The sequence below is a fragment of the Pyrgilauda ruficollis genome, unplaced genomic scaffold (genome assembly GCF_017590135.1).
Source record: "Pyrgilauda ruficollis isolate IOZ18807 unplaced genomic scaffold, ASM1759013v1 scaffold14, whole genome shotgun sequence".
Classification (NCBI taxonomy): domain Eukaryota; kingdom Metazoa; phylum Chordata; class Aves; order Passeriformes; family Passeridae; genus Pyrgilauda; species Pyrgilauda ruficollis.
The window spans coordinates 7,944,358-8,061,216 of NW_024512543.1; the positions used below are offsets into that span (position 1 = coordinate 7,944,358).

The 116,859-nt window shown below is 41.4% G+C and overlaps 2 protein-coding genes across 8 annotated transcripts; one reads left to right on the forward strand and one right to left on the reverse strand.

Annotated features, from left to right (window-relative positions):
* Nucleotides 1-18,205: 18,205 nt before the first annotated feature.
* LTK (leukocyte receptor tyrosine kinase) lies at nucleotides 18,206-67,123 on the forward strand. The gene is made up of 29 exons (XM_041460091.1): nucleotides 18,206-18,221; nucleotides 18,367-18,480; nucleotides 22,337-22,665; nucleotides 25,262-25,302; nucleotides 28,919-29,058; nucleotides 30,826-30,960; nucleotides 31,839-31,991; nucleotides 32,877-32,977; nucleotides 34,764-34,930; nucleotides 40,132-40,226; nucleotides 44,935-45,036; nucleotides 46,620-46,797; nucleotides 47,313-47,463; nucleotides 49,620-49,751; nucleotides 50,289-50,445; nucleotides 51,296-51,478; nucleotides 51,994-52,092; nucleotides 52,577-52,729; nucleotides 53,476-53,586; nucleotides 54,239-54,425; nucleotides 55,116-55,206; nucleotides 56,458-56,522; nucleotides 58,550-58,679; nucleotides 59,919-60,016; nucleotides 62,290-62,382; nucleotides 62,988-63,089; nucleotides 65,015-65,149; nucleotides 65,497-65,587; nucleotides 66,213-67,123. The coding sequence occupies exons 1-29, from the start codon at nucleotides 18,206-18,208 to the stop codon at nucleotides 66,984-66,986; spliced, it is 4,323 nt and encodes a 1,440-aa protein (XP_041316025.1). The 3' UTR covers nucleotides 66,987-67,123.
* A 4,211-nt stretch (nucleotides 67,124-71,334) lies between these two features.
* On the reverse strand, nucleotides 71,335-111,687 carry ITPKA (inositol-trisphosphate 3-kinase A). Of its 7 annotated transcripts, XR_005954531.1 has the most exons (10): nucleotides 110,876-111,687; nucleotides 110,500-110,550; nucleotides 87,736-87,832; nucleotides 85,409-85,622; nucleotides 83,592-83,796; nucleotides 78,524-78,625; nucleotides 77,381-77,452; nucleotides 75,993-76,492; nucleotides 73,325-73,398; nucleotides 72,198-72,541 (listed from the first exon to the last, which is right to left on the reverse strand). XR_005954531.1 is itself a non-coding variant. In XM_041459738.1 (8 exons), the coding sequence occupies exons 1-8, from the start codon at nucleotides 111,377-111,379 to the stop codon at nucleotides 76,289-76,291; spliced, it is 1,449 nt and encodes a 482-aa protein (XP_041315672.1). In that variant the 5' UTR covers nucleotides 111,380-111,687; the 3' UTR covers nucleotides 72,212-76,288. The 7 variants fall into 7 exon arrangements, 2 of the variants coding, with proteins under 2 accessions (XP_041315672.1, XP_041315673.1); XR_005954530.1 differs by lacking the exon at nucleotides 72,198-72,541 and adding an exon at nucleotides 71,335-71,352 and having other exon boundaries at nucleotides 73,325-76,492; XR_005954529.1 differs by having other exon boundaries at nucleotides 72,191-72,541; nucleotides 73,325-76,492.
* Nucleotides 111,688-116,859: the final 5,172 nt, after the last annotated feature.

The window sequence follows — 116,859 nt, forward strand, 5'->3', positions numbered from 1 at the left end:
TCAAATGGTAGATTTGTCAGACAGTACTTACTATTGTATATGTGATCACACAGATATTGGAGTTGTGTCAGTCAGTTTGTAGTGCAGGTGTTTGATCACTATAAACTGTGCAACACAGAAATGAATGTTAGTTTGTGACTGGGCAGAGGGTGAATGTTGATTTCTGTGCTGCAACATGCCACCAAAAAAGCTTGAAAGTGACCAGGAATGGTTAGACAGCATCTGCTATACTTTGTGGCAGAAATATTGCAAAAAATGCATCGTTTATGTGGAAGTAGGTGAATCAGCAGTAAAACCTTAAATGGAAAAGACAACAATACAGAATATGTTAGCATCTAAGCAAAATAATTTTTAGGTTAACATAATCAAAATTATGTAAAAATAAGTCCTGGTAGTACAACAGGGCTTTAATGTGCCTGATGAAAGAATAAATTAAGCAAGGTTTTTAATTATTTTTCACAAAACTTATGGAATTGGGGTAATTTTGAAATGAATGGAAAGCATTGAGTGAAACATAGAGTATTAACTGCTGACTTCTTGAGGATAGATTCATTAACATTGAGGACAGCAAAATAGAATTGTGACCAGACTGAGGAAAAAAAACTTTACAGACAAAGTGACGTGTTTGTTTATGGGTAGAAATCACTGAATACTCAACGCCTGTGCTACAGATATTGTAACAGCATCTATGTTTCAGGAAACAAGCATCATATTGCAAAAGTACTTGCTGAGAATAGAGATCACAGGTTGTCTTAGAAGCATGTTTGAAAACAGACAAGCTATTACATAATGGAAGGGTTAACATGAATTTAAAGTTTGGGTTTGATTAGGCTGATGTCTAGTTCCAGGAGTATCATGTAATGAGGAGTGCCCCATCCTGTCCTTCTCAACCTTTAGGCCTGCCTTTCCCTCCCAAAATAAATCTGTGTCTGAAGGATAGGAACAAGTTTAAATCAAAGACTTGGAAAGAAGACTCTTTCCTGCAGTACCCATTTCTGGAGAAAATGGCAGCATTGAGAAAACCGAATGATCTAATATATGCATTTAAGAGAGTATTTTATGCAACTGACCATACTTCCAAGCATAAAAATGTACTGTGCATAACAGTATAAAGTTGCTGAATATTTAATGACAGTATACAAATGATTATATGAAAACATAACATAGCATACAGTTAGAGATTTCATATCTTAGCTTCACTTACTACTGAGAAAAAGGCAGAAACTTCTAAATTTCATCAGTGTTTGTTCTGTTGATGTTACAAGTAAATATCAAGGTTAAGAAATATGTAGCCAATTCAGGAAGCTACATTAAATTCCTAACAGTGTTAATCCATGGCTTGTGTTAGTCTACTTGAAAGAAACAGGAAAAGGTTTCCTTTTATTAGCTGTTACTCCAGTTTATTTGCAACTGAGTTGGAATAATTCCTATCCAAATGCATCTGGATAAACTTTAATTTACATAAATTAAATGACATACTGAAAAAGTTGAGAGAAAAATTTATTCTCTCTTAATTCAGATGAAGCTCTCTCTACTTCCCTAATTTTCTCAGGTGCAGTGATTGGGTGGCGGTTAAGAGGTGTGTGAACATGCATATGAGGTTTGGAGAAGGTTGTTTTATTTATTTTCAGAACTGCTAGTAGGCTGTATGAATTTGGGTGAAGGATGGAAAGCAATGGTTCAGCTGTGAGTTATAGCTATGAACATTCTGGGTTCCTTTTAAATCAAGTTCATGCTGTCTGTACTGTCCAACTGTTACTCCAAAGAAAGAAGAAAAGGAGCATCCTTGATATTGTTTTCTGTTCACCCTAGCTCAATAATGCTTTTGTCACATTCATGGATGGCACTGTGGGCTCTTTTGACAGTGTCATTGGGATTCTCTGTGGAGAGACAGACCAAGCTTTGGCAGGCAAGTGCCAAGGTACCATGGGTTTGTTTGTTTTACATGTGTTTAAAACTCTGGCTAATGTAGCAAAAAGCAGGTATCCTACAAGAGAATTAGATCACACCAGCTATTTCTAGGAAGCAGAAGTCACTTAGCTGTTCCTGGATTTGATATAACAAGGTTCCTAAATCCCTTAGCAAGTGGAAGTCCATCCCAGTATTGATAATTTTTATTTATTTTTATTCTTCAATGAAAAATTATGCTTATTAGGCAGAGGGGGTCTTTCTCATGATTATTGACCACTTGTATCAGCAGAATAATATTTCCAGTTGACTTTTGTTGGCTGGGAGGTTAAGACACTTGTCCTTGGCTATATCAGTGAAACATTTCAGTCCTGAAACACTGAGATTCATCCCACCTAGCCTGTCCAGAGAGGGTTCAGTTCTGTCACTAACCCACAGCTGGCAGACATGCAAGGAACTGCTTTTAAGAGGGACTGCCCAATGTGTGTGCAGGGAGCCTCTAAACAGACCAGGTGATTTGGACTCTGCTCTGTCTATAGAAAAGAAATCCCATTTAATTTCTAGTTTATTTTTCATCACAAGCTACTGTGCATTTGGCACCAGTAACTGCAGTCATCTGTGTCAAAGCTTACAAGATGGCAAAGAAAAACCCTCCAAACCTAAGTCTCATTCTCCCTTTCTTTAATCTTGAAGGATAGAAACTTCATTACCCTACAGAAATATGTGGAATGTCAGGATGGTTGAAGTGGTGGGAAACAATGCTGTTAATAGTTCCCTGCATGTAAATGAGAACTGGATAGGACTTTTGGAAACACATGAGGAGGTGAAGAATTGTTATTCAGAGCTAGTACTGTGAGCTAATGGCCTGTTTCAATAATGACTTCCATTAAATGTTCAGGGTTTTGTATGCAACATCAGAAGTAAGACTAGAGGAGTAAGAGTCTGTGTAACAACAATGTGATACAAGAAAGAAGCTTGCTGGTCTCTCTTAAATCTTGTTTAACAGTTTAAATTCATCCTGGAATGTTGTGTTCCACAGCAGCTGCACCATGACCACTGTGCTAGAACAGAACCAAGGTGCAGCTTCAGATCAAAGGAAAACAGCCATCGCTTTCAATCTCCTGGTAGAGGATTGATGAAAAGCAATTCTGTGTGTGTTAACTTTGTGATTTGATTTGATTAGCTGATGCATTCATTCGGTGATTTCAGAATTTGATTATCTAAGACACCACCATTAACCTATTTGATTTATTGATCCATATTCTTTGTGACTTGGCTATAGTTAGATTTTAATTTAGAAAATTTAAACTAGTTTTGGCTTAGTAATATCTTGGTTTGTTAATATTTTCTTACTAATTTTTAGAGAGAAGGTCTCTGCAGAGTGCATAGATCTATGTTTTGTGTATTATTTGTTCTTTAAAACCCAGAAGCCTCCAGGGAAAAAATGTAATTTAGTTCTGGTGTTTGAAAGATATGGCTCTCTTTAAATTAAATTCTTTGTTCCCACATATTGCACAATATTTCAAGCAGCAGGGAAGTCATACCCTGTAAGTTGCAGTTTGCTCATTATAAAATCTGAAATTAACTAATAGCAGGTAATTATCCACAAACTGTCAGTCACTCATTTCAGTAAATCTCTTAAATACATCAGTTCATATGCATAAACCCCAGTCCTTACTGTACTGTGAACTGAGTAAGCAGAAATATAATTAGCTAAAGAAAATAGCATCTAAAATCCAAGCATTTAGTTCCACTGAAATATCATAATGATGCTCAAAATGAATCATCAAATTCACTTATTTGGAGACCTGGTTGGAGGTCAAAAGCTTTTGTATTTAACAGGCTTCTTCAGTGAAAGTCAATTAATCCTGATATGGTAGTGAGTGAATGCAGTGTGCAAAGGAGCCAGAACAGAGAGAGAAAGCTACAAAAATGTCATCTGTGGGTGGGAATTGAGACTGGATTTCAGTGGAGAGGTGAAAGGCTCCTACAGATGAGGGCTGGCTCTGTAGGAAGTGGGAATATGTTCTGTGTCTAGGAGGGCACCTTGACTGTCTATTGCTTGGGAATATGCAAAACATTGCAAAGTGTTGCTGTGTCACTAATGCCGAAGCAACCTTATACAGCCTGCTTTGTTCATGGCTCTGTCTGGGTTGGTGTTCACGCCAGACTACATGGACTTATGTAATGGTGCTGTCGCCTGCCAAGGCAAGGAGTCCTCAAGTGTGTGACTTACTGACAGCAGACTTACTTGAGCAGCCAAGCCTGCTGCAAAAAAAGTCCGAGGAGTACAGGACCCACTGAGTCCCTTGGGTTACTGAGTACAAATTGCCACAGATCCAGGCAGCCCTGTCATGAAAATTTAGAGGAGAAAGGACCACAAAACATTCAGCCTATGCCAGGAGTGTTGGAAATGCCAAAAAAAAAAAAAAAAAAAGGGCAAGAGCTGGCTGAGACAGTAAACTCAAATCTGAGGCAATGGAGCAGAGCTGCCTGATGGGTTTTCTGACCCAGGCCAAGTGTCAGAGCCAAAGATTAAATCTGATTTCATTTTCATGTGCCAATTGCAGCATTCCACCTGAAAAAAAATAGTTGCTTCATTAAATAGTGATTTGAATTGTGTCACAAAGGCTGCCGTAGTATTGCAGCAGTGTCGATTTAGGTTAACAGGACATGCTCTGATTGTGGGAGTAAGAAAAAGTAATTAGAATAGGATGAGCTCTTTTCACTAGCTTGATTTTTCTAGACATCAGAAAACACTTTTGGGCAGCTTAAGTAAGAGTATCCCACAAGCTAAGATTCTTCCTGCTTAATGGAATATGCTGAAAGGAGATTTCTTTTCTTAATTTCTAAAATGCTGGTTTAAAACTTCCCGAGCAGATTTTTCTATATATCAGTCCTACCAGGAAGGAAACAAAGTACTAACTGTGCAGCATGCCTGCTGCCCTGGTTTTTAAGATAATGAAGAAATTAGGGTCATCCTTCTTTGTTCCTCTGTAACTCAGTTATTAGACTGATTTATAAAGAAAGAGCAGGCTTAGGATCTAATACCAATAGCAATGTTTTCCATGAATGTCTCTGCTAATGGCATAATACAATGAAAAAGATGAGCTTTTTTTTGCTGATCCCCATGCTATGAGCTGTGAGTTCAATTGGATGTTGACTGATCTGCCTCTTTCCTTCCCAATGTCAAATAGCCATATTACAGGAAATAGCAGAAGCAGCATGGGCAGAAGAACCTTTATTCAGTCTTGGTTTATGTATTGAACGCAAAAACCATCAAGACAGGTTAGAGAAAATTGATCACATGAATAAAATTAGCCTCTGCCTAACTACACGTTTTCATTACTTTCTGTTTTACCAAAAGCAAAAGTGATAGGATCTCAGTCACTAGTAGTGCAGACACACATAGGCACATTTACATGTGTACTCAGTGATACCTCTAGGCGAAGGCTAGGAAATGTGTGAGCTGCAGGTAACAATACATACTCAGATACTGCCTTCTTGTGTGGAAGCCCACCATAATTACAATGTGGTGTATTTTTCCCTCATCAATGGGTTTAATAAAGAGTGGTGGGTGGGGCTTCTGAGACAAAGAATTCTGAGGAAGTCAGTATGGCAAAAAGCAGATGCTGCTGTTCTAAAAAGGCAGAGGTCTTGTACTGCTTTATGTGGTTCCCAAGGTCTAGCAGCTACAGCCTTTGGATGCCTGAAAATGAGAACCTGATGAGTGCCTGCTTGTGAATGAGAACGCAGCTTTGCCACCACACAGCAGTCAGTTTTATTAAGTACACTTTGCCGCTAACACTCCTGGTGTGTTCTGTAATTTCCAGCAGGTACCTTATCTTCTGCTTGGCAAAACAGGATGGCACAGCTTGTGACAGTTGGAGATTATTCACTTTAGGACTCACAGTGATGTATTCTTAAAACAATGGGCATTACCTGGGGCTCATTGCTCCAGGTTCTTAAAATCAAAACAAAACAACCCCAAACAAACACAACAACAACAAAAAAACCCACAAAAACAAACACAAAAAAAAACCCCAAAACAAAAAAAAAAAAACCTCCCCAAAAAAACCAAAAGACAAAATTTTTTAATATTTGAGTGCAATTCAGTTGTGTATGCCTCTTTTCTCATGTGAATTTATTCTTCTTCTCTCCATGCAACTTTGTTTGCAGTGCTATTTCTTCATTGTTACTTATCTGAGAATGTGAGGTGTGAGCTGGGAATTTGGCTTCCTCTACATTAGATAGAGCCTGATTCTAATTATCTGTGTTATCTCTGTGGAATGTATTATTGATCAGTGCTTCTGCCTATGCCTAGACTGTTAATAATCCATGGAAGAGCTGAGAATGGGACCCAGTTCTTCAGGTCTTAAGGGTTTCTCTTCCTGTTCTGAATTTCATAACAGATGTTTCATGCAGCTCTAAGAAACCACAGTCTCATATAGCTTAAAAAGAGGTGGCCAGCAGCCAACTTTCAAATAAACAACCTCAGCTCTTTCATTAAAAGAAAACATTATCATAATATTAAATTACATGTCAAATGGTGAAGGTATCTTTCCTTGTGTACAAGATATTATCCTTTGAAGTCACAGAGCCCAGAGTGATTTTCACATGAGGGTGACCAAATAGGAAAGAGGGAAAAAGTAAATAAAACAGTAACACTCGTTGCTTTTCACATTCCTCTCCTGGTTATAGAAACACATATGTTTGGATAACAAGTTTCTTGTTACCCACATCTTTTTCTTCCCCTGAACTTTAATGCTCTATATTCTTTATTTGTTATCTAGGATACGTTACATTTCTGGTATGCTTCTCCGTATTGAGAAAAAAAGGTTAACTTTGCAGCTGTACCTTGGTGACATATCTTGAAGTCAGGTATTCTGCCCAAACTCTAGTTGATGCTGTTGGGGGAAAGAGTAGGAGGCTTGCCAATGAATCTAGCTGCGATAAAGGAGAAATTTCATGAAACAGCTGATGAAAGGTCGATTTTTATCCTGGTGCTAGGTAGCACGCTTTTAGATGAAAGAGATGACTAACAACTAATTCTACTGACTATTCCTATTTTTCTTTATTTTCAAACGATGCAAATGAAACTGCTCGCTCATAACACACCAGTACTTTGTAGAATACAGGAAAGTCAGGAAAGTGACTTGGCAAAGCAGTGTGAGAGTCTGCCTCATTCTCCATTTGCATCAATAACTTATTTGAACTTTGGTTTCACACAGTTTCTTGTCCCCTGACCCCTTCCAGCTCAGTTGGGGGTTATTTCTGGGGCTGACAAGTGTTTTTGTTGGCAGCTACTGATTGACAGTCTGGATCACCAAGTATCACGATGTATTTAGCATTCTAGATGCTACAAGAAAAATAAATCTGGTTGTCCTTGAGTTTATTTTGTCTTTTTAGGTGCAGAACGATCTCTTAAAAATTCTGGACACCTGTTTTTAGTCAAAATTGTACAGTTGCTACCCTTTAAAGTTTGCTATTGACTATGTCTTGAGAATTCTGGTATTCACTTCTGCTAACTGGGGAACTGAGTGACATTCTTAGTGAAGTCTTTCTGGTTCTGGTTTCCCAGCATGTTAATACTTTAACTGTCTCCCAGTCCATTTTTCTTCAGGGGTAAAGACATGAAATATAGGCAGTAACAACTGCATTGTCCTTCCTTTTGTGAGTCTGAATTGATAAGTCATGAATGATACATTGCAATAACTATCATGTCAAAATACTTGTTATTTGTTCAACTAACCTTGATACATTTGAAATTCTTGTTCAAATGAATTAACCAAAATGAGCCTGTAGACATAACTATAGTAATCAAAATGCAGTTTACAGTGTTTTACTCTCTTAATAATGTGAAATTTTGCTACAGAAAAAAAATTAATAGGACTAGCTCAGTAATAATAGGTACCATTTCTTAACAGATCTCTATTTAAATCAGACCAAAGACAACCAGTAATGTCATGGTTCTAGCATGTCTCTCATTCTACACCCCATGGTCTGTACCTGCTGCTGACTCCTCCTGTGGATGGTTTTTTTCTTAAGAGTATTTGTGTTATGTTATGATAAGAGTTTTGAGCCTCATTCTTACACTTCCATATTCAGATCAGTACTTTAAATCACACATTGTGCTTCCGATACCAGACTACATTTCAGTACTGTCAGGAGGATTGCAGCTGGGAGCTTTTCTTGTTGCAAGATTTTCTGCCTTCTTTACAGAAGTTCATGCACCAGCATAACATCAGGTGTAACCATTTAATTATCATTAGAGAACTGATAGTTTAACAGCATTTTCCACAGTCTCCTAGGAAAAAAAATCAAGTATCTTGTAGCTCTGTATCTCCTCCCCATTTATTAACCACTCTGCTCAAGTTGTATGTGGGTGGATGGGTTGTTGGCTTCTTTTTTGTTTTAAAGTTGCTTTTGGGGAGGGAAGAGGTTTCTTGGGTTTGATTAATTTATTTGTTTGATGATGAATTGCAATGCCTATGAGTTATACTTTTGCTAGGTTTATTTAGATCCTTCATAAACAGTTGTTCCTCCTTGGATTGAGATGAACATCATCTCTGGGGCAGCATCTGGAGTGATTAAATAAAGATGAGTAGATGCAACTAATTAGCAGGCTCTTTCAATCTTTGGTCTTTCTATAAGGGTGGTATAAGTCTTTCTTCTTCTTCCCTCTTTGTTTCTGCTTTTCAGCATAGAGTGGATTTTATTAAGTTTTAATGAAACTAGGAGATGATGTTATTTCTGATACAAAATGGATTGATTTATCTGCTGTATACAAATTCGTTTCTGATCCCTCAGTAATCTCCAAACAGATTAATCAGAAGTTGAATGTTGGAGAAAAGCTTGTAAGTTTTATTGACCAAAAGACCTGGAGAAGGAAATTAGTGTTGGCTGTGCTAGTTTTTCCTTGTCCAGGTGAACCAGGAGAGCTGATAAGACAACAGTAACCAAGTCTTTGCATCACATTTCCTTTGTTTTCTAAAACACTTTCCCCAAGAGCTTGATCCCATCACCTGTATTATTGCACACAGTGGCTCAGAACATTAATAGCAGGATGGGAATGGGGACCCTTCTCTTGAGTAGTGTATGCTCAACAATGCTGTACCTTGAGCCTCTATTCCTGTCTGGGAAGAGTTAGCAGACAAAGGAATATACACACAAAAAAAAAAAAAAGTCTTTTAATGATATATGGGCATCCTTGTAGCTGTCCTGTACTGCTGTGCAAGGGTTAAGTACTCAAAAGGGAATCCTTAGATGATGAAGAGCTGTTGACAGTCATCCTTGTGTCAAAAGTAGATCAAGGAAAAAGAAGGGCAGGAAATGTGCCTTTATGCTTGGATAGTCTCTGTGAGCAAAGCAGCCCCTGAGGGATTCTTAAAGCAGTGCATGCATTTTGAGCATTCCTAAGGTTCTTACTAGTAAAACAAGGATGGAAAGGGACAGTAAGTAACCTCAAAGATCAACGGAGCTCAAGGACAGATTAAAGTCCCTTTTGTCCTCTGCACTTATGTTGTGTGAAATCAAGTAAGTGAAAATAATTTTATTTTTACTAAACTTAATTCCACAGAAAAAATTGATCTACAGGATCAATTTCATATTCATTGTAATAATTTAATCAAGACCTGGATCTGAAAATTATGCTTCTTTCACTTTCTTGCTGGCACACAGTTCCTCTTTTTCTGTGAAATATTGCAGTGCTGTTATATGGAAGTTGAAGAGTGGGGAGACAGTGCTCCTGCCACACACTACAAAGGACAGAGGCATCCTGAAGCTGGAAGCAGCATCTCCTGAAGGACAGATGTCTAGCAATTATGTATCCCATTTCTCTCTCACCTATTTTTGCTGGTTGCTCTGGGCAACATGCAGAAAGTTTTTTTGTTGTTGTTGTTGTTTTTTTTTTTTTTGTTTTGTTTTGTTTTTGGTTTGTTTGGGTTTTTTTTTCATCTTAACGTACAAGGTTGTTAAAAACTAGATATTCTCTTTCATGGAAAACAATTCTAGAAATCTTTTTTCATTGTAATGATGATGAAGACTCCTAATGTTAACATTTTTAACAAAACAAATTGTTCCAAATCGATGCATTGACTTTATTAAAAGTAGTCATTCAGTATGGCAAACAGTCTGTTTTGAGAACATTATTTTCCTTTAGGTAGATATTACATCATTTTACTGTATTAATGTTACCCCTAAACTCAGAGCAGATGACATGTCTCAACCTTAACAAAATGATGTAATATTTTCCACTTGATTATTTGGAAGATAGTAGTATTTCCTATTACATAACGGAACAGGCATTTCCATACAAAAATATACCATGAGAAAATGGTCACTCTGCACTTTACGTCATTAGCAGAGAGTGAGGCTTCAGGTAACCTTTTGAGGGATCCCATCCCTTCTGCTTTTGTCTCTGCATCCAGGTTTCATATCTTCCTTCACCTTCCTTTGTGAATATGCCTGTCACCTCTGCATGTGTGTATTCACACATACCTCCTTTTAAGCTGCAATTGAAAAACCCTACAGGTGCTGTTCTAAAACAATAAACCAATTATATTTCTTCCTCTACATTTACGTGCAAGAGCACATCAGTTTGGAAGTGCTGTTCCCTTGGAAGGCAAAACGTATTTCATTCATGTATTCTTGGTTCTTTGCAGCTGCTTGAAATGCTTCATTAAGAATTGGACACATTCCCCTACATTTTATTCATCTCAGAGCAATACATCTAATGTAAGTCAGTCATCTAAGTTGCATTCCCTCTGGGAGGATGGGTCTTTGGCAATTTGCTGTAAAGCAGGTGTCTTAGGGTGCAATTTCTTGTCTCTTTTCTCAAATGACAAAGCCAGACTGAAAGGCTTGAGTCCTTCCTCTCCCCCCACCTTGTCGTCCTGATTTTGGCAACAGCCAGTGTGGCCTGATGTGAACAAGTCTGAAAATATTGAAAGTTAATCTAAAACACTTAACCAATGAGAAAGGAAAATTTTTCTTAAGAATAGATAGTATTTTTATTGCAGAAAGATGAAAAAGTATTTTGAGGTTTGAAAAGGAAAGACAAGTTCTTGAAGAATCAAAGAATTTCACTTTTTTTTTGTTCATTTAACACTTTTGATTTTTTTTCTTTTTACTTTTCTTCTTTTTCCCGCTTCTGTTTTTGGTCAGTTTTCAAGAACCCAAGAAGATCCATATTCCTTGCAGGGAAAACACAGTTATGCATCTCTCAAATTATTTTTTTTTCCCTCATTAATATGAGTGGAGGAGGAAGGGAGGAAAATGTACCAGATTAAGAGTTCAGGATGTGGAATTCTGCTGTCTCTGACACAGGTGTGCCTTTCACATGGTGTCATCCCAGCAATGTCCAAATTCCAGATGCAAGTCTGTAGTCATGCCAATGGAATCCTACCCAGAAGAGCAGAAGCTGCTTAACGGTGAAGCTGTAGGTCATATGGACAAATGCCTCTTTTTCAGAACTGACATTGATGCAACCTGTGACAGCTGTCAGGATCAAATCTGTACACAAGTAGCAGGAGGGCAGTAGGTGCCTCTTCTACCACTCACCCCAGCCTGAACAGAGGAGAGAAAATAAGTGGAGCAGAATGGAGTTCTTCCAAACACTGTATCTCAAATGTCCTTGGAAAGCCTTTGCGCTGTTGTGCATCATATGATTGATTCTGGGCAGCCTAAAAAGAGGTGAGACACAGTGCAAAACCCAGCCCTCATTACCTGTAGTTGTAATGAGTAGTGATTAGTTAGTATTATAAAAATAGACGTATGAGTATTGAGCAGCTTAGCTATAAAAAGAGAAATCTTTCCAAGTTAATGTGGCAATATGTGCACACATAAGTATATGCATGTGTACAACACACAACCAGCAGGATGAAGTAGATACCGTATTTTTGGATTTCAAGAAATGGTTTTGGCATCCTATTTCTCAATAGTAACTAAAATAGTAATTCAGATCTATTTCAGGAGGTATATGTATATACACTGAAAACTGAGTAAGAAATCATAATTAGCAAGTTGCTATTCAAAGGCAATATGCCAAGCTAGGGAAGTATGGAGAGGAGGACCCAGGAATTTCACCTTGCATCCTATTCAATAGGTGAGGTTTGTGAGAAAAATACAGATGGCATGGGCAAAATTTTTCTGGATGAGTTCTGTCTAGTAGCTGTAGCACAGGGGTGGAAACCTGCAATGTACTGCGCTTAGTGCCAGAGCTTCACAAGTCTTTGCTTTTGAAGGGAGACAGTCATTTTGTGAGAAACAAGTATTTGATGCATGAAGGGATGAGGATGCACTCTACAAAGCATTGGGGAGAATAAAGAGTGGTTGCACAAAATGATTCAGGAAACACCACTATCCAGGGAAGGAACTGGCCACTGAGTGACCAAATAAAGAAAGCGAGGAAATGTGAGACAAAGCAGCATTTTGTGTATCTAGGAGCAGCCAGGAAGCAGCTTGCTGTGAGCAGCAGGAGAGGGGACTGTAGGAATTTCATACAACCGTAAATGTCTAATCATTCAGTATGTCATGGAAACTGCAGATGATCTTTGGCAATCCAAGTGAAAATTATAACAGGGACTTACTGGTTGTGAAAATCCCTTTGGATTGATCTACTTAGTACCCCTCAAGAAAGATTCTAGTCAGCAGGTGGGCAAGGAGGTGGTGTTCTGTCTCTTGGGATTGCAACATCTGAGAAAGTTCTTTGAAGTAAATATCCACCAAAACAGCTACCAAGTATAGTCCATACCATAAGTGACTGGGTTTAGTTTTGCAGAATATAACTAACTTTTAGAAATTTTGTAATGGTGCCAAAGAAGGACAAACAATGTATGTTCTTAAATACCATTCGCATTCTGCATATAAAGCAGGAAGAAAGTTAAAAACTGACCAAACAAATAAAGGTCTTTAAGTATTCTTCTAGTCAGATAAGTTGTATAAGAGTCAGGTCAATTAAATGCACGTCTATATTCTCCAGCGAGAAAAGACTCTGCAGTTTGACTGGCCTCCAGCTCACTGGAGAGGAAGCAAACTTCCAGACTTGTTGGGACAGATTTTTTCACATGGTGTTAAATTAGCAGCCAAGGGAAATGATAGAAAAGTAAGAAATAAAAACACTTGCTTAACAGAGAGGCAAGGTATTGAGAATAAAATTAAACAAGGCCCCAAGGACTAAAAGAGGAGTTTTTCAACTGCTTGTGACCAACATGATGAGGCTGGCTAGTAAGCAAGTAGCAGTGAAATGCAATTAATGACTTCTAAACCTACAGTGATGATAAACTGGAATTTCTCAGACTAGGAAGAAGAATTCCTGTAATTCAAAGGACAGAAGTAAGTTGGGAGCAGTGTTGTATGGCTAAAATGACATGGCCTCTTTCCCCACCCATTGAACAAAATTATCTTGAAGGTCAATTAATACCTAAAATAAATGTCAGTGGGGTTGCTGGTGATTGCTACACACTGTCAAACCCAACTAAAAATCTGGATGAGATAATGACTAGCCTGTTGTGTGTAAGGGGTGGGAAAAAAATATTTTTTTTTTCCTTGTGTATGTGTATGTGAAGCTGTCAACAAAAGTGGCATATTGGTGGTTTCATTCTGCTAGCATGGGAGCAGATTTGCAGGTACTGAATAGATGACAGTATCAGAATGAAAATTCCCCTGCCACTAGTTAGGGTAATATCTTGGATCCATTCTCAGCAGATATAGTATTGAGACATGAATTGAGTTCAGAACTAAATTCAGATGTTCAACAAGTGGAAGTGGTTGTGGCTTGAGTACACTTTCTTGGAAATAGAATAAAAATTTTAAGTGATCGGATATGTACTTTAGCTGAGATATTAAAATAAATAGACTTCTGTGCCTAAATAACATCTGAAAGTGGTATATCTTGATAGTTCCAGAAAAGGTAAATCTCTCAGAATTTAAAACAGTGCCAAAGGAGCTCAGTTGAAAGAAAGTACGTGGACAGAAGGATTCAGACAATAATTGAGTTGCTTGTTCAAACAGCTAGAAAGCTACAAGCCTATAGCTGACAGGGGAGGCTATGCTGTTATAAAAATTAAGGAAAATACTACATTGCTTGCACTAAAAGGAAGTTGAAAAGTTGAAAGTTTAGTTATAGATGAAAAAAGCAAAAGAAATTAAGAAGAAATCAGCAGGAAGTCTAAGGAAAATTTCCAAGTGCATTACTAGCAAAAATATTTTAGCAGTTATATGAATCTGTCATAAATGTGTGTGGTAGGTTTGTCAATAATAGAGACAAAAAGAAAAATTATTCAGTAAACATTAGTATTCTAGGAAAAAATGAAACAATTGATTTTGCATTGTCACATAGAAATTGTGCAATGGTTTTCTGAACAAACAAAAAATATTGTGAAAAAATCTGTTATTAAAATGCCTACTTTGTAAAACAACTGGTTGAGACAGCTTGTGTTCGAGAACTTGGAAAGAACTAGTTAAGGAACTGTGAAACACATCCATGTGTTTATATTTTCAGTAAGTGTGTCAGGATACAGAGGAAATTCTGCAGAACTGGAAGAAAGTTAATGCTGCATTAGTATTTTTAAAGGATAAATGGAATAAACTGGATGACAATACTTTATTACATCTGCTCTACTCCTGCAAAGTAGGACTGCTTGGTAATATGAAGATTGCTGCCTTGACATCAGTCTGAGTAAAAATACCAGAATATTATATATAGGATCAAAGAGCTAGAAGAGGGTTTATAAATACTTGTCAATCTAAAGGGCTTTTTTGAAAAGACATCTTGTTGCAACATCAGTTTGTCAAATGTGTTTACCAGTGTGACAAAAGTCCTGTAGGATATGCTACCTTCAGTTTCAGTCACATTCTTAAATTGATAACTCCACATGTGTACTTAAGTGAGTGCCTGGTGTAAATTGCTGTGTCACGTTTTGGTTTAAAACACAAGTGTAAACCAGAATCATTGTCAATTAACTCTATCTATAAGTTTCTTGTAAATGTGAGTTCTGGGTTATGTTCTATTTAGGAGTTTAGAAATTAGTCAGAAGACAACTTTAAAACTGTACTCATGATCTGCTGACAACTTACAGATTAAGGTAGGAAAAAAAAAGGCAGAATTCAATGGAACTCACCAATGAAACTAGGTATCTCAAAGGGAACTACAGTGGAGGGTGGGAATACATGTCCTGGAAGGAAATATGTCACATGACACTTGATGTCATGGTAGACAATTGATGACAATAATTTGTTTTGCCAAAATGTGTGATGAGATTGGTGCATGGATTAACAGGGAGATCTCAGGAGAGAGAGAATGGCTGTTCTGCATAGCATAATATTACTGTGCACTGATGTCTGCCTTTCTGCTTTCATCCCTGGAAAACTGGAGAGGCCTGTAGAAGATTCCAAAGTAGCACCTTGTGAGCCTTGGGAAAACTGTATTTTGTTGTATTGCTCCCTTTTGACCATTACCTGCAATCTGTCCAGATAGAGTACAACAAGAGTGATGAAGTAAGCAAGGGACTTGGGGTTGAACCAACTAATGAACAAAGAATAAGGGAGTTTAATAGCAAGCAGCAGGAGATCCCAGGGATATTTTCAAAGAGCAAGGTTAATAACTTAAGGCTGTAAATACTCATGAACAAGAGAGGCTATTTATTGAAAGTGAAGTTTTAGGATCATTGAGAAATACTTGAAAATACTTCCTACTTTAGGTAGCAAACAAAGAGTCTTCTTCAGGCTTAATATGACTTCCTGACAGAACTATTAGTCTGTACATTACTTTATCTTCTCAGAGAAACAGTGAGAAATGTAAAGTTGCTGTTTTGATATTAGAAGGAGAATACTACTAGAAAATGCTCCAAAGGAAATTCCTGTTTTGTCAGAAAGATGTCTTGGCTGATCTGGAATTGATTTCCCACCAGGAGTTCTGTAAGTATTTTCTGTAATTTTCTTCTCTTCTGTAAGGTAACAGCAGGATGCAGGAGAAAAATCACCCCTGCAGGTATCTTACTGCTTTTTTTTTTTTCCTGTAAGATAGTGAAAGAAATGGAATTACCTTCTCAGTGCTGGAGGTTTCTTATTTTACTGAAAAAGAGATGGATTTGTGCTGTGCTGTTAAAAGATCCCATCTTTTTCCTGTGGCAGTTGAATAAGTTACACTTTTTCTTCCTGATCACTTTATGTTTCTTAATTACAGACTTAGCTTAAAATCATTAATCTCCTTCCTCTCCATCTTATATTTCTTTTCACTTAAACAATTTACTTTTACTGATCAGGATAGAGAAATCATGGTGGTGAAAAGTAATATAATAGTCATTTTTTTTTTTAATGCTGAAATTTATGTCATACAAAAATTACATGCAAATATGTGTGAAAGGACATGATGTGGGATTCAGATATCAGAAGCATTGTGGATTATCAGAAGCATCTTAGTGACTATGTGCACTAGATTTTCAACTCAATCAAAGTTGATAAAATGAGAAAGAAAAATAATTGGGAGATAAAGTAAGAGCATAAGCTGGACTATAGGCTGCTAAGCTGCTACTGTGAGTCTTCTTATGCTCAGCCATAGCCAGAAATTCTTTGCTCTGATGAAATGAATGAATGACTGGGGACCTATTTCTGTGCATGCATTGTCTATCACTGAGTCTAGGGTCTTCTGTCCAAGTATACTTTGTCAGTGAACTTGGCTGTAATGACTGCCCTTCCTACCTCTCAGATGTCCAGTTAGGTAAGCGGCATCTTCCCAGGACAGATGACTATGGTTGTTACATGCATTAGAATGAGCTCCTGCTGTTTTTTGCCAAGTTGAGTAGGGTGCTACATTGTTTTGTATCTTGTTTGTCTCAACCACCACCAATGGCAGTGGAGGTATTTTCCACACTGAGGGAGTAAATTCATGTTTCAAGCAGCTTAGGGCTCCTTTGCTGGTAATATGCCACTGGATCTTGTGCTTGTTAATGAAAAACAAGAGGAACACCCCAAAGGTGTTTGTGGGGGAGGAGGGTTGGGTGTGACTGTGTCAAATATTTTGTTTAAGTTTTAGTTGTATCAGGAAAATTGTCTCTAGCAGAACTTCTGCTATGACTGTGCTATGTTTGTGGGTCCCATGATACTCAGGCTATTTCCAAAGTATACAAGCAGCTTGGAGTGTGTGAGGAGACGAGTGGGTGGAACAGAATTTCCAGAAAACCCTGAGGAAAGTAAATACTGAAGCTATAGCAGTGCTGAGTGAAGATCGGGAGATAAAAAACTGAGCAATATCTCAAAAGACAGAGAACATGAGTTGGGAGGAGCAGACTTCAGTTGTCAAAAGCCCTTTACATAGCAGAATTTCTTTTAATATAATGAAATAGATTTATTTGCAATACGTGATTGTTTATTAGCATGGATTTTTCATAAGCCTGGCTAAATTTTGGCCACATATTTGCCATTCTTTTTGTGGATTTCATCCTGTTACTGAAGATACCTTGCTTATCAGTGCAGTGCCTGTGTCTTATATGCAGTGCAAAATCAACTTTTCCTATACTAATGTCCCTAAATATTTAGAAACAGAGGTGGGAAAAAAATATAGTGTTTGACAATTGATCTGTGGAGACCCTAAATCTGTCATCAGTACAGCATGTGTCTCCTGCAGCATAATGCTGTTCTGTTCTAAAATTACTCTTCCTTGGAACCCCTTGAATTACTGTCTTCAGTAACATAGCAAAAGATGGAAGGATGCAGCATTTTTATGCTATGAAACATTTCATGGCATTTTACTCACTGTGTGATGCATTGTCATATATACTAAAACTAAAATTGTTATAACAACTCAAAATCTGACCAGATATTGCTGAAAACTTGTATGCAATAATGAGTGAAACATATGAAGATATGTTCAAGTTTGATGGGTTTTTCTTTTCATAGATACTGATGCAAGTTTTCGTAGTATTATTGTTCAAATTATCTCTGCTGAAAATATCTTAGATGTTATCAGTGGCATGTCTGTACATCTGTATCTCAATGGCAATTCATGTGAATAAGATTCCTGTCCCCTCTGACATGATTTGATATTTTTATATTGCTGAACTCATAACCCAAAAGGCCAAAGTTTGAAAGCAATTAATTTTGCATCTTGCTGCCTTTGAACACCTTTTGACAACAAATATTTTTGGTTTTGCCAACTTGTTTGACTTCTAGAAAAGACCAGGGATAATCTTAGATACGAAGTACTCCAAGCTTAGTGCGGCACTTGTGTATTTTCACGTGCACAGGTTAAATAAATAACAGAGCTGTTGTTGGTATGAATTGTTCTGGAAACATCAGCATGCATGGCAATGAAGGTGAGAGTGATGTAGCAGGGCTTTGATATATATATATATATATATATATATATATATATATATATATATGCTGAACTTTATAATATGGGAGCAGTTTTGTAAAGCAACATCAAAAATATCCCTTCCTCTTTTTATTTCATTATAGCTGTTGTCTTCTGCTCTGAATCACATGAAGAAAACTCTTCTTCACCAAATCCAACTCAGAAGCTCTCCCTGGTAAAAAATAAGATGGTTTCATTGCATCAATCTTCTACACCAGGTACCACAAGTCCTCTTCTTTACATCCTCCCTATTTCTTCTTCAGAATCTAGGTGTAAGATAGGTGCTGGCATTTACAAGCACCTCTTACCAGAAAGCTATGTCACTGTATTTCTGACTGGAACTAGAGCAATGTCTCAGAAAGGCCAGTGAAAACTGAAGGGAATTCCTTATTTCTGTATTAAACAGAAACAAAACTCCCCACCAAACTCAAAACATAGTGAGCAAGCCAAACCACAAAAAACCCCAAACAACCCTCCACAGAAGAAACATACTGCCTCCCCCCTCAAACCAAAAAATCCCCAACACAGCAGGAAAATGGAAAAGAAAGAAAAAGGAAGGAAAAATAAAACCATTTCCATCACCACACTGAAATCTACCAGATTTGGGATTGGGAGTTCTTGAAATAAAAGCTAATTAGTGGAGCTCCTTTCCCACTACTATAGAACAAATTTTATTTCTTTTTGATACTGAATGACGCTTTTCTCCAAATGGACTTTTATTTTCAAGGCATTGTGGAAACCAAGTGAGCTGTGAGGTTTTTTAACATGTGTTCACTGCCTCTTGTCCTGTCTGTGGACACTAGTGAGAATGCCAACTTCCACTTCATTCCCTGTCATCAAAGTGTTTGTACACATTGATAAAATCCCCCTGACTGTACTCTTCTGCAGACTTAGCAATCCCAGCTGTGCCCTCTCCTCTTACACAAGATGCTCCAGTTCCTCAGTCGGGACCTGTGCTGGACTTGTTCCTGTAGATCAGTATGTCTCTTGCATTAAGGAGCCCAGAGCTGAGCACAGAACTCCAGCTATGGTCTCACCAGTGCTGAATAGAGAGGAAGGATCACCTCTCTTGATCTACTTCCCAATGCTGCCCAGAAGGCTGTTGGCTGCCTTTGGTGCACTGCTTGCTCATAGAGAGCTTGCTGGTCACCACACTCCCAAAGCCCTTCTCTGTGGCTGCTTTCCAGCCAGTCAGCCCCCAGCACGTACTGCTGCACAGGGTTATACCCCCAAGGTGCAGGACTTGGCTTTTCCTTCAAGGGGCTCCTGTCAGCCCAATCCCCAGCCTGCTGAGGCTGCTCTGCGTGGCAGCACAGCGCTGGGGTGTGTCAGCTGCTCCTGTCTTTTGTAACCTCTGTGATCTTGCTGAAGGTGCACACTGTCTCCTTGTTCAGGTTGTTAATGAAGATGCTAAACAATAAAGAAAGGCCTCTGGGTGTTAGAAAAGCCATACATTCCTTCCAGGGGGTGGCAAGGTGACCTAGCCTTGCCAGAGGAATGTTCCTTGCAGTAACATCTTCCAGATGGTATCTAATTCTTTAAAGTCCTTTCTGACATACCCTGGACTGTCCATGAGCTTTTTTCAATCCAATCTTCTTTGGAGCATTTTTGTAATATCTTAAAATATATTCTTTGCTGATTGCAGTAATATAGATCTATTTCTCTATTATACCTTTTTTCCTTTTAATTTGTCATGTTCTTTCTTTTTTGCTGACTTGTACTTGAGGTTCTCCAAGTTCATCAGCAAAGCTGGATATGAAACACCTGTAAGGTGGGACATAGTGGTGTTAGAGGTTTCAGTTTTCAGTGTTCTCTTTCACTGTAAACACAAGTGTACCCAGTTCTCCTACTCTGTGATTTGTGCTAAAAAGCAGCTTATTGTTAATCCATCACAATGCAATGCATATAATCTATTCCCAGAGAAAACAGTCTTTTTTCTACTGGATGTCAAAAACTTTCCTGATCAGTTTCAGACTCTTGGAGGTATTCAGATTTCTTTGGCCTCAGGTTGTGGCAGACAGGCATTATGAAGCCCAGAGTGTTGGGAATTAGGTGCTTTTCCAGGGAAATTTGCGTTCACCTATCTCAGCTGGGAACCACTTTTTCATGTAAGACACAGTCAAAGGACTAAGTCTGCATTACAGTCCTTGCCTCTGCAAGCTGAGTTATTAGTAAGGTTTGATTAAATTACTTTGTCATAAACAATAGTTTCAAGTAACTGTCTTCTTGAAAAAGGAAATTTTTCTTTCCTGGGCTTTCACTTTGGTCTCTTTCACGGTTATGCTCTTGTGAGAGAAATTGCTTTCTGGGTTTTGCTGCCAACTAAAAAAATTATCAGATAAAAATATTATTTCTACTAACAATAAGTCTGTAGGTACTGAGTTAACCTGTCAAACCTCAATAAATTTGCAACAATACAGCAGGTTTGGGTCAGGACTCTGCTTTGTCTCACACACCTATGGAGTTTCTGAGCTATTGAAATCCCTGAAGTTTTTTTATTGAATCATCAAACCATAGCCTGGAGCTGTGAGAAAAAAAATGTGAGACATTTTTCCCTAGCTCCAACAGAGCCAGGAGAGTGGCTGGTGTCCCCATTCCTGTGTGCTGCTGGTATCTAGCGTTGCATACACACATGCATACACAATTTGCCAGTTCATCTGCTTGTGGTTTCCTTGTAAAAATAATGGGCTGAACAGTCCCCAGACCTTTCCTAAGCTGTATGCATTATGAAGGTATTTGGATGGTTGGCCCAGGTGTCAGTTTGAGAGAGGCAGCAAACTCCAGTATGAGCAGGCCAGAAAGAGTTGGGGAGTGTCCAAAGCAAGGGAGGAGAAGTGTTTGGGTGGGAGACCACAGTCTATGCCAACCCAAAGTTATGTGCAACTCTATAACATCTGTGTTTATTTTTCCCCTGCTCACTGAATGTTGTTTTATAAAAATGAAGTTAGAATTAACTTCAGTAATTAGGAGAAAGTTAGTCTGCTTTTGCTGTCACATTCAAAAGATGCTTCCTTTTCTCCTTTGTCTGAAAGTTTAGTTGAAATATAGGCAATCTTCTGGAGGTTCTTATGTTTTTATTTTTGCCGTACCTGTGCAGCCACATTTCCTTGTTATATCTCTGACCTTAATTGTGCCCTTCCTACCTGCCTGTACTCCTCCACAGGAATAGGACTACAAAAGGGCTAACTTTGTGCCATTCACATTTGCAATGTTTAAATACCCTCTGAACATCAGGACCCTAAGTGTGAATGTTTAGTCTCTTAATATTTCTTGCTTGGCTTGGGGACACTCCAGTTATTACTGTAATATTATTATTACTACTGAAAATAAAATATCATGCAAATTAATATCAGCTCTATTCAGCTCCACTCTGTGTGGGAGAGCTTTGTGCAGCTAACATCCCTTCAGGGAGTTTATCTTAGATTGATGAGAGAACAGTGAATTACTTCTTGTCTGGTTTATAATATGCTGATTATGAAAAATTTTGGCCAAGATGATCTAGTGTTTTTAATACTGTGAGCAAACTCTGGAGTTTGTTAAGAAGTTAGTCTTATCTATCTTGCTAGAGGAAAGTAAAACTATTGAAAAAGGACAAAAATAAAAAAATTATGTGAAACTTGCATTGCTCATCTATTTTGATTGAGACCATGTCCATAGACCCCTGTTCTATTGCTAGGAGAGGTTTGCCCTTAGAGTATCAGTTCTTTCTTTCTGCCAAAATGCTAAATCCATACAGTTTCAATATCCTTGTTGATATTATTGGTATTATTCTCATTTGGGACTTTGAGTACATGTGGTCTAGACCTTCAACTGATATAAATTCATTGTTGATACCAGTGGGAGGAATTCAACTTACATTCTGCCAAGAATTTGCAGGTTAGTTTTTCATTCTTTTATGTTCCTTGACCTGCTCTGGGAGGGATTCTGCTGCTATAGCCCAGGACAAAATTTCCTTTTTCACTTCAATTCTTCTATTTCTTGGGAGATATAGCCCCCATACCCTGTACATTTGGTCACTCATGTGCCCCTTGGGCTGGGATAGGCCTCACTGAAACCTTTGGTTGCTCACAACAGAAATCTCTTGTATCATCGGCTCAAGCTGTTCATGGGTGACGTCCACAGACAGTTTTGGAAAACCAGACTGGGTGTTATCTTCCATTGGTGTCCTGGCATCCCAGGAAAGGCAGCAGATACTTCTGGAAAACAGTTCCTCCCATGGAGATGTTGAAGGTAGGCAGAGCTACAGTTCCCCTCGAATGGATGCCTACTTTTGCCCAGCCCTGGCTGCAGCAGGAGTCAGCAGGCTGAGGCCTCAGGCCCATGTCACTAAAAGTGCCACCATGTGCTGGTTCTGGTGCAGGGTTCCCAACGTCATTGCCCGAGAGTCAATAAGAAAGAACCATGTAATGCATGTGTGCTGCCTCAGTTGTGTACGGATGTACCCTCTAAAGAGCTGGCCCCTTTATATACTCATTTTCTATCTCCCCATTTTGGAATAAGCTGCTTTTATTTACAGGGACTGTAAATAAAATTTTTCTCTGGAAATTCAATCCTATAGTAGCCAGAGCTGGCTCCACTTGTCTGCTGTCTGACTGGCAGTCTTTTTTTCTGTTAGACACATCTTCATGCTTTTTTTGGTTTCTTCTCTTCTGATTTCTTCTATCATTTCTTTACTTAAACCCATAATTTTTACTTTATTCTCTTCTTTTTTTTTTTTTTTTTTTTTTTTTTTTTTTTTTTTTTTTTTTTTTTTCAGATCTCTCTCTCCCTCTTTCTCTCTCGTTTTCAGCTATTGCTCAGTTCCTTCCTGGCTATTCTTTCCACATCTTCTTGCTAATTTCACTGGTAATCTGTTGGATTTTCTGGGATTAATTTCTAATATCCTTTTTTACCTGCTCAAAGCTGCCCTTTGTGCTTGAGTATTTGACAGGCCTCTGCAGCTGCAGCTCCATTCCACAATGTAAACTCATAAAATGCCCTTTTGCTACACCTTACTGGTCAGACCAAGCTTTGCTGGTCATCACTGCAGCATCTCTGGAACAGATCATAGATGTTGTTTAGCAGTTTATTTGAGCACTGCAAAACAATTCTATGTGAAGTCAAGATTATCATCTCTCTAAAAGTGATGGCATTTAGATTTATTAGAATGAAGTTAGCTTAATTGGAAGTTGGCACAGACGCTGGTATAACTTTTTTTTACTGAATGAAATAAAACACTGGTAAGCTCAGAGAGTTTACTCTTAAGATTTTAAACAGGGGAGGAGACCAAGTCCTGTTTGAAATCAAGATAGAAAGGAGGACAGAAAAGAGATCAAACCAAGTTAGGAACTATCAAATACCCTTCCTTTCCTCCCTCATTACAGGGGAACTTTAAAGTCTTGGTACAATTAAAAAAAATTGACCATGCAGGCAGAACAGAATTTATTTCTAACACAGTGATTGAGCTGCTTCTTGCTAGGCAGATAGCCTGAAAAGAGCATTCTCTCCATGATTAAGATTTTAACAACATGGGTTGTTAAGCAGAGATTACCCTGAAGTGTTCCCACTTTACAGGGACTTTCCACAGGGAGTAGGAGTTCTACAAGCTTTTCTGTCTTAACCAAACACTGCTGCACAATTTAGAACACGGGGGACAATGAGCAGATCACCTTGAGATAGATGCAAATGTGCAGTACCTAGTGTAACTACTGAAAATTACTACTAAGTGCTGGTCTTCAGATCAGAGTAAAAACTTGGACATAGAAAAAAGGTACGTAGCACTTTTTTCAGACAATCAGACACTCCAGGAAATCGTGCTTGGGTCCCTTTTGTCACCTCTCAGTTCCATGACCAAGCTATACTTCATCATAAACTCCAGCTGCACCAGACTACTTCAGTGAAATCTCCTCTTTCCGGACCTAGAAATATTGTCCTGATGGTGTTTTCTCCTTCAGGATCCATCAGTTACACAGTTCCTAAAAGCTTAGATGTATGTCACATGTAAGAGAAAGTTTCTCTCCTGTTCAACTCACTGACTAGTAGGATTAATCATTACATTAGTAGTATTGAAGCTGCCACTACTTTTTCATACATAACCCTTAATGAAAGAAAAATAAACAAATGGACTTTTTAGTACCATGTTCTCTGAACAAGTAGAGCAAAGTCACAAAGTCATGATGTTTATTTTTAAATACCACACCTATAGATCATGGGTGTTCTGAGTTATTACCATTAGAAGGAGAACTGCTGAGGGAGTGACGTGTTTGAGATTCTATGTATTTACAAAAATATATAAAATTTAATTTCTCATTATGTCAGTAAAGCTCAAACATCAGGAGCCTGTAGCCTTGCTTGCAAGGCCAAGCCTTCTTTGTCTGGTACTTAAGTGAGAAAACTGTTTTCACTTCCTCAGGGTTATGGTTATGGTGCTTATTCAGGTCACATCTACTATATGTTTCTTACTTTTTAAAAAAACTTTTTTTCTTAAATGTTTTTACTATTTTGCTTATTCCACCTTTTCATCTTTACCACACAGAGCCAGAATCAGCCACAGTTGAAAATTCTTGAGTCCTGTGTGGTTTTGGGTGTTTTCACATGCTTGTGTTTGTTGTGGACCACAATTATTTCAGTGTTCTTAGCCAAAACTGTTTCAGTAAGAAGCTAGTTTCTTTCAACTCTAAGTACTCACACTTCATTGAAAATAAAAAATGCATCATTTGGGGAAGGGATAATATTTTCACTTTCTGTAGTCAATAAGCCTAGCTGATTTTGTTCTGTTTTCTTTCTGGAATGGCCACAGTAATCTCGGTAGATCAGAAAACAAAAAGTTTGTGGCCATGTGCACACAAGGATTTTCAGTTAGCCAACCTCACAAAACTGTTTATTGTTTAGTTTTTTGTGTCTTCCCCCTTTTTTTTGGAGGGGTGGTGGTGATAAAATGCTCCACCATCTTCTGAGACCCTTGAAAAAACTTGCAGTCTTTGACACTGCTACTAATGTGGTTGTTTTTATCCACAAAAGTTATTTAACTTCTACTGTACAGATGACAAGGGAGTAGCCTGGTAAGTGTTCTCAGATAATGTCTAAATGCGTGCTGACAACAATGAGCAGAGCCCTTTCGATTAAAAAGTGTATCTAGAAAGGGTGAGGTTTTCCAGCTGCTGTACATGACTGTGAATTTTGAACACTAAGCTGGGAGTATGATTCAGTTAGTTAGTGCCTCTTGTGCCTCTCTTGAGCTTGCACCCAAAAATATACTGTGTCAAAGAATAACCCTCCAAGAGTTTGGTGAAGGCCGGAGTGGTAGGCATGTGTTTTGCGCTCTCTATTTCCTTTTAAGTCCAGTGGTTATCACCGGATATATGTGAGGACTTGCAGACAGCAATTTCCTGTGTGTATAAAAGTAAAGTAAAACTTCTAATCTTTATGTTCACTGATTGAGTCTAGAAGCATCTAGCAAACACAGCTTTGTGCAAAAACCCATGCAGTGAGACCCCCTAATTTAGAAAATATTTCAGCTTTCATGTTCTGCTTTATTACATTTTTCAGTCCTAATGAAAAAATGGTTATTCTTTACATAAAATATTTCCTAAAATTAATCATCAGTTACCTTTGTTGGATTTTTCATACCCAACAAAGGATATATTTTCTCATCACATCATAGAAAGGATTGGTAAGAAGAGGGTGGAAAACATCTGTTTAGCAGAGAAGATTGAGAGGCTAATGAAAAGTGAACCTACAAAATAAGATTTGGAATTAAAAGTTTTCGGGGTGAATCTTGAATTTTCTTGCCTTAAGCATTAGATAGCTTGCAACACCAAACTTTCTACCCATGCAAATTTCTCCAGATTATGTTGAGCCCTAATAGTTCTTCCATGCATACAGATGAATTTTAACATCTCTTTTTAGAAGAAGAGTAATATTTCCTCCATACTTAAGATCTGGTTTGACATAAAATCAATAGTAAAGTTATTGCCAAGCTTGGTTTATCTGGAAGCCTGCTGCAATGATCCATCTTCTGCTGGATCAACACTGGGCTTCATTCCTGATTCCATTAAGAAAATTACATTGGCTCTGATGAGCTTCCATTTCAATGGTGGAACCAAGCAAAAGAGGTGTAATTATTTACAGCATTAGAATTCTTGCTGCAGTTGGATCTAGGCTGGGAGTCTTTCTCTGAAGGGGAGTACCTTGATGATGAAGAGACTTCATACACAAAAGCACTCTATGTGATGCAAAGCCACTTGTCATTTTTGCAGCCTTTGGATCTAGACAGCTTTTTCTGCCATGTTATAAATGGGGAAAATTTCAGCAGCAGAGATATTTCAGTGCAGTACTGAGATGTTTCGTGGGAACTTAGTGCTCTGGCTCAGAAGAGCTACCAGTTCACAGAAGCAGTGGCTTAAGATGGTGGCCTTGTTCTTCCACCAGATACCACATCTCTCCAAGCAGAGATGGTAGAATGGACAGTCTGTCTTCCCAAGTCATGGCATTTCAGATCTTGGCTTATTGACTTAGATGACTAGTGGTTTTACTTATTTATTTTGATGTATCATTCTAGAAGCAGCAAGTTCCAAAGTGTCTGGCTCATAAAGCATATAGGATTAAAGTGCAGCAGCTGAACTAGTCATTGTTTTCAGCTGTGGGGCTTTTTAGTTGCTACTGCTAAATGTACCTAGCTGTGAATCACAGGCTGTGTGCCACAGGTTCTGCACTCAGTGTTGTGTTAACACTGGCAATACTGTGATGTCTCAGCTGGAGTGTGGGTTGTACCTTGGTAGAGGTACTAGAACTATGCCTAATAGCTAAATTCAAAAGATTTAAAGATTGCCCTTGCCGTTACTGGCTCATTGCACCAATTTGATTACGGCTTATTCATTCTTGTGGTCAACAGGATGCAATGGAGTGATGAACAGAGCTGTGTCACGTAGCAGAAGTGACTCAGTTCTGGGTCAGTGCTTCATGGTCTTGGATGTTGTCCCACAGTGTGGCAGGGGGGATGTATTTATAAGAAAATTTATGGGATATATTTATAGGTGCTGGATGTTCCCAAAGCTGCACTGTAATACAAATTGAAAGCAAATCAGTTATTCTTCCATGTTGGGAAGTAGAGATGGTGCTGTTGCAATTCATGGCTGTACCTTTCTGAAGATTAATTAAATTATAATGAACTGTATATTATGATAGGACAGAAAATAGAGGAAATAGGGTCATCTTTGTAAGAAGAGCTCAGTTTCATATGAGTTCAGGATATCTGTGGGTATTTATGTGTGTGTACAATTGTGAAACTGAGATATGGGTAGATGCCATAGAAGGGATAGTAAAAAATTATCCAGACAAAGTTATATAATTATGGAGGGAAGAACGCAAGAGAGGGTGATAAAAAAATTAAAGTTGCTCTGGAGTTTTTGCAAGTTGCAAGTACGGTTCTGTGATTTTTATATTGAGTCCAGAAGAGATGTGTTTGTAATCTGGGTGTTGCCTTCTAAGGTGTTTCTGGTGCAAGACAAAGGCTACATGACCACTTCAAGGCAGCTGAAGGAATTTCCTAAATGAAAAAGTAATCCTAGGAGCAGAGCTGATCAACATGTCATAACACTGGCCTGGCCTTCTTATTACTCCACTGGCAAACACTTAGGTCACTTGTCCAGAGTGGTCCCAGTAACGTCAGCAGGGTATAGCATGTGGGTAAAATTATCTCTGTCTGATACTATTTTCAGAAAAGAGCTTAGAGCAACGATTCCTTTCTCACTAGCCTTGCTCCAATCCATTTACAAAATAATAACACATATATTTAACTGCGCATTGCTGTCTTGCTAACATAAGATACAGGAACAGAGTTGGAAACAAAAATAAAGTAAAAATATTTTTAAGAATTCTGCTGTAGTTTTTAAATGATACCTGGATACCCTGACTTCCATCAGACTTAATTTGAGTGAGGTACTTCAAAAATTCCCTTTTGGTATTTCTCTCTCTAGCTTTTGATGTCTGACAACCATCTTTAAAATTAGGGTGCAAGGGACTATTTGTCTTTTTCCAAACTGCCACAAGTGCTGCACAATTGAGAAACCTTTGCAGTCTAGATTTGCAGGTTATGGCATTTACTCTGTAGTGAAATGTAAATGGCACAAGTAATCTGCATTTCCTGGAACAGCACTTCTATCCCTTGCTTTGTGGGTGCACTGTGGTTTGCTAAGGTGGAAAATCAGACAGAAAAGACACAGATAAAGGTTTTAATTCTTGACACAACCAAGCAACATTCAGGGTCAGACATTTACTTCCAGAACACACAATGTCAGTGTTGTCTTGAGGAGATCCAGAGTCTTGTGCAGCTGCTTGGTTGATCTGTACTTTCAAGAGCAAATAGAACACAGCCGTGTATGTGGAAAGAACATATTGGGTAGTGTGTCCAAAACTGGTGATAATTTAAGATCCATTTAAGAATCATTGGGAATGGTTGGATCTCTTCATCATTAGCAATAGGCTCTGCAGCAAAGATAACCTTACATGAGCTTGCTAGGTTGAACATCACTCGTTTTATTATAACACCCATTTGTTATCTTGCTATTTGCATTCATCAATCCATTTCCCACATGGATACTATTAATTCTCTTTAGTAGAGAATCCATGGAATCCAATGTGCTGTGTGTATGTCTGATAACATTCTGTTGTCCTCAGGATGAAATGGAAACACCTGGTGGCCCAGATTGGACGAATAGAAAGACCTTTCAAAATCACCCTGGTGTATTCAAACTGTGGAGCACAGGAGGTTGGAGTACTGGCACTGGGGTCCTTGAAACTCAGGAACTGCTTTCATGGTATGCTGCAACACAGATGGGTTTGGAATAACCAAATGCATCCTCACCAAAATAGGGGATAGGATAGGACTTAGAAGAAGGATGAGAAACTCAGAAATATAGAACTAATTCTAGCGATTCTCTCTGCTTTTGAGCTTTGCTTTGTTTGAGCTTTGCTTTGTTTGATCTTTATACGCAAAAAAACCCAAAACCAACTAGACTTATGCTGAATCCAACAACAAGGATGAAAAAGTCTTTACCTAGATTATTTAAGCATTCAGTGTTTTTCTCTCTTAAATAATAAAGAACAACAGTCTACCCTATGTAACCAAAGCCTTTTCCATACTTGGGTTTATCTAACAACTCTGAAGAAAAGAAACATTTATCTGCCCCTGGTGGGGTCTGTTTGCTACTGCCAGGCTGAGAATTTCTATCTAAAATGAAAATAATCAGAATGTAATTATTTTCTCTAAAGTACAGAGTGTTCAGCTAAGACCTCAGTTTTACCTGGAGTTTACAGTTTTGTTCTGAATGTCATGCAAATGATCCTCAGTGGCAGTGCAGAACCTTGCTAATGTCATTTAGGCTTCTTGGAAGTGCAGGAGTCTGTCAGCACAGTAGTCTTCAGGTTGGGGACATAATCATCTTCAGTTCCTGAATTTCATGAATTAATATAACGTTATTGTTTCCATTTTGCAGACTCCGTAGAAATAGCCTGGAATGTAATGTAAAAAGAAAAAACTATTGTGAGCATGGTTTTGATCTTATTAGATATTTAATTCTAGTCATTATTCTTTTAATTTAACATGCTATATTTTTAATGTCATTTTTTTGACAGTCCTAGAGTTTAGAGGGGATGCATACAGCCTGAAGCACTGTGCTCTCAGTCTCTAAATAACCTCGTGTATGTATCTGGCACAAAACAGTGTCATGAAAATTTATTTTTTCAGAGTATGTACCTGGATTGCTGCAGAGGTGTTCTTTTCTCTTTCTCCTGCAACTGGTTCCCTAACTTTTGCATTTTTTTCAGAGTAGTAGTGATCCCGATGTAACTGCTGTGCAGAGTGCTGCTAAAGGGCACCAGGTCCATAACAGGCCTAGGCACATATGCATCCACAGGACAGGCTGCGGGTGCATTGAGAGTCATGCTTTTGGGAAATATCAAACTTAAAAGTCATGTTCAGCCTGGCAGATGGGTACCTGTGAAGTCAGTCAAATGCTCCCAGACTAGAACTGACCAGACTAGTTTGGGTGCATAAATAAAATCTGTGTGCAGCAAGCCAGCTTGATGGGGAAGCAGCTACCTCATGGGCTGGATGCCACAGCTGGAAGCTGGCACAGAAACGAGTCAGCAGCCCAAGTGCTGGTTAAACTTGAGCCTCAACAGGGCATAGCAATATGTATATCAGGGCTGGAGATAAGTGGGTGACCCTGCCTCCAGCAGCACTGTGCCATGCAGCATGTCACAGCTGCCTGGCAGGTGCACAGTCATGTGCGCAGAACTGAGCAGCACATCACAGTAGGAAACTGCAAGACCCTTCATTATAAAAACCCAAAAATGATCCAAAGATAGAAAAAACACAGCAAAAGCAGCACATCAGAAAGAAAGGAGGAATAAATTTGGCCCAGGAATCTTATGCTGGAAAGAAACCTACGTGAAAAAAGCAGAAATTTATTGTAAAAAGGACAATGTCCTACATGTGAAAATTAATACACACGAAGGATCATACACATTCTGTCAACTAATCTCTGGATTTAGTTCTGGGTTTGTTTTTTTTTCCCCATTAGATAAAGAAAATCAAGACCTTTTTGTATATGACAAAGGCTCAACCTTCCCCTGCTTTCATGGAGGCTGTGTCAGCCACCTACAGATCTGTGAGTTTATCAGTGATTGCCCTACCAAAGAGGAAGGAGTGAGGTGTGGTGAGTATCTGGCATGACACTTCATGGGAACCTTCATTCCATTAGAATAAATAATTTAGAATACAAAATAAGCTAAATTGATTCCATCTTTAGATTAATTCAGTATTTCACCTCCTGAATTAATTTGTCCCATTTACATTAATTGGATACCAAGATTCTCTTTGAAAATTCACCCTATATAGAACAAAATGGATTTTTTAAAAATTGATTTGGTTTCTTAAGTATTGCAGTAAGGAGCTCAATGACCTTCCCTTCACAGTTACTGCTACTTCAGAGAAAGGCAAAACCTTATTTACATGTCTGCAGCTGGGTGAGAATTTCCTTCTGGACCCAAGATCTAAGCCTTCCCTTCAGGGAAAGGTATTAATCATCTTTCCACTCTTAGTTACCTACAGTGTCATAAATCTGTCCTTCCAAGATCCCAGTTCAGGAGCTCTTGCGCATCAGGACAGAAAAATCCCCTACCAGTATATGAGGTGCTAAGAAGCAATTTTAGCTTTAGCAAATACAGTGGTGATTTAAAATAATCTGTTGATTTGCCTTCCTTTACATGGACACAAAACTTTGTGATGCCTGCAATTTCATATGTAGCAAGACCTTTACCAATATGTGGCAGTGATTTGCCATTCGTGAGGTTACAGGGGCTGCAGTTTTGTCCAGAATTTAGAGTAGGACAGCACAAAAAATTCTCAAATGTTTACAGAAGCAAAGTGTTAGCTTTCTAATGGTGACTCTGGAAACAAAAAAATGAGACCTATTTTGATAGTGTAGCATAGGTTGGATAACTTGGACAACAACAATGGATTTTCACTTTTGCTTGTGTTCTTCCACAATCAAGTTGCTCCTATTTTCCTACTTTTTCTTGTTCTCAATTGTAGACAATCTCCCAGAGGGTTCACACTGCTCTTTTGAAGAAGGTCTGTGTGGCTGGACACTGAATGAAACTGCAGCATCTCCTTGGTCTATTCGGGGCTTTTCCAAAATTATTCAAGAAGACTCATTTGTAGGGTCTACTTTGCAAGCCACTGGTGGTAGGTTCTTCATTGTTCTCTTTCCTACTCTCTGTGCATGCATGTACACAATAACCTTGAATTTAAGTTTATTTAAATTGGTTTAAAAATTTTGACATGATTGTCAAATCAACTTCAGGATCAGTATTATCTATAATGACTTCAAATGTAGCTAAAATTAACTTTTGAACGTGTTGCAAAACTTTATAGTAAACAAGTTCTGCAAAAAAAAGTTAACACAACTCTCAAGAGACAAGGATTCTTAAAGAAATTATACAATGCATACTTCTTCCCTCTTCCTTCCTCTTATGAGCTGTGCAGTTGCTGACTACTTCAGCAGCAATATGATAACTGCTGCATCACAAGGTAAAAATTGCCCAACAGAACTGCAGACCTGTTAACTTTCTAAATAAGAAGGGGGGAGGCCAGACCCTCACCTGTTCAGGCTGAAAGTCTGAAGTGTTAGCACACATGAGTTTTGCCTCACAGTTTCCTGCCAAAATGAAGAGTTTCCATACAAGTGTCCTGTTTGTCTCCTGACAGCTTGTGTAAGCTCTCCCTGGAAACAAAGACTGTAAATAAACTCTTCCAGCGCAGAGCTTTACTCAGCAAGTGACACTGATGCTAATCGTGTAGGAATTAGGAGTGTAGATTGGTGTGCACCTCTGTATGGGAAGATCTTGAGTGGTACCTGAGGTTTATCCACTCACATTCCAGTAAGGGGTTTGTTGACTTTTGTGCTGCTGAAATCTACCAGAGTGTTTACTATAACCTCACCACAGACTTGCTCTCAGGCCCTGCTTACACCTACATATGCTTACATACCTGCAGGAACATTAATGATGTTAAAGTATTTCAAATGATTACACAAAACAGCAAGAGATCATTTTCTTTTTGTGTTCACAGGACACTTCCTCTACCTGCGAGCAGACAGCACTCAGACAAGTGGTATGGCTAAGGCTTCCAGTACCAGCTTGCCAGCCAGTCTTGCCACAGAAGACTACCAGGTGTGTCACTCTGTCTTTGCACCTTTGTGGAGTAAATCATCAGGCTGTAGGCACTATTTGCACAATTAGCCTGTTCTCCTGTCTCTCTGCACACTCTACACAGCACCGGAAAGCAGAAGAGCTGGCTATACTGCCTAGCTGGCCTCTTGTTCAGAACTGGAAGGGAGATGTGTGGTACCTCCCCAGTAAGTGAAAGCAGAAGCCCCAAATCAGTCACTCCTTGTGGAAAACTCCCCAGCCTAACTGTAGCATTTAAGAAGAGTTACTGAAAGGTAACTCTGAGAGGTGCCAACAGCTTCATTGTATGGGGCAGCCAGTGTTTGTAGAAAAGGGAGCTGTCTGGCTGGGCCACTGAGTCTTTTAGTACATCTGCTGCTGAGATTTTTCTTCATAAATTCTGCAGGACTTAATAAACTTGATAGTTTCACTGAGAACAGGAGTGTGAAGTTAGAATGCATTAGATTTTTCCAGAAATAGTTGAATATAATAAACTTCTGATCACATTCTTCAGGAATTTCATAAGGTTAATGCAACCTGGCCTTGATAAAATCACACAACTTGCCTTGCAGCTCTGAGATGCTGGAATTAAAAATATTAAATAATATTATAGTCATAACACTTAGGAAAATTAAGCTGCAAGTTCGAGCTGGAGTCCAGTCTTGCTAGGGGAAAAAGAGAAAGCTTTGATGCCTCCTAATTAGAGCTGGGAAAAATAAATACAGTGCAGGTGCCAGAAATGTAACTTTGGCATTTTTATTTATTTATAAATCCAGGTAAAATATGCTGGGTACAACATAAGCAACAAAATAAAATGTGTTTGGAGACAGATTTACAAAACCAGGAGAGGAGAAGCTATAGCTGTTGGTTGTTGTGTAGAGGCCACAGGAGATCTGGATCCATTCTCTCCTCCACTGGCAAGGATTTGAGGCCACATGGCAGGATCAAGGAACTTCTGTGGTTGCTCTTTGCAGAATCTGTGTGTGCTCCCTTTCCTGCCAGTACTGGAGCTCTCTGTGACATTAAGGGCAACTGGGTATTGACAGCAGTGGTAGAAACAGTTGTGTAGAGGCCACAGGAGATCTGGATCCATTCTCTCCTCCACTGGCAAGGATTTGAGGCCACATGGCAGGATCAAGGAACTTCTGTGGTTGCTCTTTGCAGAATCTGTGTGTGCTCCCTTTCCTGCCAGTACTGGAGTACTGGAGCTCTCTGTGACATTAAGGGTATTGACAGCAGTGGTAGAAACGGCAACTTTCTCTTGCTCTGTGGCAAATTGGAAGTGGTTGCTCCAAAGAAAGAGAAACAAGTCCTGCTTCAAAACATTCCTTGGCCTGCTGATTTTGTTTTTCACTTGCCTTAGGAGTGCTGCAATTCAGATGGTGCCTATGAATTGGAGCAGGTAGATGGACTGAGGTTTCCTGCCTCTAGAGACAGTCCTTGTTTAAAAGGTATTTGGGGCAGGAGAGCTCTCCCCTCAGAGAAGGCAATAACAAGAAAACCAGTCCTTTCACCAGATGGTGTCAGAGGCTGTGGATATTGTCATCAGTGGTTGGAGAACAGCTGCTCAGCAGGAGTACCAGTTTGGGTCTTCCCTGAGAATATTCTGTGCTAGTAACAGTGCTGAGTCAAATACAGTCAATGAGTGGGAGCTTAGTGATTTCTGTCATTAAAGAGTTTGACCCAGACTTGGAGGTTTGGTGTCTCAAATTCCCAGGGAGGGGAGAAGTTACTACCTTTCCCTTTTGTCACAGACTACCATTCTTTTCCTCTTCTCCCTCTGTTACAGATTCAATTTTCAGTGCATGTTTTTGGAAGCTACAATGGTACAGTCTCCTTCTCTCTCAGGGAAGAGATAAAGGGAGCTCCAGTCACCTTGCCAATGTGGGAAAGGGCAGGGAGCTGGAGCGACCACTGGTTTCTCATCACCTTACCAATGCCAGAGCTTCAGAACCGGTAAGAGCTCCACTGTCAGCAGCCAGGACTATCCCTATAGGTTTAGTAAATGTTCCTATCTTTATTGTGAAGTGTCACTTTCATTCCTGCCTTCTTTCAGAGCTGTTTTTGAGTGACTCTGCTTGCTCAGGAAGTATTCTGCCATAAGTGCATATCTTTGTGCACATGCACAGCTTAGCTCAACACAAGCCCACACCATGTGACTGCACTTCTGTGCAGCCTCAAACAGTACTTAGGTTTTGGGAACAGCAAGCATCTGCACTAAAAACCCTTTAGCAATCTGAGCAAGCCAATGTACTCACAGGGGCAAAGTGCTCCCAGCAGGGAAACAGCTGCATTAGCATAGCTGTTCTCCATACTCCCACAGTTACAAACACTCAGATGAGTCAAAGGGATGGTAATCCCACAGTTTAGCCAATAAAGCTGTCCAGTTTAGGATCTGTATCAGTGCAGCCTGGGCAGCTGGAGATCCTTCATTGCCACATTACTGATGCAATGGTTTCAGAAAAAGACTATTGCCTAAATGAGCCTTGCACTAAAGTTTTCATGGGGTTAGATGTAGAAATACAGTGCAACATTGGTTTTCAAATGAACTGAAATATTGAAGATTTAAAGAATTTCTATGCAATCAAATTTAATTCAGGCATTTTCCTCCCTCACCTAGTGTCACTCAGTCTCAAGCCATGTAGCTGGTGTTGGTAGTTGGTTATTTTGCACAACATAAGCTTTGTGGGGGTTTTTTTTGTGGGTTTTTTTTGGTGTTTTTTTTTTTTTTTTGGGGGGGGTTTTTTGGGTTTTTTTGGTTTTTTTTTGTTTTTGTTGGGTTGGGGTTTTTTGTTTGGTTTTTTTTGCATATTCCTGAGGAAGGCATGTTTCACATGAAACTTAAGGGAAAAAAAAACCCTCCAAGTCTATACAGTGAATATTATAAATGTTGCTCTACCCTCTTTCTGGTTTAATTTCCTGATTACCTTTTGCGTCAGCATTATCAAATGATCACCATACACACCTTTGCCATGAATTACTCCTTTAGGGTAGGATTGATCTGCCTGCTAGCACTGTATTTAAAATTCTTGTCTGACACTATCTGAAGCCCTGTGGATTAGTATCTGTTTAGTTATGAATATGTAAAGTATGGCCAGAGAATTAGTGCAAAATAGCTCTTTTCTCTGGACACTCTACTGTGGACCTGTCTGTAGCAGAGAATAAGGGGCTCTTCAGAGCTATTTAAGACCGTCTGCCTGCTCTGATATATAGTCCCTTATGCTTGTTCCCTGAAGCCTCCAATTTCTGTATTGGCCCTTAATTCTGAAGCAAAATGGATCTTATGTGGCAGAAGGGAATGGACAGCAAGACACTTTTTTTGAGCACTAGCCAGAATGGCGTGAAATACAAATTGATATTCAAATGTTCAAATACTGTAATGTTTGAAAAAGTTGAGCATTTAGGCAAAATGAAAGATGTAGTTAGGTTCATGCATGCATTAATTATTACCGTCTGTTTCAAGTAGTTCTATCATGTTTCACTTCATGTAACCTTTCTGTATGACATTTTCAAATTTAAAACTGAGTGGCACAACAGTGACGATCACTGTGAGTATGGATGGAACTGTTCAGTCCAGAAGGCAAATCTGTACCAGCTGTGATACCCAGTGACTGGCAGAAGTAATAAGTTGCCATTTGCTACACTGATCTATAACAGAACAAGCACATACTTTGCTAGAAAGTGCTGAAGCTATTTCCCCAAGAGAGGAAACTGTGGTCTTTGTTCTCCCAGGACACAGTCTCCATCCCAGTCCTCTTGTCTTGTTTCCATGCTCTACTCCTTCTGTCCTGTCTTACCCACTGCTGTGGGCACTTGTTGCCTTTCTTCCTTGTTTTCATATACTTGGTCTCTCTTTCTTTTCCTTCAGCCTCCCATTTGGGAAACCATTTTGTCTATCTCATGCCTCTGGCTGTAATTTCCTTTCTGAACTCCTCCCTGCTTCTTGTTTCCATCTCTCTTCTAGCAGCTGCTGTCTCTGTGTGTTGTTTAGTTTTGGGGTTTTTTTATTATCAAGTCTGAATCCCTTCCCTGCACTTCCCTTCTCCTAGCTATCTCTTGTGTGCTTTCATTTCAATGATCCCAGACCTACAGTAAAGGTTTATTCCCAGTACTCCTCTTTGACTGGCTATTTAATTCTCTCTGTAGATCTTGGGCCCAAATCCCCTGTACACCAAGTCCAAGCCCCTCTGCTGTAAAATTCCCAGTGAGCTCCCAGTCTCTCTCCACGATAACCCCTTCTTAACTCTGGATTCAGCTCAGACAGTTTTTTTTTTTCTCCTCTTTGGCCAGAATCAGCAACAGAAAGTAAGGCTGGAGAAGAAAATGTTTATCCATTAATTTGGAAGGGTAGTTCTCACCCCATGTAGCTGAAGCAGGACCTGACATGGTTCATAGTAGCACTGCATGGAAAGTACCATTTTGCCTGAGACTTTCAGATATCCAGGGAAGAGGAAACTGCAGGATTAAAAAAAATACCAAGCATGGAAATGTCAGGGATTTAAAAATTTCAAAGATATTTTCTTAAAATTTTTGGTGATTCTCATTCACGTGAAAAAAAAAAAATCACCTCTTGTCTGCCATGTGACTCTCTTTCTCCCAAATTTCAGATCCCACTTCCAATACCTAGTAGCACAGAGTGCTTAAAAAGTTACCAGCATTTTTTGAGCATGGTCAGAATCACGAATCCCTGCATTGCCTCATCCTCATCACTCACAAAATTATTTGACTGCTAGAAAAGTCATACCAAATCACCCAAAATAGAAAAGTTCAGCCTAAATCGCTTTAATGTTAGTGAAATTGAAAACAATTGTAAACAGAAGTATGTGATAAACATTGCTGGACAATTTTACTACAGTTTGGTACAAAACTTCATTAATGACTATTCTGTGTGTTTATGGGTGTTGTCAGCTTTCCTCGGTAATGCAAGCTCTAGCAATGCAGTGCTTAGGTTAATTGTTAATGCAGATTTTGAGCTGGCATGCTGTTTTTTCTGTATGCCAAATCTTTGGGAAACTCCTGTCTTTCTCTGGCTGTAGGAAAGTGCTGTACTTTCCCCTGGTTCCTTAAGGGAATGGTAGGCAGTAGTAAAGTGGGTAGGAAGGGGACAGATCACCCAGGGAGAAGAGTAGGCATGAACTGAGACATAACAAGTTGCAGTCCATGAACTGCTTCATGGGGCCAGAAGTAGAGAAACCTTAGCAAAAAGAACAAGGAGGACATGAAGACTCTACTTAGGTATTTTTTAGCAACACCTTCATCCAATGAATTTATTTCATAGGCGAGAAGGAAGACACAGTTTGCTGATCAGCCTCCCACTTGGGCATCTAGCTCCTTTGGAAAACTGCTTCTGGTGATTGGCTGGCAAATTCATTTACTTGGTTCACACACAAGGAGAAACAATGCTATCAGGAGAAAACCAAACAAGCAGAAGACCAGACAACAGAGAGCTGGAGAACATAATTTGTTGGAGTCAGCAAAATGAGATCAATGAACAGGAACACTGGAAGCCCCTCTGGCTAAAACAGCATTGAGTTCAAAAGACAAATTCCTCCCCTTTTTCTGAAGTTAAAAGGAAGGGGAGGCATACAGAGCCTAGAGGTTACAAAATGTCGATTCTCATGCACTGGGGGCAGAGGGGGGTGTCATTTCTCAAGGTCCCTCTTGCACTGTTGTTCCTCAAGGTCCCCCTTGTACTGTTCTGCACCCCCTTGTGGAGCAGTAACCTACCTTGCAGTGCAGTGCCAGGGACCCTTGTCTGCTCTGTATCCATGGACCAGGCACAGCAGATTGACCTGACCAGGGGTAGAATTCCATGTGAGTGCCTTAAGTAAGGGGCAGGATGTGGTGCTGTGCCTGTGCCTGTGGATCCTACAAGGGCCCTGGTTGTGGGCTCAGGGTGCTCTGACTCTCTTCCACCAGATAGATGGGAGAATTATTGTCATTTGTCAGTGGACTTATACACAAGGTTTGAAAATGCTCTTGCTAAGCTTGCTATTAAAGAGGAGGGTTTCTGTAGGAAGGGGATCTAATGAAAAATTCCCCCACTAACAGCTAAGAGGTCATTCAAGAGATCCTTAATTTGCATTTGCTGTACTTACTCCCAGAGTGCTCAGATCCTGAAGGTGTGGATGCTTTCATTTAAGCACAAGGGGTCATTCTTGAGTTGAGGTAAAAGCAGTTTATCCCTAAAGATTTTTATGCAGCCATGCAACTAACTGTGGATATCAACCAACATTTGGTTGGTGGGTGGAATGCACACACATATTTTATTGCCACTAATTTGGGACAAGTGTGTTTCTAGGCTGAATGATTAATGTGTTAGGCAGGTCAGTGCTTGATCTCTCATAAATCATCATTGAGTTTTACCAGAGACAGCAGTAGAGGTCCTGCCCATATGCTTTTAATAAGCTCTAAATGGACTGGACATCAGACATCTGTTTATTTCTGAAATTCAATGAAAAACAATTCAGTTCTATCCATTAGAAGGATGTCCCTCAGCTCCTTTTCTTTCTTCCTTGTGAAATCAGAAGGTAGAAATACACATGGACGTGACAGAGCTCCTAGATAAGGAACACCTGGTCATAGTGGAAAAAGATGAGATAGCCCAGGGAGCTAACTCTTCAAGGAATTATGGCTGAATTTATAATGTCTTACCCTTCTGAAATAAACTCATGTTTTGAGTTTATTAATCCACTGAGGATCAGGCCCAAGACATTTGGATATTCTGCTCAGTTTTTACTCTATCTCTTTGGGGGTGGAAAGTAAGATAATTTTTTTCTCCCCAGTCTAATTCCCTGACTGTTTTGGGTAATTTAATATGGATAGTTGTTTGTGTATAAAAACTAGTGGGAGAGAGTTGCTTGTATGTATGTGCAGACTGCAGGGGAAGTAGGGTTCTTATTCTTGTTCCCCATTAAATGAGAAATTATATGAATGTTGTGGCACTTACCAGGGGTTTATATGTGTCTAAGACTTAGAGCAAGCGCTTTGGCTGCTCAGCTGGACTTGTCTGGAAGAAAAAATCTAAATATTGATTATGTTTTTTCCATTATAATTGAACATTGTATTTTTAGGGAGGCTGTTTGTTTGTTTGGTTTGGTTTTCCCTCTCCTTCGTCCTTTGTCAGTTTTCTCTAAAATGTCTGTCTTATTGCAAAGGTTTCAACTGGAACTCCTGGCAACCTGGGGCTGGAATTCCCAAGCTGACATTGCTATCGACAACATTACATTTGGCCTGGACTGCTTCACTGATGGTGAGCCACAAATGTTGCAGAATCCCCCAAAAATTTAGGTAGTGTAATCAGCACTACCACAGGTCCAGGACACACATTCTGTTCTCCTCACAGAGTGCGCATGCATCATTTGTGTCAGCTTTTTCAGCAGAATGCCATTTTATCACAGATATACTGAAGATTGCAAGTAGAGGCAATTTTACTCTGTGTCAGAGTCTCCCAGTGCTCTTTTTTTTCCTCTAAGCTGGGATATTCTGTATCACATAGTTGAGACCTGTCTGTGTGTCTTGGCAAGAAACATTAAACTTATTCCTTAGCCTAAATGGAGGGATTACATCACACTCTTTTTCCACAGTCCCTGCTGATCTATGCACCCTGGTAATTGATACCTGAAACAAATTTGTTGAAGTCAAAGGCAAAAGTCACCATATTTTTGTGGAGAAAAGGAAGAAAATGAAGGAGTAAATTGACTCTCTGACAATAAAATTTAGATTACTCCAACAAGTTTGTTTTAGTCTGTAAGGAGGTGCATTAGCTATCACTGCCAGATATATAACAGCTTTCCTTTGCTTCATTGCTGTGAACGTGACTGACAACTATTCCAGAGAAAAATTGCTACCATTTGAAACATGATAGCAGGAGTTGTAGTGGATTTTTTTAGCAGACAAGGGGAAAGAATTTAGGTACTTGAACTATTTGCAAATATTAGAAACTACTTTCTTTTGTCCCTGGGAGAAAAAAAAATGCTCTATTGGAAAGAAACTGGAAGATATGCAACACTTGAATGGTGAATTCTGTTGCAGAAGAAAAATGTGGGTTGGTGATACTGTGACACTCTACATGCCACTGCACACAATATTTAGGGTCATAGCATGTCCCCGGCTAGCTGTAGCCTAACATAACATATGGGAAGGCTTATGTCAAAATAGATGTGTTAAAAGCTCATCAACAGAAGCCACTATTCCTTTCCATCCTTTTCTGATTCAGTGTCCTGTTCTCTGTCCCTTTGTTCTGTGAGCACTGAAACTACTCTTCTATAAAATGCTGAGTATGCACAGTTTCACTTGAAATTAAGAGGAAAAGCTGATCCTTATGGTAATTTCATTTTTTAACTCCAGCTCTTTTCAGTCCTCTCTCCCAACCTCCATGCTAGCAGTTTGTTTTGGAATCTTGAGGAAGATGAAGGGGGTGACTCCAGATGCACTTGGGCCAGCTGATGTGCACCCAGCTGCTGGATTTTACTGCTCTCAGATCCTCCAGTTTAGCCACAACATTTTGCTGGGAGTGGTGTAGGTGTTTGGCAAACAGGTGGGGTGTAAATGCCCCTGCAGCAATGTTATCAGAGCTTGTCCATTAGACCACCCAGGCTACTCGTTATTTTCAATTGGGATGAATTGCACCGATGTCCAGGAGCAGCTGGACTTACCCCATCTGAAGGCACGACCCAGAGATGTGTGAGTCATGCAGAAGAAACATAGCACAATGGAAGCATTTCTCGGAAGCCTTGCACTTGCCACTGTTCCTTGAATCCTCTTTGCAAATTGACGTTTTCTCGCCTCTGAGAGCAGCCCCCTTGTATTTGTCTTCTCATGACTTTAATTCAGTTAGGTTACAGAGAAGCCCAGCAGCTCTGCTGTATTTTCAGTAATGAAATTACTTCTCCCTGGCAAGGACAGGTTTCAGATGTCAGAGACAGAGCCAATTAAAATCCAAGCAGTGAATTCTTTTCATGAGGGCAGCAGGAAGGATGTATGGCAGGAAGGAAGGATTTGCTGCTTGCTAGGATGTAAATATTATTTTCTCCATCTATTTCAATCTTGTAGTTCAAGTCTCTACAAAACCCAGTGCTGAATGAAAGCACTGTTTTTGTATGCAAGATGGGAAAGAAGGTGAGGTTTTCCACAGACCTTAAAACTGAGAAGGTTCAGTAAGATTTAAGTGAACAACTGAGTGGTGAGGGCAGCTCAAGAGACATCAATAAGGACAAAACCCAAACAGACCATTCTTTGGATGGCAGCTCCTGGGCATTGACAGATGTTTTTCCCTGTGAAAAGGGTGAGGCGAAACCACATATTGGCTTATACAATCACCTTGTGTAAGACAGTGTCACAGTCTGGATGGCATGTCTGGTTCATTGTGAGAACTTCAGGCAGACAGGCATAAAGATACTTAATAGTTTCAGTGAAATAGTGCTTATATAGGAAGAGGTCTGAATTTTGAGTGTTTTAACATGAAAATGTGGACTAGCACAACAAATAGAAAGCTGATAGTTGGGTTGCCCTTCTCACTGCCTTTACTATTATCTTTTGGCGCTCTACGTATTGTATTATTCCCATTAAGATCACAGGTCTGTGGTCTATCAATATCTACTGCCCTGGCCTAGAAATTTCAGTCTGTGCATAGTTTTCAATTTCCTAGGAGATTGCTTTATAAATGGCAAGACTGTCCAAAGAGAGCTTTTGTACAGATTGCCTCTACTTCTTGATTTTAGAGTCCCTGATTCAGCAAAGTCTGATTTTCAGGAGTACTGCAATCATCATTAGTGAGATGGGATCTCTGAGGAGATCATTCACACCTTGAGGATCCTGTGAGGCATCTTACTCTGATTAATCTCAGCCACCAGATCTCTATCTCCATTTTCACTACAGTCACAGAGATATTGAAGCAATGAACGAGTAAATTATTTTAGCTCTCAGCCTGCAGATGTCTCTTTCTCCTTTACACTTCCCTCTGTCTCATTTCAATGGGGAAATCAGTGTTAGCTAAAACCTGGAGAAAGGAAGTCTGTGCTCTTTGCATTTTTTAATATAGATACACCTTAATATGAATCAATTCTTATTCCCTTCTATTCACTCTACTGTCAACATGTTGGCTGTTAGAAGATGAAGTGGAAACTAAAATAGACTGAAGAACCAGCCCTTGGGTCCCAGGCTACACTAGGTTTGTAGAAAATGCCACCTTACAAGCTTGTGTCTAAGAGTGCATAAAACATCAGCTTTTAAAGCATTAACAGCTCGTGTGGAGAGGGCGATGCTCAGCCTGTGGTGCAGCTGATCTGCTGCTTAGTGTGGAGGAGACAGAAAGTTTCTCCGGGAGAGCAAGTGTTTGAGACTGTTTGGAAAAGGAGGAAAGACTGTTTGTTTGGAAATGAGGCATTGCCTTAGGATACTCATTGGGATGCCACAGAAAAATCCATGCAGACACACAGATCAACTCTCTGTTTCAGAGAGTGATTTACATTCCTTTGCTCTGGAAAACATAACTAGACTTCTGGTACATCACTAAGTGTCTGAAACTGTTGTGACCTTTGGAATTTGTAATTCAGTGCAGGCCTTGGGGAGCATCTTTTCTGGCCATGCATTGTATTTTTCATTCTGTTTTCCTCCTTGCATTTGATTAATTTCATTAGTTTTGGGTTAATTTCATTTTTCACTGGCTTGACCACTTCATCCATTGAAGTTCTCCCTCTCAGTAAGAGCAGAGTGTGTCAGTACAAAGCTTTCTTTTATTTCCATGCATCAGTGTGCTTTCAGTCAGACCTGGGGGGAATATTCTCAGGAGTAAAAGCTCAGCAAGGTCTCCATGCTTCAATTAGTTATTTGGCCTTTCTGACACAGCTAACAAGGGTGTTAATTATTGCTATTTAGAGCAGTGGCTTTGTGGCAGAGATAATTGTCCATCTGGAACTGAGTGAGTCTCTTTTCAGTAGAATATCAGACAGCTGTTAGATTCTCACAACTGGAACAAATTGAAATATTTTTTATGTTTTTCAACTGATGAAAAATGTTCAGTATTAAATTAACTGAGGGCTCACAAAATCGAAAGAAGCCTGTCCTTTTTCTTAGAGATTTTCCAATCAAAAATCTGCATGAAAATGGGTAATTTTACTATTGAAACAGGATGCTTGCAGATTATGAGGCAAGGCTTCATTATTACTTTTTCCTGTTCTAAGGCAGCATTGGTGTTGGGGTGTTCTCAATGCATTCAGATGATTTGGATCAGCAATTGATTTGAAATTCCTCCTCTCTAAGAAAGGGCTGGTTTTCAAAGGTCTGTCTCAGTGGTCAGAAATGTATGGTTTTGCTCTGTGATTTTCAAAAAGGTTTGTCCAAAGATTAGCAGCTTGTGACAAGGGTATGCTTCTGTTACTTAACTGTGTATGTTAGTGAGGCATGTAATTTTATTTAGTTATTTATTCTCTAAGTGAGCTCTCAGGTGCTCAAAGTTGGTTGCTGAGGTGGGAGTGATCTGTTAAGCTGGGTTACTTGCCATGGCACTATTCAGAACCAAATACAATGATTTTTTGTCACCACTCTCCTTTACACCTCCAGTCATTTGACTGTCCAGAATTGTCACCTGCCTGTTTGACCAGCAGAACATCAATACCTGGTATCTGTTCTCCCACACTACATTTTCCCTAAAATCTCCTATAATCACAGCTATGGGAAATTGCAGCCCAAGGAGCTTATCCTGCATGGGATAACATGGAGGGTCTGTGTTTATGTCAAGACCCACTGCTTCAGCACAGATACAAGTAGCTTACCTAAGACATGGGCTCAAAAGAGTAATACGAAATTATGATTGCTCAAAACACCTTTTCTATCCAAGGTAATATTTACTTATCTTAACCACATGGTTGTATTTAATTAATTCATGTAGTCTTTCAGTTTTCCATCGCTCTTTTCTACCACCCTCCCACCTCTTTCCTCTGTTCTACAAACTACTACAGGAAGACAACTGAATCATTTTGCTGGGAAACGCCAGTACCCACGTGAGATTAGTATCCTGGATGAACATCTTCTGAACCCCCTGGAAGAGCCCTCCCTCCCAGGTAAATGATTCTGTACTGAAAAGCTGTCTCTTGCCTATAAAAGGTGGCTCCATTCCTGTCTCCTTTGTGTGATCTGCCTGCCTACAGCAGTGAAATAACTATATATAATCCAAAGATGCCAAAGATGTGGAGACTGTGTCAGGTAGTCTCTCCAGGTTTGGCTATAGACAAGCAGTTTGCTGGAGCCCAGCTCACCAGTCCTGAGAAGGCAGGTCCTCTTTAAAGAAAAGCAGAATCTCTTCAAGTGAAAACAGATGCTGCATGACTCAGATTCAGAGTGCATGGAAAGGCAGCTTAGGAACAAAAGGCATAGACCTGTATAGAAATTTGGGAGTAGAAAGAGTGCTGAGCATTAAAGATGAATAAAGTGAGTGTAGAATAGTGGTGTAAAGATGAAAATCCAGGAAGAAGTAAGTAAGGATCAGGAAATCCACTGAAGAGAAAAATTGGATTAAAAAGTAGGAGAACAAGGGAACACTGAGGACTAATTTACTGGTAGTGGTAGAGATCCACTCTGGAGGACAGATAAGTATTGTGTGGATGAGAAGAGGTATGTAAAGGAGAAGGTGAGGAGAAGGTGTTTTCTTGAGGCTGTTTTGTGGCAAACAAATACCAGTGTGTGGCTGTCCCAGCTCCTGAAGGCTGTGTCCACCTGGAATGTGACAAACTGTACTGCTGTTTGTTCCCACTAGCTCCGGGGAATGCTGTAATGCAGCTGAAACTCATACTGCATAGATCCATCTGCATGTTCACAGGATGTTGGGGGTAGTTTTGCTTGCCGTTTCCTTTAAATAAGATTGGAATTTTTATTTTAAAAGTCTGTAATTTTTACCTCTATTTTAATCATTCAGCTCTTAAACAGTTCTACTTTTGACCCTGGCTTTTGTGCACAAACTGCATCACACAGTTTTTAGATACATTACTGAAAAGTTTTATTCTTAGGCCTCATCTAATTCAGTGGAGAAGATGGAGTTGTTTGGAATGGTTGCGAAATGGAGAACATTCTTATCTGCTGCACTGTTGTAGAAACAAAATAATAATGCTTAATGAGAACCAGGAAATAAAATTCTTGGTGAAGAAGGGTCCCTACAGATGGTATCAAGAGGCTGTTCCCAGGCTGTTTCTGTTGCCACAGGCTTCTTGTGCAAGCCTGAGACAAGTCTCTTCAAACTTTCACAGTGTTTCATAAATGGTCACTAGCTGTAATGAGAGATGTTTTCAACCCTTGACTCTGTGTACCTGGTTTAGTTCTCATTTGGAAAGTTGAATATCTTCTTGCTTCAAATTGGCACTGAGAAGAGGAATTTGATCATGTCTGTGAGACACTTGGATAAACCCCTTCTTAGAAGTTAAGTCCATCTTCCCTTTTCCTTTCCCCCCCTCACACCCAACTGATAAACTTAATCTTCAGCCCATGATTTATCAAATAGTGTGCAGGAAATAAGGTGAGAGAGAAGAAAAGCAAAAGCGACCATAACAAAGCAGTAGTTGTGCTATGACTACGAAGAAAGTGGATATAATGTAAGTACTGAGAAATGCAGGGAAGCTCACATCTGACTCAACTCTTGCTGTTTTGGTCACAGGGGACACAACTGTTGTTCTGTGGTGGTTCTCAACGTGTGGTGCCAGTGGTCCCCATGGGCCAACTCAAGCTCAGTGTGACAGTGCCTACAAGAACAGCAATGTGTCAGTGACTGTGGAGAAGGAGGGCAGGCTCCGGGGAGTGCAAGTCTGGAGAGTGCCAGCCACAAACAGATACAGGTGAGGATCAGTGTGTGCTGGGGGGCAGCCACCTCTGACTGCTTTTTGTTTGTGCAGTTTCAACAAGCACAAGTGTGGGACCACCTGTGCTGAGTGGGTGGAGGGGACAGAGAAGAAACAGGAGCAGTAGTTATTAGGATATATCTGAGCTACCGTGAAGCATGGAAGGGTGAGCAGAGATTAGAAGAGATCAGAAGAGGAGTGAGAGTGGGCATGCAGCCAAGGAGTGCTGCCACCATCTCAGTCCTGTAGCCTTAGACTTCTGGGCTATACCAGCTCATGCTATTTGTTCCTGCAGTCTCTGTTTCCAGTACTCTGGTGAGGGTTGGTCTGTCCTCTTGTGCAGCCTAGCTACATAGGTCTCAAACAAATAATAGTCACAAGCTGCTACAGCAGGGGAGCCTGCTCTAGAGAATTGTGTTTGGAAGTGAAGACTGGGAGACCTTGTAGATGGATTTACTTTGGGGATGAGAATTGTGAGAGCTGTTTCTTCATTTATTTACTTTGTCTTGCAGGATTTCTGCCTATGGAGCAGCCGGGGGGAAGGGAGCCAAAAACCACAATAAGAGGTCCCACGGGGTCTTCATCTCAGCCACCTTCCACCTGGAGAAAGATGAGCTGCTGTACATCTTAGTGGGGCAGCAGGGGGAGGATGCCTGCCCTGGGGTGAGGGCCACGAAGCACATGTGGGCAGAGACCTTGCAGATACTATTCAGTGGGTGGCTTGGGGTTTGGTGATAAAAGATAGAAATCCCAGAATCCAGCAATGAAATCCAGTCAGGAGACAGGAAAGACCCAATAAAAGAAGTTAGAAAGAATCTCAAAATGGATATAAAGTACACTGAAAAGAAAAACAATCCCAAAATGCATAAACAAATATGAAGCCCACAGAAACTTTGCTTTAAGCTCCTGGTGTTTGAAGTAAGTTCTTCATCAGCTGTCTTGTGCTTATTGTAAGCAGGAAGCTCCTAGGCAAGTGATGTGCTCCCTCTCTTGTTTTTCCACAGTCCAGGGTTTTTGCTGTCTGCCAGGATTTTCAGAAAATTTACTATTATTTATGGAATCATCCAGCAGTGTGGTGGCTGCACTGTGTTACATACTCTCTAGGCTTAGAGACTAAAGTCTGAGTCCAAAGCCTACCGAAACCACTGAGAATCTTCCCACTAACTCCAGCAGCCCCTGAATTAGGTTTTTGTGATGATGAAAAAACACTCAAGAGAAATGGAAATTGGTGACATGAACACTTATGTGTGTGTCCTCAAAATGCTATACCAAATGATCTGAAAGTCCTTTTGTCACTTAGGCCACCTCTTTTCAGCATCAGTTTTTGATACTGCCTTGTTCCAGAAATGCTGTTAACCCCTGCCCAGGAACAACGCTGTTTTTCCTCACACACTGGTGTGTTTGGGGATGCATAAACCACTCCTGTAGGCATTTGAAACTACTGTTTACTTTCCCACAGGAGATGATGTCTTACCCAGATGCTGCAAAGGACTCTAAACCCACCCTTTCTTCACTTTATATAGTAAAAGAATGGTATTTATTTAAATAAAAGATACATTTGTGTGTCTGCAATTCCCTTTTCAGTGCACCCTCTAGTCTTAGGTCACAATCCGAAAAGTTGTTCATTAATTCCTTGAGTTTCATCATTTGTTCTCCAAATTGCAAATTACAAACCGCCACTATCTCCCTTTGGCAGGTGCTACTGGAAAAAGTTGAAGTTAATTTTTCCTACTTCCAAAGCCCAACTTTCTTTGGCTTGGAAAATCGTGATGGATCTGTATATTGGGTGACTAATGTTTGTTTTTCTTTCTCTGGAGAAGTTCTGCAGCTCCAAACCTTGATTCTCTCTCCTCAGATTTACCGCAGTTGTTTTTCCCTGGTCTTTATCTACCTTGCCATCTTTTGTTCTCCTGTTTAAATTAACCAGACAAATTGCTCCACCAACAAGAAAGGCCATGCATCATCACTAACAGAATTGAGAAAGAGCTCTCCCTCAGTCAATTTTCAAACAATCTCAGTCTCAGTCCTGGGATGAGATGCAATGGGCAGAAAATGGAACATGTTCCACCTGAATGTGATGAAGAACTTCTTTGCTGTGAGGCTGACTGAGAACTGGAACAGGTTCCCCAGAGGGATTGTAGAGTCTCCTTCTCTGGAGATAGTCAAAACCCATCTGGACATAATCCTGAGTTACATCCAGAGAAGTCTGCTTGAGCAGGGAGGTTGGACTGACTAGATGACCTCCAGTGGTCACTTACAGCCTTCCCCATTCTGTGATTCTGCATGAATGAGAAGACACAGGCAATAAGACTGGTGCAGGAGTAGGAAACTGTGTCTCCAAATTACTCTTCTAAGATGTATCAATAGATTATTCTCAACTACCTGTGGGTCACCTTTGCGTTATGCATTTATCTCCTTGAGAAATAAACAGTAAATGTGTCAGTAACAAAGTTCTCAGAATTAATCCATAATCCAAAAAAATTAAATGTTTTTGTTATAAGAAGTTCTAAACATGCAAAATATTAATTATTTAATTAATGTGAAATTAACAATGAGTTATTACATTTTTTCCTATATGCATCTCTATTTTCATTTTCATGTGTAATGTGAGTTTGCAAATCAGAAGTTATAGACAGATCTAGCCCTCAGCTGTCAGTCCTAGCAGAAAAGGTCACTTTCTACAAAGACAATCTACATACTGGTTTATATGTGTCTAATATGCATGACAAGCATTATCACATTATTACACTGAAATACACAGACAAGTCTCAAGAGTTGGACTTTGCTGATGTCTGACTCCATTCCTTGTCTCCTTTCAGGACAATCCTGAAACTCAGAAGATCTGCTTAGGGGAGTCATCTCTCATTGAAGAAGATTACAAAAAAAAAAGGGACCTAAAGGAATGGGCTGGAGGAGGTGGGGGTGGAGGAGGAGCAACCTACATCTTTAGAGTAAGTATTTCCTCTTTGCATCCTGCCTGAGCAGTGTCCAGCAGAGCAACTAGCTCTCACTGTCAGTCATGGCATATGATAAACAATTATTTTAAAAAAGATTATGAAAAATGAATCTTTCTCTTCTGCCTCTCTCTCCCTCTCCTCTTTCTGTCTTTCTTTGGTTTTTGTCTTTTTAGTTGTTTATCTCTTTTTATATCCCTGTTTGTATTTATCACCTGCATTAGGCTAGCTGAACTGGTTCTTCATTCCTTAACAGCTAAGATGTGGGAATTGCACCAGGATCCCACTTTAATACTGGCAGCAGTCTTTAAAAAATGAATCACAAAACCTTGACATTCAGTTAAACAGTTACTTTTTTACTCAGGAACATGATGTGAAATATTTTTGTAATGATTCTATGAGACAAGCAGTAGCATTGCCCTGGCCTTAGGCCACTCTTCTTTGGGATGCTTTCATCATCTTTGATAAATTTGTGTGAGTTGGCATATCCAAGGGATGTGAAGTTTTTCTGATGTTTGATGGGGGGTTTTCCAGCAGAAGGATGGCATTTTCGAACCTTTGCTCATCGCAGCAGGAGGAGGAGGAAAGGCCTATCTGAAGGCTCAGGACAACTCCCTGGATGATGTACCCCTGGAGCAATATGAGAACAGCACCTCAGTACCTGGAGTCAGTGGGAGGACTGGGGCAGCAGGTGAGACACTAAAACCACACAAGGTCTGAGTCAGGTGGCTGAATACACCCATTGTCCTGTAGGCATGAAGTGAAGGGCTTTTTTTTCAGCCTTTTGGAATTTTTCTGCAGCAGTAGCTGGTAGTCTGTAAGGGATATCTTCTTATATGTTGTGTCACCGGATAAAAAGAGAATGCACAGGACAGCTGATGAGTGCTCCAGTAGAGGCTATTCCACAGGAGGACTCCTCTCTTCTATGAACTGAATTGGAGAAAATTATGTTTGGGGTATGAGACTGCTCCTTCACACTGTAACAATGGCCTCTGAAGAGAAGACATTTTCCTCTTACTCCCCTTAAACTCTAACAACAACAATTCTATTATGGGATTTATACCAGAAATGGAAGCTTATCTATAATCTTGTAATGGCTGTGTCTAGAATACATTCCTAAGAGATAAAAAAAAAATCTGGTGGTTGTCCATGTCCTGCTGTAGTAGGCTTACAAAGAGGCCACTAAAGTGAGATGTAGAAATCCAATTTATTTTTATTTCCCTGAGAAACTCAGCATATTACATGGTTGACTGCCCTAACCAGTTATCCTGAAGGGGAGTGGTAGGCTCCTTATTTTCTTAACACCACAAGAAACTGGTGCTGAGGTGTTGGTTTATGCAGCACATACCACAGGCTGTGCATTAGATTTCCTGGTTTGTTATTGCTCATGGCAGCAAGGAGCTTGTTTGTATATTCTTTTAAACTTAAAGAAAAGTTTACCTTGAACTTAAGAAATTAATAAGGACTCATCTCTGTCTCTCTACAAAGCATTGTGCTTCTCTCACCTGATCTTGTTTTATTTTCTCACTCTCTGACTGAAGGTGGAGGTGGTGGCTGGCAAGATGAGAGTCTGCTTCCTCAGGCTGGGAAGTCCCTTCTGGAAGGTGGAGAAGGAGGTCAAGCTTGTCCCCAAGCACTAGCCAAGCTCCAATGGACCACCTCTGGTGGTTTTGGTGGAGGAGGAGGAGCTTGTACTTCTGGGGGAGGAGGCGGAGGGTACAGAGGTAAGCCTGCTGGGGCAATAGCCATGGTGACTAATTTTGTGCCCTTCAGAGCACCTGCAGGTCAGGGAGAGTGCTATTAGTGCAGAGGTGCACGACTGCAGGAGGTGAGGCACAGATACTTCAAGCTGAACAGTATGAAACCCACCCTGCTCTCCACCATCTCTCCATAACTGGGGAAATCAAGTGTTCCTATGTGATTTAATATTTGGAAGGTGTGATGAATCACCCCTTCACCCATTCGCAAGTTATCTGTGGAAAATGTTCCATTTTTTTTTTCTGTTTGAAACAAATACATTTTTACCTTGCTGAACTGAGAAACCTACATTAGATGGAGTCACTTCACTAACCTTGGTACTGGCTGGGTCAAGTGAGGGTTTGACATTGTACTATCCAATATCACTGGAAGGTTGCAGAGTGACCCTAGGTGATAATGGGAATGAATGCAACCCTTCAGAGACATCATATTTTTTGCAGCATGCAGCACTGATCAACTAGCCATACTTTTCTCTCTCCAGGGGGACATGCCTCTGATAGTGATGATCTCACAGCTGGTGGGCAGGATGGCATCTCTTTTGTGAACCCCATAGGAGAGATCTTCTTGCATCCCTTGGCAGGTACAATATGGTTCTTATTAATTACTTTTCTTTCTCCTTTTTCCTCTCTATTTCCGCTTTCGTCCTCCCTCTTCTGTCTTTGTTTTCTGTTCATTTCATTAAAGCTTATTTCACACTGCAGGTCAGATCTTTAGCTGTGGTCATTTCTTTAAGTATTTCCATAGTGCTCTTTTTTCTCTGAATCTCTAAACCAGGAGAGACACCAGTCATCAGGTTCAACCGCACATCCTCAGTCCCCGACTTTTCCAGGTCAATTCACTTCAAGGCCTCCCTGTTTGCTTAAGGAACCAAATATCTTCTTCCCTACTGATCCCCATCAGGCTTCTGACATGTCCACACTGTGTTGGACTATCTGCTCTCCTGCAGAGAAGGAGAGAAGTTGTAGGTACCTGCTGGGTTTTGTTCTGTTGTTTTTTTTACCTTACTGGAACAAGATAGGAAAAACTGAACTAAGCCCACCTGTTGTGTCTGATTCCTTGTTCAGCCATGGAGAGTCATGGTGAGGTGGAGGTTCAGATCTATCTTAACTGCAGCCACTGCCACTCAGACAACTGCAAGCGGGACCCTGACACCAACCTGCCAGTGTGCCAGTGTGAGATGGGGGCTGTGCTGGCCAACGACAATGTCACCTGCACTGGTAAGTTAAGAAGCTTTAGCCTCACTGGATAACACCTCTGTTCTTTATATCATATCTCCTTCTGGCTTTTTTGATGTTTAATTCCTGAGTTACAGCTAGTGGATCCAGTGGACAAGGTATTGTGAGAAATGTCAGTCAAACATAAGATTGAAAATTCCTGCTGACCTTTGCTTACATGCTGAGCTGCATCTCTGCCACTATCTCCAACATTCACATTTGGGTTAGGCAGGAGGTAAAATATCTGTAAAGAGACGTGGTGTGAATTTCCTGAATGGGCTCAGTGTATCAGATATTTAAGCATAAATACCTCTCCAGGATAACGTACCACCTACTGCTGAGTTATTTAATCCACAAATTGCTTCCTTCCACAGCAGTTTCCCACTGTGCCTGTCAGCTGATGCCTTGTACTCACACTTATTTCCTTTCACAGTCTCTTGGAGCTCCAAAACATCAAGACTGTAGACATTTTCAATTATGAGTAGTGATATTACCCATTTATAGAAAACTGAAGAATAGATAAGAAATCTATGTTTTATCAGCTTGTGTTCTATCTTCACAATGATTTTTAAGTTATTTAGGTACTTTTTCAACCTTCAGGGCTATAGAGGGATTTGTTGTAGTTTTTATGAGATGCTCTGACCATGATCTCCATACTGTTTTCTGCAATATAAGCAACCATCAGAGGGATGTTTTACAATAGCTCTTGTTGCTTTCTGATTAATGCAGCTCTGTTTTTATTCTTCCAGTGCCCCAGGGTCCTATACCAGAGCGACAGCTGCCTCTCCCTCTCCTCTTAGCTGTGGTGTCTGTGATTGTGGTGCTTGGAATGATCCTCACTTGTGGCAGCCTGTCTATCAGTAAGATACACTTACTTCTTATCACCCTTTGACCTGGCTTTTTCCAGCTAAATTAGACAAAAGGAGACCACCTGGACATGTGTCAGTGCTTTCAATACTTGGAGCCAAAGAGTTGTGGTCTCCCAAGTGGATTGGAGGAACAGGGAAAAAGAAATGATAGGAAATATCACCACCCACAGTTAGGTACAAGCATAGTCCGAAAGGGCAAGGACTGATCTTCCCCAGTATTTGCCAAATAATAAAAGCTAGGGAAGCCTTCTTAGCAGGTGTTTCTGTAGCAGCCACTGTAATAGCAGATGAAATCACAATCTGTAATTAAATATATAATTCATTCAAGGAGATGGTTTGCTTTTTGGGACTTGATGTCAGCAAGATGTCTTGTGGAGCACTCTTGCTCAGCCAATGCACAAAGCAGCATAGGAAACCCGAGGTGTTCCCAGGTGATTAGGTGTTTGCAGGAATAACACTGTTTACATATCCAGTACTAAATCACTGAAGACTGTGAAGAAGAGCATGATACAGCAAGCCAGAGATGTTTCTGGACCATTTATAATTATGGGACTGGTGCATTCTGTTCTGTGTGGCCAGCATTATCTCTTCTGTCCGGTTATAGATCTGGTTTGTGCATTTTTATTCAACTCTCCATCTGCAGTTTATCACCTGAAGAAGCAGCAGCTGGAAGGATCCAGAGCACGACTGCAGAGCCCAGAATATAAACTGAGCAAAATTCGCACATCTGTCATCATGACCGATTACAACCCCAACTACTGCTTTGCAGGGAAGGCTGCCACTCTGAGCGAGCTGAAGGAGATCCCACGGAAGAACATCTCTCTGCTTCGGTGAGAAAACAAGGCCCACCTCTCTGGCTGACTGCAAAGCACCCAGTCCAAGTCAGCCAAAATACAACAGAAGTGATGCTAGCTACGTTCTCTAAGATAATTAGATTCCATAAAGTTCTCAAGCAGAAGTGTAAGATCGTGAGTCTCCTGTTCCATGTTCCCACACATAGGTATCTCACCTCTACTGTGATTGTGCTGTTATTGCTCTTGCTTCCTGGCAGTAGCTCCCTATCAAATCTATAGCAGTGTGTCTATTTCAGAATTTCCTATCACAAGGAAATTTCCTGTCACATGTTAGGCTGCTCTTCATCATCCAGATGATACTGATAAAAGTTATATAAACTTTAGAAGGAACAATTTGATCATTCTTATGTCATATACAATCTCCTGAAGACATCAGTCTGCAGCCACCTTATTCCATTGCTCTCAATTTTTCTTGTCTTTCTTTTGCCGTATTTGGTGATATACCCTAGGATTGAGCAGGCCTATTTTTTTGTTCAGAACCATCAAGGATCCAACCTCCCTTTTTTAGTGATAGTGACAGAAAGTACTGATAAGCTACTTTCAGAAGCTTTGACATGAAATCAAAACTCTCTTTCTGATTTGTATTGGACTGAATGAATAGAAGAGCTTGGCCAGCTCTGGATCCAAGGACATAAAACATCTGTTCCCCCTCTTCTTTTCTTGCAGGGCACTAGGACATGGTGCATTTGGTGAGGTTTATGAGGGAACTGTGGTAGGCATTGCAGGGGACCCGAACCCTCTACAAGTGGCTATCAAGGTCAGTACCCACAAATTTCTTCTACAGCAATAATTACCCACAAGAGCCATGTTATCTTATAATTATTCCAGCTGGAAATGCATGTGTATCACATGTATAATGGCATATGCTCATGAGTGATTCAGGCTTGGACACATTGCTGCATCCAGGCATTATCAGTTTTGATTTGAGTGTTTTCTCACAAGTTTTTCCACATGATGTATTAAAAAAATCTGTGTTGTTTCTCAATTACTTCCCTTTATACTGAGAGTAGTGCTTTTCTACTGTATGTGGCGTTTTCTGGTAGTCTTTTGATATTGCACAGTGTTAAGGATGCTGTTGTGAATACATATTGCAATTTCACAATAATTTCTCTGTCATTAATGGCAAGAGAAATAGGCTGGTTTTCTCTGAAATTGCTGCTGTTGCATCAGGATTTGTCAATTACTCAGCCCTGAAGTTAAGGATGCTCATATTCTGCCTCTGTTATTTTATAAGCTTGTGACTCAGAGAAACAAATCTGCTTCTCTGAGTTCTGGTCAAGAACATAGCCTTCATTAATTAAAAAAAGTTCTACTGTTATTCATCCTGTCTTTCATGACATGAACTTCCCTGTGCCACTGTACAAATGTGGGTGAAAACCCAGGACACTAATTAGCAGTTGGAACTGCCCAACTCAGTTTCACTATCCAGACTGGAAGAAGCACCAGAGCACAGTGGCAAGCAGAAGGAGAGCAGCATGTCATTCATTTGTGGTAATCCAGTTTATCTGTATCAGGCGAAGATGTCCAAATCTGCTGGCAGGAAAGGAAGCTACAGGGGCATGTGACACAAATATTTAAATCAAGTGGCTGTGCGTGTCATATGACATGCAAGCATGTGCTACAATGTGGACACAAAGAAAGGGGAGAATAAATAACAACTGTCATTTAAAAAACCTTTCTAGGTCTGAATGTCCCCATCTAATATTTTTCTTGATGTGTACCTGAAGATATTTTTGTTCCAGAATTGTGCATGGAGTTCAATTCACACACACACACAAAAAATTTGAAGTAGGTCGCTGTTTCCTATCCTGACTTTAACTAACAAATGGGTCACATGCAGTGCAATAAACTGGGCACTGAAAGGACGAGCCCTTGCTCTTGTGTTCCTGAGGTGATTTACATGTTACATGCTCATTCTTTTCTTTTTTTTTCCTTTTTTCTCTGGTGGCCACACAAATATTCTCAATTCTGTGACGGGATGGCCCTCACTGCCTTTACTTCTCAACAGACCCTGCCAGAAGTCTGCTCTGAGCAGGATGAGATGGATTTCCTGATGGAAGCATTGATTATCAGGTATAGTTTAAGGGGCTTTTTAATGATAGTGGGCAGGGACAAAAAGAGTAATGCAGGTTATCATAGAATCATTTATTCCCTTGCCTGTGTTCAGAAAATAAGTTCAGTCTTATTTTTCACCAGATGGCATTTTAGTAGCATATGAGGTACTACTCGTTTATCTCAAACAAGATAACTGAGGTTCTTTTGTTGCCTGTTTCTGGTGCTTTAACACCAGTAGGCAACTTGGCTGCACACAGCAGAGGGATGGAGAAGAGAATCAGAAGGACAAGAAAGCTCATGGTTGAGATAAAAACAGTTTAACAGGTAAAGAAAAATCTGTGTGAGCAAACCAAGAAGCATTGAAGAATTCGTTCCCTACTTCCCGTGAGCAGACATGCATTCAGCCATCCCAGAAAAGCAGGACTCCATCATGCACAGCAGCTACTTGGGAAGGCAAATGCCAAACTCTGATTGACCCTTTCCCCTTCTCCTCCTTTCCCCAGCTTTTATAGCTGAGCATGACACTATACAGTATGGGATGTCCCTTTGGTCAGTTGGAGCCAGCTGTCCTGGCTGTGTCCTCTCACAACCTCTTGTCCTCACAGCCTTGTCGCTGCGGGGGGGGGGTGTGTGTGTGTGTGTGTGTGTGTGTGTGTGTGTGTGTGTGTGTGTGTGTGTGAAAAACCTTAATGCTGTGTAAGCACTGCTCAGCAGTAGCTAAAATATCAATCTGTTATCAACACTGTTTTGATCACAAATACAAAACATAGCACCATATGAGCTACTGTGAGGAAAATTAACTCTATCCCACCCAAAAATCATTACAGTTTAACAAAAACTTTGGTTGATTGGTTCTGCTGATCCTGTTCAAAGGAGTAAGAAGGTACAACATTTTTGTACAAACATGTTCTGCATTTGATTTGATGTCTTTGCAAGCTTGACAGAACCTCTATAACGTCCTATGTGGATGACCCTCTGACAGTGAATTATAAGATCTATAAAATCTTCTTGGAAAAGATAACAGACAGCCATTCCTATTACCACCTGTACTTTAGGTATTCCAGCCTTAGAATTTACTTTATTAACAGAAATCCATAATCTGAAAACAATAGTAGGATCATGGATGACTTTAAAATAGTAGCACAGTCAAGGTTAATTGTAAGTACTTGGAATTTATATATTTTGAATTTGTGCAATGTGAAGTTCCTCTTCTCATTGTCTGGCCCAGCTCATACGTAGGTGCTGGTATTTCTGCTATTAAATCATGAATCTCATGACATAGTACCACTCCCTACAGTCTGCAAGAAATTTGGTAGCTGAACAGGAGGCAACATTGATGTGTTTTTTTAAAGAGCAATTTTAATCAATTAAGGAGTGCCTTGATTCACTTAGTAGCAAGACTTTTTATCTTCCCCAACTTCCTTTCTATTTTTAGTTCCTTTATTATCCAGGTAATCATTATCTAAGGGAAGATACTGCTGTCTAATGACTGAGTCTTACTGTGCTTCGTGACAATCTCAGCTTCCTTTTATAAAAAGCAGAATCACATAAGCAGGTGCTGCAGTAGGTATTAGCAGTTTAGTCTCCCTCTGGCAGACTAAACATTGAACTGAGTCCCCCAAACTAGACAGCACTATGTCTAAAATAACCAGTGCTAAATTAAAATTCCTACCAGCCAGGACTTTGTATCACAAATGCCAATGAAATTTTCATGCTTAACTTTCTTATCCCTCTCATGTCACTCTCGTCTTTCAGTCAGTGTGTCCATGAAATTCTGTCTTCGCAGACAGAAGACTCTGCTTTGCTTTCAGCTTTTCATACCTTCTTTTGAAAGCTTTTCATGGGCAAAGCCAGGCATAACCCTGCTCTTGGGGCTGTCATAACCAGAGAGGCATTTTGATACGGCTGAAGATGTTTCGGTAACCGCATCAGGACCTGCTTCAGTCCAGGTTATCAAATCTCAAGGCAGAATGAGAATGGATGGATGTTGGCCAGGTACTAATGCTGTGTTTCTCTTCCATGTGCTGTTTGACCTTGGCTTTCAGTAAGTTCAATCACCAAAATATTGTGCAGTGCATTGGTGTCAGCCTACAGACACTGCCTCGCTTCATTCTGCTGGAGCTCATGGCTGGAGGAGACATGAAGAGCTTCCTTCGACAGAACCGACCCAGGATGGTGAGAGAGCTTCCCTGTGAGGCTTGTGGTTGATTTTAGTATGACTGCTTTTATGTTTTTATCAACTGGATAAAGGCACTGAAGCCAAGCTAGGCTGTGTGTGTGTCCCAGCTCCCACAGACTTCTGGATACCAGTGTCTGTTTGCCTGATGCAAGCAGGTGTCAGTGAGACAAAATCAAAGCATGGCAAGAAACTCCAGTAACTTAGGAGTCAAAATCCTGTCATGCCATTCTAGACTTCTCTGTCAATTTGACTATAAATAATTGGTCCTCCTTTTTTCAATACCTGCTTTGTTTTCTGTGTACTGTGATGGCACATGAGGAGATAAAGTTATAATCAGAATTCATAGCACTAAGTCCTCAGCAGGTGTGCATCGGCACCATATAGAGAGGTACAAATTTATACCAGTTGAAGAGCTGAGCCTAATTTATTTGATATGTCTCAGACTTTGATTAGCAGTGTAGTAATTTCTCTTCACCCTTCCTGAAAGCAATAAAGAAGTTCCTAGAGAAAAACTGACAAAAATTTCCCTACGGAGAACTATGTAAAGGGGGTGAAAATAAGCAGGGCTCCTGGAAGAAGTTTTCTTTATTGGTCTTAGGGAAGTGCAGATGGAGAAGGGTTAGTACCAGTCCTGGAGTCCTGTAGTAAAGCATCCCTTTTTTGTATACTGCTCCTGAGCGTAATCACTGTTCTTCTACCAGGTACAGACAAGCTGATGAATGCTGATGTTGGTGTAAAGATGTGCACTTGTGCATTTTTACTTTCTCTCTCTCTCTCTCTCTCTCTCTCTCCTGTTCATGCACTAATTCCTGTTCGTAATTTATTGACTCACTCTTTAAATTAGGTGCTTTTTTATTCTCTTCTGTCTCACCTTTTAAACCTGCTTGTCTTTTGATTTCATATAACACAGTAGGGAATAGTTCTCTCCCACCCCCTTTAACAGGCTATTCACACCAGGCCATAAATCTCTTGCCAGATTGCACTCATGTGCGGTGCTCAAGGGAGGTGAAATCTCCTGAAAATTTTTGGGATTAAACAAGAGTTTACTCATTTTCTAATTCTTTGCTTTGATCTACTTTATGTTCCTCTTTGCTCCTGACTCATTTAACCCTTCCCCCATTCTGCATGTATGTCTCTCCCTTTCTCTTCTTCTGTCCTTCTCTGACTATACCCTTCCCGAATAGATATTCTTCTGCTTCACTATCCTTCCCTTACCATTTCATGTCCTTTTCCAGAATCAGCCATCCACACTAACAATGCAGGACCTGCTGAACATAGCTAGGGATATTGCCTGCGGCTGTAAATATCTGGAAGAGAATCATTTCATCCACAGGTGAGGAGAAACAGTCTCTTCTAATGTGTCTCAAAGCCCATCAGGCTCATACACTTTCTATTTGCAGTGGATTAGACAGGACTTATCTCCGCTGGGGAGACAGATTATTTCCTCTACCAATGCAGGCTTGTGCTCAGATGACCAGGTGGATGTCCCTGGGGATTTTTAGGAGTTAGGCACCGTACCGCTCTTCGCAGTCCTGGAGGGAGGGCGGGCAATGTTCTGTTCCAAGTGAGAGGGCTTAAGTACTAATTTTCAAGTGCCAGCAATGTAAAGACAGTTGCGATTAGCCCTGTCGTCCACTAGATGGTAGTGTCACACTGTATTGGCTGGTAAAACAATAGGTATTTATTTCCTTTCTCATCTCCCTATCTTGACTTAAAGGCTTTCCCTATCCCACCAGCACAGGACAGTCCATAATATTGGAGCCAAAGACTAGAGAAGGGTAGAGCAAGGATGACAGGAGATAAAAACACATCTCAGGCTTCCTTCTCAGCTCAGTGTCTGACCTGCTTGCATGGTCTTAGGAAGCCCATATTTGTTTCTTCAAATTCCTTTTTGCTCATTTGTTGAGCAAAAAATGTTGATATAACATGCTTCAAGTAAGACATTATTATAAAAGGGATAAAGGTCATATGTACCCTTTTAAAAATTTTAAAAATTTTTGGTTTAGAGTAGTTTCAGCTCATAATGTTCCTAGGCACAATGGGCAACTGGATTCCTTACTGTGAAGTGCATGCTGTGTTCAGTGCTTGTGTGTAAAGGAGAGAGAGAGCCCTTGCACACCAGAGAGTCACACAGGCTCTAAGTAAACCAAGGTGGAGCTGTGCAGGCAGGAAACTGACTCACCCACATGTGCAGCACGTGTGAGGCTGCACAGAGATGGGAAACAGTGGGCAGGGGCTGGAGAAATCCAGGGAAACAAAGGCAAACAGCCGTTGGAGCAAAAAGCCAGGAGGTTGAGATATGGGAATATGTTATATGGCTTTATGATTAGAATATCTGAAACAGTTTTATGCTGTTTATATTGCAACAATAAGGAAGTTCTGGTGGAAAAGGGTTAGAGATTTCTGTCATTAAAAAAGAGCAGTAAGAATGTGCAACAAGTTGTGGCTCTTAATAACTACATGAGAGGATCAGTATTCTAATTGGAAACCTCTGATTTAATCACTACAGCATTATATTTTACAATCCTTACTGCAATAGTAGCAGGAGCGTGTGACTTTAAAAAACACCAAAACTCTGGGTCAATCTTTGCACTGTTAGATCTCTAATATAAGCAACCTGGGAATGGATTCATTTTGTCTTAGCCAACAATTCAATAAATCTGAGCACAAGGAATTTCCCTCGGGTTTTTTATTAATATTTGTTAGTGATGTCAGCATTGCTTAGAGTGGTTGGTAAACAAAGAAGGCTTTCATTCCAGATGTTAGGAATCCTAGGGGTAAAACATTGTAGTGGGGTTGTAGAGAGGCTTCTATAGGGCAGGAATTGTCATCTAGGAGTCACAGGTGATAATAGAAGAGAAAGTTGAACCTGACTTCCAAATCCTCAGAGACTTTTCGAGGTTGGCAGTGGAAATAAACATATGAGTTGTTCAAGGAGCTTATTTTTCTTGGCAGTCAACAGGACCCCCACAGTCCTAGAATTCTAATGACTTTCTTTTCAGAATGCATGTTTAAAATTAACAGAAATATTTTAGCCTTGGCCACAAAGGCATCACTTCCATTTCTCACAAGCTAAACTTGCACCCAGCTAACAGCTGCTTCCATATGGAGCTTTGATTCCATGGGAGATATCCAGAAGTAACAAAGCAACAGATTATCAAATCTGGTTCTACATGACTTTTCAAGCAGTTTACTAAGACTGTCCAACAGCATCACATCTGTAACTGATGAGGATACTGCTGAGATGTCCCTCAAAAAAAAAAAATAGAGCAAGAAAGAAATCTGTCATAATGTGGTTGAAGCAAAAGAGGTTAGGTCTGTTCCTCTTCTGATACAGATGCTGTTTTCTGCCTTAGTGAAAAAAGGTGTGAATGGGGAAAGCTTGGCAGATGCTGGGTAGAAGATACAATTCAAATACAGTTTAATAATTGTGGTTAACAAAAATGATAATGTAACTGGAATTCTTTTAATAAAGAGCCTTTAACAGGGCTCTTCACATTTGTTTAAAGATTACTCAAGTAAGATTTGCAGGACTGGGTCTAATACTTTTTCTTTATTCCTTTAACTAAAGAGTTTAGAATTAGAATTTTTTTATTTTTTTTAAAGAGATATAGCTGCAAGGAATTGCCTTTTGACCTGTACTGGAGCAGGACGAATAGCCAAAATTGGTGACTTTGGAATGGCCAGGGATATTTACAGGTAAGTGAAGGGCAATTTCAGTTCTGTGAGTAACTCAGTAATCTGTATAATTTTGACAGGTTTGAATTGTTTCATGATATATGAAGCAGTGGATTCATCCATTAGGGGTCTGAATTTGATGAGCAGTTAACTAACATGTTAACACACTGTAAATTAACAGATCTACACTTATGAACAAATCCACTTCAACTGTGGCCCCAGGAAACTACAAACATTTGCAGACACTAAACCAAGCACAGGCAAATTGATTACCTATTTGGTCATAAATAATCTTAAATTGAAATTAAAATTAAAAACCCCCAGCAACCATAATTATCACTTGATTATGTCAAGAAGGCTTGGTGCACCAACACCCTGTGCAAAGCATTTGCAAGTTTGATGTCTTTAGCTGTGCAAAAGAACATCCTTGGTTTCCATCTCAGTTGCAAAGAGGATATAAAATCCTGCTTCAATGCACTATTTGTGTTGATGACTTTTCCATTTTCTGACTTGGCCCCCACTCTTACTTGCAATCCCCAGCTGCTGTTACTGTGGTGATAAGATCTTTTCTGTATCAAAGCCCTTTCAGGCTGTGTGACGTTCTCTGTGTATTTCATCTTTCCCAGAGCAAGTTACTACCGCAAGGGAGGAAGAGCCATGCTTCCTGTCAAGTGGATGCCACCAGAAGCTTTTCTAGAGGGCATTTTCACCTCCAAGACTGATACCTGGTAATAAATGCATTTTAATTACTTCTGCTACCTACTGAAAAGCATCAAGAAATGTACTGGTCAAGAAAAAAAAAAGTGTGCTCAGCAATAACCTTAAAAAAGTCAGAATTGCCCAGAAAAATACAAGAAGTCTTCCCATGCATTCAATAGAAGTATGGCTAAAGAATCTAGAATAAGATTTAAATGTCAAATGTAAATACAGGTAATAAAAATATGCTATTCATAAAAGGAGAATATCACAAAAAGCCAATCAAGAAGTAAAAGGCAATAGCAGATTAGATTCCTAGAAAGTCTCAGTTAAAAATTGAGACAAATATCATCAAATACGTCCCTCAGCCTTCAGAAACTTCCAGTTTCCATCAGTGACAGGGTCTGCTTATAACCCTTGTAAATTACTCTGTCTGTACCACCCAGGATCACTTTCTTGTGTATTTTTTTCTTGTTGTACATAAAATGACAGCAGGTTTAATCAGAAGTCCTTGCTGGTTGCTGAGGAAAAAATATTTATATACTGATTTCTCATACAACTTGAGCTTTCTTTAAAATTAGCACCCCCTCAACAGTAGCACATTCATGCACAGGTGCTGGGGTATGGAAGCTTTCCAGTTGCTCAAGAACACTTCTTTCTCTGTACAGCAGATCCTTCAATATGCTGTACTGAGGCATTCCCTCAAATGCCACACTGACCCAGTTTCCTGAAGTTGTTAGCGATGCCGGAAGACAAGGATTGCTTATCAGCGCCTAACTGTGAGCAGCCAGCACTAAATATTTTGAAGGAAAGTGCCACAGTTCCTGTGATAGGCTATTATAAGTAGCATGCATATACTGGAAATTACTTTGACCTTTGTAGCAAAAAGTGACTGAAAATTCTGACTCCGCTGATGTCCTGGCAGAATTCTCTTGACTTCCTTGTGTCTAAGTCATACATAATTCCTAGTGGCACTGACTATCTGACCTGTGGATGTAAAAAAAGCACAACCATATCAGAAATGCTGCTGCCTTTCAGTTTCATTAGATGTCTCTCCCTTGATTTTATACTTGAGCATCTTGTTCTGAAACATTGATTCAAATATTAAGGAAAAATTTGAAGGTCCCTGTCTGACCATTTAGGAGCCACTCCAGAAGTTACCCTTGCACCACTTGACCTGGGTAGAGGCCCCTTCACAGCTACACCCCCCACACTCACAATCAGACCAGGTTTCCTTACATGCTTGGCCCCAGGTTTCCCATTGCAGGGCCTCAGAGGTCGGGATATTTAATCAATATGCAATAACAAAATAATGACTTGAGCTCCTTCCTCTGAGGAGGGGCCCCAAACAAAGGAAGCCCTGGGCTTTTATACCCTCACAATCTAAATGTGCCAAAGTCTGGAGTCATTGGCTCCTGCTGTGTCTCTGAGTGTCCAGTCACCTGGCAATGCCACAGGTCCTCGTCCCTCATTTTGCAGAGTGTCGGTGCCAGGTCACAGCTTCTTGCCTTGGGCTTCTGCCAGCCAGAGCTCAACCTGCAGCCAAGATACCAGCACCAAATGTATTCCTCAAAACAAACATCTCAAGTTTTCCCTAGTAAGGCAAGAAACGTCCATGCCAGATCTAACAGTTCTTTTTAGTTAGACCATCCACAGCCAAGGGCGCTTTGGCATTTCCTGCTCTACTAATAATGAATGCAGCAGAAAGAACACCTTCAGAATTACTAAATATTTTGAAACCTCTGCAAAACTTGTTTTGGAGCTTGAGCAAAGGTTTTGATTGATTGGGGTGTCTTCTTATGTAAACATTGACTCATTATCACACTAATTGCATATTACTGTCTTTGGACTGCAGCTTTGAAAGGTCATTGCTGTGGTGTTGCCTACGCAGCTGCAAGCTAGGTTTGTGGAGCACAAATGGAACCTGATTGGTATTGTTGGCTGGTTTCTGACACAGGTCCTTTGGAGTGCTGCTTTGGGAGATTTTCTCTCTAGGCTACATGCCCTACCCTTGCAAAACCAATCAGGAAGTGCTGGAATTTGTCACCAGTGGAGGAAGAATGGATCCACCAAAAAACTGTCCGGGGCCAGTGTAAGTATTTCCTTACTCTCACAAGCCAAGGTGTAATACGTGTCAAAAATGTGGACAAAGACACTTCTACTCAGGGAATGGTGATTGCCCCCTGTGTTAGGTGGGTTTTGCTAAATATGTCTTGAGATACTGCCTCTTGTATACAGCTTAGAGCACTACAGGATTTGCTTTAAATAGCAGCTCCCCAGTCGGACAGGATCCAGGGAAATAGAAATTACAGATCCACTTTTGCACTCCTCCTTTGAGCCATGTACCAAGTGTGGTCCCTTGGACCACTGATCACTTCACACCGAAACACTTTATACAAAATAATCTTGATCAATTTTTTTTTTTTTTTTAACTTTAAGGTACCGGATCATGACACAGTGCTGGCAGCACAGTCCAGAGTATCGGCCAAACTTCTCTACCATCCTGGAAAGGATCAAGTATTGCACCCAGGTACTTTGGTATCCAGGTGGATGATAATCCATTGAATGCATTATCAACTATCTAAAGGCATTAGCTTTAGTCCCTAAAGCAAGTGAAGTGTACTGGCAGACTGATATAATTACACTACTAGTGTGGTGGTGCTGTTGGCTCTTTTCCAGTGTCCACCCTCACTCTTCCATCTTCCACCCAGCCATAATGAGCATACACTGTGCAAATGGGTGCTTTTAGCTCTCAGCTTGTTCAATTGCAAATGTCCTTCATTTTGTGATGGAAAGGTATTTAGATCTCTCTCAAGGTCCATATTCTGACCTTGCCTAATGTTGCTCAAAAGCCACAGCTGAATAGTTATTGAGTGGAGAGGGGGAATGAAATGGCACAGTGAGTTCATCATCCAGTAGCATTGAACAGCTACAGGTCTGGATCCAACCTCTCAAAAGAAAAATTTTATACTACAGATCCCCAGCTTAGTCACTGATTTCAATGAAGCATAGCCTTTTCTCAAAGGAGGCATATAAGTCTTAACAGCATGTGATGTCCAGATGGAATATAGCACCTTGCGTGATGTGCAGGAGTATTGCTTAAACCTGTGACAGTCACCCTGAAGGTGTAACAGACTCTTGTCTCGCTTTTGCAGGACCCTGATGTGATCAACACTGAGCTGCCCATGGAGTGTAGCCCTGCATCAGAGGATGAAGGGAGTATGGTCATGCGCCCAAACATTTCCAGTGGGATAGTGCCACTGCTGGTAAGCCCTTCTCTCACCCCTCAGACAACACCTAAGACACTGGAATCCCACCCTGCTGGGCACAAACTTGTACCATGTCCACAAGAGCTACTGGTGGAGAACCTGAGCAGCCGGACTGCCCGAGGGCCCAGCCTGCCATGCCTCAGTGATTTCAACAGTGGGTCATGGTTCCAGCAGGCCTCAAACCAGAAGCTGGAGCTCAGCAACCCATCCGTTCACAGACTTAAAAACAAAACAAAAAATCTTTGGAACCCAACATATGGATCATGGGTACTAGAGAATATCTGTCACTTCAGCCCCAGCTCCAAGCTCCAAGCAAATCCAGAGAGGGAAGATTCAGGCTTTGATGGGAATTGCAGTTCTCCTAGCTCTCGGGCATCTCCAGCATCTCCAAGTCAAAGTAACTGCCCTCACCTGGATATCAGTGGGATTGAACTGGTGAAACTGCAGACTTTTCCCTGTGGCAATGTAAATTATGCTTATGATGACCTGTGCTATAGTGCCGAGCACCAGCCATCAGCCTTGGCAGAGGTCAGAGCAGCTGTGCTAAGGAGCTCCAGTCTGCACAGAGATGATAAGCCTTTTTGTAAAAAAGAGAAAACATCAAGAGAGAGAGACTCTGGTCTGTCTTTGTCAGATGACCTGAGTGTTACTCCAGTATAGTAGAAATGTTTCTTCCAAAGATCAGGGAATGTGTGCGTCTGGAAGGACTGCTTCCTGTTTCACTAACTTCCTCCATTTTAGTTCCATCAGATGGGTGAAGTTTCAACATCAGCAATGTTCTGCTTCCTCTGTCTACCTGCTGGATCCCACATCATTAAAGACACTTGCATTTCTATCTCTGTCCTTCAAATGCGTCCCCCTGAACCAGCTCAGAAGTGGAGAACAATGGCATTGTTTGTCTGATTCAGAATACGGTTCCTAAGGAAAGAACTCCTTTTCAATCTGCTCAGGTGAAAAGAAATGGACCTACCATCTAGCTGCAGTATTTGGATGGAAATAATGACCAACACAGGTTGTGCTTCTTTCTGAACCAAGAATCTAAAAATGTGCGCTGTGCCAGCAGCAACCAACTTGCAAAGGCTGCTACATTCTTTTTACAGAGAGAGCTTTTTACAGTCCTGGTGAATTACTAATGCTTAGGCACTATAAGGGAAGTTAAAAAAAATAGCAGCCACATTTGCATCTGTTTTATTAGTAGACCTTGTGGAAGCTGTTGCTCAAATTGGAAGCAGTAGGAAGAATGAAAAAAAAAATGGGCTCCTTTGAGCATGTGCTTTGTAAACAAGCAATGAAGAGGACAACATTTACCATTAAAAAAGCAGTTGCTGGTGGAGCTGATAATATTCCTTTGAGTAATGAAGGAAATGTGCTTCTTGCCTCATGGTGTTGCTTTCCTCACAGCTCCTGGCATCGAAGGTGCAGGTGGTTTTTCAAGGAAGGGTGAGCTGCATGGTGTGATGAGAAATAGACTGTCTTTATCTTTTAATGGACTTTACTTAAAATGAACTTCACTTTTGTAAGTACTTTGATATTCAGCATTAGTTCTCCATGCTGTGTTGGTAACAACTTAGCTGAGGTTCTTGGGTAACTATCTAGCATTTGATATGATGGGGTTCTTGGTTTTAAAACTCTGAGGTAGAAAGTATTGCAAAGGAAAAGAATTGTGAAGAGAAATCTAATGCAAACCCCACTTAGGGCGTCCTTTCTGCAGGAAAGAATAGCTCAACCATTTGCGAAAGCTAAAGCCATGACTTGGCTTCATACAGCTAAGCAGGTGGTAATTGTTCCTTGCCTTGCAAGTGCAGACTTGCTTATAAAGGTAGTCATTTGTTTCCAAGACAGCTCATTTCTATGGCTTTCTTCAGTTGTTTAGGATCTAAATTCATGTTTATGGATTAAAGCTGCAAAATAAGGAGACTGAAAAGGCAAATAATTTGGATTAAGTCTGAATAGTCCTGGAAGCATTCTGTTCTTGTACCACTCCTGAATGTCACACCTACAGTGTGACCTACAGTGGCAAATTACATGCTGTCTTTGTGTGTAATCAAGTTGTGTAGTTGTAGACTTCTCCAGTTCCTTTCCAGGGCAAGAGGTTCTCTGGTGTATGCTTTATGCTTAGTGATCAGCTGTACAGTCTGAAGGTGCAGGCTAGCAGGTGATGGCTTGCTTTGACCACAGACAGTCAGGGTGGACACTACTGAACTGTGGTAAAGAAAATCACAGAGTGCAGAGTCAATCCATCCTCAGTGAAAGGCATCTTCAGCACAGGTTTATGCTTTATTGGTCTGACTTTCTATCTGTTCCACGCTTTGTATAGTTTTAGGCCTCTGACTTTAGAATGGACAGTTTTATACAATGTCAATTCAGAGCATAGAAATATCTTGAGAGTAGCTGTCGAGGATGGGAGCAGACTCAATTCAGTGGTACCCAGCAACACAACAAGGGACAACAGGCACAAACTGAAACATAGGACATTCCACCTGAGTATGAGAAAAAACACTTGTTTACTTTGAGGGTGGGAGAGCACTGAAACAGGTAGCCCAGAGAGGCTGTGTAGTCTCCTGCTCTGGAGACACTCAAAACCCACCCAGACAGGATCCTGTGCAAACTGCTGCAGGAGAACCTACTTGAGCAGGGAGGTTGGACTAGATGATCTTTGGAGGTCCCTTTTCACACCAATCCTTCTATGATTTCCAGACATAAAGGGTGATGATGGTCACCTTTCAGCAAAGACCCATATGGTGTGGAAATAATTCTAAATTCGTGGTGTTGTAAAATGACAGATCATCAGAAGAGAGGGGTCCTTCTGTGTGGGGCAAATTTCAGTAGAAGTGTGGGGACTCATGGGTGTAGTGACCAAGGGAGATGAATGACCTTGCCTCATGCCCTTCTTCCCATTTCACTTTTGCTTTAGCTCTCTAGCTTCTCTCACATTTAATTCATTGCCTGTCCTGTCTTATATTCAGGAGTTGCTACAGCCCAGTTAGATGAGGCAGAAGAGCCCATTTAGCAGGACACTTTCTCATTCTTTTCTCTTGCAAAGGCTAACATTTTTGGTCATATTTCAAACTGGCCACCTCTGGACCATGCTAGTCAAAAATAAATGCATTTACTTTTAACTAATTTGAATTTCTGCAGTTTGTCCTTACCTTTCAGATTGTATTACTTTTATGGTTCATACATTAGTAGGTTTTTCCCCCCAGAAGATGACCTATCAAACTTTCCAGTAGTTGTGACTTGGTGCCACAAGCCCCTTCCCCCCGAATATGAGATAAGGCCACAGCAGAGGGCAGTGATGCGGGTTCAGCTGCAGTGGACGTGATGCCAGCACACTCTTCAGCCCTTGTCTGTCCTGGGCAGAGCACTGGTGGTCATGGCCATGCTTTTGCAGACCCATTATGACTCTGCCTTCAGTTCTCCTTAGCCATTAGCAGGGGCTGGAAACTGATGGCAATAGGAGTGAAATACTGGCATGTTCAGAAACCATGGGAAACTAACTATATTACCTTCTCTTCCCAGAGACTTTTAATGAAGTAGCAGATAGAAGACAGTTCTTCATATTTTTAAATTACTATAAAATACCCCAAGATTCCAGTGAGAAGCAGGCATGATCTCTACTGTCCAGATAGTTACCCAGCTTGAGCTACCACTGTTTGCCCTGTGAAGTACTTACCTCAACATACATAACTCAGAAATTTAGAAAGGCCAGTAGTGATAAAACCAGGGAAGATATTGAAAAGTGAAGTGAGAGGAGGGCACAGTTCTATTACCGGTGCCAGGGGCAGTCTTGGCTGCAGCTATGCCTTCATTTTATAAATAAAGTGCAAGTCCAGCACATCGGACAAATACCTGATTTTACCGAATAACTGCATCAAGGTACTCATTTACAGGGAGCACATAGACAAAAGCTGCACTGACACTGAACAGACATCTATCCTGACCAGGATCTTATCCCTAAAAGTGATCAAGAGTGGGATGTTGAAGAGCAACTGTAAGAGTAGAGTAAGCATGTATTGATTATTTCTTTCCAAAACAGACCCTGATAGTATACAAGAGCATTTAGCTCAGGGCTGCACTGAGCCAGATGCAGTCTTTTCTAAAAAGACAAGACATGGAGATGCAGGTACCAAATGGGCACTTAAAGAAAGAGCTGGGAATTTTAAAAGAATCTGCATTAGCAACCTCAATGCTCTTAACTCTCCCAAATGGAATGATCTTCTGTCAGCATATGCCGTGAATCTTTGACCTGTAACAATCTTTTTTTAGATGCTGTTTAAAAACCCTCACAGATAATGCATTTTTAAATAATTTCCTGGAGGAAATAATTTTATTATCGGTCCTGTTGTGAAATTGAATGCTACATGCTGTACAAACTATTTTATCTCAAAAGAAAAAATAACAATTGCAGTGATACACACTACAACCTTCAGTCCTTCAATTCTGAGACTGAAACTTACTGTTTGTACAATCAGAGATTTCATAGTACTCAACTGCTAGCATTGCAAAACATAACTTGCGTGAAACTACTTTTTAATAAGGAGACATTTTTAGTGCATCACCAATGAGTTAAACTTATGGTGTAAAAATTAGATTAATTTGGAAACTGGAAGCCAAAACCCAATTTTGTTTCCTAGAGGAATGACATGACATGGAGATCTGGGATTAATTCAGTCCTATAATCCATGTGAAGTCTTCCATTACTTCCCTACTGCAGAATCAGCCATTTATAGCGTTGTTATAAATTGCTCTTCCTGCTAGGTGTCTGTCTTTTAAGATTGCCAAATTGGTTTTGTAATTGTATGTATATAGTTGTTTTTTTGACTGTGTTTAGCATTAATACTTTATGTTGCTTCACACAACCTCATACTTACATTTTAAAGAAGGGACTGATTAACAGAAGATGAAACAAAAATGGAAATTTCCATTTGTCTTTCTCTGCTTTTTCACATTTGTTGATAGTCCTGCTTCTCATTTCTTTGTAATCCTTGCTCTCCTCAATATAAACGCTTTGCATCTTCATTTTTTCCTTTAAACAAACAGAATGTTTAATTGCACAGATTTAAGGTGCTCCCCCTCATATAAACCCATTTCCTGAGCTAAGTTCTCAATTAATTTGTCCATGGGCTGGTGTGCACAAAGAAAGCTTTCCAAGGGTGCTAAAATAGTTATGGGCTTTTGCAAGTGTAACTAACTTCACCTTCAAGACACTCTCCCGACTTTCCTGAAAAAGAAGAAATTGCTGCTGCTGGGAATACCTTTTTCCCCACTGTATTTGCATCTCCACATCTGTGTCAGAAAGGGACCAGACTTCCTTAGACCCTTGAGCTGAGACCCTTGAGCACAGCTGTGCTCTCTCCTCCTGGCTGTTCACCCTTCTCAATCCCATGCACAGGCCTTAGAGATACCATGCCTAACATCTTCCCACCACATCACACAAACAGAAAAGTCACATGAGTAGGTTTTGATTTGTCATCACCTGGAACCAAGGCAGCACTTCTGCCAACTTACCTTTCTGGGTGATTATTGTACATAAGTAGATGACAAGCCTGCTTCTATGCAATTTAAAGCTAGACAAGTGTATACTTCTATATTTGCAACACAAAATAAAGAGACACTAATGGTGGATATTTGTTTCCCTCTCTTATGAGTACTCTTTGCACACTCTCTGTGGTAAGAATACACTCTCTCTTGCTGAGAAGTGCTGCCAGTCCTAGAGAGTTGAATGCTTCTTTCCCATGTCCACACAAAACTGCCCAGGGGAACAGTTTAGTGCTCTGAGTCCGACAAGTGCCTCTTGGTGCATTTTTTTTTAATAAGCTGTAGGCTATTCACTGAGTTTTCTGAGAGAGATCTCACCTTGAAGGAAGCTGACAAGCTTTGTGTGAATCAAGTTCAAAAGGTAACACCAACAGGTTTTGGAACCAGGTTCCACCATTTGGCTTCTGGTTTTGCTTTAGGAAGTACCACATGGTAAAGACTAAAAGCAGTGAAACATAACTGTTTTTCTCCCTTTCCTAATGAAATTCTTGAAGAAAAGATATTATTCTCACATGACCAAATCACAGTAGATGTCTTTTTTTCCTTCAGTCTGATTTATTTAGTAGCATACACACTTCAGAGTAACAAACACTCATCCAATACAGTCAATGTCAGCATTGCATTGTAGTGTTCAGAACGGATGCATGTGGATGATACAGGCCATTTGATCTCAGTACCTTAAGAATAACAAATAATAACAACAGCAATAAAAAAGTAGCAAAAGCCTTCTGAGAGACATTGAAATCTTTCCCTTTAACTGGAACTGGATCAGACGTTAAGTGAATACCTCCCTGTACAAAATTTAGAGGGATTTTTACCACTTTGGTTAAATTTTAGCCGAATGTATATCTCTGTGGGGCCTCAACATCCATAATTTTTAAACTTATCTGATCTATCTCTGTGAATTTTTTCTATATTGCACCTTCCTCCAAAGAATCTCACAGCAGCTTGCAGGCACTAATGAAGGAGAGCCTCACACCATTGCCACGAGTAAGTAGTTCTATTCCCATCTGTAAAACTGGAACAAAACTATGCCTAGGAGAGTTGTCCAAGGCCAAAAAAACCCCAAGTCAATGATGAAACTGAGGGAGAGAAGTCATAGCCCTATTTCTTAGTCCTACAGTCCTACTTCCCTAGTCCTACAGGAATGCAGCAGCTACAGCACTGCTGCATTTAACTAGTGAGTTTAAGGACCTTGGAGCCCAAGTCAGAGGTCATCTGCCCAGCACCAAAATGCCTCTAGGCCAGCATCTCTGACCCTGCTGTGGAACCACATGTACTCAGTGTGATTCCTCCAGAGTGAGGCACTATCTCAGCAGATGCATTAATGAACGACATTCTGGACTTGCATGTGAACGAACTCCTTGGTTACCATGCATCAGCTCCCCCTGTGTTACATGCCTGTGCATGTGCACCATGTTGACCCTCTGGTAAATAAAAGCTTATTCAACACAACTTACCCCACAGTGAAAGAAGGCCATGCTGCTTCCTCACTCTAGCAAGTGAGTGTCCATAGACTGGTGCTCTGGGCCACCTGATGAGAAACAAGGAACCTACGACTTACCATGGGGCAGTTTGCTCCTGAGCTTACAGCCTCAACTCCTTAGAGCTCCAGTGCTCAGCTGAAGTCCTACACTTGCAGTTTGCTATGAAAAGCTGCCTCCTTCTCTCCTTCCCCATAACAGCAACAGATGATTGTGATTTCTTTCTTTCTAATCCCCTAGCGAGACAAAGATCCATTTCAAAACTAACTTCCTAGAACTTACATTCTAGATGTAGAATGAGTTTCCAGATCAGTGTCTGCTATAGCAGAGATTTTCCTTTTTCCCTGACCTTTCCAGCTACTGCAGTGGAACAGACCTTCTCCATGTTTTCTCCCAGGACCATGTACTGCAAAACCAGCCGGGTGCTACCAGGAGTTGTTTTCTCCTTTAGAACTGGGTAGTCATTCTAAAAGTGTGTCTTAAACTCTCTACTGACATTTGAGCACCAACCTCTACTATTTAGATCTCCCCTCCAGAAATAAGGTTACATTGGTGCAAAAGATCCACATGTGGTAACAGAAGAAAGAAATTTAATTCTGAAGACTAATTAGGCAAACCACTAATTAAATTCTGTATTTATCTGATTTCTAACTTTAATAATTCTTTTTAGTTATAGTAGGACAGCTTGCAATTGCAGTCTCATAAAAAAGACAATGTCATTGAAGTCCTGTCTGTGAGACCTATTTACATGCTATTGTCCTTAGGCATTGCTAGTCTCCTTAGGCACAGCTATCCATGGTTTACCTGCTGGCTGTAGAAAAGGAGAAATACCTCTTTTTTTAACTATATGGAATTCACTACAAATTAATTTGTCATCTCACTGCAGTTCAAAAGTTAGGAGGCATCTGGAATGATTTTATCTGTGCTGTCACTTCAAAAAAACCTAATGTAAACACTCTGAAATTTCTAAGTGAAAAATTCATTAACATACTACCATAAATATAAAACAGAGAAACCCTGGGATTTGTCTGAATTGTCTGAATTTGCAGTGAACTGCAAAAATAATTACCAGTTTCAGACAACTTCTGGTTTAAGATTAAATATTTCCACATGTCATTACTTCCTACAGAATACCTACTCTATGTCATCTAACTTTTACATCACAACTGAGTTACAATTTTCAATACTCCTGTTTTGTTTAGAGTTTATGAAAAAGTAATTAAATCTGACTGACCTTTCAGTACGCAACACACTTCAGTGTGTTACCCAAAGTAACTCCTTTTAGAAACTATTTAAGGCTGTCCAACTTTAACTACAAATATTGCAGACTTCATTCCAGAAATAGTAGTTTCCCACAAGTGCAGTCACCTTCATCCAAAGTTCTCAGACTATTTCCTGAGCACAGGAAACCAGCAAAAGACAGGAATTTCTGATCAACATGCATTACTACCTCTAGATGTTGAAAGGGCTTTAACCATCAACTGGTAATGACACTCTTACCTGCATTGTGAAAATCACCACATTATTCAGGTTAAAACCTGGCACGTGAGTCAACATGTGATTAATGATAGTATCTATATCGCCAGCATGTAAAAAATTGTTCCAGTGACTAGAAGCAACCAACAGAGAAGGTATGTAAAACCATTGCAAGAAAACAATTCAATCTTTCTTGATTTTAACCTAGAAACTGAATTTTCTGTGGCTGTGCTTGGGTCACAGCAAAATAATGAAGTACAGATCATCCTGTGATGCCAGATGGGGACTATAGGATGTAATATGTTGATATTCCTTCACCCAAACTGCATGTAGTTAACAGCTGATACCTTGGAGGAAGGATGCCTGGGAATTACCTCATTGTTGTGTAATGCTGTGAATGCAGAAACACACCTCCCTGATTGCTGTGCCACTTTATATGTGTAAGTGGCAGCATCATATTTGAGAATGGGGACATGGCCAAGAAGTCACGTGCATTTTCAGACAGTCAAATCACGATCTTAAGAGATCACGCTGGCTGCTGACTACTAGTGTGTGCATGTGTATAGGGGTTTTATCTTCAAAAATAAACAAGCCTTGGAAGAAAAAACTTAGTTCCCTGACTAGTTTGTGAAAGATCATTAGTGATTTTCAGAGCTGCAGTTCAGCTGTAAGAGGCCTAACTCTCCAACTTAGCAACAAATCCAACAGCCCACTCAGCTGGAAAGTCAAATGTTTTTGGAGACTATAGGCCGCTATTCTCTCCCTAGAGTATTTGTAATCTCCTGAGCGGCTACAGAAAAAGACAAGGCCTTTCTTGGATACAGGCAATCCTAGGGTAGGGAAGGGGAGAAATGGTCAACAGCAGTTAGCCACATCAAGCCACTATAAACTGCTGTCTGTCTTTGCTCCCAGTTTCTTGTGATTATCACCCATTTGCACCTTGCTCACTCTGTAACATAATGCAGCAGAAGTTGTTGGTCCAACCTATAGTGTACACAAGAGCAAGAGGACTTGGAATTAGAGAGGAAAAAACACAGTCTGTTTCCAAAACTATGCAGTTCCCTGAAAGATCGTTTTTCCTGCCCTGAGTTCCCAAGCATTTGTCCTGGTTCTCTAGGAAGCAATTTGGAGTCACATTTTGCCAGAAACCATAATCATTCTGGCTTACCACACAGGCCTCTTGACTCATGCTGGTGTGATTCCCGAGTATGGAGATCTTCATTCTCTGAGGACCAGTCTCAAGTTCATCTGGTGCAACACAGACCAATCTGGAGTAATTCATTTAAGTTCATAGAGGGCTGATGCAAAGTAACTTTGATCACTGACTGCTGGGTTCTGCAGCTCCCTCTGCACTGACAACCTCAGGAGTTTGGAGTTAAAGGTTTCCTTCTAACTGAGTTTCCTTCTACTTCAGTAAAGCAGAAAGTTACAGAGAAGCCCTGCAAGTTTTGTGCCTTTCTCAACTCATCTTTCAGTGATGCTTTCCAAAATGCCAATCAAATTGTCCAATCCCAACAAGTACCCATCCTCCCTGTTGCCTTCTTGCCAGGGGATCCTGTGATCCAGTGTCTGCCCATCAGGAAGAAGGGTGGTCTTTCCAAAATCGATCAGCCACACATTGGCATTCCCACTGCCATCATGTACAAAAAGTAGTGAACTTCCTACGACCTGGAAGACAGATTGAGACAATGTAGTTAAAAATACATCTTCAGCCCTCCCCCACCTTAACACTTCCTGCTAAGAAGATGATCTCTTTAGCTCACCTGTGACCCAACAGACTTTTGGGCTGCACTTACAAATTGATGATTTAGATGCCCCATTTGCATAACTGTATCAATCAGTAAGGTACAAATGGGAGGGTAGATAAGAAATGGGACTCAGTAGAAAACAGGAAGAAAAGCAATTCTTCATCTTACTTAGCATCAGGTCTCATTTTGAGCAATTCAGCAAAGGCCAGTAACTCCTTTCAAAGACAGATCATGACCCATGATTAACAAAAACATCTCTACTGATAAGAGAGCATCAACAAGGTAAAATAAAATGTCTAATCTCAAAATCTTGAGCTGTTAACAAGCAGAAATTACAATGCTAATGATGCCTTCTGCACAACAAAGCACATAGAGAACACAGACAGCAGAATGAAATGGCATTTCAACATAAAACCATTCTAAGTAATACAGCCTTCATTGTCAAACTACAACAGAATGCTACTGTACCAAGTGCAAACTTCCATGATGCCATTCCCCTGTAAATATTCCCAGTGGAGCACATCCAGGTTAGAAAAAACATATGAAACTGGTACTAATAGACTATTCCATGCAGTGGCCCAGAGCTATAAATTCTGGGATGTCATAAAGACAGGAGGATTTATTATTCCTCAGCTAGTTTAATCTCCTGTATCATCATAGTGGAGGCTTTGTGGTATCTGTGTTGTCAACATGTATTAGCTTTCTTCTACAAAACCCCTTCCACTCATACAGCAGGCTGTTCTGAAGTACACCTGGACGACCAAATGAAGAAGCAATGCACCTCCACAGCTTTACACTCACTGCTCACCTCATGTCGCTTGAAAAAGTCTGAGGATTCCAGAATGACATTAATTTCCTGCAGACGTTTGAGGTATTTTTTCTGGAAGAAGAAAAGAAAAAAAACCCAAAGCAACCCATAAACACTTCATTGAAAACTGAATAAAGATAAACTGTTTACAAGAGTCAATATAATTAAGAGATCATATTCATTTTAGGCTAGAGGTCCTTCAAAATAACAGGTTCATCATTTGAAAGTCAATCTGAAAATACATTTCAAGCTTTCATAGTGAATTAACAGACTGGAGTTCATCTGCTGCATGTGTTACACCAGGCATATTTATCTGTCTTGATTTGGATGTCATCAGGCTTTCTGCAACTGTTTTTTGGTTTTTTTTTAATAAAGAGAAAAAGTTTTCATGGAATTAAAAATCTTCCAGTTCCCCAAAGTGAAAAGAAAGAAATTGTGTTAGAGAAACAAGGAGCTCCCACCATGGTGGGAGGCAGAGGGGGGATAAAAAGAATCAAGGCCTAAGGTACAAAGCTCCAGTGCAGATTTTTAAGGCTGCACTGAGCTACCAAGCACGCTCCTCTTGAAGGGCTAATCTGCCTTCATAATGGCTTCCACACTGCAGCAAAACATTACAGCATACTTTGAAGTTCCAAAGTCAAGAGATGTGTTATGCCATCTACCACATGCCTGTTGTGCTACCCATGGATTAGCACACAGGAATTCCTCTTTGAGATGAGTTTCACACATGGGAACACAGCTAGTCACCAATCTCACTTCCTGCCTCCACACTCTGGTTTTATCCTCTCCAGCCTGAATTCCCAAATCACAAGTTTTCCTGCCAACACAATCCTTGCTTAGATATCACCCATCTAATGCATCTAACACCCATGACTGAAGCTGGTGGCAAGCCATAAGTTAGATAGTTTGAATGACATTTTCATAGCATGAGGCATTTGGGGTCAACTAATAGCAAGAGCCGACACAACTGGTTTCAGTCAACTTCTCACAACCCACCAAGTCCCCATGCCCACCCCATCTCCTGAGAGCAACTGGAAGTCAAAACCACTTACCCCCTTGGTGTTCCTATTTCCTATATCAAAGAATGGCTCTGAAGCAAGAGCATTGGTCCAAGATCAGCACACCTGAAGAGCTCAGACTCACCAGAATAGTTGTGTTGCCCTCAATGAATTCCGCAAAAACCTGTAGAACTTGCTCCTGTGTCTTCGTCGTTTTGAAGTTTGTGTTACATGTTCCATCCGCCTTCTGCACAGAACCGCACAGAGAGAGAGATTATTTATACTGCACTCATATCATTCCCCTCATCACTCAATCCTCTTGAACCAGCAACAGCTCAGCCCTCGCTAACCAGATGAAAGTAAGTAGCTGAACAGGAAGAGAAACCAAGCAAGAAGAAGAGAAGAAATACAAAAGCTGATTGGGTAGCTTTAAATGGCACTGGCAGTTCATTTCCTGTTGAGTACAAGTGAAAAAAAAAAAAAAAGAAACAATTATATTACCAGCTTGCGGAGGGTTTTTTCACATCAGTGCTAGCAGTGCAAAGTTCAGTGGGGCAAACCACAGAGACCTCTTTGGTTGTACTCTTGTCTGGCTAGTGAAACCCTGGCTGAGGGTGTGAGGGAACATTTCCAAAACCAATTTTACTAGTCCTTTTAGTTTGGGGGTTTTTTTTTGGGTTTTGGTGTGGATTTTTTTGTTTTTATTTGGCTTTTCTGTTGGTGGTGGTGGTGGTTTTGGTTGTTTCTGTTTTTCAATGGGAAATCAAAGAATTGCAGATAGGATTCCGTTCCAAATATACCTTTGAACACATAATGTGACCCAGAAGTCACAAAACAGAAATCTGTTGCAGACAGGAACAACCTGGGATTTGCAATGCTAGCAGAGACAAAGCAGGTGAGTGAATTTTGGCAAAGGACAGTGCAGGCATGTTTGTTCCAAGTGTGTCCTGGAGAAATTCAGAGTATTTTAAGCAGTAAGATTCAGTACAGAAGCATACCGCTACTGAAAAAAAAGAGTATTTTTATGTGCTTCTGGAGCTATAAGCAAATAAGAGCATGAATTGGAGGGATTTGTAAACAGAATATATGAATATGCATGTCTCCTAGAGCGTCCCTGTTGCTTCAAGAGATACAAATAGATTTTAGGATATGTGCACAGCAATTATTACAATCGGTAACAAAAATCCACTAAAAGCCTGCAGGATTATCAAACTGTTTTCCCCTCCACTGTTTAAGTCTGATCCCTCATTTTCATTGAGTAAATCAGCAGGTCAATAAAATATGTTGTCTCCTACATGTTAAGTCACAGCACCAAAATGACAAATTCACTCAGCAGGTGAAACACTATTTATTCCACAGCTGAACTTCGTTTCTAATGTATACATGAAAAAAATTCAATAATGCTAAAACTCCAGATCTCTCATGCAAGAGAATTTTATTCCGAGGCTGTTGGACAGATACAAGTGCTGCATGTCAGCCTGATGAGACGTGCAATTTATGCCAGAGCAGTTCAGCAGGTAGGCAGTGAAAGTTAGAAGCCATCTAATCTGATGTGTGATAATACTCAACAGCACATAGAAATCTGAAACCTCATCTCGTACCTCTTCACTGGAGCAAGGTTGTTTTAAAAATAATTTCTCCCTATGCTGCAGATTGTAGAGCAATGTCTAGAATAGCTGCTTGGTGTTTGTTCCCTTTCTAACCTTTCGTGTCTGGACAAACTAGTTGCTTGCTTCCCTTTTTAACACTTATGATTTTGCTCCTTTCCAGTGGTTGGCAGGAAACATAATTACTGCCTGTCTTTACTTGCTGTAAAAACATCCAGAGTTTGAATGGCACCACCCCAGTATTCTAAACCTGGGCTCTACACGTACTTGATCCTCAGGAGGCACTTGCCTGACTCACTCCTTGAAGTCACACCTTTGCTAAGGACTCCACATACACTCCTGCACAGCAGAGTAGTCTGTCACACAATGCAGCTTGTGGGCCAATTCTTATTAGATGTGACAGTGACATGGCTCACCAGAGGGCAAGTATCACAGCTCCATAAAATAGTGCTATCCATCTTAAATCACGGGGTCTTGCTCAGAACTCTCTGCAGACTTCCCTTAAAGGGCTCTGGATTAACTTAATGGATTCACAAAGATTTACTAATCAAATCTGATATCCTCCTAGGAACATGGCTATCCCTGATCTACAGCTAAAGGAATGGTACCAAAGTTTTCAAACTGCACAGATATTCACTGACAGAATGGGAAGACAGAAATCCCAACACTCAGCCCCAGGCATTAGCTTAGTATTATAGAGAAAATGTTTGCAATGCCTGTCCTTCAGACAGCCTCTGCCAGAGAGGAAATGTGCATTTGGAATCAGGCAGGCACAAGATACTGAGCAACAGGTTCCAACTGTAGGGAAACAAAATGGTTCAGAATATTTTTTATAGGAGGAAAATGACAAATCCCATAAATGAACTTGACTTGATTTCAGAGATCCAGAAGTGAGGCAAGGATAAGAAATGGATCAACCCAAAGATAACAGATACCCCATTACTGCAGGAGTGCATATGGTGAATCAGATCTCATTTACCAGCAGCCAGTTCACAGAAAGGCCTATGATTTCACTTTTTTTGCTTTTGCTTTTCATTCAAGCAGCCACAGGGCAGGAAGGACCAAACCAAACATACCTCATCAGCTAACTCCAGGAGTTATCAGTCCAGTAAGGGAGCACATCCCCTTGTTCCCATCAACCACTAGCTGGCACCACTGACTTTTACAGGGTTTCTTACCAAAATGGGGATCCCTGCAGAATGGCTTTGCTTTTCTGCAAAAATACAGAACTGGATGTACAGTTCAGCTTCAGTGGAAAAGTGTAGGGAGTACTGACTACCTGCATTGACTGAACAATTCAGTTTCTGCCACCTTTTCTCCACGTAAAAAAAAAAAAAATTAAATGATACCTATATTCCTCATAACAGCACAGGGAGATAGAGAAAAAGGGAATGTGCTCCAAAGTACTTCCTGTACTTAGTCAAGGATTAAGTATTCTGTGCACAGTTACAGCAGTGTCTCCACAGAGGCAAACACTACACAATCTGTGTGTCATACTGCTTCTACCTCTGACAACCAACAAATCCACAAAGAACAAGCCAGGAGGTTTTCCTGAAGCTCCTGTGTTCTCCTTTAGCTCAGTCACTCTCTGGGACTGTACATCTTCACTCACCAACTATCTTTCCAAGAACACACATGAAAAGCCTCAAGATCATCTGGGTTTCTGATTCCATTACACAGAGGAGCATACAAAGACATAAATTGTACAGGAATAAAACAGGTATCTTGATAACATCATTAGCTGGCTAAAGAGCAAGACAGAATCCTGTGCTTTGGCTGGACTGGAGCCAGATCATCTATTCAGCTACTACCCAGACAGCTCCTGCATGAGGATGCCTGTGTCCAACAGCCAAGAGTGGGTGGCACAGCACACAAGGGGCCAGCACCGCATGAGCTTGGAGCCCCAGTTCCAGTATCACAGCAGGAGGATCTGTGAATAAGGAAGGGAGAAGACACAAAGCAAAGGAGAGAAGAAAGAGATATTCAAAGAGCCTCTGTTCATCAGCATCACAATATTTTATACCTTATTTCTATGTGCTTGAATTGTGAAATGGAAACAAAACTAATCCAGGTTCTGGAGTGGTGCAGTTGACACACCTGAAGGATGGGATGCCATCCAGAAGGACATAGGCAGGCTTGAAGGTAGGCCCATGGCCACCCCACGCAGTTCAAGTGCAAGGTGCTGCACATGGGTCAGGGCAGACCCCAGTATCTATCCAAGCTGGAGGATGAGCAGATCAAGAGCAGCTCTGCCAAAAAGGACCTGGGAGTGCTGGTGAGTAGGAGGCTGGACATGACCCAGCAATGTGTGCTCACAGCCCAGGAAGCCAACTGTGTCCTGGGCTGTATCCAAAGCAGCATGGCCAGTAGGGCAAGGGAGGGGATTCTACCCATCTCTTCCTCCCTCATGAGACCCCACCAGCAGTGCTGCATTCAGCTCTGAGGTCCCCAGCTCAGGACAGACATGGACCTGTTGGAGCAAGTCCAGAGGAGGCCACCAAATTGATTCAAGGAATGGAAAACCTCTCCTATGAGGAAAGACTGAGCAAACTGGTTTTTTTCAGCCTGGAAAAGAAAAGGCTTTGGGGTGACCTAACTGTGGTTTTCCAGTACCTGAAGGGAGTCTACAAGAAAAATGGAGAGAGGTTTTTTAATGAGCAGGCAGTAACAGGACAAGAGATTCTTCAAAAGTGGGAGTAGGTTTAGAAAGGTATTAGAAAAAGATTCTTCACTTCAAGTGGGGTGAGGCACTGGAACAGGTTGCCCAGAGAAGTTGTAGGTGCCCCATCCCTGGAATTTTTCAAGACCAGATTGGATGGAGCTCTGAGCAACCTGGTCTAGTGGAAGGTGTCCCTACCTAACCAGCATGGGGGTTGGAGCTACATGACCTTTAAGGTCCATTCCAACCCAGTCCATTCTATGATTCTACAAAAGATAAGTAAGTAAGGGGTAGGAAAGAAAATTGCCAAGGTTCTACTGCGGCTGTAAGGCAGTATCCTAGGAATGATACAGGGACACAAACTTATCCATCAAGAACAGCAGATGGACTTGGCTGATGGAGAAATTTCATTCTGGATTGTTCTGGCTTTATTCCAGCTCCATCTATACTGGATCTCATAATGTTTTAAAAGGAAAAGTGGTTTCCTTGATCCCAAGAGTATCTAAGCAAATGCTTTTAACATGCCTTGCCAATAAACGTAACTGCAACAAAACCACTTTACTGTGATTCACTTGGAATAAATATGTATAGTTCCTGGATAAAAAAAAAGTAATTGCATGCAGAGAGGGAGTTAATACTTCTGTTCTGAATTCTTCCTTACAACAGTCTCATTTTCATTCTATCTGCACTGCGTACCCCCTTGAGTCCCTCCCGTAAGGTCTCTGTAGTTGATTCAAATATGGCTGATGTGTACCTGAAGCTTAGATTCATTGACACTCTCTGTTACATGAATGAATGCTTTAGAACTGCAATAGAGTGAACTCTGTGGTTTCAGTCAGTGCATTTTCACACGATCCTTTGGAAAAGCTTGCTACTGATGTGCACAAGCTTGTTTGATTAATCAAAAAAGTTCAGTCTCCAGGAACAGGCAGAGGTGAAACAATTACCTTAATTCCTTCAATCCTGAAGCCAAGGTTGGCACTAGAGCTGATGGTTTCTCTCCACTGCATGTAGCGGGGTTTGGTGACAGCATGCTGGGCGTTCTCCTCAGCCGTGGGAGCAAGAGGATCCACTTCAATCATTTTCTTGTACATGTCCTTACGCAGCTTTGGTTTCTCTCGTGCCTTAGTCAACTCTTCCTCCAGGTATGTTCTGCAAACATCACGCCCCAACACATCCTTAAGGACTTTCCTCAACATTTCTTTTTACAGCTCACAAACTGGCCTCAAGAAACAACAACCAGGAAAATAAGCCTTATCACTGCCCCAGTTTTGCATAGGGGGAAACCAAAGTACACAGAGCAAAGACTGTGCAGGCATATTTAGTGAAACAGCCCCAGGAATCAGGAATTCTAATTCACTTCTTGTTCTAACTATATATAGTTATATAGCTATACCTTCACTTACTGTTACAAATTATGGTTATTTCCTGGTTACAGAATAGGAGGAAGCTGAATTCCCACTGTGCCATAAAACAGAACTGCATTTCCAGAGGACAGTTAAGAGCGATCACTTATGATGAAATAAAAAAAAAAACAAATAGGGCTATTGAAGACTTACTGCATTCTCTCTCCTCAAAAAACTTTAAAACAGCCACGGCTAATTTTTTTAGGCCTCAGAAAGTTTAAGTTTTACTTAATGCATCTCAGTGAAACAGAGAATCACTGTTCATACAGAAAAAACTAGAGTAAAGCAGATTATCAGAGTAGTTCCAAACCAGAAAAGGTAACTAAGAACAGGAAGGTGAAGGGACACAAAACTTCCACATTTTGCTCTTATCACTCAATCTGTTAATCCGGTAGCCATTAGAAAGGCACTATCCATGTTTTCCACATCCCACTGGATTCCCAGACCTTGCACTTTGTCAAGTGCCTGAAGTTTACTTTCTTCATCACAGCGTCACAAACCAGGATGGCATTTAGGAGATTATGTCACTCACTGTCAGAATGTCACCTATTTTCAAGAAAATGTGTATTGTTTCAAATCCTTCTCCTATTTCTCCTGAACATACCAGTGCAACATCTTCCTAATTCATTTAAAATTTGGCATCTATTTGAAAAGGCGTATCTGCACTCCTGTAAGTAGAGTAACTAATTTATGACAATAACTCTTGAGCATCTGAGCTGACATCCCAGCTGAAAGATTACTATGACAGCTCATACTTCTCTGTACTGTTGCCTTACTCTAGGATCTCAACAAATCTCTATCTCTTTGTTATGCTTATCATTTTTGATGTTTTCGTCTTAATCACAGACAATGAATGGAAAAGAAAGTGAGAACCTGGAGAACAAAGAGATGGCAACACCTCAAGATGTCAGAGCAGGGAAAACCACAGGTCAGTCCTGAGCAAATGGCTGACTCTTTAAAGAAAATATCAGTATCAGCAAAGACTCATTCAAGCATTGGAAATGGGTTTTCACACTGCTATGCAGTCATTTGCATTGGGAGATGGAAATTTTACTTTATGAGTCTTTCTGAATCACTGCATACACAAAGATTCAATGAACTGGCAGTGAATAAATCATGTCATTTTTTCCCATGTATTATCAGGCCACTGCAGAGAAACTTTGTCTTAAATCACCCCTGAACATTTCTTGATGTGGATAGTTTTTGAAGATATAGATCAGTTAGTTTCCAGAATCCATGTACAAATTGGCAATAATGGGACATATTGTCCTCAGGCTGTCCAAGGTGACTGTGAGCATGACCACACCTCCCCCTTCCTTCAAATGCAGAGAAAGCACATTCTCTTTCATTCACCCCACCTGATTCCCATCTTGCAGTCCATCACGCTTGGCCCTTCAAAATCAGTGAGCAAGTCATCCAGCTGGATGTAGCTCTCGCCATCTCTCTCCACCACGCCATGGAAGCAAGGGACGCAGGAGCGTAGTGGATCTTTCATCAATCGCTCAAAACACTCCTTTTCATTCTCTGAGAAGCGTTTGAGAATCTTCCCACTATCAGCTGCCTTGAAATTCCCTACAAAAAGAAAATCAAACACTTGCTGACAAGATTGACAAGCAAAAAAGAAAAACCCCTTCCCCCACCATTCCAGTTTCATCTATCTCAGTCTCATAGCAGCAGTTAAAGATTTCCCCCCTGAAGAGAAAAGGTGCTTTCCATAAAAAATAAAACACACAGGACAAACACTTGTTAGCAGTGAAAGTCCATTTGGATATATTCCCATGTCAGAATGTATCGCTTTAAGGAGTGCAGTTGCTTCAGGTCTTTGGATTTTTTTCCATGCTAGTCTTTGCTAGGTTATTAAACAGTACTATATTTACTAAAATGCAGAGGAAGAAGCCACGAGCCAGAATTCATTAATCCTCTGACAGGCTATTTTAAAGCTGCATAACACTGCCAGCACTGGCTTTGTCCTTAATCCTCACACAGGGTATATACACCTGCTGAGCGTGTCCAGACAGAGGCAGCACAGTCAATCAGTGATGCTTAAACAGCCAGAACCAGCCAGAAGCCAAGCACTGCCCCTTCCCCACCCACACCCACACACTGTGACTGCGCCTGCGTCTGCCTGCAGGTATTGCCTCTCCTCTGGAAACCTGCTTATCTGCTAATGCCCTGCAGGTACAGCCTGGAGGGCGACGGTGCTTTTTACAGCCCTGTGTCTGAATGGTATCCAGGACAAATGACATCTGCAGAGGCCACGGTTAGCAGTAATCAGCCTCCACCTGTCCAGAGTTTCCAAACGCTCTCCTATCCTTGCAACCTGCCAACAGCATCTGAGGAAAGTGCATGTTTCATCGAGAGGCACCCTTTAATTTAAACAAAATAAATTGGGCACCAAAGTAGGAGCCTCATTAACCCTGGGGATAACACTCAACCTTTACCACAGCGGGGTCCTTCAGCCATTGCAAACTGCTTCTTCTCTGACAAATCCTAGAACAGGCACTGCCTCAGCAAAAGGGCAAGGCTGGTAACAGCCCAGGTTCTAGTTCAGAAACAGTCATATCAGAGAAGAACAGCTGCAGAAAGGATGGAGTAAACCCAACCACAGAACACTGCTAAAAGGAAACTGGAACAGTATCTCTCCTAATCAGCTTCTATTAAACTCTTAACTCTCCTCTTCCACTATACAAGTCTCCAGAAGGGTTATGATTACATGACCAGGGCATCACTCCACACAGATGAAGTCAACTCCACACTTCTGTGACAAAAACTGCGTTAAGACTGGGTCATCTTGGTACTTTGTGTGATACAAATCAGACCCAACAATAACACAGTGTAAAATGCAGCTACTCAATTTCTAGGGCTCAGTAAATATCTCAGCACAGCTTTGAAGTGCTCCATATTAGGGCATCAGCATACACAGAGGTGGTTCACATACTGCATTACAGCACGATGCAGCGTGGGTGCCTGCCCACATGTGTACTAATAAACCCCCACCAGCACTGCACAGGAATTATATGAAGCACGAGAGACACAAACCCGATGACTTCTCTTTGTTGTTTTTTTGCCTTACAAAAGAAACTAAGCCTCCACCAAGAGCAGACCTACCAATTTTTACAGACACAAGACTAGAATCAACCAACTGAGCTGCTCCTTGCACTCATACAGTGAACAATGACAAACTCACAATGCAAACACGTGGTCAGCAAGGCAATTTTCCCATTTGTTTCCCACCCAAGGACCTACATTCAGATGAGGGGTTTGGAGTGGTATTAGAAACACTGTCCTTTCCAGGGCTGAAGCACAACAGGCATGGACAGTAATCCTTCTCCCTAGAGAACTAACTACTGGCTACTTATCCCATACCACAACCAACAGCACCAGACTGATTAGGGCTTTAGCTCCCCAACCTCTTGTTTCCCTCTAACAAGTATTTTACACATACCACCTTACAAGCCTGGCCCTTCTCCAGAGTCTGACCATTGCTTCCCTGCTGATCTCATTACTCAGGTATATCACTCCCACTTCCCTATCCACACCACAATTGAAATATGTTTTAGGTCACAGATTTGTGTGATATTTCCTGCTTCCTTTTTACCTGAAGGAAGGAAACAGAGAAAGACTGTTCCTCATGCTGCAGTCATCCTCACTCCAGAGACAAACACACTGAAGGTACCCCTCTCACCTGTATGCCCAGCCAGCTGCACCCATGAGTAGCGTTTCTTGAAGGGGCTGATGACTGGTAAGTTAACCATGGTTTTAATTGTATGCCATGCCTTTTTCTGGAAAAGAAAAGAAATCTTAAGTTGGGCAAAAGCTGAAATCCTGACACGCTACAAATGTATTACATAGCTTCATGCACATTGAATTGCTCCTCACTAACGTGTAAGTGCTCCAAGGTGGAACCACAAAACAAACACTATCATCATTGTTGGAAAAATATGCACACAAACCCAAGAATGGACAAATAAAGATAATGCCTTGCCATGCACAAGAAAGCTGCCTATAAGGAGGAAAAAAGAGTCATACTGCACGTCACAGGCCTGTTCTTAGCCACACCTCGCCCTCCGTGTGTGAGTCACACAGTATGTGGACAGCAGATGCTGAACGAACACACACATGCACACATACGCACATTTAAGTTTCCATGAGACATGCACATAAGCTGCTTGTCACTGTCAGCAACACTTCCTTTCCCAGAGAACTTCAGCATCACCTCATGATTAGCAGCTTTCCCCGGGTCAGCAGGTAAATCCTACTGGGACACCTGCATAGAAAGCGCATCTGTAGTCGGACACGGAGCTCACCCAGGTCCCTCAGCACCCATTGGCGTGCTGTAGAATCTACTCCAGGTCATGAATTTTCCTACTCCCTCCCCTCTTTCCCAATCCTGTTACTTTTTAACAAAGCTGGGCATTGCTCTGGCAACCTTTGGCTGCAGCTGTCTGGGTACCGCTGCAGGCAGACAGGGAAACAGAACAGCTGCTCACAAAGAGCAGCTGGGTGCTCTGTCACAAAGGCAAGAGGAAAGAAAAAAAGAAAGCAGAAAGTGAAAAAGTCTCATGCTCTGGAACTGAAACCCAGATGGGAGAGAACTACAGCCCACCAACGTTCATGTTACACTTGGAGGGATCCCAAAGTGCTTTACAAACAAGGAGAGCAGGAGCAGTTCTTCTACCACTAGAACACAACACCCTGCTGGAGAAGAAAAATGGAACTGCATTATACTTATGGCATGACAGTTTAGAGCTGAGGGGGTTTTGCTGAGATCAGGTGTAGCTGGGGATCAGGCTGCACTTAGAGAAATGTTTATCAATGTCCCAATTGGAAATCACCAAAATCAATGGGAGGTATTAATGTCACTGAAAACAAGTTTAGGTGCTTGCTCACCAACTGGAAAATACACATTCAAAACAACTGTGTCTTCTCCAGGATGGATATGGATCTAAATATTTAGGTGCTTAGGATACCTAATTTTTATTGTCTTCTACTCTAAGTGTAAAACAGAAAATGTGAAATTGCAGGCAATGACACACAGGCAAAATGTTGCTCTCCAGATCACTCTCCGAGCTGGCCACACCTCCCCAAACTTATTAACTTACACAACATCTGTTATAAGGTACCCTCCAGCAACACTGGTCACCATGTGAGGGAAAAACCTGCAGTTACCTTAGAATGCATCAAGACCATATATGATCCCACAGACACAAGGATTTTTTTTAAGGATTTGCCTTCACAAGAAAGTTTTAAGTAACGCTTCGAATTAAACAGACTTAACAATGTAATTGCCACATGAGCATACTTACTCTGAAATGAGATTGCTTCTATCCATTAAACTTTGGGTTTTAATGGAGTTCAAGCTGAAATTAATTCACTCTTAGTCAGATATGTGCCCCATGCATCAATGATACTTTTGAAAACATATTACGCCAGTGAGAAGAAGCATCCAGAGAAAATCCTGGATGTTTGAGAATTATGAAGACTCAGCTGCACTTACTAAAACTCCACAGATGTTACTAGCTCTAGGTAAACTCTAATTTCATAACTAACTTCTTCATATGCTACATTATTTCGATTTCATATTTCTTAAAATTTGCCTTAAGCTGCTCCAAACTGCAGCCTTGCAGTGCTGAACAGCGACTTGTGTCTATTGCAGACCCAACTGCTGTTCTGTGAGGATGAGAGAGACTCTTGTACACCACTTAAACATGTCCATAGCCTCCTTCTGGAGGAAAGTTTTTCAAGTAGCAAAGAAATTATTGTTGTGTAGTTCATTTGTGAGATTTCACCGATAGTAGAAGCTCTTCAGGCTACTGTGCTGTTTCTACTTCAGAAGGACAGAGCCTCGAGTTATTTAAACAATAGTTGAAAAAAAACCATTGTTATGAAGTAAAAAAAATTTACTTTTTGAATGTAGCTCCTGCCAAAGATTTAGTTTTTTAAGATTCCAGACCAGTTTTCAGGGCAACACTAGTTTTTCCCCATCCCTTAATCAGAAGTCAACATTGCTCCACAACTCTGTCATAAAGACCCCCCACACATCATAATGTTCCTCTCCTGACAAACTGCATCCTGTCTCCCAGTGGCTTGTCATACTGCTACACGCATCAGTAACGAGAAGCACAGATTCTCAACGAATGCACATCAACTGTCAATGCAACATCACACTCCAGTGGCTCTCCTGCCTCCTCCCTCCCACCAAATGCTAAGAAGCTGAAGCTTTTATTTGTACTGTGGGCGTGAAGGAGAAACAATGGGCCAAATTCAGCCCTAGCTCAAGTGGACTTTGGCTGCTTAGATTACGGCTGCCTTGGATAAGGATGTTTAAGCTACTCATCCAATAAATAGACACTGACAATTTTTATTTACCTTTTTTAATTATAAATAATCTCTTCACAAACCTCTCCTCCCCCTCAAGATAAGGAAAGTAGAAGGCTCAAGCTAGGAGGGAAAGGATTGCCTTCAGACCCGTCCTGTAGGGAGTGTTGCCATCAGCAGGGGTTCAGCAGTTTCACTTTCCTCTACCTCAATTTCTAGTCTCCCAGCTCACTCAACCCAGGGTACAAATTGCCAGGATGCAAGCAGGGCTGCATGCTGGTAGAGCAGTGGTGTGAGTGGGAAGATGAAAACTTTGTGTGCTGGCTGTAGGAGGAATCATTCTCACTTCTATTTCTAAAGCAAGATCTCTTCTTCTTTGTTAGCAACGGCATTATGTGCTTTTCAAATCACTGCTTTATGCTGCAATGGCAAAGAGGGCTTCTACCACTGCCCATCTGTATTTGCAGCCTTATCTCCCTCTGACCCTGTTTCTTCTAGATTCCTGCTCAGTCCTCCTTGATTTTTTGCTCTGCCTGGGTTTCTCCAACATTTCACTTCTTCTAGATTCCCACATGAAACTCAGGTATCTCTGTATTGTATCTGTATTGCATATTGTATTCAGGATTGTCTGAACTGACATCACTGATACTGTTCTATATGCCTCAATATGCTCAAGAATTTTCCAACAGTAAGAAGAAAGGCATTCCAAAAGAGTCAAGAAGCAAACCTGAAAAATATTAACATTCTTAGACTCAGTAATTTACTCGATGTGAACTTTAATTGACACATGATATAAACCCCACTGAGCAATAAAGAGAGTGGGGTACTAAAGTGGGAAAAGCAAGTTTTCTGCCAATGGGGCAGACTATGTGACAGTCTGTGCCATGGCAAGTGTGCCCCTGGCAGAAAACAGACAAAATTTCAGGGAAGAGAATGGGAGAAGCAATTCACACAATGCAGCCACAGTACATGCAAAAGAACTGTGGCTTGGTATCTGGTCTGCTACCTGGATTACTCTCTTGACTCACTTTCCTAAATTTGGAGCACAGCTCTGAAGAGGAGCACATATCCATGCAGCAGATGTGGAGACCTGCTCAGTGCATATGCAGACAAGATGCATAGGTGAGGTATTCCCCAGCTATTCTATCCTGGATAAAGGTGGCTGCTGCCATCGTGTCTATCCATTACGGGAGAGCAAAGAGCAGCGGTAACCGAGCACCACTGGTTTGTGTGAGCACACCTCTCTCCAGGCCTTTTCTCATGGTAAGCATGCAACCAGTGTGCAGAAAAACAGCCATGATGAGCCTGCACAAATACACCAGAGGACCTGCCTGATGAAAATCCACTGAACCCTCTGGGAGGTATTTCATCCGTTTGAAGGAGTTTGGCCTCAGACTCCACTGTTGACAAGAATAAGAACTACCAGGCTTTCCTGAAACCCTCCCATCACTGCTGGACAAGAGCTGCAACATCCTAATAAGCAAGCTCACTGAAGAGATTAGTGCAAACTCCCTGAACTGGATGGAGCTTTTTTAGTTGCTGTTGTTGTTTTTCAGGCAGTACAGAACACCTAGCATCTCTCTGAGCATATGCTGAATCCCTCAGGAACAGGAGAGCCACTCTAATTCCTAAAGGCAACAGTGGATAGGGACCTGAACATTCCTCTGCTGTTCTATGGAAAAATAAATAGAATCTCTCACTTATTTAAGGGTAAAAATGAAACAATATCTCAGTTCTGTGAACATCTGAAACATATGTAACCACCCATAGGCAAGAAACGACAAACAGGTAACATACAAAAGAATTTGTTTCACTTAGGACTTTTCAGCAATTACACATCAGTCACATCTAAATTAGGAAGCGTTGGGGGAATAAGAAAAACGTTTTCTTCAGAAAAATGAAGTAATTCAGCTTTCATAATTCTAGCATATTACTTGATACTATAATGAGTTGAAGAACAAAAGAACACTAAAACTCAATATAAATCAACAGGGTTTTTAAAAATATCCATGATTCCATCAGCAGCAGAGTGGAGGTGTAGTTTCTTGCCTGAGCTGGTAAATCATCATGGAAATTCTGCTGGGCTATTGTAAACAATGACCCTTTAATCATTTTACTGGGTAAATTTCAGCCATTTCTTTACCCAAGATTCTGTTGTCTTTTTTTTTTTTTTTTGTTTTTGCACACTAGTACAAAGCCTCCATAAGAAAGCTATCATGACAGCAAGAAACAAAAGGATAATGAGACATTTTTTTAGCAATCCCTTTTTTTTTTTCCTAGAAGGCTTTAAGAAAGAGTACTTAATTGTCAGTCATCATGATCTACTGTTCTCTTAAAGTCTTTACATCACTTAGGCTAAATTCTGCCACTCTGGGACATGGGGGCTGAAATCTTATCTGTAATGCTGGTTGCCACTGCCTACTCAGTGTCTCACCAACTCCTGAAAGGAACAAAGTTCCTCCACAGGGACTTGTAAGGAGTACAGAAAACTGTAATTATCAAAAAGTTACTATGTGCATTTCAGAACAATCCTGTAAGAGCCATGTGCCCAAAATGCAGGAGCACTGAGCAACCCCTTGCCCAGGGATCTTGGCCAACCCAGTGAGCAGCGGGCCCGTGAGAAGGTGATGAGCGTTGGCCTCTTTTGGGGCACAGTAACCACAGCAAGAGTGTCTGGAAAAGTAAAAAGTGTCTGGGAACTCATCAGACCAGTCAATGGCTGGAACTGCCTTCTACGAGCAGCCCCAAAAATAACACCAAGAATTACTAAAGTGGGTATCAGTTATGACTTATCCAGGCACAGTATTAGTCATTCTCCAGTGGCTCACCTTTCTGCTGGGTTGGCTGTTTTGTCCCTCTGGTTGTCCTTCCTGGTCACACTCTAGCACATATATTACTCTGAGCGACACAACAAATCCTCAGGAGGTCCACGATATTACTCACACAGGTGTCTTAAGTATCAGTGTGGCAGCTGGTCACTTTCTGTTCATAACTGTTTCTTTTAAACTCTGTATCTTTTACAATTTTATTATTGCTTCACAGAATGGGTCAGGTTGGAAGGGACCACAGTGGGTCATTTGGTCGAACCTCTCTGCCCAAGCAGGGCTATTCTAGAGTACGTGGCACAGGATTGCACCCAGATGGTTCTTGACTATCTCCAGTGAAGGAGGCTTCACAACCTTTCTGGGCAACCTGTTCCAGTGCTTGGCCACCTGCAGAAGTTCTACTTCCTATTCAGGTGGAACTTCCTGTGCTTCAGTTTCTGCTCACTGCCTCTTGTCCTATTGCTTGACACCACCAGAGTCTGGCTCTCTCCTCTGACAGACACTGATAGACACTGATGAGGTCCCCTCTCATTTTTCTCTTTTTGAGGCTGAACAGGTCCAGCTTCCTCAGCCTTTCCTCATAAGAGTTGCTTCAGTCTCCTAATTCTCTTCCAAGCCCTTCTCTGGACCTGCTCCAGGAGCTCCATGTCTCCCTTGTACTGAGGAGCCCTGATGCAGCCTCACAAGGGCTAAGTAGAAGGGTCAAATCACTTCCCTAGACCTGCTGGCAATGCTCTTCCTAATGTTCCAGGATACCATTGGCCTTTTTGGCCTCCAATTTTACTTTTTATAGTAGATACAATTACTTAAAATGTTTTCTAAAACCTCTGACTTAATTTTATTTACAAAACCCTTGACTGCTTTATTTACCATAATTTATTAAAACTGAAACCAGTTTGAAAGCTAATTTGTTTTCCTAATTATTTATGCCATTTAATTTAATTATTTAAATAATTTAGAAAATTTAAATAATATATTTGTTCTCTGCCTTCACTACTGTCTGCCACTTTATTTGAACTGGCTTTGACCTGACATATTGGACCTACACCAGTAAAGAACTTATACGCAGGTCTAAAGCCATTAACCATATTATTTTAATGGACTAAACCCAGCCGAAACAAAACTTTCTTTTCATCTGTTTCAACACAGTCAATACCTGCCCCTACTATAAAAAGCTTCCATGAGAAATAATTTTGAGCAAATCAAAACCGAGAAAATTACTGGCCTAATTTAATCACTGAGTAATTAGATCTGCTTCTTTCTCTGTGTGAATGCAGTCAATAACAACAGTACTAGAATTACAATCTACCAAAAAAATAACCACATAACACTTAAGCAAAGCATCTACTGCTTTGTCAAAATCACAATACTCTACCAAGACAAGCTGTTATCAGCACAGCTTCCCCCAAACCAAAGACTGTTCCATGGGTGCAGCTTCCCAGCAGCCAGCTTCAATGGTTATTAGGGATTTCATTTTCTCAAGGAGTATAGCTCTGGGACAGTTCACCATATGGTTTCACCTCATGGAGAGAACTGAGGATCTCAGTGATGTTATATAAGAAAAATAAAATTAAGAAGATAGTGAGAGTTGCTGAGCAACACAGTATCTTTCCGGTTACAGTCACAAAATTTGCCTGTCAAGGGATTCTGGTTTTGAGTTCTTTCAGTTTGAGGCTCAGTATAGTTGTCTTTGCAGATATGAAACAGGCAGGCTGTCATCTGGGTCAGACCCAGATCCTGAACCTGCTGACATTTTTATACCAAACGTAAGTAAAATATAATTAACCTCCATGTTTCTTCTAATAATATATACATACACATTCATGCACACTTTTAAAATACATAAAGCAGATAATAAAAGACTTTGATTGCAGATGATCAAAAGTCCATTACTTTTTTTATAATTATCCAGACTATAACAAGTCCTAGGCTTGGGATCATCTGGTATTTGAAGAAAACTTAGAACACCCTACAAGACACGGAGCAAGTGAGGCATACATGACATTTTTACCATATTTGTTGGGAGAAATATAACTGAAATACCCACAAAGGTTCTGTGTAGGGAAGCAAGGTGCAAGATTTTCCCATAGCTAAAACGAAAATGCCCCAAACAATGACAGCAAATCCCTGAATTTATCATATAAGGCACTTTATACTTTCAGCAGCCAGTTTCTATGCTCTTGGGCCTGGAATCCTCAAGCTCAGGAGATTCTTGCTGCCAAGTCTACTACCCACTTGGCTGAATCAGACATGAATCACAAATTGAGACAAAGATCTCAATGGGTGGGAGGTGAAAGAGCAAGTTAAGTAGGAGAATGCTCCCCAAATGTATGTGAGTGAACCCTCACACAAACCTTTATCACTGAGCTTCTGAGTGCAACACTTAATTCAGCTCCCAAGGTCGGCTAAGGCTCCCACAGCAACTCAGCCCCTTTATTACCACATTTCACCTTCTCCTAGTCCTGGGCAGCAAACAGGTTCCTCAAGCACCAAACACTGATCCACAGAGGAGTCAGTTTTTATGGCTAGACCAAAAGCTATCTGGGGCCAGAATGCCGTGCTGTGATAGAAGTGACGTCTGGACAGCCTGCTCCAGAGTGCAGAGCTGCGAGCATCGGCTTCAGACTGTGCCCTGACAGCCAACAGCATCACTCTTCACACCGAGATCTATGCCAATCAATGCCAACTGATAATTTGGCCAAATCACAGCAAATCCTTCTGCCAGGAAAGCTGTGTTACTTCAAATGCCGTCAGCTGTTGCTCAAGGAATACAGCGTAACCGCACCCCTGGTCATGGATATCCCCGAGCCGTCTTCACCTACTGGATGCCTTGGCAGCTCTGACCATCCCGGCATCTAAGTTCCCAAGGGAACTTAACACTCCCTGCTTTGTCACACAGTTGATCTTCCCGTGATGTAGGAGTGCCAGCTGGAGCTGTAAGACTGATAATCAACAGCAAGGGAGCACATGCACTCCTAAAGAGCAGCAGTTTGCATGCTACACAAGCAGCCTCCTGATCAGCACCTCTCATCAGACTGCCAGGCAAACTGTGAACACACCTTCAACTCTCCCTCCCTCCCTCTCTTTCACCCTCCAGCCTCCAGCCTTAGACAAGAAACAGTGCTTAGCCTGTTCTTAGCCTTTGATGCGTCTGGCTTTGCACTCAGCCATGGGTGAGGGCCACAGCTGCTCAACCAACATTTGGCAGGTGGATCCTCTGACTGCAGGGTTTCCATTTCCTGTTTGTGCTGCACTCAGGATGGGCTGGGCTAAATCTTCGGAGTCATGAGAAACACTTAATGCAATAAGCAGAAACAACACTACAAGTCAGAAGCCTCAGGTTCCTGTGTTTTCTCCCCTGTGGTGCCTCACCATGCAGTGAGATGCACACATAATTTGGTTTTGCTACTCTTTAGGATGCGTGGTAAGCCTGCTGGGTGTTCATTATGTCTGGACTAAAGGAAGAAGTGAAGGTAAGAGAAATGGATGGTCAGTATCAGACTCAGTTACTAGGAGAACAAAATCCCTTGTCCCACCCCATAGCTGGATTCTACTTGTACAGTTCAGGATCAGTTCCCCTCTAAAGCAGAGGAAAATGAACTACAAAGAAGCAAAACCCTTGCCTGCCCTCCTGCAAAGAGCACCAAGAGCCACAATCTGCTGACTATTCTGCAGGGATCTGTATCAGCATTTTGTTTCTGGTTATTACCAGTTGAAATATCTGCAACCCCTACATTATTCCCAGGACAAAATACAAAATAATAAAGTTAGATGGCTTCAAAGGTGCATTGTCACAAGGGTTTCCTTCATTTATCTCACAGATATATTGTAAAAGCTGATACTGTTGATTGAAAAACATATTTTAATTCAACAAGAATAAATGATTTCTGTTCTAAGGGATGCTAAACTGTCTGCCTTCCATAGCAGGCATTAAATATGGCTATTATCCCTACTTTCACAGCTTGTGGTCTGCTCTGAAAGACCCTGGGTCTCTAACAGGATGGAGCTCTGCTACTGTCCCTCCTGAGCACAGGAAAGGTGAAACAATGACATTCTGCCACTACCAGGATTCTGCCAGAACATCAGTCTTGCTGGAAACTGAAATGTTACTATCCAAGAAGTAAACGGAAAGTTCCTCACTATAGGAAAGTTGACTCAGAGCCCAAACATTCAAGATTTATTCAGGCTGTCCATCACCCAGAACAGATATGTGGTAAATCAAACATCACTTTAGCAGATGGTGTGGCAGAAGGAAAGAAATCTTTCTTAACCTCCAAAACAACTGCAGTTTAAATATTCAGGAACAGTCTAGAAATTTGATAGTTCTCTGCCCGTCTTCCACATCTCATGGGTCACTGACTGACATCTCCAGTCATGAGAAGGGGACATCTAGAAAGACAACACTCTTTACATGATAAAATAAGCCAAACATCCTATCAGGTAGGACACAGAATTATCAGGTCCAAACAGGATGAATATTTGGAAATACTTAAAACCCAAACAGATCCACATTTCTCTGTGCATAGACCAATAAATAGGTTTAGCCTAAAACATAATCCCAACTTGTTAAGGCACAAACTTGCCATTTGTGAACTGTGCATGACCTCAAATCCAAATGTTCTACAAGTGCCAATCAGTTTAAACCAGGTGTGGTTTCTGTGTAACATCAAGGGAGAGTGTGTTCTGGCAAGAAGCCACGAAATAACTTCAATAAACTAATCTCCCCTGAGTGAACCTGGGAAGGAAGCTGAGCACGTGCTTCATCTCATTTGCAATGGCGGTGCAGTCTGTTACCTGCAGACACAGCTCCATCCCGCCTGCCCAGCAGCTCAGGGCTAGGCACACCACTGCTTCAACAGCCCACTCACTCAGAGGCCACAGCAGAATCTCCAGTCTGAACAAAGAGAGAAAATTTTAATGCTTATCCTTTCTTACACTTTCCTACTTGCCAGAAACCACTACCATCCAACAGGAACTGCAAAACTGTTTTCTACTAGTTGGTCAAAGATCCCTCTCTTCCTACCCCCAGCAGTTTGGGTTAGTGGGCACATGTTGAAAGCTGACCCTGCTTTCAGCACATCCTCACCTAACAGCCCCAGAAACTGCATCCCACACAACTTTGAGATTCTGCCTTTGAGAAATGTAACAGTGGAAGACCATTGTACTGTAATTAATTTTTCTATAGGAAAGGATAGGAAGCACAAGGACAGAATTAAGGTTGCTGCGTATATATATCTACATACATATAGAGAGGTTACTGACCGATATTGATTTTTAAAACATTTTTACATAACTTTTCTTTCCCACCAAGATAATTCAGCATCTAACATCCTAAACTGTCAGACACTCGCAAAAGATGTGAGCTAATGTCACTGCTTCAATATGGAATCTAGGTCCAGATATGTGCCCTTTCTCTGCTCCAGTTCCCACAGCTGCAGGTTGTAACAACTCTACCTCAGAACGCTGTTGAATAATTTAAGTAATTAGTGCTTGTAAACTAAATTAGAGGCACTCAAATAAGACAGTCAAGTACTCAAATAAGCAGTAATTCAGTGTTAAGTGAAAAGGATTATGAGAGTCTAAAAATATGTCATGTAAAAAACAGGCCACACGTATACTAGTAGCAGTTTGCCAACTGCCCTTCCATCAATCACAAGACAAAGTCCAGTACTCCACCTCTCCTGCCTTGTCTCCTCTGAACTGCCTCTGCCATTATGCTCTAAGGAAGCATAAGGAGTTATTGCCTCACCTGCAATGCACTGCACTGTTCAAACAGGGCCCACCCCTGGCAATGGAATGCAAGTGTCAACATGCAACAGGCACTGCTGCTGAGCGGGGTGCGGTGTTTACCTAGGGGAAAGCCACATCCTTCAACCACGTTAATAACTCCAAGCTTCAACACAGTATAACCCTGAGATTATTCCAAACCACTCTGTTGAAAGGATTTTGAAATAAACAAACAAAAAAAATAACAACCCCAACCAAACAAAAACCCATTCTCCTATTAATGGAATATGGCAATGATTAAGAAACCTGTAATTCTATGGAAATGAGGACTCTTCACCTTACCCCATTGGAGAAAGAGGCTTACAAGGTTTGTTTTTGACACAAACCTAAGATTAGAGAAACTCTTCCTTCCCCAAGTCAGCCCTAAGAACTATGTAAGGAATACAGAGAAAAGATGATTTCTTCCCTTGAGCAAAACTACAGGATCAAAAGGTAATTTCTGTTAACAGAACAACGTAAGAGAAGTGAGTTGAATTCCTCCTCTGTATCAGTAGCAGCTAGACCCAGAGACAAGGGGTTATTTAAGATTTTAATTTCCATAATGTAGCCTTAAGAAAGAGAATCAAATTCAAACCTTACATAAGCATGAGTGACTCAACTAAAGACTGAAACTGAAACAAGGCATCTGTCTTCCTGAAGAGTTGTGGGTGTTTGAACAATAGCAAATGTGTTTTATGGAGCATGCTTCCTCTGCCCGGAAGGTAAACTTGTGTTCACCACCAGGATACTGGAGATCCCACCTTTGTAGAAGCATAAACATCAACTGCCAATTATTAAGATGCAAACTCACCTAAAAATAAAGTAAAGACGGTGTAATTTATAAGGACCATTTATCTACCAAAATTATTATCTGATGGTAAAAGAGATTTAAAAACCCCCATAAAACTTCAAAGAACTTCATACTCTTGGCTCCTAGCAACAGAACTGCAAGCCACACTCCCGTATCTTGCACAACCACCTACACCAGCCTCCTGATATACGGAGCAAGCAGCCCTTCTGTGCCACATTGGACATAGGTAGCAAAACCCAAGAGGGACCAATATCAATTTACCAGGGCTCAACAAAGAAGACAGACATTTGAAATGTCCTCTGCAGATGGATGATGACCTACACTGGACAAAGGGGAACAGGCCACGCAGAGAAATTATTTCACAAGACAAGACTGATTTTGCTGCCCATCTAGTCTTTTTCTTAAAGAATGCAATGTAAAAAGAATATTGGTGATTCGGCTATATTCATCCTATAGTCCCAGACAGGATTGTTTCCTGTAAAATCAGAGGACTGAAAAGGCAGACTAGGATCAAGACACAGAACTATAGCAATGGAAGAGAACATATTTCTAGAGATGATATGGAAAATCCCAATGGATAAACAGGGACAGAAGACAGATGATTAATTATCTGTCACTCTAGTTTTAATATTGGAATGAGAAATCATAATCAGGACATCAGCCAGTCCTATTACTGGAAAATGACTTGGAGACTGTTGGCATAGTGATTAACTATGACTGGACTGTTACAGAGCTCATGACTTGCTCCCTTTCTTGGTGTCTTTGCTGAAAGCAAGTAATTTTCTGTGGTCTTGCTATAAGTTTTGGGAAAACAACTCATGAAACCCTTATAGGGGCCTGATTAGTGCCCAAACCCAAGCACCTGAAAGTCAGGAGTCTCCACTTTAAAACCCTTTTATAGGTTTTTCAACAGAACGTCAGGATCTGTCCTGAAATGAGTACCTCAGGATTTAATTGCTTATTCCTTCTGGGTTGGTACAAAGAAGGCAAAAAAGTTCCTTATTTAAATGCCACAGAGCAAGACAATACAAAATGTATCAAATTATCAGCTCAAAATTCTGATACTCAGCATTTTGCACGATGAAAAGTGAGAGCTGAAGCGTAGGAAGGTTTGTTAGTTTCTGCACATTATATTTTTCTCTGAACAAAGCTGACCCTTTGTGGGGTCGGTGACGCCATCCCTACAGACCATACATGGGTGGCAGAGGGAGCCCACACCAAGCAGAGCTTATCATTACTAGAATATTCAGGTCAAGTGCACTTAGCCAACAACCCACTCAAACCCTGCACAAGATAACAGCTGATCTGCATGCAAAAACACTGCTCACACAGATTTTTATCCTTTCTGCTGCATCACATAAGCATACAATGATGGAGAAGAGCACAAAGGCCATACAGCCTTCTCTAGCTCTGCCTCTTTCAGAAGACCAGGGTCCCAAAACCCAGATTTCCTGCACAACCAGCAAAGCACAAGAATTCTTTATATGTGTTTCATTCTCTGGTGATTTGCTCTAAGTTAACCACCTCAAAAAAGAGCTAAAACTCTTTGGTTTGCTTCAGATTGAACAACTCTAACAAAAACTTGAGCTGTTTCCAAGGCTAGAAAAAGATTCATATTGACCCCACTACAAAATTTCTAGTGAATCCTCTGAAAAGCTTTTTAGCCTTGAATTTTGAGGAAGGAACCTGAAATCTAGGAAGAGAAGTGCTTTCAGGAGCAAGCAATGTGAGGAGCAGAAGTCAATCTGACAAAGCCTGGCAAATTGTAAGAACCTCAAATTAATTTGCAGTAGACTCTCATTAGTACTTAATTACCTTCTGTGGAGACTGTTGGGCACAGCACAAACAAGGGACCAACGTAGCTCAGCTGTGAGGGATGTGTTCAGCCACACACAGGAGGGGAGCTTGAGAAGGCTCAGCTGTGCACCAGGCAGCTGTGAACTAGGTTTTCCCCACACCAGAGAGGAACTATCACAGTGCCTGAGGAGCCTCTCCAAGCACAGCCCTGCTGTGAGTGCCCTCTCTAGCACGGCCACCTCACCCGGACCCGGCGGCGCCGCCTCGTTCCGCAGCGCGCACTTTGGGAATGGAGGGAGGTGAAACATCACTGCCAGATGTCAGCACCTTCCTCTCCTGGAACACGTTCAGATCCAGAACTGCATTTGAGCTAGAACTTTAATAATGCCTTAAATGCAAAACTGAGTACTCAGAAGTTAGAAATTTTCAGAATTGGAGTTTTCGGTACAAACTTAAAGACACCCATTACAGCAGCAGTACACTGTTTTCCAAATGTTAGTGAATTTGTTCTCACAACCTGTTAAATGAAGAGCTTTATTCATATCTTCTAAAGAAAAATACTGAAGGAAAGATAGGTTAATGTGAAAAGTGCAACTAATTTTGAAAGCTTAAACTGAGATGTCAACCTTTGCTTTTCCTAATACCCAGTTATACAATACTGTAGAATACTGTTGTAGAACAGCTCCCATTAACTTTGGCTGCATGTACAAATGTTCAGTGTTTCTGCTAGTAAACCTCACTCTCAAGTTAGTCAAAAGGAGAATGAAAAACATACAGTTATTTGCCATGGTGAAAGTCTCCATAAATAACTTCCCTAGTCTCTTCCCAGGCAAAGAGGGACTGTGAAAGTGTGAAAGGCAACAGCTCTCCACATCAGCATTCAGCAGCATTAAATTGGGAAGTCAGCCTTTCCTTTCCCTTCTGTGATCTGCTGCAGAGCTATCTGTGAATAAACAGAGGTTCTGCAATACATGACATCAGTCACTGTGGAACTGTAACTTATCCTTTGAGTTGACTGAAAATATAGAACTATTGAAAGTCATGAATTCGTTGCATCAAGTGCTATGCCTACATGTAATGAAAGACAGTAGAACATTAACAGGCAGGCACGTGAGTTCTTTCATTACATATACTTTCAATGTTTGACTGATGATTTCTTAATATAGTTGTCACATGTTCTCCTGCTTTTTTTTTTTTGAGAATGTATTTTCCTTGAATTTTAAAGCAATAAAGCTTTAAAATTCAAGCTTGCCTATTAAGTTTTGCTCTTCCCCATGCATTTCCAGCAGCCTTCCCAATCCCTGTCAGTCACTCCCCTTCTGTCTGATGGTACATAACCTGAAGCTATTACAACCCTCTCACCTCACCTCCAAAGTTTTGCTCTTAAGTAGCCTGCATTAGAACCTTGCAGCTGCCCTTTGCACTATGTGTACCCATAACACTGGTCATTTGAAAGCGCATGACAGTACCACTACCTGTGCCACATGCTCAGATCTGTGCCAGATGCTTCCAAATCTCTGAAGATTTTCAGCAGAGATGGTGATTTCAGAGCACTTGAAGAGGTTCCAGTAGTGGAAGGTCTTGACATATGGCAACGGTGCTCCCTCCATTTCCAAAGCACGTGCTGCAGAGTGAGCCAGCGCGGGCTGGTTGGTGAGAAATGCCTTCTTGTATGGGAAAACCCAATTCACAGCTGCCTCATGCACAGCTGAGCCTCCTCAAGCTCACCTCCTGCGCCTGGAGTGGGATGGCTGAACACATCCCTCACAGCTGAGCTCCATCAATCTCGTGTGTGCCCACAACACACAGACTTCGACTAGCACCAGCACCTCAAAGGTGAGAAGTAGAAGCCTGCATTTGATTCAGCACTCCACCACAGGAAGCAAACAAAGTAGAGCACAGAAAATAGTGCTGTCTTGAGTGAACATCACTAGAAAGAACTGCTGCAGTGTTCTCAGCTATATGGAGCTGCTTGAAAAGAGCTGAGACACAAAGAAAGCTGTGTTCTCTGTAGCAGCTCAGAGTAGTGAATGCAGCTGTAACTAAGACTGGATCACTTTATGCTAGGATGTGGCAGAGATCAGGAGATAAAAAATCAGTTATATTGATAATGAATGATAATTTTCTACCATCACTGAAAACAAAGATCTTCTCTCTCTAAGCAGTGTTCAATGCAATTTATCAAGAGACATTATTCTTATCACAATAAAGTTATACGAAGTACACATGAAGTTGTATGAAGCAGTTTCTGCTGATAGATCCCAAGTGAACTGTGCCATTCCCACTAACTAACTCATACCATTCTGCAACAATCCAGCTTCCTGTTAATCCTCTGGATGAATCAGACACATTTCAGTACCAATGACACCCAGACTAAACATGTTTCTATACATATTCTTTATCACCTGTAACCACACCTCTGTTAGAATGCAGCTCATGTACAGATGAGGCCAGAAGGCTGAATAAGAATGGCAGACTGAAGCTGAATGTGAGTAAAATAAACCTGGTAATAGTGGGCTGAGGTAAATAGTTTAAAGTGTTTGCATCACTGCGTCACCTTACTTGGATATTTCAGCCTGTAAATTGGAGTGCTCCTGGATTCTGGGTTAATGCCAAGCTCTCACAAAGCAGTGTCTGTGTTCTGCTTGCTATAGTCACCAACTGGCTTGGAGAGTCTGTCCCAAGCTCTAAATCTGGATCATGTCAAGTCTACGATCACTGCTTCAAATGAGCTGTTGATTTGTCTTTGGCTGACTTCTTCCCAAGCTTGCCAAGGAATAGAAGATTTCCTAACAAGCAACAATAGCCAGGCCTGATGGGCTCAGGGTAGGTTTCTATAGAATCTGTCTCACACCTACATGTTTTGGAATGTAAAAGATTTCATCCTTGTGAGGAGTTCATCATTCATCAGTACAAAAATCCACCCAAATGCTGCTGGTTATGTGTTATCCCAGAAAGCATTCTCCATTACTGACAGGAATGAATTAGTTAAGCATTGGAAACAATACACCAATACACCACCATCGGAAACACCACCACCACACTGTTCATCCAGTGTCAGGCCATTTGCTAATTTGTGAGCTTTTGAGATGAAGCTCTCTTGGTAGAGAAGAGCACTTAAAAATTCCATTTAAACCTACGCTATGCAAGATCCAAATTAACATGGACTGACAAGCCAATTTTCTCTGCCTCATCCCCCTTTCTCTGCAAGAACTACCCTGACTGTGAAGGAAGAAGAGAGATAGACTTGACTGCTGCTGTACATAAGATCACCTTTTCCTTCCAAGATGTATAAGGTTAACATTACTTTTTCTACCACTACATTTTATAGATAATCACTACAAAATGCCATATGATGATCCTTAGTTTTTTCTCAGCCACTGCTAAACAAAACAGCTATTTACCACATAAATACAATGTGCATTCTCAGCTTCCAACATTAAATTGCGTCACATTGTGAGCATTTAATCAAACCAATTCACTTTAACATATTCAACTTATAATAAATTTTAGATGTAAGTTGAGGTAATTTTTGATTATGTTAACTACCACACTAATTACGCATGGTAATCAAATAAACCAGTTAAAAAATATTCACTCTAATCAAACCAGCCTAACAGGGTCAGAACCCAAAAATATACAGACATGCAAAATTTCCAAACTATTGCTCCAACCATTACCCTTACTCCTTTTAAGACTGGCATGGGTTTTCACCAATAAATCTGCTGAGTCAATGATAGTTTGAGAAAAATACACTTGGGTATGGCCTCTTTAAATATGCATCACCCAATGATGAGGAGCTGCTGTTACTTTTTCCTCACCTTTCCAGCTGAAACAAGCATTATAAGGAAGTTTGAACTATAAAAGTGGGCATACAGAGAAACTTCTGCAACCCACCCAACACAGCAGGTCCATAAGGAAAAAGTTAGCACAGAGTTCTTACAACTTTACACTTATGCCCAAACAACATGTCCTTTAACATATGAAAAATGAAAACGATCAGAGCGAAATTGATTCAGAAGAGAAGAACCTTGTAATGTCTAAGTCACCATTTCAGACATACCCAGGATTAGAAACATTTATCTGATAAGGCATTTAATTGCCTCTCTCTCACCTGATTTGGGAGCAGCTAAGTAATTTCCTTACAGACAAGAATCCACACTACTAATAAAAAGTCACCATTAGACCTGATACTGCTGATGGTTTGATATACTCCACCACTGCAATGTACAGTGGTGAAGAATTCATCCTCAAACTGAGAGATGGCTCTCAGTTCAGTTTTGTTCCAAGTACTGTGCAAGCATGGAACATTACTGCTGTTCGCCTCAAATTTGTTCAGTATACAATAGGAAGATTTCAGTATTTGCTACTGTCATTATAAATATGCATGGTTTTAGCAGCATGAAATGTATTCCATCAAAAGCAGCTGTTTCGTGAGCAGAACACTAGAGAGCTTAGTTTCTACTTGACTGGTATCTACTGTCCTGCACCCTTATCTGAGTATCTACAGCTTGTCACTGTCCTCTATAAACTTGTTCCAAAAGCCCTCCAACCTCCCTAACATTTCCACACCTCCTCAAAACTCCTCCCTTTCACCCTGTGCCTCAACTAGCACCTTCCACATTCCCTAACCTCGCCAGCCCACAGCACTGTACGATCCCTCCCACACCTTCTCCTAACCACCCTCAGGACAGGAGACACTACCTGCTGCAGCTGGATCCAGCATGGAAGCACTAGGGACTAGCCAGTATGCACATGGCAATTTTCCAGTCAACAAGTGAAACAGAAGATAACTGTTTATCTCCCCTAGCACCTTCTCCCCAGAGAAGAAAAAGTATGCACTTATTTCGGTTTCCTCTCTTCCACCCATTCTGACCTTACTGAAACTTTAAAGAGCTCTTGAAGAAACTTTGAGATGTCTATGCCACTGCCAAATTTGGCTGAAACCTACTAAAGCAGTTGAAATTGAATTGATAGAGTGATTACACAAGCTTTCTTTCCTTTGGAGAGTAGGCTAAAATCCCATTAACAGTCTTACTTATGTCATCCCGTCATTCCTATTCTTCATTTAAAAATAACAATTATATTCTACTGCATTAGCTTATGTAACCCACCCCTGAGCCAAAGTAGTTAAAACTTTCATCCTGTATTTATTAATTTATTTAGTTGGTTAGCTATTAAGTGTGTGTGCCTTTCTATACATTTGTCCATCTTAAGGTACTTGATGATATGAAAAATACAATTAAGAAGATCAGTGAAAACAAACCAAAAGCACTTCACCAATAAATATCCCCCAAAGTTTCTGGACTGGTATCACTGCAGGCAAGAACTGAACTGCTTTCTCTCTAGCAAACTGTCAGCTGTTCTCATGGTTACAGTTCTAGGAATTTGGAATGACAGGTCACAGCTATGAAAATGAGTAGATTTATTTGGCATGTTTCTATCTAGTAAATAACATTCTCCCATAAAGAGGACTAGAGGCTGCTGTACATTATCATGGTTTTTATTCTCTGTGAAAACCACTCTTTAAAGTCTCTGTCCCAACAAAGAAGGTGCTAACCAGACTTCATACTTCTTAAAACTGCTCATTCACAGAATGAAGACAAAAATACATAACTCTTGTATCCTCTCCATTACTATAAAGGCACCACTGGTGTTTTCACTGCAAGATTCAGCTGTGTATATACACCTCCCAAGGGCACGAAGCAAGGCTACAAAAGTATGCTCCCCATTTAAATGCAGGAATGTTAGGTTTTGCCATAGGGTAAAATCTATTCTGTCAATTGGCTATTCAAAAAATAACCAATATTTCTTCTTTTAAGTTACTGCCAAGAGTTACAAAGCTCCAAATATGTCATTATGCAGTTTCCATTATCACAGCTTTGCACCATTGGTTTTCACAAACTCCAAGTTGAACAAACAGCACAGCAGAACAGGCTTCTCTCATACTTCCATCCCTTCACTGTTGGAAGGGTCTTCTTTCAGGAAAACCAGGACAGCCCAATTCAAAGCCTCTGCTAATTACTGCAAAATGGCGTGAATAACTTATGCAGAGAAACTGGAACACCACCCACTGAGCTGCTCTCAGAGGTGGGCCTGCCCAGATGCAAACAGTCCCAGCGGAGCCAGGCGGGGACCGCACTGTCACCATCGGCCCCAAGGTATTCACTGCCCCCAGCACTCCAGGGACATGCCCACGTACTGTGCTCAAGAAGAAACAAAAATTTAACATCATCATGATGTGTCAATCCATCCAACCCCAAATGCTCTGTGAAATACTTCACTGAATCACTCATCCTCTTGGAAAGTTTTTTGCCAAGTGAACTACCAAGGAGAACTTTCCTCCAAGGAATACAGTCAGAGACAGCACTCTCAGGCATACCATCCTGGGATTTACAGCCTGAGAACTCCAGGGCAGCAAGCCCTGGACACAGAGGCTCCCCAGCTTCCCATCTCACACACAGTCCTGCACAGGTAGCTTGAGAGCCCACAATATTTCAGACTCAGCTGGGTCGTGATCCCCAGATCAACAGTAGAGAGGCCTGGGAGGGCCTTCTTCAGCTTAGGTCTCAAGTTCCTGGGTCTCCAGATGGAAGCCTTGAAGCTCTGATAACATGAACATTATCAGAACTTCTACTCCCACAGTTGAAGACCTGGGCAAGTTTCCAAGGTCCCTGGTAGGCACTGGGGAGCCTGGTAGGCTTGACAACCCAGCAGTTCTCTGAGCATTGGTCTCAGTTTAATCATAAGGCGCCAGGCTCCAAATTAACTTCCACCATTTCCAGACAAAAGTCTCAGGGAATTCCCCAATACAAGAGAAATTTTAAAATGTCAAAATTTCCCATGAATTAGGAAACAGAAATTTTGACCCACCTCTGATTCCAGTTTCCTTCAGAAAAGTCTCTATGCTTTGTGTTCTACTCTTAGAACAAGCCTTCACCTATTAAAATACACTGGAAACAATAAATATAAACAAAATGTTTCAAATTGCCTCTAAATAAAATCTTAAAAATATAAAACCATTCCATAAGTTATCCTAAAATTTGTAGTTACTTTCACTTGCATGTGCGTGCCTTGAACCCAAAGCCTTCCACTCTAAAATAAACATTCATCCTGCCTCAAGATTTACGAGTTGAAAGGACGCATCCTGTAAAGCTGAACCCCCAGAGGTTCAAAGCATAGACTCCAACTTTGGCACCGTATGAGGTCACTGTTTTGCTGAGGAAATGACTGGACAGCATTGTCCAGTACCAAAAGACATCAACCACAAGAACTGTCCTGGATGCCTCCAGGTATTGGTGAGCAAATGCGTGGCCACCTGAGATGAAGGGCAGTGCACCTGACCACAGGAGAAACAGCAGATTCCTGGGATTCGAGCTCTTGGTATCAGGTAGTGCCATGAAGTTCTGCTGGTTTAGAGTCCTAGGTACAGTCCCTGCTCGGGTTTAACGACTTGCCACAGAAGGGATAATGAGATAAAGAAAATCAGCCAGAATGCAAGCTCCTGGGCACAGTTTGCCCCATCTTTCTCTACACTGCAGGTATGGAAACATAACTCAGCCTTTTAAAACATCAAGTATTTCACTTGAGTTGAGGGAATACTTACTTTACCAAGGAGGAATTAAACAGTCCTGCAGCTGCACTAAACTTTGGAAAACTGCAAAAACTTTTTCAAAAACTGAATTATTATAATACTGTCAAAGTTCTCATTTTCCCACACACCTAAGTGAAGAGGATGGTCTCTCAGAGTTTAAAACATTTCTAATATGGATATTTTTACTGTATCTATAAATCAGTGTTAGAGATCTTCTTCTTTTAATATTCTATTTTCTTGTAATTAAAAGGTGACTATAAAGACTTCCTACAAGAAAGTGGTAGCACTCACATGATACATGCATGTCAGCCTACAGGGAAGATACAGCCCCAATCATTTAGGTCTCAATATTGCATTCAGTACCAATGACTTCAGAGAACCAGAAGCATAAGCTTTGACGTAGCACAGCTTCTCATCTGAAGAATCAGTTTTGCTTCAGCCTATATTCACAGAGTTTAACCAGCTACCACGATGCCATCTCAGAGTTCTCTTACTGCTGAAGCATCATCACTTAACTCTTGCTGCACACATACTGCCATAGCAGGGATAATGAGTCAAATGATCCCATGGCCTTTTATTATCTTTAATTTCTGTTCTCCTGCTACTTTCACAAAATTGCATAGCATGTCTTTTAGAAAAGAAAGCAAAACAACAGTGATTTTTTTTTGTGCAAACCAGATGCTATCTCAGAATCAAAAGTACAAGCTAAGTAGTATTATTACAGGTTTCTTTATACTCAAAATTACAAAATACAAAACCCTTTTTTTCCTCTTCCAAAATCAGGCCACAAGTTGATGCAAACAAAACCAATATTGTGCACAGCATTTTAGTTCCTGTACTATGTGTCCTCTAAAGCAGTAAACCCACAATTACCATGAGAAAAGTCCAGCTGGAGGTATCACCTACAAGTTGCATTACTTCTTCTTTATACCTTTTTTATCAAAGCATATGTTCTGCTTGAAAACAATTCAGCACCAATGAGTTGGCAGTAGAACAACAATTTAAGCAGCAGTGTCAATGAAGGTGGGAGGGGTAATTCACTAAAGCTACATTTTTCAGGTACAAAAGCCTGAGAAGCACGCTATATGGAGTCAGGGAAATATACATCAAAGAGTATGAAAAAGCAACTAACTGTATGCCTTTAAAAATACACTTCATGGATGAAAGCTGCCAAATTACAGAGGGGATTTACTGAGAAGAATGTGTTGCTGCCAGAATGGACAAAAGCATGCATTCTATCCATTCCAAGCCCCTCCCCATCTCCTGTCATGCTCACAGCAAGAAGTGGCTCAAAAATTGACAACCACAGACTCGAGGACTGAAAGAGACAAAAAATACCTGCTGGGAAATGCCTGGTAATTTTTTTTTTTGAGCATCTGACACAGGAGACTGGAAAAAAAAAGAAAAAAACAACCCACTTATGATCAAAAAACATCTCCTCATATTCTTGGGACGTAAAGTACAACTCCACAGCAGAAAGAAACAGCGCACACCTGGCCGGGTTTTTGAGGAGCCCACGTGCAGAAGCGCTTTTCCAACAGGCACAGCAGCACACTGCTGCCAGCCCAGGACAGGAGTTTCACGGAGCTTTCCTGGAGTTGGGTCACGGAAACCTCACTCCAAGCGGGAGCATCTGCTGGCCCCAGAGGAGCCGGCAGGCGCCCAGCTGCCCGGCCAGGGGGCAGCGCGTCCCGGGCGAACCGCACACCCCTACCTGGCTGGTGTCCTCGCCGTGCTCCAAGTGCACGATGCCCTGGCTCCTACACTCCGTGTCGCTCAGCACGTCGTCCTCCGAGTCCTCCAGGAGGGACGAGGAGCCGGTGGAGGAGACCGAGGAGTTGGACAGCCGGCGGGACTGCAGGTGCAGCGAGCTGCCCGTCCTCAGCCCGCCGCCCTCCGGCCGCGCCGGCCGCGCCTGGGGGCTGCCCTGCGCCTCCTCGCTCTCCTCGGCGGTGACGGTGAGCCGGGGGATGACGGGCGGCAGAACCCCGTTCGGGGGTCGGCAGCCCCTCTTCGGCCGGTCGGGCAGCTGACGAGCGGCGGCGGCGGCGACGGCGGCGCAGCGAGCCTCGAAGAGGGAGCAGAGCTCCCCCACGGTCAGCCGCTTGGCCCGGCTGAGCTCCGGGCTGCTGTGCAGCCCCGCGCGGGGCTCCATGGCGGGGTCGGCGCCGGGCGCCTGCCGAGCAGCGCTCCAGGACCGGCGGCCGGAGGCGTGCATGAGGGAGCGCCGCGCCGCCGCCGCCGGGGAAACTTCTTTGTGGCTCAGTCAGTCTCCCGCGGCTGCCCGGAGCCCGGCGGAGAGGCGCATCTCCAGCCCACCCTGCCCGGGCAGCTCTGAGTCACCCGCGGCGACAGTCGGAGGCTGCTACCGTGCCCGCTGACCCGGCGCCAGGGCCATGGGGGCGCGCTGAGCCCGCCCGATCGCCCGCCCGCCGCCACCGCCCCGCTCCGCCTCGGCGCTGAGGGGAGGAGCGAATCCAATCGCATCGAGCCGAGTCGAGCCGCGCCGCGGGAACCCCTGCCCGCCCCTTCCCGCCGCCGCCGCCTCCACCATCACCATCACCGCCCTTTTGCTTTCGCTTTCCCTGCGGCGGCCCCGAGGAGCGGCCTGGGGGTGTCCCGGTGCCCGTCCGGGTGTGGCGCCCCGCGCCCGCCTTACCTCCGCCCGCCGCGGCTCCCGGGCACGGCGGCTGCGCAGCGCGGCGCGCCCCGGCCGCCCGCGGGCCGGAGGGCGGCGCGGCCCCACAGCCCACCCCCGGCTGGGGACGCGGGGGATGCGGCCTTTGACCCTCCCTGGGGATTTCGACCCCCTCAGGGCTGCGCGTGGCGGTGGCGGTCTGGGGTCCGTGTGTGACCATCCCCTCGGTGCGGGGGTGACACCGGGGGCCACCTCCGGGCCTCCGCGGCTGCCGTGGCGGGACCGCGGCATCCCTGGGTGGCTCGGCGCGCCCCGCGGGGGCGGGGATGTGACTGGGCTGTCACCAGCCCGCGGGACCGGGTGGCGGTGCGCGAGTGACCGCGCGGTGCCGAGGGCGCTCCCCCGGCCGCGCTGCGGGTCCCCACGCCTCGCTGTGGCATCCCCGGCGGGCTGCCAGCGGCGTGGGACAGCGGCCTGGGGCAGCGCCGGCCTCCCGGGAAGCCCGAACTGTCTGTCAGTCAGCGCGTTACTGCTGAGCCGTGCTCAGTCAGGTTGCCTTCAGCCGCCGGTTGCTGCGATACCTAAGCCCCCTTGAGCGAATTCAGCGTTTGACACCCCCTGCTTTGGTACTTCTTGCCTGCTGAACTCCCACTCTTTACCTAAAAGGTAACCCCTCCTGGGCTGCCGCATGTGTTGTAATTGTAGCTATTAAGGCCTTTGGAACAGGAAAGGCGTTCTACCGTAGGGTTACATCAGCTGAAGTGATTACTAAAATTAATAATTTTGGAACCAAATGCTAAAGTCTTCAGCTGAGTTTTTGCTCATTTATCTCATTGTTTCCTTGTACTCTCCCATCTGCCTCTCACCATCTGCTCTCTCTTGCCTGGTGCTTGAGCTGGGAGCTCCTTGCAGAAGGGGCTGTGGAGCTCCACCACACCGAGCACAGTCCCAGCCTGGGCCACGGCTGGGACTCCTCCCTCCGCTGATGCTATAACTGATTTGTTAACCTGTCTTGTGATTCGGTCTGATCATCTGTAAAATAATCAGTTGATTATATTACAGCCTGATCTTTCAGGCTACCTTTGAAAAAGCCTGTTCCAAAAGGCACCACACAACATGCCTTCTCCTGAGGTGGCTGCTGTGCTTCTCACATGGCCCACAGCTTGTGAATGCTAAGGAGCAGACAGAAAGGCAGCTGAGAAACTTTAAAAAAAAAAAAAAAATCAGTCATCTTTGGACACTTTTCTGAAACTACATGGTGCCTAGACAGGAATTTGGGAGGTCTGGATTTTTGGCTTAAATGGCCAAGCTTTGTGGTGGACTTAGTTTTATGTAGAAGCCGTGGTGGGAGTTCTCCCAAGGGGTATGTGAGGGGGGAGGCAGGGCTGACAGCTGCCACCAAATTATGTGAAAACACAACTGGTAAAGTGCGCAGTAAAGTGGTTGGCAGTGCAACTTTTCCCCAACAGGCAATGAGAACACCAAAGCACCTGCAGGAGGGTATTCCTTCATGGTAGACTGTAATGGATTTACATTCTTTCTGAAAGAAGATAGTCACTGCTTTTATTATTAATTTTGCAATCAGTTTCAAATTTCATGTAGCAGAAAGGCAGTCTCAAAACATGAACATTTATTAGACCTAATATATACCTAAAGTCATAACAGCTTAATCAAAAGCATTGTTTTATAACTGATGGTTTTATAAGAATACTCACAGTAATAAATTTATAGATAGAGCAGAAAATGCGGAGGGCAGTTTTAAACGGGTATTCAAGATTATACACACAGGTTGGACCCATGTAAATCTTTTATGTCACTGTGGCAGCTTCTGTCTGTAGATAAGCAAGCTGGAAAAATATATTTATCCACAGGAGAGGGGTTAGGTGTGAGCTTTCACAGGGCAGACAGGAGCCCTTCAGGAGATGGCCTGCTGCATGTGGAAGGACATTTCAGTTTCCAGTCTCTTTTAGCCGTTGCTCTGTCTGCTGATTCTGCAATTACAAGATTATGTGTGGTCTGCGATTAGGAAACCTTATTTAGGAAACCTTAACCTTGGCAACGGTTCTGGGACTACCAACTCAGTTCAGTTATAAAATATCATTTAAAAGATTTTACTTTCAACTAATGAAGATGAAAACAAAAACATGCAATACATTATCATTTTAATAAATACATGCATAAAAACTGCCTTTTATAATATTGATTAGTTGCTTGGGTAAGGTTAGATAGGTTTAATTGACTTCATTTCTCTAGAGCATATCGCTCTAGAGAGCTACTGGTGTCTGAAGTTTGTGCAAGATTTAACTCAAAATCTTTCAAAGCTATCCAGAGAATAAAGAGGTTCTTCAGTCAGTATCACCACATTTCCTTGTAAGCATACAGCTGTTTTAACAAATGGAATGGTACTCTGTGTCCTGACAAAGTGCTGGTGACTTCTACTTTTCACTTGTGAAATCCTGCATTCCTGACAGGACAGGGCTGCCCGCATCCACTGGTGATGCTTGCCAAGAGCTGGCTCTGATAAGATACAGATAAATATGTCCCTGATGTACAGATGGGTGAACTGATAGACAGTACATGAGGTGACTACAGATATATCGTCAGTCGGGGGCAGGAACAGGGAGCTTCAAATTTGCTCTGTGCTACTGTAACCACCAGATCACATTCCCACCTCCAGGGGTGAAGTGTTTTGCTTATCACCATCATTCTGGCTCACATCGGTACCACTGCGCACTGCCAGGGTTTCACATTTCACACACGCCTGCTACAAAAACAGCTTTCTGCCTTTATTTATATTGGCAAAAATAAAAGTCTATTTCATTCCCATGAAATCCCTTTCTAAACATTGTTATCGTTAACATATTGCTTGTTTCTACTTCCTTTATGTTTGTGTTCCCAGAGGGTGTCTAAGCCTTGATGATACAGAGGCAAAGATGTGATGGACATTTCTAAAAAGATTAGAAATATTTCATTAAGACAACAGTTTAAATAGGATCTAGAGGGGAGCCTTGGGTTTAACTTGGCCTGTGTAGTACATACATAATTGTTCACTGCCCACATGAGATTTCTCAGACATCTGAGAAACACCACCTTCTTCAATTCTGTGCTGAGCATGACCTCAGAATGCCTGAGAATTACTGAAGTGCTGTGATTCGCAAGTCTCTCTTGGATGCAACAAACACAAGCATTTATTAGTAGTTACCATATCTCTCTCAAGATATAGCTGGGGAGAAAAGGAGTTGGGTGTGTTTTTATGCAGAAAGACCCTTTTTCCAGAACTGGAAGAAAGGCACATGGGCCAAGTGCTGGCTGTGCCTAAGGGAAGATCCCAGCTCGCCCACAGCCATTGATGCCTGAGGCAGAGTTTCTCCTCCGTGGCTGAGATGAAGAGCAGGTCTCTTGCTGTGAAGCCAAGGGGGAAAGCGGTGGGTGGGCTGCCTGCCTCTCAGGAGTGCTGTCAGGAGCAGCTGTGCCAGGGGATGGTGCTTCTCTGTGCAGAGGAGGGGGAGCAGAGCAGGTGATGACCTGACCAGCCCCGTGGAGCTGGCAGAGGGGCAGCAGCAGGGGCAGCAGGCAGCCTCAGTGGCTCACCACCAGCTCCAAAGGGGCTGGGGACCCCAGCCACGTGTTTTAGTTGTTCTATCTTTGCTGCTCATTAGAAAAAGTTAGCAAGTTAGTGCATGTTACAGTCACATCCTCTTTTTGCCATACAAACCAGATCAAATGATGCAAGTACACAGCTGCTGCATGCAAGAGGAGAATGAAACTCCAAACACAGATCATATGATGTGAAAACAATTTCTGCAATAAGTGGGAGCTCTTTATTTTTGGGATTAATTTTTGTAATCTATTTGCCAAATTTCTCTAGTCACGACATTTATACATTTTTGGTATAAACTCTGGACACCTAATAAAAGAAAGCCATATTAAAAAGGAAAAGGGGCGAATGTCTTTTTACCTAAGAAGGATCAAAACGGCAACTGATCTGAGTGTATGGATCAGACGAACCTGCAGGAAAGAGACAAACTATGAAGGTCCCCTCGTGGCTGGAATTAAAATTGCATTTCCAAGTGACGCCTGCACAAAGTATCTCCGACTATTCAGCTACCTGACATACCTAAACTGGAGAGAGGGAGACAACACACTTCAGGCAGAGTCAGATGTCACCACCCCCTTGGAAAAATGGGTGCAAGTGTTTGAGATCATGAGGTGATAGCTATGGTAGTGAGAAAGGACACAAATGATAAGGCCGCAGGGGAGGAAAGACTCTGCACAGCACCCCACCAACAAAATGTCTGCTGATGTATAGAGCATAGGGTTACTCTATAAGTAAGAAAGGGTAGGGAAATACTCTGGAAAGAAAGAGCTACACAGGAGGTGAAGGTCACCGCAGAGATGGAAAAACCTGGGAGAAAAAACATTTTTCTCCCACATCTGCATCATCTCATGCTGCAGGCAGTTGCTGTTCTTCATCATGAAAGAGGAAGAAAAGTGCCTTTTTTGTCCTTTCCCTCTCACTACTTTTATCCCTCACATTCTTACTGCTGGCCTGGGAGCCAACATATCCCAGGAATAAAATAAAATGGGGGATAAGAAAGGGCCCCAGGTACAGTATTCCATGACAGGAAATGTGTGCTGAAAGGAGTAACCAGGTAGCAGCATCACTGGCTGCAGGTTGTTGGTTTGGCATGTGAATTGTGTGCTCCCTCCTCAAAGTTCCCGTAGCTCCACAGAAGAGCATCTGAGATACTGTCATGGTTTCTGCTTATGTTTTCCCTGTTCTTGCCTTAAATAAAGGATTTGTCTTCCACAGCCGGCATTTTAGCAGAAAATCCACACAAAAATTTTGTAAGTAAGCATAGTTGTTATTTTTGACTAGTCATTTGTAACCCCTCAGAATACTGGGATGTATTTGCCTGTATCAAATGTTGTGGAGTTACTCCTGGTTTATAATAGTGTAAAGAAGAGGGGGATATGTCTCATTGTGTATACAGACAGACTGTTTCAAGAAGTTTAATTTCACCTCTTCATCCTGCAATCTGAGGGTGTGCTTAAAGAAC

Coding starts and splice junctions, on each gene's coding strand:
- LTK (XM_041460091.1), top strand. Junction 25,303..28,918: donor GATGACAAGGGAGTAGCCTG/GTAAGTGTTCTC, acceptor TGTTGTCCTCAG/GATGAAATGGAAACACCTGG. Junction 54,426..55,115: donor AAGAACATCTCTCTGCTTCG/GTGAGAAAACAA, acceptor CTTTTCTTGCAG/GGCACTAGGACATGGTGCAT.
- ITPKA (XM_041459738.1), bottom strand. CDS start 111,379: ATGCACGCCTCCGGCCGCCGGTCCTGGAGCGCTGCTCGGCAGGCGCCC. Junction 110,551..110,875: donor ACGGCGAGGACACCAGCCAG/GTAGGGGTGTGC, acceptor TTTTTTTTCCAG/TCTCCTGTGTCAGATGCTCA. Junction 78,626..83,591: donor TCAGGATTGAAGGAATTAAG/GTAATTGTTTCA, acceptor GGTTCTGTGCAG/AAGGCGGATGGAACATGTAA.